Below are 104,811 nucleotides of genomic sequence, written 5' to 3' on the forward strand. Positions count from 1 at the left end.
ATTGCTCCTTGCATCCTCCAGAGTAAACCAAAACAGTGAGGAATGTCTCTAGGGAAGTGGCTGGTGGCAGCATTATTGCCATATATCTTCCCAATAGTGTTCTGAAGGGTGTAGTAATGTTTTAAATGAAGGATTTAGAGATGTGCTCATGGGAAGCAAAGGGACCAACTCTATAAAAGCTTGTATTAAGATTTATCATGCATTCACAAAAACATTTCCATATAAGATGGATAGATAATCTCCATTGAAATACACTGTATTGCATTCATGCAAAATCAAGGAGTAATTTCATTAAATATGACTCAGGTTTTTGTTATGACTATCCATCACCTCAAAGAGAATGCTTACAGCATGCTTGCATTAAGAATCTGTCAATAAATTTTTATGTAACTTTACTAACAACTATGTAGCATTTGTCTTCCAAAGCATGGCTGTTTCCAGATGTGCTAGGACTCTTAACTGATTGCATAATTAACAAAGCAAATATTGTCTTTGTCTACATTGGAAAAATGTATACATTATTACACATTTATGAAATGCATTTAGTAGGCTTTGCTATGGAACTAAACTCAAAAACTTCTATAAATATTACAAGGTGGGGAATCATACTCTGAAGTTACAAGAAAGTGGTACCAACCTACACACTCACACATATTAAAGCTCTGTTAAAAAAGGGTGTGCATTGTGACAGCCTACATTTCAGAACAATGCTTAATAACACCTTTTTCTGGGAGAAAGTGACAGTTTTGACAGATATTTGTATTTTAAAAAGTCTTTATTACAAATTTGCTCTTCTCACAATGTGACTGCTATACACTATGACACACTCTAATCACTGGTTGTGTGTGAGATCTGTTACAGATTCAGTTTTTTCTATGACATCCAGAGAAGTTTTATGATTATGTCAATCTGTTAGAAAGAATCTCTTTATAAGCAAACAATAAAATAGGAGGTATGCACAAGAAGCCAATGAAACTCATACAATAAAATATTTGATCTGGATATAAATATGATTTCATAAAAATATGTATACAAATGGAATCTGGTTTCTACACAGATCATGCTGACCAAATTAGAACCAGAGCCTGAACTTGCAATTGTTTATTGAGAAAGCTTGTAAGCTTCAACATTCCAATATCCATTGACATCATTTAAAAAAAATCTCCTATATATCATTTAGACAAAAGAACTGTACACATTAAGAGGGCAGATTGGCTACACAGGTTCTCTAGGCAACCAATGGGGCCATTAAGTGATTGAATGCATGGAATGGTAAACAGATCAGCCCAGTGCAAGGTAAGTTGTCATTTAAAGGAGCCCATGCCCTTTAGTAAGAGTGCATTATTTCCAGTGTTTTCAATAAAAATATCACAGACATATAAAACAGCAGCATCTGTACTGCACATTAGTGTTAAGTGCAGCAAAGAAGCCAGGATATTTTTAAAAGTCTCTAATTGGTAATAAGGTAACCAGTGCAAAGACGACACACTTGCCTCATGCTGCTTTTAACACCCAAAATAATATTTTAGAATCGTAAAAAGATGGCATTTAAAAAGAACAGGCAATTGTGCGTAAAGTGAATAAGATTTGAGATCAGTAGACAAGCACACAATGCAATTTCCCAAATAGTAAAAGAAAAAGGCCTGCAAAAGGCACAAGAGGACCAAATGATAAGCATCCCAGACTATGAGAATATGATCTTGGAATTGAAGAAGAGAAAGAAGACGAGATGGTTAAATCATTCAAACAGTCTTCTAGACATCAGAACTGTTAAGTTTTGAACCTCAAGTATACATGTTTCTACTGAGGTGCAAAGCATCCAGAAAATAATTAAGACAACAGTGTTTAGCAAATCTCCCAGCGTCATCCAATGTCACTCAATTTTCAGTAGTGAAACATATCTTATACAATTCTTGGCAAAGTGGAAGCGGTGAGTCACACACAGCCATATTCATACCAAACCGTTTGCTGATCAACAGGGGGATCGGTTGATGAAGGAGGGTTCTTGGAACCAAGTCCTTTGTTTGTTTCCTCAATGCCCTCTGCCAAAATTTTATTTTCTGGTGATGGATTTGGGCATTTGGCAATCTGAATGTCAATTGAACCACCTCCCTGAAGATTGTTCCCTTCTGAACTGTTAGGAACAATTCTGACAGGAGTCCCAGTGGAGACCTCCCCACTTTGCAACAATGACTTTGATTTGGTTTTAGATCCATACTGGGGAGAACAGTGTTGCTCTAAATCTACTTTTGCCCGTTCCTGTGGCTGAGAGGAAAGATCATCCTTAGAAATGGTGGAAGAATAAGAAAATGGAGGGAACAAGAGTGATCTCTCATCTTTCGGAGGGGCAAGAGAAAGGCGCCTGACATCAAGTTGTCGACAACGAGAATCCACACTTTGCAAAGAACCGGTTATCTTTGTAGGCTGTGATCGTTCCCTCAGAAAGCTCTGCGAAATAGAAGCTAAAGGCAACTGGGAAGTCTGGCTGTCTGAGTCCTTGCCTATCTGCCTATCTGCAGCCACAGGCTTTGGAAGACTGTCATATCGTCTGTATACATCGGCGCTAGTGGCTCTCAGAAGATCTGCTGAAGCCAAGCTATAGGTCCGGTTCAGTGAAGCACTCTGCCTGCCCATGTTGTTATTCTGTTGAGAGGATGTCAATGGTTTTGATGCTCGACTGGCTTGATTTCGAGGTCCATGGGTAAGCTTGTTGGAGTTTGCCACAAGTTCCGATTCTGATGGTCCAAGATTTGGTTTCAGGTAGTGGCCTGGTTTAGGTGGTCTTCCATCTTCAGCGGCCCCAGGCAACTTTATAGTTGGAGTAACATAACTGGTGGGTGTCTTGCTTGGCTCCTTCCTGTACGACTGTGGAAACTGACCTCCAGGGCATGGAAGCTCACTGGCTTTTCTGAAATAGTCACTCAGCAAGTCATCTTTACCAGATACATCCTAAAAAGGATTGAATTAAAATTTTATTTATTTATATATTAAACTTCTTAAATCCGATTTCCCTCACAGAAAAGCTATGGCCAGTAACTTAATCAGTAATTTAATGAATATTTATTATTTATTTATCACAAAAATACTTATTCTTAATAATAGCATATCTATAACATAAAATACAAATCCGTTTTAATGGGTTCCACCACAAATGCGTGAACAACAAAAGCGCACCTGACTAAACCGCGGTGACAAAACTGCGCCGACAAAACCGCGCGCCGAATGAGCCCTGAAGCGCGCCAACAGCGTGCCGACAGAAGCACGCTGTAACCTAACCCTAACCCTAACCCTAACCCTTACCTTAACTTAAATCGCGCTTCTGTCGGCGCGCTGTTGTCGGCACGCTGTTGTCAACGCGCTTTTGACATCGCGGTTTTAGCGCCGCGGTTTTGTTGGCGCACTTATGACGTTCACGCTTTTGTCGGGTCACGGTTTTAATGCAGGGTCAGACCAAATAAGTTATTTGCAACTAGCTGCACTTATGCATTAAGTATCCATGGCAGTTTACTTGCAAGCAGATACACAGACACAATCCAAAAAATTTGATGGTCTTGAGTAGTATAATTTTCAAGCAGAAAAGAGGACAATATAAAATGTTTTAAACAAAATGCTTGTATAATCACAATAGAACAATCTGATATGAAATCCAGGCCAAATGGATATTTTAGAGCTGAAGTTATTTTCAGCAGATTCCTGTAAAAACAGGTATGACTGGACAACCAACTTTTCAATATGTTAAACAATCTTAGAATGCATCTCTAGAATGTAAGGCAGCAGAAAGTTTAGTATATTCCTAAGGCTGCTTGTTTTAAAATATTATATTAATATTGAATGAATATAAGCTTATATATAAACTAGGCTTAAGAACTGAGTTGCCTACTAACCATATTGAGATTAATGTCTGATAGTACACCTGAGTATGCCTAGAGTGACAATGGGATTGCAATCTTAAATTAATATATATACAAGTTCATTTTAATTGTACATAGAAGTGGGTACCTTATAACAAGGGTGTCATACTGGATTTTTTCAAGGGCTGAATGAGCATTGTAGTTCTCTGCGGGTTGGCATGGGGGGGGGGACAGATGGACGCCTCCTGTAGCACTCCATTGACCAAACCCAAAAATGGGGTGTGGAGGTCCCCCGCAAAGGCCCCCTGTGCCCTGTTTTGGCCATCAGAGTGCTGCAGGAGGCCGTCCAGGCCAAAAATGGGGTGCAGGGACACTGTATGGGGGGCCCTATGCCCCATTTTGACTGCCAGAGGCACCCCTGGCCAGTTCTTTGCTATTTCCAGGCCAGTCCCATGGGCCGGATTTAAGCACTGTGTGGGCCAGATCCAGCCCACATCCCTTGAGATTAACACCCCTGCCTTATATATCATTCAATATTAATAATTTCCATGAATTTTTATCAACAGAACCTAATAACCACACTCAAGGAGGGAGGGAGAGAGAAGGGAGGGAGGGAGGGAGAGATGAAGAGAGGGGGAGGGGGGAGAGAGAAGGAGGGAGAGGGAGGGAGAGAGAGAGAGAGGGAGTCTGACTAACTTGTTAGTGGAACACAAAAGTTTATTCAGACTGTGGGATAACCAGGTCTGACTGCTGGATAAACCTATGTGTTCCAATAACAATCAGGGTCCCATATCCTGCAATGTACCTTTGATGATCTTCTATCCCCATAGAGACAACAATGTGTTTTCTGTATAATTTACTTACTTTCATTGGAGATAATCTGTTGCTTTCTTCCAGGAATTCTTCTAAGGTTACCATCTCATTACCCGGAGAGGCAGATCGGTGCTTAACAGATTGCTTCTGTACATGATTGCCTTTCTGAGATGTATCATATAACAATGCACCATTCTTATTAAATGAGGAACTCTGCTTAGTGTTTGAACCCACAACTGGAGAAGAAGTGGAACAAAACAGACCATCTCTAGATGTGCCAGGCATATTTTTCATTAGCACCATATCTTCACTGCTAAAGCTTTCTGATCTGTCACGAATATAATCATAAGATCCTGTATCAAGAAATTCAAAGATATAAAATAACCTTTTAAAAATTATTTTTAAAAATATTTGACCCATTCTTATAAAAGGATTTGGGGTATCCTAAGTCATATATACAAATACTGATTTAATATTTGCATTCTACAGAATCTGCATTCTACAGAACAGGAACAAAAATGCAAGCCTTACCCAAAAGATTAAGAATTAATTTATGAACATTCCTGTCTAATAATTAAGGGATTGTGGTACATGAATATTGTTGTGAAAATATCATACCTTTCAGGTTTAGAGGGGAGCTGTTAGTGGATGCATTTTCACTGTTCTCTAAGCTATCTGACCCAGACACTGCAGGAAATTTAAAAAAAAAGAAAAGAAACCAGAAGAAAGAACAAAAAAATCAGAGCTGCTTCTAGGCTGCATCAGGTTAGAAAGAAAGAAAAGGCAGAATTTCCGCATTGAAATAATCATCCTCTAAAACCAACTTACTGGAGGGCATGGGTCAATAGTAGAGCAAATGCTTTGCTCAAATTGGGGCAATAAAAGTTCAATCTGAAAACTGCTACCTCTCTGTACTGACAGCAAAGGATAGAGGGGATAAGATGCCTCAGGATGAAACAACTGCTTATCTTCCAAGAAACATCTTCAGTAGCACCAAAGAAGTCAGTATTTCTTCTCACATTATGTTATTTTGAGGCTCAAGGACTGGAGATAAAACCTCTCTTTAAAATAGAACTTTTTGATTTCATAGCCATCTTCTTCTGTCAAAATAACTCTGAATATTTGAGGATCATTCCCATCCCAAGCTCAGGATCAGAATCAAAGGAAAAGAGCTTAACTTACTGTGCTGCTTGTTGGAAAGTTGTGCTGCAGAGCAATTAGCATACAGGTCATCATCTGAATTATGGCCTGAAAAATGTAACATTTTTTTAAAGGTTTGTTTGCTCTTTGGCATTTGATATGTTCAGTTGGCTAGTATAATGTCAATCATTATCTACAGGATTGCCTCTCTTCAAGGACACCTGTCTGTCTCACCATAGATAAAGTAGGTAGATCCTTTCCCTTAAACATGACCATCTGTGGATCTTTGGAAGCATGCCTCTTCCATTGCAGCCCCTGCCCTATGGGACACTGTCCCCTGGGGTGGGATTCAGCCTGTTCTGACTGGTTCAGGCAAACCGTAGCTCTGACGATCAGCTGGGGGAGCAAACCAGTTTGCTCTGACGATCAGGAGGGACCGCCCACCCCTGTGCTTTACTTTCTTATATTCTCTCAGCTGATTCGCATGGCAGAGCGGATTGCCGCGCCTCAGCCTTGTTACTCCCAAGAAATAACATGGAAGGTAAATTGTGTTAAAACTGTGCATGTGCACAGAGCATGCAATAACTGAACCGGTTGTTAAACTGTCAGGATCCCACCACTGATTCTCCCTCTTGATGTCCAACAGATCTAACCTTTTAATCCTTCCAGACAGCACTTAAAATCTGGCTCTTCTGCCAAGTGTTGGGATAGGGCAAGGTGGTATGAGAATGTGAATACATGGTGGCGTCAAGTTTTTCTGCTTAGTTTTATATTGTTTTATGCTGTTTTATTGGCTGCAAACTACACTGTTATTTTTTTTTAGTTGGGTGGCTATGTAAATGTTTTAAATACATAAAATTTTATTTCTTCTGAAACTAATAATGTCTTACTGAAAAAAATACCCATAGAATAGAATAGAATAACAGAGTTGGAAGGGACCTTAAAGGTCTTCTAGTCCAACCCCTGCTTAGGCAGGAAACCCTATACCACTTCAGACAAATGGATATCCAACATCTTCTTAAAGACTTCCAGTGTTGGAGCATTCACAACTTCTGGAGGCAAGCTGTTCCACTGATTAATTTTTCTGTCAGTAAATTTCTCCTTAGTTCTAAGTTGCTTCTCTCCTTGATTAGTTTCCACCCATTGCTTCTTGTTCTACCCTCAGATGCTTTGTAGAATAGCTTGACTCCTTCTTTTTTGTGGCAGCTACTGAGATATTGGAACACTGCTATCCTGTCACCCCTAGTCCTTCTTTTCATTAAACTAGACATATCCAATTCCAGCAATTGTTCTTCGTATGTTTTAGCCTCTAGTCCCATAATCATTTTTGTTGCTCTTCTCTGCACTCTTTCTAGAGTCTCAACATCTTTACATCGTGGCGACCAAAACTGAATGCAGTATTCCAAGTGTGGCCTTCCCAAGGCATTATAAAGTGGTATTAACACTTCACGTCATCTTGATTCTATCCCTCTGTTTATGCAGCATAGAACTGTGTTGGCTTTTTTGGCAGCTGCTGCACACTGCTGGCTCATATCTAAATGGTTGTCCACTAGGACTCCAAGATCCCTCTCACAGTTACTACTATTGAACAAGGTACCACATATACTGTATCTGTGTGTTGTTTTTCTTGCCTAAATGTAGAACCTTACTATTCCTGCCAGCTTGGCGTCATCTGCAAATTTGATGAGTTCCCCATTTATCCCCTCATCCAAATCATTGAAGATAAGCATGCTATATGCCTACCTTTTGGTTTGTTCAGTTGTCTAGAGACTGGAGCAGAGAAAGTCCTGGAACTTGAGTCCACATAGCACTGTTTAATAGCAGGAGCTCTTGTATTTTCAATGTGGTCATTGCTGCCTCCACAGTGTGAAATTCTCTTCAGATTTGAATCCCCTAACATCAAATGGGAAAACATTGAAACATTCAAAGAAGTGAGAGACAAGAGACATAGGTATTCATCGCCTTAGAAATTCATAGGGAAAAATGGTTCCATCAATTTCTTCTGATTTTTAAATCTTTTCATTTATGATCAGATAGTATCTATTTCTATTCAGTTTTCTAACCTAATTTCAGATCAGCAAGAATGAGTGACAGAAGACTGAATAGCACTTTACATACATTATAGAACCGAAGGAGCTATATATATAGCCCCAATATATATATATAGCTCCTTCGGTTCCATAATGTATGTAAAGTGCTATTCAGTATATATATAATACAATTTGGGGAGGGGAGGAATAACTGAAGCTATTCCAAGGCTGAAAACCTAAGCACAAGTGTTTGGGAGCTTTATATCAAATTAAGTGATTTTTTAAAAAAAAAAGTTGAATAGGATTTGGGTTCTGAGTGTTTGTTCAATATTCATACACCCTTTAGGGATTTCTGTTGCTAATGTGTTTTAATACTTCAATCCATTCCACTCTACTAAATATATTTGATAATGAAGCAAGACTGAATCAATAATATGGGAGAGAACAGAATACTTTCTTTTCTGAAACAAATGGTCCTACTTGAATTTTTAAAGAACGAATTGGAAGGCATTCTCATTTCAATTGTTTCAACCGCAATGTTTCTCAATTTCAGCCACTTGAAGAAGTATGGACTTCAACTCCCAGAATTCTCCGGTTATCATGGAATCTTCATACATCTTCAAGCGGCCAAAGTTGAGAAACCTTCTTCAAGAGTGATCTACATGAAATTTGAAGTGGCACAGATAATCCAAGAAGTAAAAGAGTAAAACCTCTCACTCATAACAAAACTGGTCTAAGAGCATAACGTTTTTAAGTCAACTAAAACAGCAAAGAAAAGGCACAAACCATTCCATGCTATTGAAGTAGCATGCTAAACTTAACAAAGCAAACCATGGCTGAAGCAGCACAAGACAAATCGTTTACATGTAGTTTCAAGCATCTGTTGAATATACTGTTCATTCTGATGCACTGCTATGGCATTTAAGGTTAACTGGCTAAGCACAGCTGCAACTGTGGCTGTTTACTATCCAATTGCAATGGTGTTTGCCAATCAGAACAAAAATCAGCTTTAATGCCTTTTTTGAAGTTATTGGCTTAGCATTTAAAAAAAAACAAGACATAGATTATTATCAAGCTATTTTCATCAAAGGCAGAGGTCTCTATATTTTCATGTTTACACCACAATAATATTAGACAACAGACAAGCAGCAAAATGAATATAGGAGAAATTGCAAAAATTGTTAGGAGTTATTTTTTTTAACACAGAACAGAATATTATTAAAAGGATGCATTGCCAGTGACAGAGCAACAAAAATCTATTTTAACATCTGGACAGGACACGAGGCACATGGGCAAATCTGCAAAGCATTAGTGTAGTACACAACAGGTTCACTTACTCAGCATGTGCACCATCACCAAAAGTACTTGCAAAACTATAGGCATAGTATGTCATGCCCCATTAAAGTGTACAGCTCTGAAGAAATATTCCACATTGTGCAACAAGGTCCTTCATTTTACTGATGGGGAAATGTTCTTCGTGTTGACTTGATTTGATCTTGGATTTAGTCTGTCTCAGTTATACGCTGAGCATCTATGACTGTGTATAGAAGGGCTATAGATTTCATTTGTTCAAAAATAAAACACTGGAAATGCATTCGGAATAAATGATAAGAGGTTAGAAATCTTTTGTTTCTGAGCAAGAAAATGATTCATTAGGAGAGGATGAGATGTCGGAAGACGACCAGAACCGGAGACGATTAGAGAGAGATGAATTATTTGATGGTGACTTTGGAGACTTTTCCTTGGGTTTGCTTGTGGTTCTCAAAAAGGCAATCTTTTTACGTTGAGCTGCTAAGTTTTATCACCCAGAGACCCCAGAAAAGAGAGAAAAAAGTAACAGAAATAACTAAAATGTAATTTCAAACATCCATGAAAACTGTTAACATGAACAAGGACTAAGCGTTTCTACAGCCATTGTTAACCAGATAATGTTCACATTAAGATAGATAACTATCTACGGCAGCAGAACAGCCTTTCTCAAGTGTAATTCCACAATAGATTGTGGCTGGGGAAAAAAATCCAGATCATTTTCTGAAGGTTGCACATTAGGCAGTGTTACTTGTACATTAGGCAGTGTTAATTTTTCTGCAGAGGATCTCTGAGGCCTGAAAAGTATTTCAAGAGTTCCTCCAGGGTACAATACTGTTAAGAAAGGCTGCTCTAGTATTTATGGTTAAACATACATTACAATTTCTTTTATGAGGTAAACATATGTATTTATTTGAGTTTGTAAAAATCAAGGCAGCTTACAATAAAATAAAAACACAAAATACATAATATAAAACAAAAATAAAACCACACAGCAACAGGCATCATCTATATAACCAGGAGGCCGGCTCAAACCCATGGTCAGGACCCCAGGCTCAAACATAAAGTTACCATATCTTCTGGAGTATAGCGTGCTCTTTTTTCCTCTCCCAAAAAGGGTGAAAAACAGGGTCCGTCTTATATACTGAATACAGCATTTTTGGCCTCCCGCCCCTTCACAAAAATGGACCTGCCGGGGGTTGGGAGACCTGCAAATTGCTCCTGGGGGCTGGGGAGGGCAAAAACGAGTAAAAGATTGGACATTTTTTGCTAGTTTTTGCCCCCCCCCCCGCCCCCAAGTCTACAAGCCTCCTAAAGGCAATGCATACCCATTTTTTTGGCAAAAAATGGGCCCATTTTCAGGAATAATGGGCTGTTTTTGCCCCCCCCCCAGCCTCCAGGAGCACTTTGCAGGCCTCTTAAACGCTCCGCATGCCCCATTTTTGCTAGTTAATGCCCCCCCAGCCCCCAGGAGCAGTCTACAAGCCTCCTAAATGCAATGCATACCCATTTTTTGGCAAAAACAGGCCCATTTTTGCCCCCCAGCCCCCAGGAGCACTTTGCAGGCCACTCAAACTCTTTGCATGCCACATTTTTCACAAAAAAATGAGGCATGCAGAGCGCAAAAACTTTTTTTTTATTTACCTCTTCAAAATCTTGGTGTGTCTTATACTCCCCAAAAATAGGGTAAGTTTTCAGGCCAATTGGGCTTTTGAACGCATGCACTAAAATAAGCCCTCCCCTGAAAATATTGCAATACAGCAGCAACCATGAGGTGACCACACTCGTCACCTCCTGCACCTCAAAATTAATAAGACCTCCCCAAAAATAAGGTCAAGTGCTTATTTCGGGGGTCAAAAGAAAATAAGATTTTGGGGAAAATACAGTACCCGTACAATATCATTACAGTTCAAGGGCATGTATTAGGATAATCAACATAATTTCCTTGTTTTGTGGTGCTTAAGTCAATGTAAGAATTAGAGGAAGATCTATTCCAGAATTTTTTTGAATTGAAGCAATTATTACCCCTGAATTATTAGCAACAAAATCTACTCAATTCTTTACCAAAACATATTATGCAATAAAAAAACATAAGAAAATATCATATATTATTAAGGATTCTTCACATTTTTCATATTTAGATCTGTGTTGCGGATTCTTTTCTCTTTGCTCCCTCTGCTGTCACCAAGTCAGATGACACTTTTCAATGCAGAAAAATTAGGCGGGTTACAAACTCTGGGGAAAGTTTCTGCTTTGTGGGAAAGTTCCATAATGCAAAAAATACTCATTAATGCAATTAGAAACCAAGCTTATTAACAGAATGCACCTATACTATGAAGGTGGCATAAAGCAACTAACGTTTGATAAACACATAGAATTAGCATGTACATTATGGCATATAACAAAAGTGCAATGTTTCAGTTACAGTCTAGTTATAAGAGCTCTACATGACTGATAGAATAAACAGAAAATTAAAATACAATTCTAAGAACAGCACTACAATCTTAAAAGAACACAAAAATAATATACAAAACAACAAAAACAACTTGGTAAATCTATGATATCATAATAAAAATAAATCTTCAGGATACTGAGGGCTCTAAAGGCAAGAGACTCATCATTAAAAAAAAGTCCTGTTTGTTGCTGAGAATTATGATGCACTTTGTACTTAAAAAAATAAGCATGCATTGCAAAAACAACCAAACAAACATATTTGTCTTTGTGAAAGAAACACTTGCTTAATTTTCAGAATTAATTCCAGAGTGGCAAGCTTGGACCTGAAGCTGACAAGGAACCTTATGCCAATATTTCTTTTTATTTGCACAAGATTGGTATCAACAACTTTGCCCTAGTCTAACTGTCTAAATCAGTGTTTCTCAACCTTGGTCACCTGAAGATGCATGGACTTCAACTCCCAGAATTCCCTAGCCAGCTCTGCTCTGGGAGTTGAAGTCCACGCATCTTCAGGTGACCAAGGTTGAGAACTCTGGTCTAAATAAATGAAGGGAAAGGGAAAACACCTTAATAGAATAACAGAGTTGGAAGGCACCGTGGAGGTCTTCTAATCCAACCACCTGATCAGGCAGGAAACCATATACCATTTCAGACAAATGGTTGTCCAATCTTCTCTTAAAACTTCTAGTGTTGGAGCATTCACAACTGCTGGAGGCATGTTGTTCCACTGATTTAATTGTTCTGTCAGAAAATTTCTCCTTAGTTCTAGCTGCTTCTCTCCTTGATTAGTTTCCATCCATAACTCTATACTTATGGCTAGCTCTTTCACTTATATACCTAATCACATTTTGTTAAAAGGCCTAAAAGATAGCAGTGCCAAACAGAAGTGATTATTAATTGGATTACAAACGCAACATGTTCTTGATTAACAAAATATTGTCAGCAAAAACTAATCAGAACGGTGCTACAAAGCTAATTCACTCTCCAACGAAATGAAATGCCTACCTTTGACCATGGGTCCTGCTTTATGCTCTTTGTCTTCCACGAAGCTGAAATCTTTGGAAGTAGTTTCCAGACTCTTCTGTTGCTTGGGTAGCTGTGATGGAGTTTGTGACTCCGCTGTCTCCATGCTTTCTAACTGAGATGGAGAACTATCTGCTGAAGATTTCATTCGTTCTCTCGTTGGCTCTTTCTTTGCCTTCATGAATTTAACCAAGGCTTTAGCTCCTATCCAGTGGTTTTTCCTATTATTGGAAATTTTTAATAGGACAGCAATATTTTTCCTCTTATATTTTAAACAATAATTATTTCATTTAATTTTCTCATTCTCTACGACAGGGATCCCCAACCCCCGGGCCATGCAAGCGGCAGGCAAGCATACAAAGCTCCATTTGCACCAGCAGCAGGTACATGCAAAACCATCCCCCCACACACTACTGCGGCCGGTCCACAGAGCCACAAAAAGGTTGGGGACTGCTACTCTACAGCAAGAAAGTCAGTAAGATTAATTAATTATGACTTAAAACAAGTGATATAAATGGAACATTTCTGAATTCTGTTGCTTATAAAGGAGCTTTTTTTATTATGGCCATAAAATGGGGTGGTCATATAAAAGATCTATTTAAAAACTTTTTGGTAGAAAATATACCTAACTTGGGTAATGAAACATGTGCAAGAAAACAACCAAGCTCAGAGAGCACCAGAGACCCTAATTTCAACACTGAGCTAGAAATATTCTGCTTTAAATTGCACTAAAACCAAATATATCTTCAAAATATACTGAGTTAGTATTGTGTATGTTAATGGCTGCAAGGATTTTATGTCTTTTATTGGAAAATATCTTTAATTCCCTCTTAGTATGGTTAACTAAACTGTGTGAGCAAGCTTCGATGCCTAGATTAATTTTGTATTTAAAAAGAAAATCCAATGCAGAATTTAACTCTAATTGGAAACCATTTTTATACATGCAATTGTGCCACATCCAAAATTGGGGTTTTAAAAATCATATCTTCATTTGATGTATAATTTGCAGTACTGATTCAATGTACTGTCTACTATCTATCATTTTTTTCTGAAACAGAAGCCTCCAGCTAAGGGAAGGCTTCCTCATGTTTTCACTTACAGAAAGGGCACCATGGTTTATTCATATGTCAATTTATTAAGTCAAAGTGTGATGAGTGAAGTACAGCTTGTACCAGGGGTGGTTTCTGCCAGCATTACTGCTGGTTCGGTGTGCATGTAATTTTGCCTATAAATAGGTCTGCACATGCGCAGAACATTTAAAAAGGTCAAAAAAAGATGTTGCGGTGATCGGGCGTGACGAGCATGCCGTCTCTACCGGTTCGGAGACCCAGTTGCCATTTCCAATACCGCTTCCACCAAACCGGTGTGAACTGTTAGGAACCCATCTCTGGCTTGTATCTTATGAATTCATTTGGATGTGATAATTAATAATGCTTTCCTATATAAAACTTACTTTTTGGGGGTTGGATCATAAAACCTGTATTGATCCATTATTTTCTCTTCCAATTTTTCTTTGTGTCTCCTTAAGTCATTTAATTTATCACTGTTAAAAAAAATATATAATGAAGAGAAAATTAAAAATGTATAGTTATTTGCTGAGGAAACATTACAATGCTAAAATTGAACTATAATATTTTTCCAGGAAAAGAAGTCAATATCCCTGATAGCAACATAAAAAAATCCTTCTCAGGCCGTATCTAATTTAAACACAAATATTGTCTGAGAAATATACCTATAAATAGGATTGTTTCTGTCTGTCTGTCTCTCTCTTTCTTTCTCTCCCTCCCTCTCCCCCCTCACCTACCTACCTAGTAACCAATCACAAAGAATCTGGTATCATTGCTTGCTGAGATAAAGAATGGTAAGTATTACAATACACTGTGGTATGACTTCAACCTAGCAGAAATTATACATCAAAGCTCATATATGACAACATCATCATGCATTATTGGTGCTAACAACAATGGTGACTGGGAGTAAACCTTCTTTACTCCCAGTCACCATTTCATTTAACAAGTCCAATGACTTGCGCCTATTTTCATACTCAAACATCAGATTAAAACGTACACAATGAACTGTATGCTTACATTTTAGTTGTAGAGAATTGCTTTTTGGCAGCCCTCAATGATCTCTTTTAAAAAGTTGTCCTACTCCCGCATCCCTGTGACATAATATTAATCTCATAGGCCAGTGATGGCGAACCTTTTCGGCACCGAGTGCCCAAACTGAAACGTGTGCATTTCTGCATGCTGAAGCGCCAGAAACCCGAATACCAGCTGGCTGGAGCGCGCATGCTTGTTTTTTGGCTGTTTTCAGGCTGTTTTTCAGGCATTTTTGGCTTATTTTCAGGCCATTTTCCAGCTGTTTTGCAGGCCCCCCAAAAAACAACCCCCAAAGGCCCAAAACCAGCCTGGAAAATTGCCATTTTGGGGGCTGTTTTTAGGCCATGAAAACCAGCTGGCCAGCGTGCATGAAGCGCAATTGGCGATGACGCACGTGCCCACAGAGTGGGCTCTGCATGCCACCTCTGACGCGCGTGCCATAGGTTCGCCATCACGGTCATAGGCCAAGACCAGTAGGCAAAAGGATTGCTTCTCTTACATATATTGCTTTTGTTCCTCGTGGTATTGTTCTTTATTCTCCATGTTCTGTTCCAGCAACATTTGATTCTGATGACTTAATAGTTGGATTTGACTGAGAAGATGATGATTCTCTTCTTCCAAGTTTCCTTTTAGTCGACCAAGCAGCTATTTAACAGACATACCATGGATGAGGTTTTCTGCACACATTTGTCCACATGTTGCAAAGCAACCAAAGAGAAGACTTTTATTTATGAAAAATCTCTGCTCAGTAAGCAGTTCTTTGAACTTCAGTACTAGCAGTCATAATGCAACCACCAGCACTTAAGATACACAAATATATACTTCATAATGCAATCACCAGCACTTAAAATACACAATTAGCACTTAGCAAAATTAGACATAATCAATACTAAAAGCACTCAGGGAGAATTTTAAAGGATATTACATATAGTCCTTGACTTACAAGAATTCGGAATTGCAACAGCTCAGAAAGGGTTGCAAAATGTTGTACCACCACAAATGTGGTCACATGATGGCGATCTGGGTACTTGACAATCTGTTCACACTTATAACCAGTTGTCAATACCCTGCAACAATGTAATTGTCACTTGCAATCTTCTCCGCCAGCTTCCCCTAAAAGTCAATGTGGAAGGCATCAGGGAAGTTTGCAAGCTGCTGAGAAGTTTGCAAGCTCCTCCTCCTCTCTGGGAGGGCTGGTTAAAAGAGCTGCTTGTCAAGGAGAGCTGAATTCCTTTGGAAGGATACAGAATCAAGATCTGTTCCTGTGCCCCACTGAAAGAGTTCCTTTCCATCCATGAACAGGAGCTTGACCCCACCTTTAGTGAGGGGCAGAAGCAGAACTCAAATCTTGAACATGTGAACTGCTGAAGGAGTTCTTTTCCATTCATAGAGCAAGTTGCCCTGTTTTGGCAAACAGTTCTTTCAGCTAGTCTCAGAGATGAGAGGAAGCGGAAATCCAAGCAAGGAGCATGATAAGGAAAAGAGTGTAGGATGCTTCAGGGGAGACCAGGATCAGTCCATGCATAGATACCTCTCTACTTGGGGGATGAAAATCCTGCTTGGAGTTGAGCAGGGAAGATTTTCAGCTCCAGAGCCTCTCAGGGTCTCCTTCCTGCCTCCTGAGGTACCCCACACGCCTTCTCTGGAACTCTGTCTGCTTAATAACCGGTAAGATCATTTAATGCCCACAACCAGGAGTGCTAGATTTAGGGTGGGGCAGCAGTGAAGCACCACTTTGCTCAGTGACCAAGATTACAGTCCCACTTGTAAGTCAAGAACTATCTGTATGGGGTTGAATTTTTATTCTCCTCTTTTGCTAGCCTAGAAAAAGTAAAAACCAATTCTAGGACGGGGTAAAAGGAGGGTTAGAAAAAAATTTCTCCCTACTGTTACTGAGCTTTAAAGGTCTCTTTTTCTCCCAATTCAATTTTTTAGGATTGAACATGAATTCTAATCCTAACCCATGGTTTTAAGAATAAATCAGTTCTAACAGATTATGCATACTACATCTGTTGAATTGCAGTGATATTTCCCAGAGGTGTACAATTTTTGTACTTTCATAACACATAGCACTCACCTCACAGTGGTTGTCCAGTTTAGTTAAGGTGATGTCCATATTCTGGTGCTGTTCCTTCAGTTCATCATAACGAGCTTGCCAACGGTTCAGCTCTAGTTGAGAATTATTCAAGGATGTTTTCAGCTCCTTAGTGTGACTATGAAGCCCTTCATACTCAGCTTTAAGTTTGATGTGTGACATATTCATCCTCAAATAGAAAAGCAAAACACTCTCATTCAAATGCCCGGCAGCAATTACTTTTGACTTTTGTAGAATTTAAATCTTAACAAGGTCAAGAACTAAAACTTTGGTTTAATCCATTGTTTTTACTACACAGATATATTTATAGTCCCAAAACTTGAATATCCTATTCAATTTCTTAATATCTTATTACTTAATATTAAAGTAACAATATGAAAGGGTGACAAAATTCTGTAGTAAGACTTGCTTGTTATGGCTTTACATCCTTTATTTTACTAGACTAAGCTCCCTGGTTATATCTTTTCCTATTGAGAAATATTATTGCTGTTATTTGAGGACTTAAAACTAAATACTATACTAGACCTTAAGAGAAGTTATATGGGTGGGAGTTTCTGTTACTTCCAAATATGTTAGAACCAAATTACTCTTTTGTATCACAATACAAACTGATGTAAAATTTGCAACAACATAAAGTTGTGCAATGGGATCATTGCCCAAATACATTAATATTCCAATGACATAAATTGTCAGAAATAATTAAATTATAAACCAAACACCTGACTACTTTCAATACAATCAACTTAGTCCACTGTTTGAGGGACAATGTCTTGATGCAAATATGCACATCCAGTAAAATGTGTTTCACAATACTGGGATTCTATTATGCAAATTTCATTAAGTTTGTAATTCTTTAGTCGTACAATATTTAATATTGCTTAGAACTTTCCTAATTTCTAAGACACTTGCAGGAATTAAAAATGCAAATGATAAAACATAACAGAACTAATGCAATTAAAATCCTTGCAAAATTAAAATCAGTATGATTAAAATCAAGATCAATTCAACTAACAAAAGATTTGTAAAAGAGATGGGCTTTTGCCATTTTCTAAGGAGTTGGCACGTTTAGGTGAAAATTCCACAGCCTAAAGATTGCCATTTTCCACAACTGGGAAAGCAGGTTTATACTACAGTTCAAGACTTTTTAGAACTAGGCAGTTAAGGAATTATCGTATTTTTCAGAATATAAGATGCACCTTTTCCCTCAAAAAAGAGGCTGAAAATGTGGGTGCAGCTGAATACAGATTTTTTTGCCTCCCAAAACCCCGCCCCTTCACCAAAATGGCCGTGCATAGCCTCTAGGAAGCTTTCAGTATGCTCCTGGGGGCTGGGGAAGGCAAAAATGAGCAAAAAATGGGCCAATTTTTGCTCAATTTTGTCCCCCCAGGCCCCAGGAGAACTCTATAAGCCTCCTAAAGGCTATTCATGCCCTTTTTTAAACAAAAAAATGGCCCGTTTTCCATGAAAATGGGCCATTTTTGGGAGGTCTGCAGAGTGCAAAAACTTTTTTTTATTTGCCTCTTCAAAATCTTGGTGAGTTTTATAGTCTGGTGCGTCTTATACTCTGAAAAATACGGTAATATAAAGTAACATTCTCCTCATACCTAGATAAGTTATTGTGAGCAAGTGCAGCCACTTTAGCATAAATGTTAAGGATACGCAATTAATAGGCAATCATTTGTATACATTTCTAATTGATATGGATCAACCAAATTATCCCATTAACATATATTAACAGTCTGCATCATTTCTGAAAACACATACCTTTCTATTTCTTCTCTAAGCTTTTGATTCTCTGCAGTCATTATTGTACTTGTTCTCTTCTCCTGTTGTAAAACATCCTTTTCTGTCTTTAAAATCATCTCCATCTCTTCCAGTTCTGTTTTGTGTTCTATTAAACTGCTGTATCTGTATGAAACAAATATGTATGTGCAATTTTGCCTTAAAACACATTATAAAACATCTATAAAATTTTCAAACTAATCCAATTCAACCCAAGAGGGGACAATACCAATTATTTTGAATGAATATGATCAGCATAGAAAGCTTAAACAAGATTTCTCTTTAACAATAATCTTTATTCTGTTGTTTTTCCATACTATTTCACCCAAAGTTAAATATTTTTAAGCATGTTTCATTTGTTCCCATTCAAATCAACAGAACATGAACTATTGAATGTTGTCTATTATATGTATATAATAAATCAAATTTGAGTATATACATGATAAATATAGTGAGGCCTATATGAAATTTTTAAACAAACCCAATTTAACAAATAAGGGCTCAATACTGATACTTTATTAAAATATGTACTTAATAACTTATACTTTAGGGACATCATCTAAACATCATTGGCCATAAGGATACTAAAGATCATATGATTATCACTATATGATAATCTTCTCTCCATCTGCCGCTTTAGGTAGAGAAAAACTTCTACTATGAAGTAAAACCCTGTACCTTTCCCCTAGATCTTTGTGCTCCAAGTCAAGATTTTTGTGCAAGGTTTTTAGGTTGCTGTGCTGTTTGATTAGTGCTTCATATTCTGTAGACTGCCTTTCGTGCAGCAACACGAAGTGTTCATGATCCTGAAGAAGCGACTCATATTCTGCTTTGAGTTGCTCTTTCTGCTTCAGCAGTTTGTCATTTTCATGCTCCTTGGCCAGCTGCTGATTCTGGAGTAAGGCATTCTGGGTCATCAAGGATGTACTCTGGGAATTCAGGGTTGAATTCTCCACCTATAGTTTCCCAAAGAAAATGACAAATCTACTATTACAAAGAGCGATCCAGTCTGAAGTTGTCTATTAAAACATATGCTTCTTGCTCCCTCTTTCCTACCATACCTCTCTCTGTTCTATCTCTTTAAGAATTTTCTTATCACAACTGGCTTACTTCCCACTATTAGAACCACATTGTATGGAATTTAATCAGAACATCCACAAACTCCATTTAGTGAAAGGTCATTTTAAATGCAATTTCCCTTCCTTTTTATCTGTTTTTTTTGTTTTTTACTTCTTTTTGCCTTGTCTTTGTTTTTTTTTCATCTTAGAAAAAGCATAATAAAGTGTTTTAATACATCAAATCCAAACATTTTCCAATTTTCTCAAAAAGTAGAATACTCAATGTATTATTTTGCAGGTTGGGAAAGGAAGATACATCACACTGACATTAAAAGTAATTTGCATTAACAATATAAAATAGTTATTTTCTGCTTCCTCTAAAACAAACTATCTAGAAATTTTTAGACACATTTCTTCTGACCTGGAGTTTAGCTGTTTGTGTTTGCATTGCAGTATTATGCTCTTGAAGGAAAGCATTTTGCTTTTGTAGAGTCAGGATCTGGCTATTGAGGGAGCTATTCTGCACTTCCAAACGTGCTAGTTGTTCCTTATGAAGCTGTATCCCTGTTTGCAGGGCTGCATTCTGAAGAGAGAGAAAATAACTGATAAAGCAGGAGAAATAAAATCCTCACAGTCTGAGATCAACTGTTATATATAACTGCCCTTTTTATTTAGGCAACTTATTTCACCAACTTGAAAGAAAGGTTAAATGTTTAGAATGGTGAAACACATTAAAGAAAATAATGTTAAGTATTATTCATAGGGATGCTTCATATGTTATAATACGCTTCTGAAACGTTACATAAAAATGTGTATTTATTGTAGTTTAGCACAAACTAAGTTCAGAACCGCAGATGCATGGAGGAGTAGGCAGACACTACTCAATTGGTACATAGACATGTTCAAATATAACCCAAGAATGAATTAAAATACGTGAATTGTTTGTAACCTAAAATAGAAATAAACACACATAGCTGACATCTTACATTCCTTTCTAGATCTATAGCTCTGTCCTTCACTTTGAGAAGCTCCATCGTTGCTTCCTTCTGACAATTTTCCAACGGTTGATTCAGCTTCTGCACAAAAATTCCCTCTTCTTGCTTCTGCTTAAGACATTCAAAATCCTTCCTCATCTGTAAATGTAGGCAAAGATCGTAACATGTGCAGTTATTTACTTGAAAAGATGACACAAAATGTAAGAAAATCCTCCAACAAAAGCAGCGTTAGATAGGAAAAAACTTTACAAATACAGACCAAAACCCTACATGGTCAACTATGTTTACTGAAATCAATTCTGGAGATTTTGTCTCCAAAAAAAAGTACATACATGTTATCTATTTATATAAGGCTTTATGTATGTGCACACAGGCACATATGTATATATATGTATGTGTGTTGCCCGTATATATACACTGACCAGAGCCAGTCAAAACTAGGCAAGGCCAGAAAAAAGAAATCAGGACTATTGATTAAAATTCTCTGCAAATAAAATAAGGCACTTGCATCAGTGAAATTAAGTAAGCTTCTATATAGAAATTGTATTTTCATAAACAAACTAATGACTCACTCACAAAGAATTAATAAAACTCTGGGTTTAGTAAGCATAAGACTTTTAATAGTTAATGCTGCCAAGCAAATATGCCTAGAACTACAGCAGTACTGAGGATGGATTTAGTTAGAGCAGCTTACACTGGGTAAGCCAAATAATCTTTGGTTCATTGAACTGCAATCTTCTATGTATGCTTACTCTGTAGCTAAATCTCAATCAATTTGAAGTTTTTAGTTTGGATGTAAGAATCCGTAACATGTCAGTCCTGTCCCATTCATATGTTAATCAATTCTCTTTTCTTTTCCCTCCATGGGTAAAAAAGAATAAATGTCTAATAATGGATTACAAGAATATTCAGTTAAGGATTCTGTTTTCATTCATGAGAAGTTTCATAAGTAAATAAAAATATCCATTGCTAACATTCACTTTCTACATGGGGATCTTCTATTCTCAATAAATGTAAGATGAATTACAGGTAATTATTTAGGAGAAACCCCTTTTAATTGTAAAATAAAACTGCATAGAGATCTAAGCCGAGAGTGCCAAACTCAAGGCCCAGGGGCCGGATCCCGCCTACGGGTTGCTTAGATCTGGCCCACAGGGCTGCTCTGGAAACAGTGAAAAACTGGTGTGTGGTGCCTCTACCAGTGAAAATGGAGCACAGGAGGGCTGTGTGTGGCCCTTCTGAACTCCATTTCGCAGGCAGAGAATTGCAGATGGTCATTGCAGCTGAAAATGGAGCTTTCAAAAATGGGAACCCATTTTTGCTGGTAGAACAGTCGGACCATCACAGGTGCCCCCAACATGAGTGACATTGAGCTGGCCACGCCCCAAGCCACACCCCACCGCGGTCAAACATAATGCTGATGCAGCCCTCAATGAAATCAAATTTGACACCCCTGATCTAAGCCATAAACAAAAACCAGAGACCTTCATCAATAGATTAGAAAGAACAGGATCAAAAGCACTTTTTACAATCAGGAGGAAGAATTTCTGTATATATCAAGGTTTGCATTATTTCATAGGTGACCTGTCATGGGTCACTTGCTACTATCGAGCATTATTTCTGGGTTTCTGTCTTACCATGTTTAGTTCGTTCTGTAACTGTTGGTTTAAGTTAACAAACTCTTGTAGTTTGGCCTCCAATGCAACAATTTTCTCTTCTTTACTAGCTAGTGTTGTCTTTAGAATACATTCACTTTGGCTTTCCAAGATTTTATATTTCCTGAGGGGTGTTAAGGACAGCATGTCAGTAACTGAAAATATATGAAAGAACAAAGTCCATGTTTTGCAAGTATTAACCGAATGCCTAAAATTTACTTTATATCAGTATTTTATTTTCTCATCTGGGAAAAATCAACGAATAGGATCAATGTATAGAATTGCAACATTAGATTAGAAGTAAAGCTTGTCCCATGCAAAGGGGCTTACCCCAGAGACAAACCAGGGTGGGGAAAAGTACTATTATCTCTGATAGTGATTATGTCATGTCATTTCAGAAATCCCTGAATGAAACTTCCAGTGTACCCATAAACGTTGCAATAGGATTAGAATTTTTAATTGATACAAGGGGAAAGTATTAAGTATACATGTGTTTGGCTAATTTGATTGTAAATTGATTTCCACATTTTTCAAATTCATTTTTGTCCTGGTCCCTCTTGTTTTATTCTGGGCCCCTCCACTTGTTGTAATGTGGTATCTGGACCACTATCCACAAAGTAACTGCAATCCTTTATCTAAAGAAGCTTTCATACTCTTTCAAGCAGTGATTGGAAGAAAGAATGCTTCTACAGAAACTTACTAATTAACAAATTTTTACAACTAGTAGTTTTGTTGCCAATTGTAGGCCATTTGTTTAAATAAGAAAACCACCTGTTTAAAAGATTTAGATTAGATTGGGGACTTTCTTCCAGCTACCTGACAACTACAACTTCCAATGGCAAAGAAGCACATATGCCTAAAACGTGAAGGAGACTAAAGGAACAGAAGTTAAAATACAGAAAAATACAGATTCAGAAACAAACTATCTTCTCACTTATCACTGTTGCCATTATCATCCTGCAGAAGCAGCTCCTTATTTAGTCCCATCTTCTCTAGTTCTAGGTCCAATTTATCCATCTCACTAGATAACTTTTGGCTTTTCAACTTCTCAAGAACTAAATCCTGTAAATAAGAACAACAATGACAAAACAAATAATTTCCAAGGCTGCTAGGGGAAAAAATGTGGTGAACGTGTACACAATTTTACTGTGAAGAAACATAAATCAAAATGTTTTAAACAAGATTTTACATGTAGCTGAAATCTTAGTTGCACAATGGTTTTAATCAGACATTGTCTATAGACATCTGGTACTTTTCAAATCTACTGGACTTCACTTCTCACAAACAGTGAGCAACTAAAACAGTTATAGCTCAACATACCTGAAGAGCAATAATAGCTTTTTTTGGAACATGCTCTTCCATAATTTGAATGATTGTCTCTCAGCTTCTATACAATACTTACGATTTTTTCCTAAAATAAAGTAGTTACTCTATGCCAAGCAATGATTAAATGAGGAAATCTATTGCAATTTCTCATATAAAGGGAAGTGTCATCAGTTATGGAATATCTGAATATGTTAAAATTAACTTGATTGTATAAGGTAATAATCTCCCCTATTTGAAATACCATAGTTCATAAAAATACTAATATTGTCCCACCATACAAAGAGGCTCCATGAATTTGCAAAAGGCTTGCACATACTACAGCATGATAAAGTAAACTGAACTTTAGTTAAGATAAATCTAAATTGTGTTGTATGTGAATCAACAATTGGCTTCCATGAATTATAAAATCAATGACTGTGATGAGTGCCTACAATTCATTATTCCCTATTTCTAAGGAAGTTGTAAAGCTTTTAATCACTACATCCTGATTTCCTATTTCCTCGTTAGATGGTAGGCAGTGAAATTATGCTTACCTCTCTTAACGTATCTAGAGTTCTCTTGTCAATAGTAACTTGCTTCTGTAGATCTTTATTGTTCTTTTCAAATTCCTTCATCTTATTTGATGAAGCACTGACTCTAGCAAGTTCTCTTTCTAAAATCTTGTATTCCTTTTCAATTGCTGTTAATTTTATAGTATTCTCATCCAAGTTAGCATCTTTTAGCTCTACTTGCTGCCACAGTCTCTTTGTCTCTTTTTCCAACATCTTTTTGTCTTTATCCAATTGAAATACTTCCTGCTCCAACAATTTCTTCTCTTTTTCCAACCATTCCACCTGCTTACTTGAGATCTTCAGTTCTTCCAATTTTCTCTGAAGACTTTGATTGTCATCTTCAACACGCTGGAGTTCTTTTTCCAACTGTTGAACATTTTTATTGTTACTTTCTAGAATTTGCTGCAGTTTTTGATTCTCAGCACTCATACTCTGGTAACTCAGCTCCAACCTTTCTGATTTCTTGAGCAAAACGTTCAGCATGACTATGTTTTTTTGAAGTTCTTCCTTTTCCTTTTCTAGCTCTTTGTTTTCTGCCTCTATCTGGGCTAATTTTGTACTGGTGAATCTCATAGTTTCTACAATTTGCCTGAGCTCCAGGTTTTTGTCATCTAGTTGTTTATTATTCTTTTCTAAATTTTCCAGCTGGATAGAAACATTGTGCAAAGTATCTAGAGACTTTTTCAGCTTTCTGTTTTCTACTTCCAGATCCTTGTTTTCTTGTTCAAGTACTTCTACTTTATCAGTGGTAATTTTCATGACTGCAACTTTTTTGGCAAGCTGGTCATTCACTTTTTCTAGCCGATGAAGCTCTTTATCCATTTCTTCTACTCTTTCTACTTTTTCTTTAACTTGCTCAAAATCTTTTTGCAACTGCTTTTTTTCAAATTCAAGTTTACTGAGCTTGCTGTTGCTCTCACTAACTGCCTCGTGAAGCATTTTGTTTTCCATTTCAATGTTTTTCACTTTGGCCTCTGTACTGACTTGAGATCTCTGTCTTAGAGAGAAAACCACTTGATTCAGGTGATCAGTTTCTTTTTCTAGGTCTTGTATCTAGAGTCAGAACAAAAAAAATTCATCCTTTATATACCAAATATGCACTCTTGTAGATAAAAGAAAATCTGGATTAATAAAATGAAATTGACTGTTTTATATCAAACTGTATGAGAAAAAAAGGTATTGTTGGATTCATGCTTTTACTCTATTTTTTAAATAACATTTAACACAATGAGTCATATGAAATTTATCTTTATCCAAGACAATAGCACAAATGTTAGAGGAATGGCTGAAGGCCATATGAGGTTGCTAACACCAAAAATTAGACTCAATCCAAAATTCAAGAGAAAAAGAATAAGATGATTCAGTTGAACAACCAAGCATTATTTCAAACAGATACAATTCATCAAATGATACTCTGGAAGGCGTATTTATGCAGCAATGTCACTTCATGCAACTCAATTGCACCTTTACAATGTCAGCTGATGTGACATCTCTTAACCATCATTCTAAATCATTATACTGAGGTGACTCAACCAGAAAAACAGTTCCTGGAGAAGTCAACATTTCAACCAATTTAAATATAAGTATGAAAATAAAGGGATAAACTGCTTTCTATTTTGAGTATGCTCGGTTCTTGAATTCAGCAAAAACATGTTTCTCCTCTTGTTATATATATGTATGCCAACAATTTTCTAACACCCAACTGAAGTTATTTTAGAAATAACTTCAGCAAAACCCACATCTCTACCTGTCTTTCTTGATCAGCTTTTAAAGCCTCCATTGTGTTCTTAAGATCTTGCTTTTCTTTCAAGAGTTCTTCACTTAAAGCCTCCAAGTCTTGGTTACTTTGTTTCTCCTTTTCTATCTGATTTTGCAGCTTCTCAATCTGGATAAGAAAGGTTTTATGTAAGAAGAAACACTGTGCACATAGAAGGACATTTTGAGAAATTAAGTATTTTAATCTTTATCAATATGTTTGCCAAAGCAGTATAAGACAGCAGAAATAAAATATGTTGGCTTCCACCTTCTTTAGATGTGGCAATGAATCAAAGACAACATAGCAGCTACTTAATGAGATGGTATTTCTAAAATTTATTAGCTATATGTTTGGATGAATACCTACAACAACACTGCTCTTGGATGGTACAAAAATGACTATTTCTACCTCCTTCCCTTTGCCCAAAGTACCAAATGTAGGTAGTCCGCAGGTTATGTAAACATGACTACCATGAATTCAATAATACACAAGGAATGTAACACAAAATGTCTGCATATGTGTGAGGTAACACTTTATAAGTTCTAATTGCATAAAAGAATATCCAGTCTTGGCTGAGCATCCAACATTCATCAAGCCTATTGAAGCTATTATTGGCATATAAAAAATTAATTGGCCATGAGAGTGCTGGGGCAGTTGAGCTCTGATTTCTGAATGAATTGGCAATATATCCAAAACCTAAAAGTTACTGGAACTAAGAAGTATATGGATGATTTAGAAAAGGATGAAGGCTGGAGGATCAAGAACTCACTTTACATGACAGAAAAGTTTAGATAAGGGGCTCATCCAATATGTTTAGATAAGGGGCTCATCCAATATGATAAGAACATTTAACTGTAAGAAGCCTATAATTGCCACATGCTTTACAAGAGGATATTTACTGAAGATTGGAATAGCAATCATTTGTGGCAGTAAATTCAACTTGTAGGATTGTCTTGTCAGAGGACAAGAAATGAAAGGGGAAGATCTAATTAAATCTGCTTCTTTCCACTCAGAGACTGTCAGGATGAAATGTTACAATTTCATTTAATACATGAAATTTAAAAAATATAACTCACGTGTTTAAGGCTTGCTCAGATGATTGAAAATTGAAGATTATTTAATCTATTTTAGGACATCTCAAAAGCAAGTCTACTAAATTTCAAAATTTACTAAATTTCAAAAAAATACTTTCAAAATTTCTGAATGGATATGAAGCTTAACCAACCTAAAATTTGATCCATTCTCACTCCTTAATTCTTTTAAAAAATAGAACTACATTGTCTCCCCCCCCCCCAATTCCTTGACTACAGCCGAGCTCCATATTTTTATTAGAAAATGAATACTTTCATATTTTAAGAAGATACAGGTAGACAACTAAACTTGGTTATACATATATATTTCTTTTTCAGGCTTATAACTTTATTTCTGGTCATCTATTTGCCCAATTCTTCTTCCAAATAAGCTTGGTCAGATGATGTGGCCTATTTTGTCAACCACAAAGACAGATGCAAAATGAAGCAGATCATTAACCAATGACTTTTATTTTTAACAGCTGTTCTTCAGATGGCCTTACCCTTTTCAAGCAGCTGCCATTATTACTTATCTTTCTGCATTCTTTTATTTATTTTTTCATCCAACCTCTTAACACCTTTCAGCATTTGGTCAATCATAATCCCAGGGCTCTGAAAATACTATTTTGTTTCAAGCCAGAGGACAAACAAGGGAACTGAATCATGCTGAGCTCACAAGATCTGGGCATCATCTTAAGAAGGGTGAAATGAGATAAGCTCAGAGGCATGGGCAACTATCATTTACTACTTTTGTCTATGTAATAGATTATAAACAACTGCCAAATATACAGCAAATCCTTCTGTGATATGTCATGAATCTGTCCTCTTTCTACCATTCTGCACTAGGCTGAAAAATATAGTCAACATTATGAAAAAAACTAACAATGACAATGAACACTAGTAAAACATGTACTATAAATAGCAGTACTATTTTCTTTACATCTAAAACCTAAAACTGTAGACACTCCAAGGACAGCCCAACTACAGTCATCCAAAGGTTGCCAATCCTAACACTAACAGTAGGTCAATCTATCCTGTTCTTTTTTAAAAAAATAGAGAATTGCCCTACATAAACCATACAGAAATGTGCAAGTTGGTTATACTCTCAGTGCAGAGCAGATGCAGAACTAATACAAGTGTAGGAAATGTTAAGATTTGTTCCTACCCTCTAAGGATGCTGTCAATCAGTTAACAGGAACTATAAAAGGACCAAATAAAATCTAAATAGTTTCTGTAATACAGTGTTACTCAATTTTGCTACTTGAAGATGTGTGGATGTCATTCCCAGATTTCCCCAGCCACAGTGGGGAATTCTGGCTGGGGAATTCTGAGAGTTGAAGTCCACACATCTTCAGGCCGAGGTCGCAAAAACACTACTGTAAAAAGTACAAGTGACAGAATGAAGGACCTCTGGCCTAACTAGTCAACAATCTTTTCTCACAATTGCCAACCAAGAGCACAATTTGTCTCCTAGCAGACTGCTTTCAGAGGCAGCTACACTACCTTCAAGGCCAACAGCTACAGTTTGTTCAATCCTTTTTTTGGAAGCCAACCAAACTGATAGCCAACACTATCTCTTGTGGTAGATAACTTCCAAACACACTTGATTGGGTGACTGTAAATATAAATTATGTTATTTACCTTTTGGCCAAGCTGTTGATTCTCATTTTGCAGTTCTAAAAATTTGAGGCTATTCTCTTCAGTGACTACAGATGCATCTCTGAGCTCCTGGATGATATTTTGCAGGCTCTGGTTATCTTTCTCAAGTTTCAAGATACGACTTGATGCACATTCATTCAACTCAAAGACAAAAGATTTCCTTGCTGTTGAAATACAATATCCAGAATGCCCAACAATAAACACATTTGAAAACATGGATCCATTTCCAACTATTTCTTAATCTGTTGATCAGAATGGACTAATTTGTTTAAATAAAATCTTTTAATTTATATTAAATAATTTTAATTTATTTAACATCCATTTAAAAATAGGGGGTCAAGGTACACCCTAGCCAGTGTTATTTTATTAAAATGTAATTCTATACAATTAATTAAAAACAATCACTTTTAAATCCATAAACATGGACTTTAATGAGAGCCCGGCTTAATAGAGAGCATAGTGGATTATTCTGCGTAATAAAGTAAAATGAGTCATTTTAAAAAATGAGAAAGGAAAAGAAGAATATCTCATAAGACTGGAACACAAAATTACTTTTGGTTATTTTGCAATGTATGAACCCAAATACATTATAGGAATTCTTCCTTTTTCCTACTAATTCTGAATTAATGAACAAAAATCAAATGCATGACATGACATGAGGAATAGCAAACTGATTTGTCATACTTACTATCTGAGAGATCTGTATTCTTTGACAGTTGTTCCAGTTCCTTGCCGAGGTGGACTGACTCATTCATACTTTGTTTCTGTGCAATTTCTAGCACCATATTTTCTTCCAAGAGCTCTTCAATTCTCTTTTTGTCGGTATCCCTGTCCTAATGGAGGACAAGGCACATAGATTTATAATCTAGCTTGAATGATAAGATATTTGGGTCTACAAAAAAAGCTATGCAGCAAATGACCATTGGCTTACCTGAAGGGTCGTTTTCAGGGTGCTGCGAAGGAGAGTCCAAGCAAGGGTTAAATACAGCCAATAAGCCCAGAACTGAATTGAAACTTTAAGCCACGCCTCTGGTGTTGACTATCTTCAGATTTTTTCAATGAAGGCGTGGAACTGTTACGCGCTGAGACAGCCAACAATAAATAAAAAACCCATATCCAACAGAGAAACAAATCCAACTGGAACTGTAGACGTCTGTACTGAAACCAGGATGGGGTTGGACTTTCCTTTGCAGCGCCCTGAAAACGACCCTTCAGGTAAGCCAATGGTCATTTTCCAGGGCGCTGCTCTGGAGAGTCCAAGCAAGGGACATACCAAAGCTAAATGTCACTAGGGCGGGAAGCAGTCGCGTTCAGAGTCTCTCCGCTGTTATGAATGCCCTGAAGAACTCGCCTCCCAAAGGCCCCTTCTCCCGAGGCAAACTTGTCCAACTTGTAATTCCGAACAAACGGAGATAACGAAGTCCAAGTGGCTGCCCTGCAAATCTCCTCGATCGGTGCCTGCATCGCCCAGGCTGCCGTGGTGTCGGCACTCCTAGTAGAATGTGCCGTGATATGGCTAGGCACAGGTTTGCACTGCAGAACATGAGCAAGGACAATGCAGGCTCTCAATCACAGTCCGATAGTAGAAGAGGAAACTTTCTGCCCCGGGAGGCCAGTTGGAAAGAAACAAAGAGCAATTCTGAACAACAAAACACAGCCGTGCACTTGACATATCTGCGGAGCATCCTACGGACATCTAGCATGTGCCAACGGTTCTCCCTCGGGTGCCTGGGATGCGGGCAAAAATCCAGGAGATTGATCTCCTGGGCCCGGTGGAACCAGGAGTTGTTCTTGGGGATGAATGTTGGGTCCAGTCGAAGGACCACCCTGTCCTGTTGTATCAAACACAAGTCCTCCCAAACTGATAGGGCTGCCAGCTCTGAGATATGCTGCACAGAAGTCATGGCGATCAAAAAGGCGGTCTTAAAGGTCAAATGCTTAATGCTGGCCCAACGAAGTGGTTCAAATGGAGGACCGATCAGAGCACGGAGAACAATGTTGAGGTCCCATGAAGGATATCTGTGGACCACTGGGGGCCTCAGATTGGTTGTGCCTCTCAGAAAACTACGGATAGTAGGATGACGTCCAAGTGAGGAGTAGTCGTCAGGCGCCAGTATCGTGGAGATTGCGACCACCTGATGTTGTAGTGTTGGGCGCTAGTCCCTTGTCAAGGCCATCTTGCAAGAAGTCCAGGATAATGGGAATCATGGCCGAAGTCGCAGATTCCTTGTGAGAGGTCCACCAGTCAGCAAACGACCTCAAGGTGGTATCATAGATCCGGGTCATGGAGGGATGCCTGGATGGTGTAGATGACCTTGGTCGAGAGGCTGCCCCTGCTCAGGAGATCCCTCTCAAGTGCCAGACGGCCAGTTGCAACCACTGGGGCTCTGGATGTTGAAGGGCCCCCTGGCTGAGGGAAATCTCGTGCGGTGGTATCCGCCAAAGAGGGTCAATGGAGATACTCACAGGATCAGCAAACCAGGTTCCCGTGGGCCAGAACAGTGCCACAAGCAAGACCTCCGCTGCCTCTGACACAATCTTCCAGATGACTCTGGGAAGGAGAGGTAATGGCATACAACAGTCCCCGTGGCCATGGGCAGTGCAAGGTGTTGACTCCCTTGGCCTGCAGATCGTGAAACCTGGTGAAGAACCTGGGAAGGTGTGTGTTGGCTGGGGTGGCAAACAGATTGACCAGCGGACAGCTGAACCTCTGGGACAGGCGTTGGAATAGAAGCGGAGGCAGGCACCACTCCGAGTGGTCGACCATGGCTCTGCTCAGCCAGTCTGCCTGGATGTTGCTTGCTTTGAAAATGTGCTCTGCCTGTATTGACAGGATATGTTTCTCTACCCACCGAACTAGGGCATCAGCTTGTCATCAGGAATCTGGAGCGAGTGCCCCATGGCGGTTGATGTGAGCCTTTGTCGCTACATTATCTGTTAGCACTCTCACGTGATGCCCCTGTATGCTGAGGCAGAAATGGAGGAGGGCCAATCTGACTGCCCTCAGCTCCAGCCAATTGATGGTGTCAGCCGAAGACCACCTGCCCTGCGCGAGCTGATTGTGGAGGTGAGCTCCCCAGCCATAAAGACTGGCGTCCGTCATGATGGTGAGACGTGCTGGTTCCCTGAACGGAGAGCCCCTCGCCAGGGCTGGAGACAGCCATCACCTGAGGGAGTGACGTACCTTCAGGGGGACAGGTATCATCCTTGTTGAGCTGCTTTCACTGGCCCTCTGTTAGGGCAGCAGGAGCCACTGCAAGGGACGAGAATGGAGTCTTGGCCACGGGATGATGGACAGGCATGATATCATCTTGCCTAGGAGTTGTGACAACTGCACGACCTTGGTGTCAGGGGATTGTTGCACCTGCAGGACCCATTCTTTGAGGCTCATTACCTGCTCCAGGGACAGGAAGACCTGGCAGGTGATGGTGTCAATGACAGCGCCTAAATGTTGCAACCTGGTCATTGGTTGAAGATGACTTTTCTCCAAATTTATGGAGAAGCTCCATGGTGTACCTCAGGTCTTGGTTCGCCTGCTGAGGTGATGAAGACTGGATGAGGACATCGTCTAGGTAGCAATGGAGCAGCACCGGATGAGACCTGAGAAAGGCTGCCTTTCTCAGATCGGGGGCCGATGACAGGCCAAACGGCAAGGCTCGATACTGGTAGTGGCGGCCGGCATAAGCGAATCTCAGGTACTGAGAGCTTTGCAAATGGGTACGTGGAGGTAGGCCTCTTTGAGATCTATGGATGTCAAGATGTCTCCTGGCCTGATGCAGCCCAGGATGGACTATATGGACTACATCTTGAATCTCTGGTAAGTTATGTGATAATTTAATCTTTTTAGATCTAGGATTCCCCTCCAACCCCTGGAGCTTTCTGGGACCAGGAACAGAATGGAGTAAAATCCTGTTCCTTCCAGACCTGGTGGAACCGGTTCTATGGCCCTGATGTCCCTGAGATGCCTGATCTCCTGTTCCATGAGAGCCTTTTTGACAGGATGCGGAGGGGTGGGACAGCAGATGAAGTGTCGTGGGGAGGGGAGGGGAGAGAAATTCCAAGGTGAGATCCAAGTGGATTGTCTGTAGGACCCACTAGTCTGACGTGATCCACTTCCATTGGGCGTGGAATAACTGAAAACGCCCTCCTACGGGAGCTGACCATTGGTGGTCACTTTTGAAAGGGCGGGAACCAGACTCCCCTCGAAAGGGGCACCTGGAGAAATTCTGCTGGCGACCTCTGTCGCAAAATGACTGACAGTCCTGGGACTGGTCAGTCTGCTGTAAGTATGGCTGATGGAAAGAGATGGAGCTGGAGGAAGGCTCCACGTTCCAAAAGGGCTGCCTCCTATAGGAGTTGGAGCCCTTCCAGTCAGATTTCTTGGTGACCGATGGCATTACCTTCTTTTTGTCCTTGTTTTCTACTAGGACTGAGTCCAGGACCTCCCCGAAAAGCTTGTCCCCTTTAAACAGCTTCCACTTGGAGTGCATGTCAACATTCCAGTGCTTGAGCCACAAGAGACACCTAGTAGTGACATTGGACGCCAAGGCCCGGGAAGCAAATTTGGTTGCGCTCAGGGTGGTGTCGGCAGTGTACTCAGTAGCCGCCATAATCTTATTGACATCCTCCCTTAATTTGGTATATCAGGCCGGAAGTTTGGTAAGCAACTGTCTCAACCAGAGAAGGGCAGCCCTAGACAGGAAGGACACCGAGGCAGACGTTTTAATTGCCCAAACCGCTGCCTGGTGCGTTTTGTGGCAGGCGTTCTCTGCTTTCTTGTCCTCCGCTTTGAGTCCCTGCAGCAAATCGTGAGGGAGTATAGAGGATGAGGTAAGGGCTGCCACAGGAGGATCAATGGGAGGTAATTTAAGCAAGTCCTCCATACTGGCGTCTACCGTGTACAACCTCTTATCATTGCTACTAGGAGTAGCAAGGGTGGCTGGTTGTGCCCGTTGCTTTTGAACCACATTCAGAAAGAGCTTGGGGACCGGCACTATCTCCTGGGCCGACACAGGCTCCTCAAAGAGGTCCTTAGACAGGTCATCTGGATCATTAGTCGCCTGATCTGAGGGGGTAGACCCCAAGTGGATCGAGACCTTTAAGATGGTTTTGAAGTTGGCAAGCTTAAATAAAGACAGGCTTTTTGGATGCAACCCCTTCGTCCCCAGAAAACTCAGGTTGCTGCCTAGGTAGGATGTCCTCTTCCTCCCAGTCAGAATCCTCACTGGCCAGAGAGGAATGTGGAGACTGAGAAGACTGGGTGAAGGGTGCTTCTCTGGGAGCATCTTGGGGCTGGAGATTTCGGGTCTTGCGCGGGTGCTTGCCTCGCTGCAGCATGCCCGCCTCTATGCCCTGGGATATAGCCCCGTTAATGACCTCCTGCATTTCTGCTGAAAGGTTGGGACCTTGGTCCTCAATGGGTCGAACTTCTGGAATGGGTCGGGGGGTCGGCTGCTGGGGTGCCAAGGGGCCCACGGGAGTGGGCTCTTCCTCCAGGTCTGAAGGACAGGCAAAGAGATCGGCCTGGTCAACCATTGAAGGACCTGGAGAAGCCACCATGGCAAGGGAAGCAGTGGGAGAAAACTCTTGGCCCTCCTCATCACTATCAGAGACGGGCTGCCTCTAATCTGGTTGAACTTCCATGGAGGGCTCCACTGGAGACACTGATTGGGAGGTTTGGGCCTGCTGCTGAGCCTTGGAAAGTGCTTCCCTAAGGCCTTCTGGCGACGTATGGCATCCTTATCCGGGCCTGATCCATGTTTGGGTCCAGGCCTAGAATAGTGTTTGCTGCCCCTCATGGCTTCCCGGGCAGACTTGCCAGCTTGCCTGGAGAAAACTCTGCAAGAGAGCCCAATCTACTCTGAGTTCTCAGTGCTCTGATCTGCCATGGCTGAAAAGTTGGAGTCTAACTGAAACAGGCGGGGACTACCTCCATTCACCACCTTCACAGTTGCCGACCACGGACCCAAGCACTCAGGAGACATAGAAGGTCACTGAGATCAGATCCAGCCAAGCAGGAATGCGGCGCAAGAGTTAGCAGCTCCCAGCACCTTGCAGGTCAGGTAAGAAGGCGACCTGATAAGCCATGATCCTTTGCTGCACTAATCTGGTGGTTTTGCTAGATTAAAAGTCAAATTGCCGGTCAGACCGGAGAAGGAGCCTCCACGCAATAGCAATAGCAATAGCAATAGCAATACGCAGCACCTGTAACAAGTCACACGACCAGGCAGCTGCAGCAATGTGCTCAGAAATGAAACCGGCAAAAACAAAATGGCGGAAGGAACTCCCTGTGTCCCGAATCGGCCGCCACGCCAGTAATGCAACTCAAATTTGCCGCCGGAACTAGATAGGAACCCTGAAGAGCTGCGTTGAATGCCGGATTATGCAAAGTGGGAACGGTGGCAACGGAGCCTTCAGTGGGGGTTTCCACCACAGCAGGGGTGCTGCGACAGCGCTGGTGTCGGCACTCTGACCCATGCACCTCCCATGATAGTTGCCTGTGGCCCTACGACGTCCGAGCGAACCCAGGACACCAGGAGGACCAAAGGGGTGAGCAAATGGCCAAATTGAAAAGGAATTTTCCCTCACCAAACCTGCTCGAGATGAAGACATTAAGGGAATTTTCCATAATTTTAACTCTAGGAGAGTTCAAGCAATCTGTAGAATTGGAGAGAAACTCGAAAGTGCATCCAATGGGCTAGCTGAATTGAAAAAAACTGAAGATTGTCAACACCAGAGGCGTGGCTTAAAGTTTCAATTCAGTTCTGGGCAGATTGGCTGTATTTAACCCTTGCTTGGACTCTCTTTCGTAGCACCCTGGAAAAGGCAACATTTACAATTTCTTAAGCCTAAATAAGGAGCTGAAGTTTATCCTGACCAAGTTATCATCTCCCATCAATTTGGTGGAAGAACATCTAGTGCACAGTTTTAAAATATCTGAAATTATAGCTCTAAAATCACCTCTTGTCAGGCTTTTCCTAATGGAAGGTGAATTTTCTATGTCAATATCAGCAGAACTAATCTAATATACCATATTTTCACGACCATAAGCCGCACTGAAAATCCTAAAATTTTATCAAAAACCAGCAGTGCGGCTTATAACCCGGTGCGCTTTATGTGTGAAAAAAGATAGAAAATCTCTCCCTCCCGACGCTCAAACTTGAAGCTCGCAAGCATGCACACGTCCCTCGGGTCTCTCCCTTCAACCTCGCTACTTTCTCAGTCGGAGACCGGGGGGCGAGCAGAGAGCCACCCAGTTCCCAGCCCCTATAGACTGAGCTGTTCCGTCACCCCCGCCGCCGCAAGAAGGGACGCAGCCCTTCAGGATTTGCCGGCGCCGAGCACCCCATCCGCCCCGGCAGTCGCCCTGCCTAACTCCGCTCCGCGCCCCAGCTGGCTCTGCGCTGCCGGTCAAGGGCGCGCGGGTGGCCGGTGCGGTGCCGGTCTTCCCAGCACACCACGCCAGCCGGGCAAGAGCCGGGAGAGCAGCGGAGCCCGAAGCCTCCCGCGCCAGAAACGTCCCGCTAGCCGACGCCTGCCACGTGCGCCCACCCGCCCGCCTCGGGGACCGCAACCCGGGCGCCCTGCCCGCCGCCGCCCGGTTTGGCTTCCCTGGCCGCGGCGCCCCAGGCCCCCGCGCTGGCGATCTCCCGGGGTGGCGAGGCTGCGCGGGGCCGCTCAGCGGAGGAAGGCGGCCGCCTGGCGGGAGAGGCTCGGCCGAAAGGTGCTGGGGCTGGAGCCGCAGAGCCAGGCATGCCTTCCGCCCGGGAAGTCCTGCCCCTTCATCCCCGAAGGCCGGCGCGCGGTGAGGGGGGCCGGCGTGGGGGCGAAAGTACTTTACACATGCTCCACGTTCGCCGCGCTCTCCGTCCCAGCCTTCGCCGAAGCCGGCGGGCTGCCTCCCGAAGAAGCCGCCGGAGCGTCCCAAGCCAGAAAATGCCCCAACTCGGGCAGACGGAGTTCCAAGTTGCAACCTGCGCACGTGATTCGATGAGGAACCAAGGGGAGCCGGGTCTCTGAGCGCGGCTTATAACCCGGTGCGCTTTATATGTGGAAAAAGTTTAAAAAATTAACGTTAATTGATACTGCGGCTTTTAATCCGGTGCGGCTTTTGGTCGTGAAAATACGGTACATAAGAATAAAAAGGAAAGAGAAAGATAAAATTCAAATGTACATTAAAGGACACCTATGCCTATATTAGTGATGAATCACCATTTGAGTAGATTAGGCAATTATTCCTATTATTAATTGCTCAGTGGTCCAAAGTCCTCTTTTCTGATGAGAGCAACTTTTGCATTTGGAAACCAAGGACCCAGAGTATGGAGGAAGAATGGAAAGGCCAATCAAGCACAGTAACCCCACGGTCATTGACCAATTTTTGGTGCTTTTGGCAAAAGTTGCTCTCATCAGAAAAGAGGGCTTTGGACCAAGGAGCAACAGGACTTTGGACCACTGTGCTTCATTAAGACCAGGGTCAACGCAGCCGTCTACCAGGAGATTTTGGAGCACTTTATGCTTTCTTCCGCAGATAAGATTTATGGGGATGCTGACTTCATTTTCCAGTTGCCCACACTGCCAAAAGCACCAAAACCTGGTTGAATGACTGTGGGATTACTGTGCTCGATTGGCCAGCAAACTCGTCTGACCTGAACCCCATAGAGAATCTATGGGGCATTGCCAAGAGAAAGATGAGAGACATGAGACCGAACAATGCAGAAGAGCTGAAGACCGCTATTGAAGCATCCTGGTCTTCCATAAGACCTCAGCAGTGCCACAGGCTGATAGCTTCCATGTCACGCCGCATTGAGGCAGTAATTGCTGCAAAAGGGGCCCAAACCAAGTATTAAGCACATATGCATGCTTATACTTTTCAGAGGTCTGATATTGTTCTATGTACAATCCTTGTTTTATTGATTGCATGTAATATTCTAATTTTTTGAGATGGTGGATTTGGGGTTTTCATGAGCTGTACGCCATAATCATCACAATTATGACAAATCACGGCTTGAACTATCTTGCTTTGCATGTAATGAGTCTTATCTCATATATTAGTTTCACCTTTTAAGTTGCATTACTGAAATAAATGAACTTTTGCATGATATTCTAATTTTTTGAGTTTCACCTGTATATTACCATTAAAATATGCAAACTTGACACATGAATATAACTTCATACTTTCAAGCTAGTGTCATTCTGATTCTCAGCATTTTGAAAAAATGCTGCACTGTTTCAAAGAGTTAATCTTTTTGGTATGAGACCATTCTTCAGTTGCCTGAAAACTAATTAGCTTGAAAAGAAATTCTGCCAATGTTTAAAAATATCACACTGTACCAGTTCTATGTCATGAAGTTTGGATTTCAATTGCAAATTTTCTTTTTCAATCTCATGTAATTTATCACCACGAGCTCTTGATATCATCAATTGCTCTTCCAACATTGTCTTTGTTTCAATTAATACAATATTGTCTTCTCTAAGCTCCTGCAAGTAAAAAAAAACACAAATTGCTGAGTGATTTAAACACCATCCAATTTTAATAATATCAATTTAATATCAGCATCAATAGCATACCATGAAATATTTTTCTGTGGGCAATGGATGACATAGAAAAATAATGTTGTATCTACAAAATTCTTCAATTATTGCAAAGTTAGAATTTAGCTAGATTGGCAAAAGTATTATGCTAGAATGTAAAAGTAATTTTCATGTGCCTTCTTCTACAAGAATAGAACCCTACATCCCTATGAAAATTATTATGATAAAAGGATGAAATACAATTATGCCTGATGAAATACCAGCAAGTGCTTCTAGGTGAGATGGGCAGCAAACAAATAAAATAAGTAAATAAACAAATTGCCAATTAACAGTTGCAATTAGCCATTGTAGATAAGATGACAGGGTGCAATGCTGGACTACTTATTACTTCTTCCTCTATGTAGATGAAAAGTTTTAATGTCTTAAACAATTTGAGAGCAAAGAAACAGTCAACACTTTACTAAACAACATGAGTTGATGAATTCTAAGAGTGTAAGGGAGGAAAGAGGTACTAAAGCTAGATTCTGTTTCTACAGCCCCTTTTCTTAGATGTCCAAGACAGCTGCACAATAAGCTGGGATTACACAGCAGGCAGTTTGGCCATTCCACAGAAAAGAACATCATTAAATGAAAGCAAACTTCTATTCCTATCTGCAACCCTGAACAAAGCTTTATTAAATGGTATTGCTTTTGGAATAATCCGTTCCCCTTAAGAAATTATTTTTATACTAGTATTCAGCATCATTACTTTTTGATGACAGATCGGCTAATATAATTGTTGTTTCCACCCAAATGTTTTCTCAAAACACAAAGCCATACTTGTTGATCAATCTAATTTATTAGTAAAGAGCAGTATTTTGGAGAAATATCCCTGATAATTTGAAGTTGGTTCCTCCCTTGCTGGGCATGGGTAAATTTAAAAACAGAAATGTAGAGCAGGGGTGTCAAACTCGAGTTCATTGAGGACCACATCAGGGTTGTGTTTGATCTCGGGGGGCAGGATGGGCATGGCCAGCTAAATGTTACTCATGTTGGGGGACATCTGTGGTGGCCCGAGTGCTGTGCCAGCAAAAGTAGTCTCCCTAACTCCATTTTTAGCTGCAACAGCCTCCTGCAACCTTCTGCCAGCGAAAACAAAGCTGGGGGGGAGGCAGCCGTCACAAGCTCTGTTTCCAGCTCCAACGGCCTCCTGAAACCTTCTGCCAGCAAAAACTGAGCTCAGGGGAACCACATGCAGCCCTCCCAAGCTTCATTTTCACTGCTAGAAGCACCGCAGGCTGGCCCTTCACTGTTTCCAGGGCAGCCCTGTGGGCCAGATCCAGCCCCTGGGCCTTGAGTTTGACACCCCTAATGTAGAGCATTACACTCAGATCTGAACTTCTGATCTGACACTTCTTCAAAAATGAGAATCTGAGAGCAGATTTTGGAGTTAGCGTATGGAGGTTGATTTCCTAGAAAAGTGACATACCAGAATATGAATATGAGTATTTCCAGGAGAAACTAGGCACTCTACAGCCCAGGGGAATGATCAGGTGGGATGCATGAGCATGCTGTTGATTACCAGAATCCTTAACCATCTGGACTTAAACCAAGCACAGATTCCAAATCTAACAGTGAGCTGTCACCTATGGCCAGGTCTTTTGCTAGAGGGGAAGAGTGTCATTACACTGCAGTTTTAAATAACCAGGGCTGGAGTGTTAATTGTAATCATACTTCTCTACCAGTGTCTTCTGCTACAGAGAGGAGAAAGCTACAGGTGGAGTTATATTTGTAGGTTGGCAGACAGGGATGGATTGATATGTTCCCTTTCAGGTTTCCAAAAACTTTATCCAGGACAGGATATAATTAAGAATATAAGGTGACCAGCTCACAGGTAGTGTTAGAAATTGTCTTCAGTCAGAGAAAAGATAGTTCATAACCACCTTTTATATGGGACCGTGGCCATCAAAATGTCCAAAGGCTGCTAGTTCTTATAAGAATTATGTTGTTATCATTGTATGAGACCATTAGGTAGCAAGTGTCAATCTAAACAATTGCAGTATATAATATAATATACATCAGATTAAATTAGCAAATACCAAAATATCCATTCTTGCTATAACCCAACTTGCCTCCATCCGTGCTTTGTAGAAATCAACATCGTGAAGCTTTTCTTTACACCGGACCAGCTCCATCTCAAGTCTCTCCACTCTGTTTGCTTTCTCTCTTAAGGAATCTAACTCATCCCTGTAGGCCCGAGCAGAGCGAGCATCTGCCATGAGGGTAATATTCTGAATAAAGTAAAATCAGTACAGCAAACTTTTGAAATGACTTATTAACAAAAAAGGAAGCACCGTAAGGAGAGCAAGACTAAGAATTAATGCTATTTTCAGTATGCACAATTCATTCTCTATTCATTCCCACAAAACAAAGATAAGTGTATGCCAGAAATTATGAAACATGTGAGTTATTACCATGCTCAGTAACTCTTAGCAACTAACATAGCAATAAATGACCTGAAATTGCCAATTGATCTGCAGATTCAGATCTCTCCATTCATTAAGTTTGAATTCCTTAAATACACTAAGAAGGGTTTCTTGTCCTGATCAAGAGTACCAGCCCCGAAATTGGATGTGTATGTATATATGTATCACTTTAAGACCAATGCATGTTAATAGCTGTTCTTTATAATTTAATAGATATCATTACCTCCTGCTTTATTTTCTGTAGTTCCAGGACTAGCTGATCTACTTCATGTCTGGTGTCAACAAGCTGCTCTGATTTTTCTTCCCTGAGGATTTCATACAAGTTAGTTAGTAACTCTTCTGCCAAATGTGGAAATCACTGAAGTTCAGCAAGAGGAACATAAAAAGGTTCAGGTTTCCTAGTTATTAAATCCGCAAAACCAACAATGACCATAGACCAATGAAAAAGAGGCCACAATTATTAGAAAAATGAGAAATTCACCCAAAGGCATCATAACACAGGGGAAATGATACTGAACAGTGGGTTTCAGCAAGTTGTTCTAAAATAGATTTTTGCCACAAGTTACACACATTCAAAACAATGATTTATAAGTCTTTTTTGTCTTACAGGTAGTCCTTGATCTACAATGGCAACTGGGACCAGAATTTTTCTTGATAAGCCATGTAGTCTTAAATTGTTTCAGAACAGCAATGCCATAGTTAAGCATCACAGGTCACTAAGTGGATGTCACATGGCTGCCATTTGCAACCTCCTGCAAGCTTCCCCGATGATTTTGCTATTCTGAAGCAGGCACAGAAAACTGCAGATGGTGATCATGTGGCCACGGGGACACTACAATGGCAGGAATTCTCAGGACAGGTCTTAAGTGGCACTCATTCAGTGCTGTCACAAATTTGAATGGTTGTGGAACACTTAACAGTCATTAAGCGAGGACCTCCTGTATTTATATCTGCTCATAACATTTCTAAGTGTGTACAGGTAGTCCTCAAGTTATGATGACAATGGAGCCCCAAATTTATGTTGTTAAGTGAGAAATGTAAGTGGGTTTGCTCCATTTTACAACTTTTCTTGCCTCATTTGTTAAGGGAATCACTGTAGTTCTTAAATTAGTCACACGGTTGTTAAGTGAGCCTGGCTTCCCCATTGTCTCTGCTTGTCAGAAGGTAGCAAAAGGAGATCACATGACTCTGGGACACTGCAACCATCATAAATGTGAGTCAGTTGTCAAGCCTCTAAATGTAAATCACATGACAATGGGAGCTGCTGCAATATAAGTGTGAAAAATGGTCATGTCACTTTTTTTCAGTGCCACTGTAATTTTGAACTGTCACTAAATGAAAATTGTTGTACTTTCTGCTAATTCTTTACACAAACTGCTAAGAAGGGCTATTGTATGGAAGTTTGTCTATATGCACGAGTAGGAGGGAGAGAGAAATGAACCAACCGCACAATGTTTTGTTTTTTATGGTGTGTCCTATCCTGAAATTATATTCCAAATGAACAACTACCAGTACAGACCAAAGTGCTCTCACTCTTAGTACTCACAGCTCCTGCCTGATCCTTCTTAGTTTGGCTTTTGCATCTGCAAGCTCCACAGACAAATGCTGCTTGTCCTCATTGGAGAGACGGCTGGCAAGATTTGGGGAAGAAGCTGGACTTGATGTTTTTAGAGGACTCAGTGGCGTTTGGGACTGCAGGTAATCTCTGTCTTGAGTGAGATCTACAATTACCTTGAAGGAAAATAAAAGGTATGAGAAAAAAGTGCATCATATATGTAAGATATTCATAGAAGGAAATGATTTACAAAAAGAAAATGGCAAACAAATGGACATAAAAATTGTTGTGGCACAAATTGAAGAGGTTACCAACAAGTTTAGTTGAATCTTAACAAAACAGGCCCCAAGATGCTGGATTTATTTAACATGTGTTCCTTCACGGAGTTATAACAAAGAGACATATTTTCATCTTGAGGAATTTGTAATCCATATCTGACATGAACACTTAGGGGAGGAGGAAAAGGCAGTAAGATTACAGGAAAGTAAGATGCTTTCAATTCAGTTACATATGCTTAAGTTTTTCTTCTTAAATATATGAAGAAATACATATTGGTATTCATATAGGTTTCACTCTCTTAAAAGAAAAATATTGACTCAAATTGAACATTTCAGGGTAGGGGGCCAGGACCAGCTGTCGTTCCCTAGTATCATGAACCAGTGCATATTGTGCCTCAATACCTCTATGGGCAATAATGTATACAGGCACATAATTATCCATAAAAGTCCATGCATGCTTATATCTAGATTGAAGATTTTCCATGCAGAAAATCAATTAGAAATGTTGAAATGGTCATTGGAGATGGTTGCTACCCAATTTGAGAATTATGATGTCATCATTCCCTTCTGGTTTCTTCTATTATTTACAGATTAAAAAGTCCTAATCTCTGTTTGGGATCTTAGGAATTGCCTATTTCTATTATTTTCCTTTCCGCTATTCTAACATGCATTACTGAAATGTACAGTGCTTCCTTATAAGGGCATATATGTTAGTGAAAACTTAAGTATATCTGAGCCATGTTTTTAACAAAAACAGTGTGGAAATAATCCAAGGATATACTGACAATAGCATGGGGCACTGTCTTTAAAAACATTTAAAAAGTTATTTTCTGATATACCAATGTAAACTCATCATTTCCTTATTAAGTATCTTTCAATCAGAAGAGAGCTGGAAGGGACCTTGGAGGTCTTCTAGTCCAACCTCCTGTTCAAGGAGGAGTCTCTGTACCAGGATTCTTGGTATAGAATCTCCTGCTCCTATAGGATCCCCTGTATAGGATTCTCCTGCTCAAGCAGATCAAGAGGCTCTAGTGAACCTTTTGCAAGAAAGAGTATAGTAGGGAGCAAAAATCCCAAAAATTGCCTGCATTTTATATCTTAACTTGCATAGCTTATTCCCAATCAGTTTTCTGTCCATGAAATTCAGATTCTACCAAGTGACTCCAACTAGGAGAAAACTGCAAGGGGATGAAGACAGATGGAGGGGAAGTAAAATAAGAAAGAATAATTGTTGTGTGTTTCTCACAATATTTTGCTATTACACTTAATCTTCCCACTCATCTCCATTTCTTGTATCATCACGACTGGCCCATATGTGGAAGACAGGCCTCCTTTAGTCACATTAGTCTCACAGTCACATTTAGTTTCATTCCTAATGTGAGACCATCTTGCAGAAAATAGGAAGGTTTTTAAAAGACCTGATATCAAAGGAAAAGGTTCTTGTGTCTCAATGCACAGATAAAAAATGACAAGTGAAAATAAGCTAGGGAAGCCTTTTATTATACAGAATAGGTGATAAATTTAAGGAACATACAGAATGGCTCAAATGCAGGAGAGTGAACAATGAGAAATCCTCCTAAACCAGGTGCCAACCAAGAGTCAAAGTTAACTTAAAGGAATCTTTAATTTTACCAGATTTTAACTTCTTAATGTTAATACTGTAAGCAGGCCAAAAGAATACTACTATCTATTTTATATTAGTTTTGGGAAAAAAAAGAGATTAAGGGTGTCTTAATTTTTATAAAGGGACACGATGGCTCAGTGGCTAAGATGCTAAGCTTGTTGATCAGAAGGATCAGCAGTTTGGCGGTTCGAATGTCTCAGCTTCTGCCAACCTAGCAGTTCAATAGCATGTAAAAAATATAAGTAGAAAAATAGGGACCACCTTTGGGGGAAAGTAACAACGTTCCGTGTGCCTTTGGCATTTAGTCATGCAGGCCACATGACCCCAGAGACGTCTTCGGACAGCATTGGCTCTTCGGCTTTGAAACAGAGATGAACACCGCTCCCTAGAGTCGGGAATGGCTAGCACATATGTGTGAGTGGAACCTTTACCCAATTTTTATATATTTATTTTATAAATTTTTATGTATTTATTTAATAAAAAGCTCGTATTTTAGAAACAATGAAATAATCCAATATGAGAGTACAGGGTTAAGAGAAAAGAAAAGTCCAAAGTATGCCCGTATATTAATACATACCTCAGTGCACTCATCTCTCTCATCAATCAGCCTCCTAAGGTGAAAAACCATATTTCTGGAAAGAGACTCTAGTTCTTCTGGAGCCATAGCTGGTAGCTCTAACCACTGCAAGTCAAATACATTCTCTTGATTATGGGTTACCTGAAAGTAAGAAAGGTAAAAAGCCATGAATGTGACGTTTGTTTATTGCTAGGTATGAATAATAGATGATTCAGGCAACAAGTCTGATCCTGGCCTTGGTATAATAAATAAACAATAGACCAAACTGCACAGATTTGTTAGCCACACCCACTAGTATAAGAAGCTTGCCTAAGAAATTGTACCATATCACTGCCTGCTGTTTGGCAACCAACTTTTAATGACAGAAATCCTTATTAAGATTTTTTCGCAATGATCTTTTCTCTTGGCTTACTCTATTTTTGCAAATTATATGCAGGTGTTATCCCTGCCCAGACTGTTCTGCTTAACTTCCAATGTACATACTGTTGTTCTACATAGTAAGCTATATTTAAGAATGCCAGTTAATTAAATTAAATTCTAATAACTTTTCAGTATAATTTATGATAAACAGTTATAATACTTGTTTATGCCAATAGGAATACTTTTGATTTATCAAATTATTGTTCCTAAACCTGAACACTTTGACTTTCAACAGCAGGAAACAATAACTGGGGAGACTTCAGATGAGGCAATGAGGAGGCTGGACACTGATACCCAAAATGTTGGGGAATCCAAGTTAGCAGGCAAACTGGAAACCTATTAATCTGCTCCTGTGTTTGGTAGTTGTAGGCAATAAATGGAATCCTTTGCTACCACATGTGCATTATTTTAGTGAAAATACATTGCATTTATTCTACACCATTGATTAGATTTTCTTCAACAAAAATGTAATGCTATGAAAATTAGAAATCCAGGATTTTAATAAAACAGTCAAAATGGATGTGTTTCTAAGCCAGGTTTGTTTTTCTATGAATAGCCAGTGGTCAAAATAAATAAAATTTGCATTATGAAATTAAATATAGCTGTAGTTTTGGAATAGCTATTTAAAAATCAAAGAGCAATTAAAAAAAATAAAAATAATGAACTTTTGCAGTAAGGCCTTATATCTTCATCCACGCAATGCAAGTTTTTCCTGATGTGGTAAATATTTTAAAAATTAACATACTGAATGCAAACAACATAAATCATTGATTTAATATACTGGCTAATGTGTTGAAGTTAATGTTGAGACTGAGGTTTAAATCTCCACTTCAGTAATGGGCTGATTGGATGACTCTGAGCCACTCACTTTCTTTCTCAAACCAGCTTGAGTTGCTGTGGGGTTGATAAAATGAGTGGAAATACCCCCACCCCATGTACCCTGCCTGGAGTTCTCAAGAGAAAAACTGAATATAAATACAATAATGAGAATTACAGGCAAGAATACAGTGACTGAAAAAAAATTGTTTGTATTATACAGTCCTGAAGAATAGCTAAATGTTGGTGAAGCAACATTCAGGTGTGAAGATCATATATAATGTTACCCTTGGTGTTGTTATTCAGTCTCCTGACATTTTTAAAAGAATGGTGTTGTATATGAACTGAATTGTAGCAACAGAACAATTAATTACTAGGCTATCTTAGAAAATAGGATAGGGAAAATGCATAATCTGGACAACAGAAAGGAAGTTTTATTGTAAAACATTAGAACTTTTAAGGTAATTAGAATGTCACCTCTTGGATATGTGAAACAATTGCAGCTTGAGTTTCAATATCTAGCTGCTTTATTCTTTCAATGAATTCTTCTTTTCTTTCACACTGTAAGCAAAATAATAATAATAATAATAATGAATGCATCCTACACAAGTTTATCAGGATCACAAATACAAAACACTTTTACTATTCTGAATTTTTTAAAGTTCAATGATATATTAATGTAACAACTAGGGAGGAGTAAGAAATTTCATCACTATTTAGAAAGTTTATGTCAAGTATGATTTAAGTAGTTAATAAATTATTTCCAACCGCTGAAGTCCTAACCATGTAACAAAAAGGTTGACCTTAAATCCTGGTTCCCATAGTTATTTTAGCAGAATTGTGTGTTCGCATTATACAAACTTTCCAATAACAGATAATCTATTCTTCTTGTGCATAATCGTTACGGCTTTTGGCATTTTAACACGGGACTGAATAATTGGAAACAAAATACAACGCAACTGAATGAATGTTTAAATCTGTTAAAATAAATGTTGCTAAGAGCATCTGAATACTTATAACAACAAATTAACCCTGCAGATGTCTGAAGAATAATTTTCAGCTTTCATAACATAAACCCAGAAATTGGAACATAAGGTATTTCTTCTGAAATTTTACATATATATGAGAATTGTTAAAATAGTTTATATTTGAATAGTAATATATGTAAAATTTGGTATACTAGCTGAAATGTATGCAAACTGTGCGAAAGAAGCCAGTGAATAAGATCTGTACCAGCATTTTATTAACACATGCTACTGTAATATAATGGACATAGAAATATAATTTCAAAATTCTATTCAGCCATGAGCTTCAATGTGATTTTAACATTAATGAACAAGATAAAATGAACTTTTAGTTTTAATTCTCTATTACAACTGTGGTACTTTGATTTGACGTCCAAAAGGTTTTTGATATGAATGTTGCATTGGTCTGAACATCATAAAACTGTTGCTGTGATGAGTATCTTTTGGAAATAAACACTAAGATGTTGACCTATTTCCTTCTATTATTTGTTGAGTAAGCACAAGATGTATTTTACATTTTAATATCAGTAACCTTCTATTTAATTATAGGATGGGGAAAACCAACTTTAGTATTTTTAACTCTAAAATGCTTATGTCATTTAGTTCAAATTATTTAAACTTGAAAAAAAAGTTTTTCTATACTACGTACTTTGTACCACTATGCATTTTCTTTTACTTAAACAAGTTACTAGGATGGAAGAGGTTATAGAAAGTGGTTTGCTTTGGTTTGATATTTTATTTCAACTGACAAATTATTTTTTACAAATTATATTTTAAAAATGAGCAATTTTTATTTATTTTAGTGAATCAACAACATTAAGGAGTCAGACAGTGAGTATTTTGTTACCAATGTTACCATGCAGCTGTTATATACACTAATTTGGAGGCGTAAATGTACCTCATGACACAATTACTCAATTATACTTATACTCCATTTATTTAAATGAATTAATAGCAATCAAAACCAAACTTACCTGTACAGCACAACCCAATACCAAAAGTAGCAGCTTCTTAATTTCATCCATACTTTTACCTAAGAAGCAAAAAATTGACCATTAATATAAAAATTATGAAGGTTTTTATTTTTAAAAAGTATATCATGTACAATTTAAAATCAGTGGCAAACTGCTGTTTAGGAGACTGCAAATCCTTAAATTTGGATCACATACAAAGTGGTTTTATGTCGTATTTTTATTTTTCTGCTAGAGAATATAAACTGCTTATAATTTGAAATTATAACAGTAGATCTCATAACTGCTTTAAGTTATATAACTTGAGTTTTAGAACAATGTATGTTATAAATGGAATTTGATTTAGTATGATTAAAAGGCTGAAAATAATTCATTATAATACAATACAATACAATAGCAGAGTTGGAAGGGACCTTGGAGGTCTTCTAGTCCAACCCCCTGCCTAGACAGGAAATCCTATACCGTTTCAGACAAATGATTATCCAACGTCTTCTTAAAGACTTCCAGTGTTGGGGCATTCACAACTTCTGGAGGCAAGCTGTTCCACTGATTAATTGTTCTAACTGTCAGGAAATTTCTCCTCAGTTCTAAGTTGCTTCTCTCCTTGATTAGTTTCCACCCATTGCTTCTTGTTCTACCCTCAGATGTCTTGGGATAGTTTGACTCCCTCTTCTTTGTGGCGGCCCCTGAGATATTGGAACACTGCTATCATGTCTCCCCTAATCCTTCTTTTCATTAAACTAGACATCCCCAGTTCATGCAACTGTTCTTCATGTGTTTTAGTCTCCAGTCCCCTAATCATCTTTGTTGCTCTTCTTTGCACTCTTTCTAGTCTCCACATCTTTTCTACATTGTGGTGACCAAAACTGAATGCAGTATTCCAACTGTGGCCTTTCCAAGGCATTATAAAGTGGTATTAACACTTCACGTGATCTTGATTCTATCCCTCTATTTATGTAGCCTAGAACTGTGTTGGCTTTTTGGGCAGCTGCTGCACACTGCTGGCTCATATTTAAATGGTTGTCCATTTAAATGGTTATGATCCATACTAATTGAATTACACCATACAGAACATCTTTTAATCATAACAAACATCAATTTAAGTGTTATTTGTTAAATATTTGTTAAATTTAGTTTATGTAGAATTAAAAATAAATGTGTCTTTGCCAAGCCATGGACTCTGTAAATTGACCTACTCTAGGGGAACAACATGTTATTCTTTCATGTCTAGTTTTGCATGATTGAAATTCATCCTCCTTGTTCCAGTCGAGCTAATACAATCACATGCTCCCTGAAATCATTGTGCCTATTAAATGCTTCTGGGGGATAGTGGGAGGAGGCTGAAGTCATTGCATAAAAGACCTTTAAAGAGACCTATAAAGGTCTTTTATAAGCTGGGACTGGGTGTACCTGTAATGACAATTCTTCTATTCCCCTCTAGGTCGCCTTAAAAAAAACACCTTGAAACTAGCCACTATTTCAACATTTATCCTTTCACTTGTTTTAGAAAAGGTAGCTGTTTTTATTTTTAGCTTTCTCTACTAAACACTGAATAAGATGGGTATGATGGAGAAAAGATGAAATACCCTCACCTGACATAGAAATAATGGGTACCAATTATTCATTGTGGCTTGATATTTCACTCTGGAAAAATCTATTGCCTCTAAAAATAGTTACTCACTGTATCTGTGTGTCTGTCTCTCCCCCCCCTCTCTCTCACGTGTTTTTTTTCTGTATTAACTTCAAATATATATTTAGGAAAAACTAGTTAATTCCTTCCAGACATTATTCTGGCATTACAACTGTAATAGTTAGCAGGTTTGTAAGACTGTGAAAGAGAAACTATGCATCTGGGTTAACAGATTGTAATAGTTAGCAGGTTTGTAAGACTGTGAAAGAGAAACTATGCATCTGGGTTAACAAATTCAACAAATTATGTCATTATTTAATTATGTAATTATTTAAATGAGGATTCTGGCTACAAGTTTCAAAAAAACAAGCAATTACTCATGTCCTTTGAATAGTGTTGAAGTAATTCTTCAACATTTACATTCTATATGAAAAACACACATTTTGATTATGCTTTCCATTAATAATGTATTCAGTAGCATTATATGCATCATCTCCTAGGTCCTTCCTTCTTTGCTTACATCTCTGGTTCACAAACTCCCAGGCTTTTAACTATATGTGAATCAGGGTCCACTTTACACATTGAAGTAAAAACTATCTTCCCTGCAAAAAATGGATTGTCACAATGGATTGTAAACTGAAGGGACCACAGAATGCTCCATCTTTTAAATTTGAAGAACGGGGTCTCCTACAAGACCATCACTGCTTTAAAAATTAACTCAGTGCCATTTTCCTTTCCCAAAAATTCCAAGGCAGCTGCTTTCACACTAGCTAACTAGATAATTAAAATGGAAGGATTTGTAGTACAACCATCTGCTCCCCACAATGGGCTAAGGTCTTTAGATCTTTAGGGAATAAAATCTAGTCTAGAAGCTTTTCTATAGTACAAGACCAGAGAAGCCCCCCACTCTCACAATGTGAGAAATAGGGTAGAAACAGATGGTAAGATTTTGTGGGAGGCAGCAAAGAGATTACAGCACAACTCAAAGATAAAATGACAAAGAAATAAGATTAGGAGAATAAACAAGAAAAGAATGGTTGGAAACACTGATTTAAAGTGAAGACATTTTATGAACTCAGATTGCTGGGCAAAATGTATTTTCATAGAAATTATGGATTGAATAGGCTTAAACCTGAATAAAAAAGGAATAAAAAATCCAATATTTACTTGATTAATTCCCTTATTCTTCAACATGCTAATCTACAACAAAGAGTGGTAAATTTGAATGATTTAAGGAAGATCTATCAATTGAGGGTGGTCTGATAGATGACATTATTAGAAACACCATTCAATTAGTGTTGCCAAAATGAATGTAAATACTTTATCAATAAATGTTCAAATGCTTTGCCTTCCGTATCAATCAGATCACTACTCCTTTTGCTGATATCATCAGTGCTATCAACTGAAGTATCCTGATCTATCCTGCTCTAGGACGAGCCAGTTTTGTTGCAGTCTTTTCTCTGTATCACTTCTCAGCAATAGTTCAAAATAATCCGTTATCTTAGCACAGAGACCATAATTTTTGAGCTGAAAACATTTTATGACACTTCTTTAGCCAAACAAATTACTACCAATGGGTCAAGAGAAATGTAGGTTACAAAGCAGTGGTGGGATTCAAAATTTATTAGTACTGGTTCTGTGGCCATGGCTTGGTGGGTGTGGCAGGGGAAGGATAAAGTAAAATCTCCATTCCCTCCCCATTTGAGGGGAATGTTACTACAAAATCCCCATTTCCTCCCGATCAGCTAGGACTCAGGAGGCAGCAAATAGATAGGGGGTGAGGCCAGTTGGGAGTGGTATTTACCAGTTCTCTGAATTACTCCAAATTTCCACTACCAATTTTCCAGAACTGGTCAGAACCTGCTGAATACCACCTCTGCTACAAAGCAATAAAGAAAAACTGGCTGACATACCACTTTAGGAAGGCTCTATGTACTCTATTACTACCGCACAAAGCATTTGAAAAGGTGCTTTACAATGTGTAGGAATATAGACAAAGTGTCTTGTTCAAATCATTAAAGCCGCTACATCTTCTGCAAGGCTGTTTCAAAAACTTTACCTAGCTGTCTCTATATGCCAAGTTTTATCAAAGATGAAGCTAATTCTATGAGTCAAAGAACCCCTTTCAAAACCTCCATGGAAGATGAGAAACACAAAACACAAAAGAAACAAGTCAGTTTAAAATAAATATAGGAGTGCATGTTTCATTTTGCATAGAGCTGACATGTTGAAACATTTACAATATTTCATTCTAATAAAACAAACTTTTTTTCGGGGTGAAATCTTTTGAGTATAAAAATACTAGATTTTGACCATTTTTTTTAAAAAAAGACTCTGCTCTTGTTTTTTTTTACAAACCACTTGAGCAATTGATATTATAGATTTGAGCATGCTCCAGTGATCTGGTCCACATAACCAAGTATATCTTTATGACAGAGGGAGTTGCCTTGATTGAGACAAGTGTTGAAATTAGTCTCAAGGTGAAAGACATTTGTGTACATATCAGCTCTATCAGTGGTGGTTTCCGGATCCTGTTGCAACCGGTACGGTGCAACGGGGCTTGCCGTCCACCACATGAACGCGTGCAGCACGCATGCACACACCCGCATGTGTTCTTACAGCCCACGATGATCCGTGAATGGAGTATCTCCGTGCGCAGAAGCCCCGAACAACTCAAATACTAGTAAGGAGGATGGGCGGGTGGGTGGGCCCTCCGGAGCACTGTACCGGAACGGTACCTGGTGCTACTAGCAGGCACCAGTACGACCGTACCGGGGCGTACCAGTCGTATCCCACCACTGAGCTCTATGCAAAATGAAACCTAAAAGGTTTTCAGGACAATTATAGGGAACTTATAAAAAGTCTTCCTAGTGGTGAAAATCCAGCTCTATGCAAAATGAATTAAGCCATGGGAGAGATTGCTGGTGTTCTGGGCTTTATGGACTGCAGTGTGTTATCAAGAATTAGAATTGCTAAAAGAGTTGGCTGCACTAAAGAAGAGCGATTATAATATATAAGGTAAAGGTTCCCCTCACATATACTGCTAGTCATTCCCGACTCTAGGGGACCATGCTCATATCCGTTTCAAAGCCGAAGAGCCAGCACTGTCTGATGACAATTCTGTGGTCATGTGGCTGGCATGACTAAATGGTGTTACCTTCCCACCAAGGTGGTCCCTATTTTTCTACTTACATTTTTACATGCTTTTGAATTGCTAGGTTGGCAGAAGCTGGGGCAAGTAACAGGAGCTCACTGCGCTAGGGATTCGAACCACTGAACTGCCAACCTTTCTGATCAACAAGCTCAGCATCTTAGCCACTAATGGCTATGCCACTAATACATATACATACATACATACATACATACATACATACATACACACACACACACACACACACACACACACACACGGTTAAAAAAAGCTTTGTATATTTATGTGTATGTACATGTATGCTTATATTTGTACTAGTTTGTTAAGCTAAGGGCACTGTATAATAAGAAATAAGAACAGATTACTGACTCAAATTTACCTTGTAGAAGTAACTCTGTGTGGGTTTCTTTGTGTGTATGTACATGTTCCTATGTATTTCCCACTATCTCACATCTATTAATAGAAGTTCTTGTACGACATGGGAATTACAAAACAGAATTGAGTCCACAAGTTATGTTCAGTATTTTATTGGGCTTTAAAAAGAAGTCTTAATTTCACCTTCATAATAGATTATTATTTTGGTTCACGAGTTAGAAAGGCCAATTATGTAATAAAATCTTCTGCGTAAAACTTGACTTCTGCTAAGTTCAGGGTTACCTCTCTATGTAGTTTTCTTGGCAATTGTACAGAAAAAGAAAGACCTTGCTTTTTGAAGTCAGCCTATAACCCTAGCAATTTGTTAGCATATCTAAGTAGTAACCAGGTTCAATTCTGCTTAGCTCTGAAGCTCAGAAAGTTAGCTAAGTATTGGCATTATAAGGGTTGTCATTATTTTTGTATGAGTATGTTGTCAGGTGAGCCATGCATCCAGATTAAAATTTATATCTTTCTCCCTGTGAGAAAGCAAGAGTAGAATGTCTAGTTGTAATTATTTATACCTTGATGGATAAAACCTTGTGAGCCTTATAGGTGAATCACCTTCCCATCATTAAATATTGGCCAAAAATACTGCTCAGTACCCCATAACCCATGATTAGAAACAGTAAAAATTTACCTGAGGATGCAGAAAAGTTCTTTATGCTAAACTGAATTAGAAAACATCCCATATAGGGCTCTCTCCCCCCCCCTCCCAGGTAAGAATTTCTGTTGCTAAGTGATGGGTCATTAAGTGAGGCAGTCATGTCTAATTTTACATTTTTTTTGCTGTGGTCATTAAGCCAATCACACAGTCATTAAACAATCTGGCTTCTCCCACTGACTCTGCTTGTCAGAAACCCTCCGGGAAGGTTGCAAATGGTGATCACATGATCTCAGGACACTGTAGTCATTGTAAGTAGATGCTTTCTGCCAAGCACTTGAATTTTGATCATGTGGCTGCAAGAACGTAGCCATGTTTGTAAATGCAAGAACTGATCATAAGTCACTTTTTTTCAGTGCCATCGTAACATCAAACAATGGTTAAATAAATGGTTCAGGACTACCTGTAGTGGTTTCTCTCTTTAGCCTAGAAAAATTACTTATCAGTGTAATATGCCTATTACTGACAACTTAGATTATACGCTGGTATCTAAAACATAATTTTGAGAAAAGAGTTTCCTGTTTTTCAAGCCCTGAAAAATATATCTGACACTGCAAAATCCTACAGAAAAAATACAGAAGGGCAAAAAATTGCCATGGTAACCTGTCTTTAGACATAGACATTCTCTCTGCTGCTTAAGCTAGCAGCAAACAGCAAGGAAGAAGAACTGCAGCTAAAATCACAACTCTACAGTCCCTTGGTCTTTTTTAGGAGGACTGTAATAAAACAATGCTGACATACAAGGAAAATGCATTCCCCCCAAATGACTTTTAGGGCATAGGTCTCTATTGTTTGACAGAAACATGCACATACACCATGTTGAATTTGTGCTGTTATTCTGCATACCCTGTTCATCATTGCCAAATTAATGTTAAGTAAGACATTTGTCAACCCTGAAGCTGACCTGACTGAGGCCACTTTGAGGCTTCAATGCTGCCACAGCTGCAGCTAAAGGATAGGGAGGAGGGAGTAGAGATAGCTGAGGTTTGTAGCCAAAACAAAATACTTTCTCTTGGGAACCAAGGACATTCCAGCAGGTGCTTGGAAGGAAGGGAAGTCACCTAGCAATTGGACTTTATCCTGATTGGACTGTGTAACTGATTATTTTGAGAAACTGAAAAATTTCTACTTTTAATTTAGATGAAAACCATGGATTTAGAGTCGGTTTTCACCAGCTCGTGCTAATATGACATATCCAATAAAACTATTCTTTGAGGAATCTACCTGCCTCCGAGTTTTCTTTGCTGTAGGTATGTTACTTGGAACCCTGACAACATTCATATAAAGTATTTATGTGCTCATACAGTATATAGTAAAACATTTAGCTTAAAGTAAAAGGGGTCATGATGTTATCAAGGTACTCACCAGAGAGAGGATCTTTGCCAATTGTTAAGACATTTGGCAAATTCATTATGATCAGTTGCTGGAGGACTTCCTAAAAAAATGGAAAGAAGTAGAAACTTGAAAGAAATTGTCATTTAATGTCACTTGTCTAAATGACCAAATGTGCTGAATTGAATCATGTATTAGACTGCATATGAAAATCACTTATAGTATGTCTGCATATTATTAATTTGTGGAATTGTATCTGGTATATAAGCATTTGTATGCTGAAATGAAATGCATTCAACTTCTATTCTTACCCTTTGGAAAACCCTCAAGAAAGATTATGCATTGCTTTCCATTTCATGAAGAAGCTTTATAATAATCATGTTGTTCATGGACCATGCACAGTTCTTTTTGAAACAGCCACTTCCTTTCTTTGGTTCATGTAACCAATTGCTTCATTCAGGGAAAAGATTCTTTCTTTATGACAGGGGTAGGCAATTTTCTGAAGGGGTGAGAATCACAGGAGACTATGATATAAACGGGAATGGTTAAAAGTAAAGATTCCCCTGCACATGGGTGCTAGCCATTTCCGGCTCTAGGGGCGGTGCTCTGTTTCAAAGCCGAAGAGCCAGCGCTGTCTGAAGACATCTCCGTGGTGATATGGCCAGCATGACTAAACACCAAAGGTGCACCGAGCACCATTACCTTCCCACCAAAGTGGTCCCTATTTTTCTACTTGCATTTTTTATGTGCTTTCGAACTGCTAGATTGGCAGAAGCTGGGACAAGTAATGGGAGCTCAGTCTGTTATGTGGCGGTAAGGATTCAAACCGCTGAACTGCCAATCTTCTGATCAACAAGCTCAGCATCTTAGCCACTGAGCCAGTACGGCAAACATACAGGCAGAGCTAGGATTTTTTTGTTTCTAGAGGGATTTACTATCTTGCAATTTCTGTGTGTTTGTCTTCTCATATTGGTAGAAAAACTCATTATTTTTGGTAAAAGTACCACTGAACTTTTTAAAGTTCTTGAAAGACACTTTTCAATTTGTATTAAGACTATTTGTAGTAGTTTATTTGGAGGGAAGGTTGGCACACAGGGCAAGGTGTCTATATTCCTCTTAGTTATATCCCCAATATATGTAATTTATCAGGATATCAAGGATGTAAGGAATGATCAAAACTATTATATGACACTGGAAGGATGAATTTACACCTGACCTGCAGCAAAGGGTATGTTGTTTGTCGAATTCTCATGCTTTTTGTATTGTTTTGAGAGTGAAAGAAAATAAATTGAAACCATTTTTTTCAAACTTTGAGTTATTTTATTCACAATATAAACTCATGTCTCCCCCCCTTTGTTATTCTGATTTACTCCTCTTCCTGTTATTTAGTTTGCTATGAATCTTTTTTTTTAAAAAATCCTAATTAAGAAGTCATTATAGTAGGCGTGAACAATTTAAATGGATGAGAAAGAGACAGTGACACAAGCAAAGTGCCCCATCTTCCTCCTTCCAATTTAGATATGACTTATCAGGGTCAATCGGGGTCAGAGAGTTAAAGAAATAACATTTGTTTAGCAGACTTTCTTCAAAGTCAGCCTCAGCTTTATGTAAATTGGGTTAGTGGTGGGGGCGATAGAATGTTTAAATGGCCACAGGGCAGAGTTAGCAAACGAACAGCTAGAACACGTAACTCAGAGGGCATTTAAGTGACTGTCCAATTTTCTTTTAAACTATTACGGGAATTGTGGAAAGCCCACAGAATAAATGAGCCTCTTTATTAAACTTGCAGAATAATGCTCTACTATTCTTCCTGCAAAGTCAATGTTTGGCTAATTTCAGCATTTGGCTCACTAATGACATTGGCACTACCAATGATTTTACTGTTACTTGAGCTAAATGGCAAACATTTTGATATTTATGGATAATTCTTGAAAAGAAGAACATTCTTCCTGCTCACAGATTCTAATGGTAATTTAACATCAATAATTAAAATTCACATCTTGTTCAGCAAGGATTCAAAGAGGTACAAGCTCTAACAAACATTTTAGAAATCAGATTTTATTTACCACAAAGTAATCTGCAGGCTAATTATGCTGACTGCCAGCTGCCAGCAGTTCGAGTCTCATCAGGCTCAAGGTTGACTCAGCCTTTCATCCTTCTGAGGTCAGTAAAATGAGGACCCAAATTGTGACTCTGTAAACCGCTTAGAGAGGACTGTAAAACCCTATGAAGCGGTATATAAATCTAAGTTCTATTGCTATTATTAGTGGCTTTAAGCTGACAAAGCTATTATGATTTCATATTTATAACACACGGTTGAACAATCTTACGATATTATGAGATGAGACGGTTAATGGCTGTGATGAACCTAATATGCTGGGACCTTCAAGCGTATGTGGGTGAGGTTTGGATATTCAATCCTAATTTAATTAGTTTAAGTTAATTTTAACTAGTTTGGTAATAGAATCTCTCTATAGTTGAGATCAGCTTTAACCCATCATCAACAACTTTGAAATGCAGTCATCAGAATTGAAAGCAAGTGCTCTTCACTTTCTCTCAGCTTTCTGGCAAGCACAGCTATAGACTTCGACTCTACACACCTCTGAAGGCCCCAAACCAAATTACAAGATTTTTTTTTAATAATTAAAGGTGTTCTGTGGTTAGGGATTTTTTTTTTCAAAAAAATCCTTTTTCTCCACACAGACTGTTTAAAGCCACCATGACATCTTCTACTAGCTGTAAGAAAAGAATGGAGGAAAGTGGAAAGGAAGTTATGAGAATTATTGACCTTTATGTTATGCTGAATCTCTTCAAGAGGTTATTTTAAACCATAAGCAGAAAACAATGGATTAAAAGTGTGAGAACTGCAATGCATTCTGGAATAATCTTTTCTGAACTATTCTGAAAAGTATTGTAAATCAACTGCAAAAAACAGTGATGGCTGATCAACACCAAGTGCCAAAAAAGTCATGCAGAAATGTCACGCTTGGTGGGGCCGTGCTCCGAAAAAGCCAAACTTCTGGGTTCTAGCGCATATGCATGTCTGACAAGCTGGCTAGCGTACATGCCGGTTTCCAGCACTGACGCGTGCATGAAGGGATCACACTCTGGAAAAGCTGAACTTCCAGGTTCTAGCATGCCTTACAATCAGATGGCCGGCGTGCATACGCATGTTGGTTTTCGGCACTGCCTTGCACAAGAAGGGATCATGCTCTAGAAAAGCCAAATTTCTGCGTTCTGGCATGTATGTACACCCAACAATCAGCTGGCTGATGTGCATGCACATACCAGTTTTCGGCACTGCCACACGAACGAAGAACAGCTGATTGTCACATGTGCATGCACGCCAGAAACCCGGAAGACAAATAGACAAGGCTGCAAGTGCTGGGCGACATGGGTTCACAGGCCACTTTAGGCATGCATGCCACAGGTTCACCATCACAATATTTAAAGAGGCAAGCTATGGGGCGGGGGGTGGGGGAGACAACAGATTTTTTTATTATGCAAAGTGTAACAGATTTTATGATTAAGGGTAATTAATGTGATTTATGGCTGCCATATTGATCTTGCTTTTCTTGCTTCTTCTCTCTGTATCTAATATATTTAATATTTTTATATTTATGATCTTAGCTGTAACTAATAGTGTTGTTTTTTAGAATGAGATGGGTGGCATGTTAATTTAATAAAGAAATAAGATGTATAACCCTTCAGATAGCTACACCCTTCACCAGAATACTTTATGCCTACCTCCTCCCAAATCTCACTAGTGAATATTTTGTCTTTTGCGTGTCTTAGTTCTTTTTGAGTAGTAACGTTCCTTGTTTCCTCCCTCTGGAAAATATTTCTTTAGTTATACTGTACATCTGGGAGCATTTTCTATAAGTGGGTTTTTATAAAACTTTATCCTTGGGCACCCAGCTGTATGTTGAGTTTTTCTGTATTTAATGCTTTTAAGATGTCCAATGTCACTACTGTGAGTTATAATATGGAATTAAACCAATAAATGTCCCAGACAATACATATTTCCACAAAAAGTTTTGAAAAAGCTGGTTTTAAACCTTGGCTTTTATTTCAAAATCATGCCTTAATCATAATCTTCGCATTAAGTGAAATGCTTAAAGCAACAAACTCTTTCTGGGTTAAGTCAGAACAGTGTCTCACCTTCACCACAGAAAGAATACAGTGTTTTAGCCTTGTGCCGTTATGAAAAAGTAGCCAAATAAATAATTCAAAGTGTGCTGTCCTTGGAAATTCAATATGTAAAGTTAATTCCATATGTTAATTGTCTGGATAACATTGCCCACAAGTTCAGTTCTTCGTGTGTAAATGCTTGCCTTCTTGTATAAATAAGATTCATAGTCCTACTAATACACAGCAGTTTAAAATTGTATATATTGTTATATGCAAATGTGTATTTAAGCAATTTCAGTACATTTTTATTTTATTATTATGTAAAAATGCTATCTGTTTATAATCAACCTACTTGTTGGCTCAGTAGCAAAAACAAGTCCTAAAATCAGACCATAAATCTACCTCAGTGCTGTTGAACTAGTGGCCCATGGGATGCGTTACGGGCTGGCCACTCCTGGTTTAGCGAGGGGGGGGGGAAAGGCACAATATGTCATGTGATGTCACCATGATGATGCAAGTTTGACACCTCTGATCTACCTAAACAGATTCCTGGTGACCACATCTCTATGCAGTCTTCATGGTGCTGATATGGAAATGGTTTTTCATTGCATTCTTCCAGGATTTTTATTCATATCTGTGAATCTCTGCTGTTTGCTTATAATATTCATGCTTCAACATTCACTTTATTTTATTGCTGAGAGTCACAGAAAGCTTTGTTGCCAGAGAAAACATAAAGCACAAAAGCTACCAATTTGTGTTGATTCCCACAAATCAAATATCTGTTATTACATAAATACAAAATTAAATGAAGCAAATACATTGCCAGCAGCATATTTTATTAATGTATTTCCCAACTGGAAATTTATAAAAACAATTCTGATCATTTTCACTGTAATATCAAACCATATGCAACCAATAATTCATGTTTAAAATGCTCTCCAGGCAAATTACCCTAGAGTTTATTAGGATTATACTATCAAATAGTCCCTTGATGGTTTCCCTTATGGTAATTTAGTAATAAGAAAATATAACATTAAATTTCTGTCACTTAAAGTTGTCACTTAAATGGTTAAAATGCAATCCATCTTTCTAGAAATGTAAAAGTCTCAACAGAGTATTTGAATGTTTTAATTCAGTTTGCACTCACTGAAAACTGGCAGCTGTCATAGTACTTTATTTAATCAAATCTTATACTGCAGCTTGCAATTTTGGAGTATTTACACAATATCCTGTAAATACCGTGAGCTTAATTCTAATGCTTAGTTGAAATTAAACTATAAATGCTACTTAAGCAGTCTAGCTTTTCCAAGATATCTGTATTTTCTATTTCTATTTTTTTCAAGTACCATATTTTTCAGAGTATAAGAGATACCTTTATTCCTAAAAAAAAGAGGCTGAAAATCTGGGTGCGTCTTATACATCGAATATAGCATTTTTGCCTCCTGAATCCCACCCCCTTCACCAAAATGGACATACATACCCTTATGGAGGCTTTCAGAGAGCTCCTGGAGGCTGGGGAGGGCAGAAATGAGCAAAAAATGGGCCATTTTGCCCCCTCAACCCTCAGTAGCATTCTATAAGCCTCCATAAGGCTATGTGTGCAATATTTTTGACAAAAAAACGGGCCTGTTTTTTGCTCATTTTTGGGCCCCCCACTCCCAGGAGCACTCTGCAAGCCCCCCAAAGGCTATTCATGCATTTAAAAAAACCAGCATGTTTTCGCAAAAAACAGGCTGCTTTTGGGAGGTTTGCAGAGTGCAAAAACCGTTTTTTCCTTTTGGAAAGCTCTTTATCTGGTTAACGAGAATTACATTGATCAAGTGCTGCGCCAGCAGAAACAAATTCTGAAGGTGCTGCAGATTGTCAGCAATTTCCTTCTCCAGCACAGGAATACACCTGGAAACATCTACCTACCTACTCTCTCTCTCTCCCTACTTACCTACTGTATTTCTCTTTCTCTCTATCCTTCTACCTACCTACCTACCTAGCTATCTACCTACTCTATCTCTCCCTACCTATCTACTGTATCTCTCTCTCTCTATTTCTCTCTCCATCCCTCTACCTACCTACACACTCTCTCTCTCCCTACCTACCTACTGTATTTCTCTCTCTCTCTATCCCTTTATCTACCTACCTACCTACTTCCTCTCTCCCTACCTACCTACCGTATTTTTCTCTCTCTCTTTCTCTTCCTCTATCTACCTACCTACTTTAAAAAAAAATCCTCTTCAAAACCTTGGTGCGTCTTATACTCTGAAAAATACGGTAACCTAAGAATTATGTACACACTGAATTAATCTCATAATTCAACTATGACTAATTGCAAAACTGATATGCCATTTATTTCAGTAAAAGTAGTCCACAATGATATATATGTTAGTATAATTTTATATAAATTTTATAATAACTCAATATTCAGTAATACATATATGAGAAAAAAAAGTAAACCTCCCAAAGCCAAATCAAACAAGAAGTATATGAAATTACTCAAGCTAGAGTAATAAGAGAAGTTGCTATGTTAATGGTTTATTTAAAAAAAACACGAGCTAAGTCAAAATGTTTATCTTGCTGAATTTTATCTTCCTCCTTACTAGAGCCAATGTGCTTAGTTAGCCAACCAAAGGAAATGTTAAGGAGAATAGAAACTGCTCCATCCCCTTCGACTTCCTGCAATGCCTACAACTCAGAAAAGGCCATTGAACAAGCAGGAATAGAAAGAGGAACAGCAACAGGTACAGAGAACCAGACCAGGGATGCAATTCAGCAGGTTCTGACAGGTTCTGGAGAACCGGTAGCAGAAATTTTGAGTAGTTTGGAAAACCGGCAAATACCACTGGTTGCTGTTCATCTTTCTATTCCTTCTGGCTGGCCCCCAAGTGGTGTGGGAATGGAGATTTTGCAGTATCCTTCCCCTGGAGTGGTGTGGGAATGGAGATTTTGCAGTATCCTTCCCCTGGAGTGGTGTGGGAATGGAGATTTTGTAGTATCCTTCCCCTGGAGTGGTGTGGGAATGGAGATTTTGCAGTATCCTTCCCCTGGAGTGGGGTGGGAACGGAGATTTTGTAGTATCCTTCCCCTGGAGTGGGGTGGGAATGGAGATTTTGTAGTATCCTTTCCCTGCCACGCCCATCAAGCCACACCCAGAGAACCAGTACTAAAAAAAATGTGAATTTCTCCATTAGACCAGACTGCTATGCACTGGGTAAATCAGAAGATTCAGGCAGTTCAAATCAGTATAAAAATGTATTGCAAGTTTAAGAGCTCTACAAGAATCTTATCAACTAATGGGCAAAGGAAATGAGTGGAAAATAAGAGAGGCATTCAAGGTGGCCTGGACTTAGGTCTCTTGTTGGCACAAAGGGACTAATCACTGATGATGTGTTTAATCCTCCCTCGGCTCAACCCAGTCATCTCCTACACAGACTCCATTGTTACAGGCCTTGACAATCACCTAACCATGCTACTTTAGGCACTGATTCTGAATGATGCCCTCAAGTTTCATCATCACCCAGGAGGCACTAACAATCTGAGTTGTGCATACAACCAATTCAGTTTAAAGTACAGGTAGTCCTTGACTTACAACCCCAACAGAGCCCAGAATTTATGTTGCTGAGTGAGCAGTTTGTTAAATGATTTTGCCCCATTTTACAACTTTTCTTGCCACGTTTGTTAAGTGAATCACTGCAGTTGTTAAATTAGTAACACGGTTGTGAAGTGAATCTGGCTTCCCCACTTGACTTTGCTTGTCAGAAGGTTGCAAAAGATGATCATATGACTTTGAGACACTGCAACCGTCATAAATAGGAACCGTTTGTCAAGCATCCTAATGTAAATCATGTGACTGTGGGGATGCTGCAAAGGTCTTAATTGTGAAAAATGGTTGTCATTTTTTTCAGTGGCATTGTAACTTTGAACGGTCACTAAAGGAATTGTTGTAAGTTGAGGAGTACCTGTAATCTACTGTTATTTTACTATTATTCTACTGTTATTTTACAATAGATTAACATTAAATAACCTGATGATATTTAACTGATCCACATATTGTTCTTTATGGCCACTGTAAGAACTAATAACCAATTCAGCATTATTTGCATTGATGAAAATCAACAGGCATTGAAAAATATAATTGTTAAGACCACCATAGTTGTGCTAAATCAGCAGCCGCCAACCTTTTGAGCACCAAGGACTGGTTCTGTGGAGAGAGGGTTTTTTTTTTGCAGACCGGAGGGGCATGGTTTTGCATGGTGCCTATGTCCTGCAGATTGAGCTTTGTTTTGCCAGTTTCTGGCATGCCGTGGACCGGAGGTTGAGGACCCCTAGATCACAGAATGCCTTATCCGCATCAACATTCTCTCCCTCCCTCCCTCTCTCCTGCAAATTCCTTAATTAATATACCTCTGAAGTCATGGGGTATTTAATTACATATTAATTACATCACCTGGAGTAACAATAAAAGACATGAGGGAAAAAAATTAACAGGTGCACCCACATCAAGAAGGTGTTTTTGTCCTGACATGTAACAAACCCACAGGTAAATGCTCTCTATCTCTAATTAACATTCACAAATGAGTAACCTCAAAATAGGTGCGTTTCAGAGGGATCCAAGTATTAAAGTTGCACATTACAGTATCTCTTGATTTTGTGAATTATAATCTGTTTAAGGAACTGAGGGGTGGGGGGCATTTTTCAAAAGTGTGTCAACAGCAAGATTTTATGTTGTCCCATTTTCAAACGCCAAGAAATTTCATGTTGACACTTCCTCAGGTGCAATTCTGATGTAGCTCTTCCAGACAGAAATTTAAACTGAGAGGGTATGAAAAAAATATAAATGCTGAATTCAAAAACATCAGCTGTTACACTTTTCATGAAGAATAACAAGCATTATATAAACACCTTTATAAAATCAACATGGAATGGGGCTTGTTCAGACACAGCAGTATTAAGACTCTTCATGTCATTAGTTAAGAATATCCATGGTCAAGGTGTCACTTTACCCTGTCAAACCTGTTATTTGAAAGAGAAGGAAATCAGGTAGTTGATCTTAATAAAAGGCTGGCAAGAAACCATAGAACTATGGGAATTAGCTCATTCCATCTCAAAAACAAACTTAAAGGAAGCCCTCACAAGCTTTTTCTTAATCAGCAATATCTAATAGGAATATATACGATAGTAATATTAAACCACAACATTATTACTAAATTGATTCCAGACTTTCTCTACATACAAAAGTGTTATTAAAGTGTCATTAAATTGTGTTATTATAGAATCAGCACAGTCTGATGAACAGAGCACAGGAAAAAGGCTCTTGTGCTGTTATGCATGAAGTACACAGCCAGCCCAATCAACTATAAAAATATCAAAAATATCAAAAGTTATTTCTAGGGCCAAAGACTTCTGAATTTCCTTCCATGAAGGGCAAGGGATGTGCATGACAGAGCAGTTGAGGAAGTGATTCTCTGCTCAAACAGAAGCAAGATGACACACACACACACACACATATATATCCTTCAGAACAGGATTTAGGATTTAAAACAAGGATTTAGATTGTTTATTCAGTGGAGATACACACTGAATATACACATATGTTTTCATACTTTAACTTTTGCCTTGGTTTTGCCTTGGTTTTGAAAGATACAATGCAGGTAAAAAGTAGTTACAGTTGTTACCATGTCTTTTCGAAAATTATTATAACGATGAAATAGGAAGAGAACTATGTTCTACTCAATTATATTTTATAAACATATAAACCAGATACCGTAGATCCTTTATCAATGGTGAGTGTTTTCTGTCACTCTATATTATGTACTGCAGTGGAGCTGAGGTGGCGCAGTGGTTAGAATGCAGTACTGCAGGCTACTTTAGCTGACTGCTAGTTCGGCAGTTCGGCGGTTCAAATCTCACTGGCTCAGGGTTGACTCAGCCTTCCATCCTTCCGAGGTGGGTAAAATGAGGACCCGGATTGTTGTTGGGGGCAATATGCTGACTCTGTAAACCGCTTAGAGCGGGCTGAAAGCCCTATGAAGCGGTATATAAGTCAAACTGCTATTGCTATTGCTATTCCCAAACTTGGCAACTTTAAGACTTGCCAGCAGAGCTGGCTGGAGAATTCTGGGAGTTGAAGTCCACAAGTCTTAAAGTTGCTAAGTTTGGGAACCACTGATGTACTGTATAACTTCAGGTCATTTGCTCTGCTCTTTTGAACTGGCACCTTTGAACTTAACATGCATGGTAGTAAGAAAGAATGTAATATAGAATATGTGTATTCATTCATTAAATCATGAAAAGGTATTGATCACCTTCAGCCTCAAAAGATTATTGGGTGACCACAAACCACTTTCCCTTTGCCCAAATTACATCATGTGGCTGTTCCTATAGGGAAAAACAGGAAAAAGGAGAGGAGTGTATGCTACCCTGCTATCTTTGTACAAAAGTGAAATATAAATGTAAATAAATCATCATGTTGTACTATTGTTTCTTTCACATTTTACTGTCCTTACAATCTACACTGATTAGCTTGACATACTAAATACAGGACAAAAAAGAAGCATGTTAAGATCTCTGATCAGTGAAAAATAAATACTAGAACCCCTGACACATGCCTGCTGATTGTCAACACCTCAGTTTTTCAGTCTTCACATATCTTCGGTAGAAAACAGACTACCTCTTTTGCAATTATAAATTGCAAGTAATTTTTATTAGGAATAAGGTGAACACTGATTATCAATGACAGTGATTCATATATAATTGTGAACACAGTGTCAAGGAAAAGAACCAAGGACAAATAGAAGAGGTAGTGCTTAACTTATTACTGCAACCAGGACCAGATTTCTTGTCATTATGGTGATATGTCAATGCACCACATGACTAGACTCTCTGAATACACAGTAACTCCATGTTTGCTTTTTGTCACTGTGTTCCAGTGATGTTTTTTCAGAATGGCAATGGTGATGGTGAATGATGGTTGGCTGGGGAATTCTGGGAGTTGAAGTACACAAGTCTTAAAGTTGCCAAGGTTGAACACCCCTGCTCTAAACTGATAAATCCCTATTAAAAGAGAACTTCAAAAACAGCATACATTCATACATTATTCAAAACAATAAAAAAAAAAATCTGTTTTTAAAAAAATCCCATCTAAGAGCTCCACAATCAGAGAACTGCCCAACTCAAAATATCCAGTCACCTCGAATAGAAAATCTTTTGTCTTTGTATCCTATCAGCTTTGCCTTCTGCTTCTAAAAGCCAGGAGAATACGCATGAACCTTTTAGATAAAACCTCAGCAGCAAATCATGATTCTTTTAGGTTAAAGCCCTGAAATCCACACTGTGTTTTTTTAGTTATTTAAAAGAAATAAATTATCTGCTATTAAACTCAATGTATATGTTAAAACTGTAATCCATCCTGTAATTCTTAAATAATCTATTTTAATCTTGAAATAGAAGTGGTGGACCTGTACTTCCCTTGTGCCAGGAGCTACATAACTCTCATATTTATACGATCTCTCCTGTATCATTCATTTTCCATCATTCCCTGCTTATACTTTAGTAGGGTTAATTTATCTATGATGAAAAAAATCACGGTAACCATATGATAGTATCAAAGAGATTTGGTATCTCTTTGCTCTTGTCTAATGGTTGTCTAGTCAGACATGGTCTCAAAATTTGGAGCCACATTATTAAGCATATATATCGTGGGGGCACAATAAAATACTACTGGATTACAATTTACCATATTCAAATACTACAAATCTATGGATGCCCTATTTCCATCTGCAAAATCTTCTTCAGGAATACAACCTTCAGGAAATGCGATAAATTACGCGTTATATTATGAGAAAAATATTAAATGCGTTGAATTACTTTTTTAAATTTATCACTGTCCAGAAGGATTGGATTACATAGCTCTAATCAATTGCAATTGTCATAGATGATTAGAAAAAGAGAAAATATGAAGGAATTTTTTTTTGAATGAAGTAAAATACCCCATTTCTTAATTGAATGAATAGGGCTACTCAAGGGTGTGAAGCAGTGTGAGTAGAAATAAAAATAAAAGTGATAAACAATTTTGGACATCACCAATTCATGCTAATCCTGACATGAAACTGAAGAATGGGACTGTTGGAAATAACATTTCAAGATTAGCATGATCTAGTGATGTCAAATAATAGAACAAATAATAGAGTATTATAAATACTAGGTCCCAACATTCACATAGGAAATAGTACATGCTGTGAGAATGCTGCAAATGATAAGGCTGCAAGTATAGATGGTGTAACCATATTTAATCTGTTTATGAGGACTGTGATCTATGAAATCAAATTTGGGTCTATCACTGGGACCAGATATTTACGCTTCTGAGCTTTCCGACTTAGGCTGGTGCTCTTCAGGAAAATTCTCTACAGGAATATGTTCTTTGGGCTGTTCTGTGCGTCACGTTTATGTAGTGCCTTCATTACTGTGATCTCTGTTTGCGCATGCACAGAAGCGTTGTGCGGGAGCATGCACATGAACACAAGCGAACCGGTAGTAAACCAGTTAGCAATCCACCACTGAATCAGACCTTTAAAAACCTCTTAAAAACAGGAAAAGATGCTGCTGAAAGCTGTTCAGGTACAAATAATGAAGCTGTTTGTGCTTGCCCCACCATCTGCTATTCTCTGGGTGTCGAACTGAGACTCCTTAGTGATGGACTTTTATGCACTAAGGTCCCCCCTTCTTGCCCTTGACCTCTGGCTGGTGATAAGAATAGAAATAACAGGGACTTGCTGTCATTTGCATCAAATAGACTTGCCAGGCCAAACCTAACATCTAATTATGGCCCAACAGCCAGTGTAGTGTAATAACACAGAGAGGAGTACTTTCGCTTAACCCAAAACAATGTTAATCTTAACTGTTAGAATGATTGTTATGAGGTGCTTAAAATGTTAATATTTCATGAACTTGGAATGTGCAAAATATGCTCTCTTCCCCTAAGTGAACAGATTCCTAGAAAGAGGCTCACCTGGTTTCACTTTCTAATCATGGCTATTTGTAGTTCCCAGAGGAACAGACCCTTTGATATTTTACCACAATGCAGCTGTTCCAAATAAACTAAGAATTAACCCCAAAGTGACCTTTCCCTCTTCTAATCAAATGAGTGTCAAAGTAACCGCAATACTGTAGGCCTCTTGTTAAATGCAGATTATAAACTGCATCTCATCTCAAGCGCAATCTTCCACGTAATCCTGTACAGTATTTGTTTTATGTAAACTGTAGATGTGTCTAAATGGTTTATTTTTATCTTGTTCTTGTAGTTCAATGCAACTAATTTGTGTTAACTCATGTTTATCAAATTTGACAGACAGGAATAACACCACAGAAAGGGAGTTTTAGTTGGCAGAATACATTCCTTATTAAACTGGATTAAAGGACAATTGACTTTAACCTATCTCAATCATGTCTTGGGTTCAATAAACTGTAGTCATCATACAAAATTGCAGGGCAACCTATCTAACATTCAAGACGACCTTTGCTTCAAAATACGGTTCTTAATCTGTTTTTCAATTATTGCAAATCAGGCAACAGATGGGGTAAATAGTGCCAGCCAGAGGTGGCCCAGGTCATTTTATTGGTTGAGACAAAAAAAACAAAACAACTATACACCATATATCTAGCACAGTTAAGAATTGATGGTTAACTTAGGGGATACTGTCTACAGCAGTCCTTGACTTCTTAGTTTAGTTTAGTTTAATTTAGTTTAATGAAATTTGTATGCCGCCCACTCCCATTGGGACTCTGGGCGGCTCACAGGCAAGATAAAAGCATATTTTTTTAAAAAAAAATTAAAATAAGAAATACAATATTAAAATTAACACAACATCCATTCCGTCCAAGAGGGGCTGGATATTAATCAACAGCCCCAGGCCTGCCAGAACAGCAGGTCTTGGTGGCTTTACGGAAGGCCGGGAGAGTGGTGCGGGTCCGGATCTCTATGGGTAGTTCGTTCCACAGGGCCGGTGCAGCTACAGAGAAGGCCCCTGCCCTGAGGGGCCGCCAGCCGGCATTGTCCGGTCGACGGTACCCAAAGGAGGACCAACCTGTGCGATTTTATTGGTCGTTGGGAGGTAAATGGCAGGAGGCGGTCTCTCAGGTAGCCAGGTCCTAAACCATGTAGGGCTTTAAAAGTAATGACTAGCACCTTGAAGTGCGTCCGGAGACCAATGAGGAGCCAGTGCAGCTCACGGAGGATAGGTGTAACATGGGTGTATCTAGGTACACCCAATATCGCTTGCGCAACTGCATTCTGAACCAACTGTAGTCTTCGAAAACTCTTCAGGGGCAGCCCCATGTAGAGCGCATTACAGTAATCCAGTCTTGAGGTGACGAGGGCGTGAGTGACCATTCAAAGTGCTTCCCGGTCCAGGTAGGGCCGCAACTGGTGCACCAGGCGAACCTGGGCAAAAGCCCCCCTGGTCACAGCTGACAAATGATGTTCTAACGTCAGCTGCAGGTCCAGGAGGACACCCAAATTGCGGGCCCTCTCTGAGGGATGTATAATTTCACCTCCCAGGCTAAGAGGTGGAATGTCTGGACTATCCTTGGGAGGCAGCATCAATAGCCACTCGGTCTTGTCTGGATTGAGTGCAAGCTTGCTCGCTCCCATCCAGACCCTGACAGCCTCCAGGCACTGGCACATCACTTCCACTGCTTCGCTGAGTTGGCACGGGGCGGACAGATACAACTGAGTATCATCCGCATATTGATGATATTTGATCCCGTGCCGGCGTATGATCTCACCCAGCGGCTTCATGTAAATATTAAATAGGAGGGAGGACAGGACCGAACCCTGTGGCACCCCATATTTGAGGGGCCTAGGGGTCGACCTCTGTCCTCCAACCAACACCGACTGCGACCTGTCCGAGAGGTAGGAGAACCACCTTAAGACGGTGCCTCTCACTCCCACCTCCCGTAACCGTCACAGAAGGATACCATGGTCGATGGTATTGAAGGCCGCTGAGAGGTCAAGAAGCACAAGGATAGAGGAATGTCCTCTATCTCTGGCCTGCCAGAGATCATCGATCAGCGCGACCACAACTGATCCCATAACGTCTTGCTAAGATATTGATTGTGAGTTTTGCCCCATTTTGGAACCTTTCTTGCCACAATTGTTAAGTGAACCACTGCAGTTGTTAAGTTAGTAACACAGTTGTTAAGTGACTCTCTCTTCCTCACAGACTTTGCTTGTCAGAAGGGTGCAAAAGGTGATCACATGACCCCGGACATGGCAACGGTCATAAATACATGGCAGTTGCCAAGCATCTGAACTTTGATCACGGGGAGTTGTGTGTATGTGAGTATGAAAAGGTGTTATAAATCTTTTTTCACTGCTGTTGTAACTTCAGGCAATCACTAAACAAATGGTTTTAAATTGAGAAGTACCTGTATAACCATGTTCTCTATAAATCCCTGCCATGTTATTAATATATTATTCTAGTAATAGCATATAAAAACCAGAGGCAGAATTTCCTCATTAGTGATGAATATGGCTTCAAATTTCTATGCATTGTAGGTCTATAAATTAAGGCTTCCAAATTCTTGACAACCACTAAATGTTAGCAAAGGGGGTTCTCTGAATTTTTAGCTACCATTTAGGGGATACCTGTATTAAGTCAGCACAGATCTGGTAACCTTAAGGTGTACTATTTCTGATCCAACCTTTTGCTATTAAGGAGCTACTTGATTTTGTAGCCATGCTGGGTTTTTTTAATGCATATATACTGAAAAACATTAAATATGGGTATTCTGTCCCATTGGACTTGTTAACAAATTAGGAAAGCTAAAACTGTTCTCTTATGAAAGGTTAAAACTGTTCTCTTATGAAGGGTTAAAATATAAAGAGGCTGTTATAAATTACTACTTTTTAATTTCATCTACTACAGAATTCCTCAAATTAGAAAGGTCTCATTTTCTTTGCCCAGCAAAGAAGAGCAATAAATCAGACAAAGGAAAAACACCACCACTCAAATACATTGAGGGTGAAAACTTCCCTTGAGGAAGTAACACAGCCTACTTCTATTGTTGCTTAGGAACCTCCAAAACTATTTCTATTGTTCAATTTAAATCAAGCACATTTTCACATAGTAACCTGTTCACCTCCAGCAAGTAAAAAAAAATATAACACATATTTTTCTTTTAAAAACAAGACAAAAGATCCCAGAAAAATTAAAGAAAGTTAAGAAAGCAGCAAATGGCACAACTATTTTACACGTAGAGCAAAAAATTATTTAATTTTCCAAGAAACAAAACTGGATGAAGAATTTGAAGAATGTTCCATATTTTCACTTCACTTAAAAAAAAGGGAGGGTTTAAAATATTTGCTTCGGATAATGCCTGATTTGCACTCTGAGAAAACAAAAAGCCATTTCGGAGAGAAAGGCACCAGCTTGACAAAGCTGTAATATAATTAAACATTTGGAGCAGATAGGGGAATGTAAAGAAAGAAAAACATGCCCAATCTTGCTATTAGATCTCCAGCTCTTACACTTTCTATTCAGTTTACAACAACTAGATTTATGAGACTGTAAAAATTCGAGCAGCAGCCTGGAACTGGGAAGATGCTGGAACTCAGCTGACCTTGAGATAAAAGTCAACATTTCTGTTATTGGTCAGAAATAGTGCGGGGGAATCTCCATGATACATTATTTTGATAGCAGTCACGAGTGCAAAATAATCATCTTGACTGCAGGATTGCTTTTCCTTAACAAATTTGGTCCACATTACCAGTTCCCATTGTTCAATTTTGCTTTTCTGCATAACTCAGGGAATACAAAGCATTCATGATCCAGAGATAAATTAAATCACTCCATTCTTATTTCTGTTTTCTTAATTACTCTATAGAAGAAACTAGAAAACACATGTAAACTTTTCAGAAGGGCAGAATTCTGTGGCCAGAATTAATTTACACCTATTTTAGAATCTAGTCAACTAGGAGTCTCCAAAACGTGTATCAGCTGACCAACATCTGCTGCATTATGGAAACACTTATAATAAATGCAAACTACAGATGAAGAATAGGCTGGTTCCCAGATACTGTACAATAGGAGTTCTCCATATGATTAAAATTCATCTACTATTGCCATGGATACTTAGAAATTTACCCTTCAACCTGTCACCTACCATATATATTGCTATTATTTATTACCAGCTCTGATCAACTGCTTTAAAATTTTGTTTTAAAAGCATTCCTATAATTATATTTTCAAGCACCATATTTAACTTATATTCTTTTAATTATGATTTTTTTTTACTAATGAAGAAATCAGTAGAAATTTTACAAGGCAAGAAAATATGAATTTTAATACAAATGAGTTTAGCATATATTGCTTTCCTTGAATACCATTTTGCTACCGAATATAAATTGACTCTGAGGAAGGCACAGAGTCTTAACAAAGGGCAGTCACCAAAAGAAAGAATAATAAGATGAAACATCAGCAGACAATTCCAAAAAACGCTACCCAGACATACTAATATTTTCTACATCGACAAAGAAACTACAATTGCATTGAACATTGTTTGCACAGAGTATGATATTCAAAAGTGTAAAAAAAGTTACTTTGTTAAAATGTACTGGAAATTCAGAATATGGAAGCTTCCAAGTTAGTTGTCTACAGAACTATATCCCCAAATATAAAATGAAAAAAGCAGAGATACCTTTGAATCATGTTTAACTCTGGATGAATGTCTGAATACATCCATGGAGATTTCTAGACAATATGAAAATGGCTTGCTATTGCCTTCTTTGGATTTTTTTCCAATTTCTACTCCTATCTTAGTTTTTCCCATCCAAACACAAGCCAGTCAGACCTTACTTAGTATCCAAAATTAGAGAATGACAGATTTAAGAATTAATCATATGCATATTAATTACCAGTAAGTAGCATAAAACTAATGTGGAATGTTTTTGGATAGTAGAATCCATTTTAATTTTTTTATTAATTCATCTTAAATTAAAATCAGAAAAATAAAATCATCTGGATTTGAGCAATATTATGCTTCAAATTGTGATTCCAATCTTCTCTTATATACAATGACAGCTTCAGGGCCATCATCCATCTCTATCAATGTACCAAAAAGTTGTAATGGAACATGTGGATGACTGTGAGGGCAGTGGTAGGATTCAATTTTTTTTACTACCATTCTGTGGGCATGGCTTTGTGATTGTGGCAGGGGAAGGATACTCTAAAATCTCCATTCCCTACTCCAGGGGAAGGTTACTGCAAAATCCCCATTCCCTCACGATCAGCTGGGACTCGAGAGGCAGAGAATAGATGGGGGTGGGGCCAGTCAGAGGTGGTATTTACCGGTACCCCAAACTATTCAAAAGCTAACGGTTCTCCAGAACTGGTCAGAACCTGCTGAATACCACCTCTAGATGAGGGGAAGAGATGCTTCCTAGGAAACAATTAAGGGAGGGTGGGAGGGGTCCCCATTAGCTTAATGATCATAGAAAGAAACTTAGACCTGCTCTAATGGATTAAGTAATTAAAAGAGATGATGGGGTGTTTGTGCCTTCAGTCTTGCAAGATTCTGTTAAGGTAGCTTTGCAATAAAGTAGAATTAACTCATCTAGTCATGTTTCCTGTCTGGTTTATCTGCAAGGGCTGACAAGATTACAGGAAGTCTTTTTAAAAGATATAATTTTGAATAGAGTTAATATTCTTAAAAGTTAAAACCTCCTTTTAGTACTCATATCCTGATCATTCTGGTAACTAGAGACTTATCAAGACTTTATACAGGAATATATTTTATAAATTGAAACAAATAAAAATCACAAATTAGCTGATTAAGTTTACTAGATTATATTTCAGATAATAAAGAAATCAGGATTTCCCCACCAATTTAAGTCGGAGTGTTAGTGCTGATGAAATAATGGTAGACTGTGTTATAGCAATTAATCAACTGGTCAATCTGAAACTAAATATACACTGCTGGATAATTTGAGTGGTATGAGCTTAAGACTGATCAACCATAAAATAATGTTCAAGTTCTAGATGTGCTCATCCAGGTGAATAGTAAATGTTAGATAAGGACCAGTGATTTTTCTTGCTAATAATAACATATCATTATGATACTTTATTTAACTTTAAACTGCCAATGCCACCTCCATACAGAGGAATTTAGTTATGTATGTTCTATTTTAGACTTGACCTGGGAGTTTTTCATTAAAAAAATATTAATAGTTACCAATTTTATATAACTTCACATGCTTTTACCAAAAAGATTGACATTACTCATACCATAAAAGTTTGAACTAGTTGAGCTACACACACCTTATATAATCTAAAAACCTACAGGAAACCTTCAATTCACATTTTAATTTGCTACTGATATGTGCTTTCCATGTAAACATTTCAGCCTAAATCAAGTTACATAATGACGTAACTAAGAAATCAAAAGAAATAATTACTCTCTGGCTCAACAATGGATGCTCTGATAGACGATTCTTGGACTTTAGTAAGCCAAAGTATCAATTTTCTAGATAGACTTTACATGAAAAATATAATTTGAAAAGATTTTACTGCAGCAAATTCATGTCCCAAAGTTGCTTTTCAAAATGCAACTGAACTTTCTTGGGGTTTTTTCCCCTCCCTTGAAAAGGTTTAGCTTTTTATCCAAGAAGCTTCTTTAGTTCTTTTTTTTCAAGGAAAAAAACAACAAGAAGAATGTCCAGTAATACAGATTACGGTGAATATGCTGCATGTCTAGAGATTCTCAATCATCCAGGGCAGCAGATTCACTATAATCTGTATTATTATCTAAAACTAGCCAAAGGACATTATCTACCTGAAATCACTCCTGTGATAAAAACAAATGTCTGCACTTTTATAGGGCTCAGTATTTTTCTTAACATGTTTCAAGGATCAGAACATTAATTGAAAATTTCAGTTTCATATTCACAATCATAAACACAACTTCCTCTGGTCTGCTCTTTTAACAAAATGTTTTATAGTATTTTTCTGGCAGATGGTATTGCAGATAAATGCATGTATACACATATACCTGATAATAGGTTTTGATGTTCCTGACCAAAATAGTGAGGTTTTGTATCCGTAGGTTTACATCATTGTTGACATGCTCGTTGAAGCGTTGGTTTGTTGGCCGTGGATCTCTATAAGAAAAAGATTAGTATTTAGAACAATTACACCAATTTGAAAATTAAACCATTTAAAATATTATTAAAAACATTTCCTGACTTAAACTTCCTCATAATAACCTGATGCTCAAAACTCTAGGAAGCTTAACAGAATGGAGTGATAGAATTCTTGTTAAGGAAATAAGGCTCATGGGTCTTAGCCGCTTCCTCCAACTAGTACACATACGCAACTGGAGAATTTGGTCATCCAACCTTAAATATGCTACACTACAACTCCTGTGCTCTCCAAGAGTTCTCAGAGTTGTAGTCTGATATTTCTGAAAGGTTGTAGCAGGCACTGAATGATGATAGTTCAGAAATGTTAGTGTAATGCAAAGGTAAAGGTTCCCCTCGCACATATGTGCTAGTTGTTCCCAACTCTAGGGGGCGGTGCTCATCTTCGTTTCAAAGCCGAAGAGCCAGCGCTGTCTAAAAACATCTCCATGGTCATGTGGCTGGCATGATTAAACACTGAAGGCTCAGGGAACACTATTACCTTTCCATCAAAGTGGTTCCTATTTTTCTACTTGCATTTTTTACTTGCTTTCAAACTGCTAGGTTGGCAGAAGCTGGAACAAGTAAGTGCTAGGGCTTACTCCATTACGGGGCACTATGGATTTGAATTGCCGACCTTTCTGATCAACAAGCTCAGCATCTTAGCCACTGAGCTACCATGTCCCCTTAGTGTAATGTAGTCTGGTCTTTTTCTCTGTGTGGTAGTTTCAATGTGTACATAGTATCTGTACAACTTCCTAAACTAACTCACAGTCCTGACCTTCCCTGGTGATCTTCCATCCAAATACTAAAACAGGCCCAATTTTTCATGGTTTCTAAACTCACAAGGATGACACAATCTTCTTCCCCACGTACTTCTTTCACTACAGTTTTCATGATGGGGTATCATTTTAAAACACAATATTCCATCTACGCACTATAAATCATAAAAGTTGTATAATTAATTATATACCTTGTATGTATATTGCCTTATATATTATTCACATCAGGCTGCAACTTTAATCTAGACATGTTATTTCTTAACCTTTGGAGGGTTTGAGATGTATGGACTTCAAGGTCACAACACAGCTGGATTTTGTCAGGGTTGGATAACATTGTCTAGATCGAAATTAATGATAGTGAATAGTATCAAAATAGTTTGCAGACAAAAGAATGTGATTTTTAAAAATAAACTAGTAATCACTTAGCAAGCAATAGTGGTGCTTATTGCCCAGTTTACATCAGTCTGAACATAACTTCTTAGATCAATGTCTCTCAACCTTGGCTACTTTAAGATGGGTGGACTTCAATTCCCAGAATTCTAGGAGTTAAAGTCCATCCATCTTAATATGGCCAAGGTTGCAAAACACTGTCCCAGATCATCCCACTATATTAGCATGTAGATCAGGCAGTGACATCTTCATTATATATAGCTAATTATATTTACAATGCACAAAACCTAATCACAATAGTAGTTAAGTAATAACGCTTAAGAGCAATTTGTATAATAATGGCAGGCATTCATTTTGAATAGGACTTGTTTTAAGTTAAGCCACCTTTTCTAACATATTTGGAAGTTTCATTCAATAGTTAGAATGCTAGACTTTGATTGTGAAGACCCCAGTTCAAATCCTCAAACAGCTACAAAATTCATTGAATTACTTTGCGTCAATAATCTCTTTCATCCCAACCTGTTCCATTATTGTAATACAAGAGAAGATGGAGGTATAAATGCAACCCCCCCACCCAACAACCCTTAATCACAGACTTTCTTGTTATAAGCCACTCACTAAATCTACTGACTAAAGTATATCAAACTCAAGTTAGCATTTAATTGCTAATATATTAAAAATATATTATTTTATATTATGCTAGTAATATACAAATTATTCACAAAGCCTACAAAAGTTCCTTGGACAAATATGAGCAAACTAAGCGTACATAATCCAGAGACAATTTCTGTGATGATGGAGAAAGAAATGCTGTTGCAACTAAAGAGGCTACATCAATGGTGAAGCTGGAGACTCGCCCAGAGCTGGCAGCAGTAGGACTTTTTCCTGCCCTGCCTCAGGCCACTGTCTTGACAGGAGGCATTAAGTATGCAGACAAGTGAGGAAGGCAGCCATTCACTAACAAAAGAAAAGCTGTAATTAAGAGACGTTTAATGCAATTCATCTGCATGACAGAAATCAAATGCAAAATAATAATTTAAAGAATTGTAGGAAGTGATGGCAAAAGCAGGTGTCTCAGACTTTAAAAAGATGCCTGGAAAAGATTACTACTTAAAATTCTGGAATCTAGATTGTTAAAGCAGCTTCACTGCGAAAGATACAACTTGGCCACGAAGCAGCAAATTTAACTGTCAACCCAAAATCTATAACTCTTTTTCTCTCAGAGACATCAGTTTTATTAAATTCTTGCCAAAAGGATTGCCATATCTAACAGTGAAATGGAAGAACAGAATTGTTATGGGCAATGTAAGATCTGGAACAAGGAGTAGTTTATATAAATGTCATTTCTCTTATCATCCACCAAGCCAAAACAAGCAACCTTTGAAAAAAGGGAGAAAGACTTCCTTCATACTGTTATATTGCTAGGAAAGCATTAGATATAGAAGGAAAAGTAGCATTTTGGGCAACCTGGCAGCTAAGGCTATATTATCTCTTTTCTATTGATAAGGCAATGGAAAAAGTGGCTTGATTTCATCTCAAATGCTGGAGTTTGCTTCTCTTTTCTGAAAAACCAGGGTCTGCCACTCATTAATATCAGCATTCTCAAACATTTGACTCATGGAGTATTTTGCACCACTTGGCATTATCTCAGCTCGAGCTGGGGCCTGCTTACACCACCACTCCTCCACCCTCTAGCTTTAGGGTGAGAAGTATGGCTCCATACACAGGTGGAATAGGCTAAAGCTGTTGGAAGGAGCTGCACCATGCAACCAGAGAAAGGTTAAAACTTTTATTAACACTTTTGCTTTGATGGCCCCTTCTCTCCATAAAACTAATAATATATTAAAATGTGTATTTCATATGATTTTATTTAAAACATTTGCATAGCCACCCAACTTAAATCAAACTCTGGGTGGCTTACAATCAAGACTATAACACAAAATAAAAGCCAAAAGACAATAGCAAAAAAAAAAAAGCAAAAAAAAAAAAAAGTCTGGTAATACCTCCAAGAGGCAATAAACATTCTCTCCTACTCTAACCCTATTCCTATCCTATTCCAGTTGCCAACTTTTAAGATGATTGAACTTCAATTCCCAGAATTCTCCAACCAGAATGAGTTGAAGTCCATAAAGTTTTTAAAGTAAAAGGAATATTGCCCCATCCCAAAGCCTATAAAAGATTACCATTTTAAGTGTTCTCCTGAAAATTAAAGGTTTGGGGGCCTCTTAGTCTTCCAGGATGAGGCCCTCCCCATAGAGGAGAGACTGTAATGGAAAAGGCCCACAAAATGCCAATGTTTAAGGGAAAGGACCTGCACCACGTCCACTTTATTCATTCTGGTAGGATGGGAAGATATTATCAGGGACAGGAAGTCACACAGATATCCTGCTCCTGGGTTTTGTAGGACTTTAAAGGTGATAACCAGTGCTTTGAATTGCACCCCTGAAGGAAACTGGGAGGCAGTGAGCCTGTACAACAGGGATGTAATATGGACAAACTTGGGGCATCCAACACTTCAATATTGTCTTCATACAGATAGATAGTAAATGATATATTTATAAGTAGTATTTAATAATAATCAATTGTTGCCAATTAATTATATTAATTATATCTATGATGTGTCTTCAGAGTTACTACGTTGTAGTATTCATACTATGTTTACAGGTATTCAAATGATGTGCTTTTCTTGACCGTTTTTTATTAAATGTGTTTAACTGTTATTGTGTTATCATTACTAGTCAGAAGTGTAGTATCAAAAGGTGGGAATTACTGAATTATCTTGGTGGCATTTAGTATATGATTGAACTTTTAATTTGAATAGTATTTGTATTTTATTTGTAGGTTATGAATTTTATTTACTGGATACATTTTCAAGGAAATGAAAGACGTGAAAGTAAGTAATTTCTACTTCATTTCATGTTTATGAGGCCTGATGAGTGCACTGCATCCAGTGACAGAAGAAGCTAGCTATAATGGGGTTTCCTTGCAAGGTTATGGCTCCAGTTGCCCCTTGACCTGCCCCAACAGGGCCTAGAAGCAATGGTTGTGGCAGACGGAACTGGCAAAAAAGCAAGCACAATGCAGGCATTATACAAGCGGAGGGGAAGAGGATGACCAGGGCCTGTTCTGGAAGGGAGGATGCACCCCACCTGGAGCTTGAGTGCTTGAGGCTTCACCTTTTCCAGCTACTCGTCACATAAAAGTTCACATCTGTCATGCCCTTCCCAGCACAAACTGGAGCAAAATGTTTTCTTCATATGCCCCTAAAATAAATACATACCAGAGGTAGGTTTCTAGCAGTTTGCACCGGTTTGGGCGAACCGGTAGTGCTAATTTGGCCTGGATTGCGGAACTGGCAGCGACCCAGGCTGGCCATGCCCCCAAACCAATTACATAAGTCTCTGCTGCCGTTGCCAGCATGGTTTTTATTACTTTTTCATGGTCTTTGTGCATGCGCAGAACAATTTACAGTGAACTGCATGCGTGAAACAAACCAGTACCAACACCAGTAGGAACCCACCCGATACATACCACTTGGTTAAGTTAAGATGCCCTTCCTGATCAGATCTATTTTAAGGCTGCATGCATTCACCCATTTTGCAACCAGATAAGAGTTATTTGTGGTTCATTTCTTCCCCCTGCCTTTTCTGCTGCTGTCAAAAATGCAGCTGCTGGCAGGGCCCTTCTAGCAGATGTTTGAAGAAACCTCTATGGATTATTGCAAAGCTGTCTCAGAACAGCTGCTATATCTGTCTGTTAAGTATTAGCAGGTGCTGGGCTGCTCATACACTGAGGGCGTTAAGTACATTTTTATAACAGTAGCAGGGGCAGGGGCAGGGAGGAAAAATAAACAGAAGTCAAGTGTTAACATTAAATCTCTTCACTGCACACCAGCGGTCCCCTTGTAAATATCATAAGCTTTCTTCCATCTGTATTCCATCTGGTGGTCCCCAATGCTGGAAACGTTGCTTTAGACCCAGTAAGGCAAACTGATACCGAATGCTCTACAGTACTCTTTTTAGGAAAAATAGCTAGGAAAGCCATAAGACACCCTTGAATTCCTATAAATCCCCCCCTTTTAAGTTAGTTTTAAGACTGAGCCACAATTCAGGCAGCAGCAGCAGCAACAACAACAGCAGCTGAACCCAATACTCCTTCCTCTTCTCATTTTCTACACAACCACCCTATGAGGCGAGTTGGGCTAAGAATGAACGACTGGCCCAAAGTTACCAAATGGCCTAGAACTCAACCTCCTGGGTTCTTGGCCAGTATCTGGACTACCACACAAAATAATACTACACATAAATACACACTAAAGGAATACAATGGATGGGAGAAGTATGAAGATTTCAAATTGACTACAACATGCAAGGTTCACATGGGTTGACCTAACAGCCTTTGGTCATGGGAGGGAGGGGGGGAGAACTTCTGATCTTTCCTGAAAACAGCAAATTAGTCAAATCCTAATCTTAAAATGACGCTATTTATTTGGTTAATAAGTAATGGGGCAATATTTAACATTCTGCTTTATTGCAATATGGTAGAAACAGACAGCATCTCTAATTTTTTCTGCAGCTCACAAAGGAGGGTAGAGCAAAAATGCCCTTGATAGGATGCAATACTTATGCTAGGTAAAGGTGAAGGTTCCCCTCACACATATGTCCTAGTCATTCCTGGCTCTAGGGGTGGTGCTAATCTCTGTTTCAAAGCCAAAGAACCAGTGCTGTCCGAAGACCTCTCAGTGGTCATGTGGCCGGCATGACTAAACGGGCCCGCATGACTAAATGGGCCGAAGGCGCATGAAATACTGTTACTGGCGTTCCTATAGGTGGTTCCTATTTTTCTACTTGGATTTCTACATGCTTTCGAACTGCTAGGTTGGCAGAAGCTGGGACAAGTAACAGGAGCTCATTCTATTATGCGGTGCTAGGGTTTTGAACTGCCGACCTTTCTGATCGACAAGCTCAGCATCTTAGTCACTGAGCCACCACATCCCTATACTTATGCTAGGGATTCACAAATAGAACCTATTTACAAGTGCAGCCAAGTAAACTTTGGAATACAATCAGAGTCTTTTAACAGAGATACGTGGAGGAGGAAAGAACTGGAAGTGGTTTCATATAAAGTAGGCGTGTCCAACAAGCAGCCTGTGGGCTGCATGAAGCCCTAAACAGCTAGTCATGCAGTCCCATAAGATTGTAAACTTTTAACATTATACATTAACTATATATTTTATATGCAGCCCAAGACAATTCCTTTTCACTCAATACAGCCCAAGTAAGCCAAATGGTTGGGCATCCATGGTCTAAAGAAGGGGCGTCAAATTTGATTTCATTGCACTGCAACTATTAAAGCACCTGAAGTTTATTTCAGGATTTTGTGCTATCTCAAAAATTCAAAGCAGTTTCAAAGAGCTACAGGCTCGTGATAAACCATAGCTAATGTTATGGTTGGTTGGGAGAACCTCCAAATCCCACCCCTAGCTGCCCCCCTCCCCTCAGGAGTCTCCACGTGGCCCGTTTTGGGTGCGAGGTAAGTGCAGGGCCATCGTGGAGGCTTGGGGAGGGGGAAAAACGGAACTGGAGCCTGGGGGAAGCAGTTTTCACCCTCCCAGAGGCTCAAAGAAAGCCTCCAGGGCCTGGGGAGGGCAAAAATTCCACTCCGCCAGCAACTGACAGAGAACCCATTGCTGAAATTTTTGAAGTCCACCCCCTGATTAAGGAGTCAACTTTTAAAAAGTAGATCATTTCCAGAATCTGTAGAAGGTGGAGGGAAAAGTGCTTGCTAAAATCAGTATAGCACACTTACGAATTCAGAAGCATTTCTTCCAAATCATTTTCAAAATATGCACAACCCTAATTCAAGCCGGTGAACTCTTAGTAAATAAATTTGACTCAACCTAAACCTTCAGGATTAGGAATGTCTCTTTTTCATCACATCAGGAAAAGTTGTCTGAAGAATAAGAATAAAAAAACTAAAAAAATTTTTAACAAGCAGATAGCATCCTTCAAAGAATCATCCATACTTTCCAATGTGTGCATTTGTGGGATCTCCTGGCTATTAAACAGATTCCGATGGCTGACTGTACTGAGATGGGGAAGCAAGAATGCAACACAACAGCACAATGCAGGAATGAATGAGGAGCCAATATAAACGGTTCAGGTTCTGTTGATATAATCCTGTCATAATAAATTATTTCCGATAGCCAACTTTTATTGCTTTAAATAATATCATAGTGCAAAATATTCTTTAAAAAAAAGAAATATGTCTAATGTTTGTATTAAAACATCAACATCAACTGACATTTCAATAGTTAAGTTACCATATTTTTCAGAGTATAAGAAGTACCTTTTTTCCTCAAAAAAGAGGCTGAAAATCTGGGTGCGTCTTATACATCGAATACAGCATTTTTGCCTCCTGAACCCCACCCCCTTCACCAAAATGGACATGCATATCCTTATGGAGGCTTTCAGAGAGCTCCTGAGGGCTCGGGAGGGCAGAAATGAGCAAAAAATGGGCCATTTTTCTCCCCCCAACCCCCAGTAGCATTCTATAAGCCTCCATAAGACTATGTATGCATTTTTTTGACAAAAAACGGGCTGTTTTTTGCTCATTTTTGGCACCCACACCTCCCAGGAGCTCTTTAACTGATTGATGAGAATTACATTGATCAAGTGCTATGCCAGCAGAAACACCTTTCTACTGTATTTCTCTCTATCTCTATTTCTCTCTCCCTCTACCTACCTACCTACACATACTTTCTTTCCCTATTTACTGTATTTCTCTCTCTCTCTTTATCTGCCCCCTACCTACTTAACTACTCTCTCTACCTATCTACTGTATTTCTATTTCTCTCTTTATCCCTCTACCTGCCTACCTACCCTCTCTCCCTACCTACCTACTTTATTTCTCTCCCTGTTTCTCTCTCTCTCTGCCTCCCTTTATCTACCTACCTACCTACTGTATTTCTCTCTCTTTCTCTCCCTGTCTATCCCTCTATCTACCTACCTACTTTTTAAAAATTTGCCTCTTCAAAGCCTTCATGTGTCTTATACTTTGGTGCGTCTTATACTCCGAAAAATATGGTAATAAGATATCTCAGTGTTTCTCAACCATAGCAATTTGAAGATGGGTGGACTTCAACTTCCTGACTCCCACATCTATCTAATGTAAAATGACCTAAAAAGTTTTTTTTTATATTGTCAAGATCACCAAGTGTGTTGGCAATAGGTTGAATCTCTCAGTTTCCATTCATTATTCCTATTCCTTCAGGTACTTTGGAAAATAGCTTGACCCCTTCCTCTCTGTGGCAGCCGCTCAAATATTGGAACACTGCTATCATGTCTCCCCGGTCCTTCTCTTCACTAGATTAGCCATGCCCAGTTCCTGTAACCGTTCTTCATATGTTTTAATCTGCAGTCTCCTAATCATCCTGGTTGTTCTCCTCTGCACTTTTTCTAGAGCAGTGGCTCTCAACCCTCCTAATGCTGTGACCCTTTAATACAGTTTCTCATGTTGTGGTGACCCCCAACCATAAGATTATTTTGTTTTCTGTATTTTTTTCAAAAATGTGTTTTCCAATGGTCTTAGGCGACCCCTGTGAAAGGGTTGTTTGACTCCCACAGTGGTCCCGACCCACAGGTTGAGAACCACCGTTCTAGAGTCTCAACATCTTGTTTATAGTGTGGTGACCAAACAATAACACTGGGGGAGAGGAATTGCAAACCCCAATTGCCTTCAATTTGCAACATGAATTTCTAAGAACTCAATGCCTAATTACGTAAGCTTATAACCAAGTGCACATATATTTCAAGGAATTCTTTGTATGGTGAATCATTTGCAAATATATTCTAACCCTTGTTCCAGCTGTGCTTGAAAAGGAGAAAGTAAACATTTTCTGCAAATAAAATTTCTGTTTCTAAAATTTACTATTATATTTACAACAAGCCTTTCTGCTGAAATCAAGATGATTTATAAGAATAAAATGCCAGCCTTTATTTCAAACAGGCCCATGCAGGGTCTACTAGCTTCTATTAAAGTTCCATGTGAACTTAAGAGCAGAACATAGAGTTAATCAGCATTCACCTGTGGCGTCATAGTGATGAAAGAAAAATAAAGCAGATTACTGAAAATAAGTAATAACTTCTCCAGAAAGATCTGGGTCTACAAGAAACTGATGCATTATGTTCTATTCCTTACTGAACTCTGGAATAGAGAGATACAGTATGTCCCCAAACTTTCCAAGGATAATTTTGTTAGGATTTCATGTTTTTTTTAAATATATATTCCATAGATACTAAACATTTCATTGAGTGGCAATACCTAACCCATACTGTATCACTCACATTAATTGCTCTGAGATACACTCCATAGTACTATACTGACAACAGTTGGGCTTTGTGAAGTTCAAAGCATGTATTGTTCATCTGATGATAAGACAACTGGTAACCTCAGAACATTTTGGATCCAACATTACTTAGAAGTTATACATCTTAGTCATTTAGTTCCAGTTGTCACTCTTTGATGGAACCCACAAAACTATCTATAGCAGCACATTTGTCCATAGCACACAACTGCTATTATTAAACCTTGAAAAAAATGATGGCCATGTTGTTCAATGAGTAACCTATGAAGGGAATACAAGAACCTATGATCCTGTCTCAATTACTTTATCGTACACACTGAGAACTAATCATCTTCCATGATGTAGCATAAGTCCATGGGTATTTTCCAGTAAGTCAATAATAAGACTCTTTTTTAAAAAGTTCCGAAAGGTTGGGATTCCTAATGATAAACAAAATAACTTATTATTGAAAGAGTTCAACAATCCTCTTCTTCTGAAACAATAAGAGTTTTAAGTTTTTCAGCTTACCACCTGGGAACTATTTATAAAAGATTAAGGACTGATACTATCACAATACAGGTTACTATGAAACACTGAAGGGCTAGAAGATTGTCTTACAGATATCAATTTCCCTACTGCTTTTTATTCTGGGTTGAGCAATTTTGTACCACTATCGAATCCTTTCTATGAGACAGTAAGGATTGCCTGCTCAGTTTAAAGATCCTGCAAGGTTTTTTCCAACTCATTCTTGTAGACAACACAAAGATATCAGTAGAAAGACAGCCATACTTTACAGGATCGCAAAGCTATTCTATACAGATTATTTTGAAAGTGGAACACTTGAAAAAAGACCAACTCTTCTAATACTCCAGTTCCAAATGTGGTATGTATATCAATATACTAGAGTACTGCAGTGGCTCAGGTGTTGACTTAGAATGAGAACACTCACATTCAAATTCCCCATTTCACTGGTAGTGAAATGGTGGTCATTTTAGGGTCTTTGACTACTAACACTCAGCCAGATCTACATAAGGTAATTAAGGGTAATTAAGAGAAATCTCTATGTAAACTTTGAACCTTTCACAAAAAATAAATGCAATGACCAATACACTTCATGTCACTTTATATAATATCTGTTATCGGCCATAGGCCAAAAAAAAAATCCATTTGACAAGCACAGTTATAACACTATAGGTGGCCCTATATACTAAGAACCAATCAAAATACTTGACTGGACAGTAAGACGCTGTTGGGCTCAAAATCCCAGCAGCCCCAGCCTGGAGTTCATAGGAGTCTCCGCAATGTCTAAACAACATTAAGCAATAAATCAAGAAGCACAAATATGACACCAGTGACATGAAAGCTTTTTTATTGGATTATATTATTATTAAATTTGTTATGGCCACCCATTCCAGGCTCCTCAAATTAAAAACACCCCCCCTTTTTTTTACAATGCTGTAATCCCATTATTCGGGGTAGAGTGACAGTGATTGGATGGAGCTGAGCATTTACTAGCTGGATGCCCTTCCTGACACCATGCAGAGTTCACAGCAGATTTTTTTTCTTTGCGCCCTAGGAGAGAAAAATCTGTTACTACCTAGGATTGAACTTTCAACCCCTCTGAGTGAGAGGCAAGTTTCTTCACACTAGGCCACCATGTATCAAACTATGCAAATAAAACATATATCAACCATATATATGGTTTTATATAAACCATATATCAAACTATGCAATTAAAACATCTTAAAGGAGTGGTTCTCAATTTTTTCTTCACTGCGGACCCCCTAAAAAGCAACCCTAAAAATAACAACAGCCACAAAGACAGGATTTCACAAGCACTCTTATCCCAGATAAGTGGCAGAGCCAGATCTTAAGGGCCTTCTGAAACTAAGACAATGGAGGGGGGCAGAGATGCTGTTCTAAAAGGTGAGAATAACAATAGAGAAATTGTGCTTCCTTAGTCCCACAACATAACAGCAATTGAGGGGAATTGACAGGTCTACCTGAATGTACTGAGTAGGCAGAAACAGTGTTTTTTTTGGGGGGGGGGTTACAATCTGGGTATAAATTTTCTTTTTTTTAAATAAATTTTTTATTTTCAAACAAACAAACACACACACATACAAAACATATAACATAAAAACCTTTTCAACTGCATACAGTGTGTTTATTGATTACAAGGTCTTTCTGCGTCCTTTCCATAGTCATCACTTGAGATTTATAAAAAAAAATCACATATTGTCAATCAAATATTTTTATATACATTATTATTATATTTCATTTGTCTGATTATCACTATTGTTTCTCCATTTTAAACAAGGTATTCTAAATATGTATCCATTTATATGATAGATTCATTATATCATCTTCAATATATCCAATAATAAAGATTTTTTTATATCCTATTCCAAATTCATTCTATTATTTTAGCATTGATAACATTCTCTAATAATTTTCAATTCCATGTTTTTTCCATTATTGGTAGCATCAATCTAATATACATATATACAAATTGTTATAATTGTTAAACATTCATTAAGCACAGCTATTATTACATCCTTTTTATATGAGGCATATTAAATGTGAAGTAAATTTATATTATGGCATTTCATTACATCATCCTGAAATCACCCAATATTACATCTTTATATTTTATTCTATATAGAATTATTTATCTTTTATAAAAAGGCTTTTCAACATCATCTCCATCATTCTCATTTACAGTTTGTATAAAATTTTATATTATCAATCTAGTATATATATATATACATGTTTTATTATCATTATTGATCATTTATTTGACTACAGCTATTATTACTTTCTCTTATACATAGTGCTCAAAGTTTAACTACATTTAACTAAATTTTATTGTGACATTTCATCATCCTGTATCCTTCCAGAAATAGTGCAGTCCAATATCTCTTGCCATTTGTAGAATCTGTATTCTAAGTGTTTTCTTGATTATGTGGACTTCTCTTGACAACTTGTTGTTCATTACATATCCTATAAGGATTCGAAACCCTCCATCTGTTCCTTTCATCAGCTTGACTTTTGTTATCACTGGTGCTTTTGCCAAAATTACTCTCATTGCTTCTTCCAGATTTTCTCTCCTTTCTTCATCTATGTTTTGACATCTGAGATAGAGTTCCAGTTCATCGATCTCTCCTTTCCGTATTTCGCACTTATCATTTCCCTCCGCACTCGATTTGCTGTCAGTGTCAACAATTTTCTTATCACTTTCATATGTCTCTGTGATTTTTTGAACTCTGTCCTCAAATTTCATCATTGTTTTCTAAGTATTCTGAACTCTTTCCTCCGTACTTTCTGTATTTTGATCTGTAATTTAAAGTCTCTTTCAAATCTCTCTCTAATTATTAAGACTTTTTGAATTTCTAACGTAATTTTTTGCAATGTTAGTACCTTTTCTTCTTCATATTGCGCCATTTTTCCAGTTTATAAACACTACCACTAAAACATCCAAGGCTTTTGCTAGGTTTCAAACATTCAGTGAAGTTTTTCAGGTCAAAGCTTTCTCTTTCCTTCAAAGGAACATCTGTATAAACAAAATGTTTTCCACTGACTCTTTCAGTAAACAAAACCCATAGCTTTGTGATATCAGATGTTGACAAGCCTCTAGCCTCCAGATGGCAGTGTTACATCTTTTCCCTCCAAACTCCGAAAGAGAAAAAAATTGTTTAAAGATTACGATCCGGCTGAGCCTTGCGTGAAAATAGACTTTTAATCCACGAATACAAAAAATGGGAAAAGTATAGAGGAAGAAGGGGGAAAAAAGACCAATCCAGTTAAAAGTAAGAGGCATTTGTAAAAAGTCCATCCATAGAAAACAAACAAAATTAAAGTGGAAAAGATAAATGATAGTTTTAAACCAGGGTTAATTCACCGCTTGCTTCTGTCTTCAATTTTATTTTAACTATAAGTCTTCTGGTTTTCTCTTCTCTAATAATAAAGATTTTTCTCACCATTTCGACACACTGTCTCTCCTATTCTGTTTCCATTTCAGGGCCTTTTCCCAACCTTCTGCAGCCATTTTGGCTGCTTCTCTTGTAGCCGGCAAAAAGTGTTTTTCCTGGATCAATCAGAGGCTTTGCGATGACCCTGAGATCAGCAGGACATGCCCTTCTCTATCACCGTTCCTTCAGAATGGTTTAGATCCAAAAAGGATCATCCAGCAACAGAGATATCAACAGCAAACCTGGAGCCCCAAGATTGCATGTCATGTGGGAGTGATGTCAAGCCCCGCCTCCAATCTGGTTATACGTATTCAACCAAGATCAAAGAAAACACAGATAGTACAGGAAACACTACCTTAAATGAAGAGTGCAAACAAGAATCAACCCACAGCGATCAGAAAGGGAAGGTTAGTTCATGCTATTACAAACCTCAAGAGGTAGAACAATGCCATTTTGGTAAAGTGATATTGCTTGCACTGTAATGCATATCTCCTGAAGACACATCCTTGCACAGAAACATGGAACAGGATTACTGAATTCCTAATAAAGGTTCATATGGTTTTCAAACTGTTATTATTGAAATTCAAACTATCAGGTTAAATTGAATCAGAATTTTGGCTACTGGCTGAAACATGTTTAACACAGCACATGCTACACCTTAGGAAATCATTTGGTAAAATAATATGGCTGTTAGTTCAGGACTGCTAATCTACAGATGCCCTAGAACTCAATTTACCATAGTCATGTATGTATATATGTAGGTATATATGCCGGTTTTAGTCCTCCAGAGTCTTCAGAAGCCCTCAGGAGGCTTTCCTGAAGGTTCCGGAGGGTAAAAAACGACACCACGAGCAAACCAGAAGTGACTTCCAGGTTGCTTGTAGGGCCGGTTTAGTCCTATGGAGCCTTCAGGGGCCCTCAGGAGGCTTCCCTGAAGGCTCTGGAGGGTTAAAACCAGCTTTATGAGCAGCCCGGAAGTCAAGTTTGCTCATGGTGTCATTTTTTGCCCCCTGGAACCTTCAGGGAAGCCTCTTGAGGGCTCCTGAAGACTCTGGAGGACTAAAACCAGCCCTATGAGCAACCCGGAAATCACTTGCGGTTTGGTCGTGGTGTCCTTTTTTGCCCTCCGGAGCCTTCAGCCTCCTGAGGGTGAAAAATGGCCTCAAAAGAAGGCCAAAGTCAGCTGGCCTGCGCGCGCATGCACGCTGGCCAGCTTACAGGGCAAGCCTTGCGTGCCTTGACAAATGGCTCCACATGCCACCAGTGGCAGGCGTGCCATAGGTTCGCCATCAGGGATTTATACCATTTATTTATTATTTCTCAAACAGTTAATAGTCATAATATCCTAAGTACTCAAAATCAACACAATTCTTTGCAGTAAACTAAAAATGCGGTATAGATTGAAAATTAATTTACTGGAAGTTAAAGTAGGGCTATAAATAAACTCAAAAAAGTTGTCGGTGTGGAATAACCATGAAAGGTCCAATTCACAGCTGGTGTTGTTATAGTAAAATCTTTATAGAGTGTTAAACAGATCTTTCAGAAGGCAGCAATATCCATTAAATCCAAATTTACAAATTTTGCCTTGATTTATGTCTTTGTTTAATTATGTCATAGTCATAAGTACATCATTTGCAACAAAACCATTTATGGAAAAAAGGCTATAATTAATAGACAACCCCTCCTCCCAAATTTAACAGGTTCCCAGCCTGTTAAATGGAAGTAAGTCTCTGAAAGAAAAATATCTCCACTGTATCTGACCCCTGCTAAACAGAAGACTATTGAGCCTAGAGCTTACTCTATTTCTTACAATTAATGATCATGCATAATTTGCTATTTTATGTAGCCAATCAACAAATACATAAAAGGATTTGAAAGTGGTTTAAGTTTAACAGGAAGTGCAATTTTTGCCAGGTTAGATCAGCTTCTTGAAAAACAGTTTTCTTGATTAACTGCAACAGAAAAACAAACTCTGTGTGTGTGTGTGTGTAACTGCCATTATCAATTATCATTTAAATTTTGCTATTACCTATATTATTTAAATGCGTTACTGTATTTGAAAAACAAGTCTCCTTAAGAGACCTAAAGTCATCACAACCTAATCCCTGTGGAAGTCTTCTTGAAAGTATGCCTCTAAATTTTGTGGGAATGCACCACAGCTGGTCCTTGCTTAGTGACCCTAAGTGGGACCAAAAGTTCTGCCACTAAGCAATATGGTTGTTAAGTACTGACTGTCATCTAGTAATGATGAAGTAATAGGAAGCTTTCTCCAAGTTGACATAGAGCAGGAGTTGGAAACCTTAAATACTCAGAGCCACAAAGATCCTAATTAGAAGCCCCCCCTCCCGTTCAATTCTGGAGCTGACCAGAAGTCCCTCACCATAGAGTCTCCTCCTAGCGCAGCATCCCTTTTTCTCTACCTGTCCTACTGAAAGCCTTATCAATTGTTGAGCCGACCGGCGACAGGGGGTCGCAGCAGAGGGATGAAATAGCCACATGAGGCTCTAGAGCTTCGAGTTGTTGACCGCTGACATAGAAAGTAGCTGTCAGCCAGCTATCCTTTGACAAAGCTCCGGGGGTAGATATCATACCATAGAGATAGGCAAAGTTGTGGTCCTGTATTTATAGTGAAACTCAATAAGTTATTCCAGTATTTCTGGAAGCAAGGACTCATTCTTGCAAAACAGTTCACCCATTTCCATATGACTTTTGTTCGAAGTGTATTAGGCATCAGATAAAGTTCCAGACGCTGAAGTTTTCTCTAAAGAAAGTCTACCATCAGTTCACACACTGCTAATGGGAGCACAGACCCAGTGGACAGATCATGTCATCGATATACTGGATGAGAGCATATTCAAGCAGCTCCTTTTGGGGAACTACCTGCTGAAAAACACTCACAAGAGGGCAGGAAAAAAATAAGAAACATATATTAAAGGTCTCTCTGAAGCTGTAGAACATCTTAGATGAAGGATTTTTTTTTACTGCTTTCCACTATAGCATGTGGATGAATAATCTGCACTAAAGGAAAATACAGTTATTCAACCACAACTTGACTAACTATATTCTATTCAAAGAAGCAAAGTAATGGATGTCAGAAGTTGTTACTCTACTATTTTTGTTATTTTGCTGTGCTAACAGCAAAAAACTGAAATAATTATCAGAATACTTTTTGAGACTCAAAGGAAAAACCACAAGCTGTAGCTACATGCCAAGAGAATATACCGATATTTTCTCAAAAAAAAAAAACCCTGCAAAATGTGCTGTCAAATTTTGCAAAAGACCACACAACAACACATTGATTTTTTAAAATCAGAGAATAGACGTGTCCTGGAGGGGCAGGGAAAGGTTTATTCTTATTTTAAAAGGTCAGACACAGAAAAGAAACAAGGAAGAGGAAGAAAAACCCGTGCTTTACAGTGGAGAAATAAGTACTTTGAAAAGTCTGAACAGCTAGCCATAAAGGTCACAGACTGTCACCAAGATCACCTTACAGTGAAGCTAGATTGGACTGTATATAAATGCTACCATTCTGGTTTTGTGTTAAACAGACCCAACCCTATTGGATAAAGGTTTTAGTTTCATTGATCTTGAGGCACAACCGGGCATGCTGCCAATACTGGTTTTGTTTTGTTTTGTTTTAAAAATCCCTTCTGTAACGGAAGAAGAAAACCAGCTTTGTTGAGCTCCTCCAACAGTCCCAGTTTTAAACACACGTCACATCTGGGCAAAATGTTCATTTCTGGAAATCAATGAACTTTTCAGATGGGTGGGCATGTCGTGCAATAAGAACAGAATAAGGACATCTTTAAAGAAAACCTCAGGCTTGAGAAAACTATATGACTTAAGAAAGTCTTTGAAAAGTGCCTGTTTCAACTCAAGCATGAAACTGAAATGGAAGAGGTTTTTTTTTCATCCCGCCATAAACTCTGCAACAGGAAGAGATGTGGTCAAAGTAGGGCTTAACGGAGCTAAAAAAAAAAAAGACTTATGCACAAATTAAAAGTTCCCCTGGGCATTACAGTTTCTTACCCATTACCATTTTATGTCAATTTTTGATCTGTGATAATTCCATGCTTGGAAGAGCTGATAAATAACATGACTCTTTAAAAGACACGTTTAAGACACTTCTTACATAGCTATGAAATATACTTGTCAAATAGCGGGCATGGCATATGAAAATCCTTATGATCCCTTAAGGACAGCCCCCGTCTAGGTTATGTGATCAGGAAGGAGTAAGTAGAGGGGCTATTCTCAGCAGGCACTCTACTGCTTCAATGGTAGCAATGCGCTGCAGCTGCCATCTGGATCCAACACATTTTTGAACCTGATTTTTTTTTTTTTTTTTTTGCTGTTTTCTCTCCTACTCCAAATTTTGTCCTTTTCTGCTCAATTTTCAGAGTTATCCTGGGAGACAGACAGAAGTCCTAATCTGCTTTATGTACTCAATTTCTAACATACATGGGTTGGGAAAAGTAAATATCATTGGGGGGTCCTCCATTTAAAATATTAAAGAGTTATTTTCAAAAGCCGTATGACTCCACTCCCAACTTCTAAATTATGTTTTATGACCGTCAGGCATACTATTTATGATGTGCACCAGTTTTTATTACAACTAACTACCTTCAAAAGTTTCAGTTTCTATTTTCTATAAGCCCAATTAGTAAATCAAATATAACAGGAGCGGCTCTTCTGGAAGGCAGTTTGGAATAAAACTGTTCAAGGTTAAGTGTCAACTGTTCTTCAAGCTCTCAGTTGGAAACTTTTCTCTGCCCGTTTTCTAAAAATCTTTAACTGGAGGTATCAAGATTTTCATAAGAGACCACGTGTATGTCAGGATGTGCTCTAGTGTTATGGAACAAGAACTGCCTTTTGCTTAATAATTGGCACAATACGACAGATTATCATTTCTGTGCTGTTCTTTTTTAAATTTACTAAATATATAACATAAAACAAAAAAGTGTTCCAGAATCAAACATAAGCTCGGACTGATTCTTTATTAAATTTTCCAAAGGGGGGAAAACACTACACTATCTATCTAGCATGGAAACAGGATATTTGTTCAGTCTCAGTGATTTCCAATACAGATATATTTTATTTAGGATTTAGGATTTTAGGATTTTATTAATATTTGTAGGCCGCCCTTTTCCCTGAGGGGACTCAGGGCGGCTCACATAAAATCGGGGAGGGGGAATACAGACGTTAAACATAGAGACATATAATAAAATAGTAAACAACATACATTCATCATTCGGGAGGGGCAACTATCCTTGTCCCCAGGCCTGACGGGCTAGCCAGTTCTTCAAGGCTGTGCGGAAGGCTTGGACGGTGGAGAGGGTACGAATCTCCATGGGGAGCTCGTTCCAAAGGGTCGGGGCTACTACTGAGAAGGCCCTCCTCCTTGTAGTTGCCAGCCGACATTGGCTGGCCGATGGAATACGGAGGAGGCCTAATCTATGTGATCTTATTGGTCGCAGGGAGGTAATTGGCAGAAGGCGGTCTCTCAAGTATCCAGATCCACTACCATGCAGGGCTTTATGGGTGACCAATAACACCTTGAAGCGCATCCGGAGCTCGACAGGTAGCCAGCGCAGCTCGCGGAGGATAGGTGTTATGTGGGTGAACCGAGGTGCACCCACAATCACTCGCGCGGCCGCGTTCTGTACTAGCTGAAGTCGTCGGATGCTCTTCAAGGGCAGCCCCATGTAGAGCACATTGCAGTATTCCAGCCTAGAGGTCACAAGGGCCCGGGTGACTGTTGTGAGAGCCTCCCGATTCAGGTAGGGTCGCAACTGGCGCACCAGGCGAACCTGGGCGAATGCCCCCCTGGTCACAGCCGTTAAGTGGTGGTCAAATGATAGCTGTGAATCCAGGAGGACTCCCAAGTTGCGAACCCTCTCTGAGGGGTATAAAATTTGACCCCCCAGCCTGAGTGATGGAATATTGATCGAATCTTTGGGAGGGAAACACAACAGCCACTCGGTCTTTTCTGGGTTGAGCACAAGCTTGTTAACCCTCATCCAGTCCATATATTTTATAAAAATTAAAAGCCATTTGCTCTTTTGGGTTAACTTACATTTGCAACATTATTTTATTCAGGAAGACTCCATCTGCTAGATTCATATACAGTGCAAGTTTGTCTTCATTATCATTCCCTAGTAGTCCAAACGTTTTTACCTGCCAGAAAACATAAAATAAAACATTTTAGAAAATGCTTTCAGAAGATGAAACATGCTAATTTTGTTTTGGAAACTGCGTGTTTATATTCATTTGAATTGTTATAAACTAATCATGAAAATGGTTATCGTACTCTTTTTTGTGGCAAAAAACTTGGTTCTGTTGGGCTGGAAGGGATCCATTCTCCAACTATTAAGAGTGATTGGAAGAATCCACATCTCCTTCTATATTAGAACAGGAATCCCATTTAGCGGAAATGTGTACTCTCCTTGCTATTTTGCCCATGATATCTGCAGCCATAGTAGTAGTGATAAGGTGAAGGTACATAAAAAACTCCTATTTCTTTTACAGAAAAAGAAATATCCATGATTATCTCTGCTATTTTTTTTTACCTTCAGTTCAATTATGTCTGATTCTCAGAGACTGTCTGAACATATCCCCACAGTTTTCTTGGCAAGGGTTTTCAGAAGTAGTTTGCCATTCCTATGGCTGAGAGAATAATAATAATAATAAAGTGATTGCTCTAGGTCAGCGATGGCGAACCTTTTTTGGCTTGCGTGCCATAAGGGGGGGAGCGCAGGGGAGTCATGTGCGGGAGTGCCACACCCATAATGCAATGTACGACACCCCCCAGTGCACATGTGCGCACTACAGGTGTGACCAACCATTTTTTGCATGCTTTTTTCATCCTCCCCAGCCTCCAGAGGCTTTATAGGAGCCTGGGGAGGGCGAAAACAGCCCCCCCGCCCCCCCCGGAGGCCCTCCAGAGGCTTCAGGGACCTTCAGGAGGCTTCCCTGAAGCCTCCGGAGCAGTCAAAACAACCTCCGAATAAACCAGAAGTCACTTCCAGGTTGCTCGGAGGGTCATTTTTGACTGCTCCGGAGGCTTCAGGGAAGCCTCCGGAAGGTCCCTGAAGCCTTCGGAGCGCTTAAAACAACCCTCTGAGCAAACCAGAAGTCCGTTCCCGAACCAGAAGTCCGTTCCTGAAGCTCATGAAGCCTCCGGAGGGCCTCCTGGGGAGGCAGGGAGGCTCTTTTTGCCCTCCCCAGGCTCCTATAAAGCCTCTGGAGCCTGGGGAGGGCGAAAAATGGCTTTAAAAAGGGTGAACTCAGCTGGCCAGCACGTGCATGCGCGCTGGCCAGCTGACAGTGCAGCGCCTCGCGTGCCCTGACAAATGGATCCGTGTGCCACCTGTGGCACGCGTGCCATAGGTTCACCATCCCGGCTCTAGGTTATTGCTCTGGTGGCTTTGTGCCTAAGGTGGAACTAGACTTCACAGTCTCCCACAGCCTGATGCTTTAACCACTATACCAAACTGGCTCCCTATCTCTGCTATAAATCTATTCAAAATTCATCTCATCCAGATTTAGTTTTCTTCCAAGATCTTTGTTAAATTTATTCCACTGCTCCTTAAAAAGAATCTGTTTATCATGAAATTTTTGTTAGCCACTTATAAGCAGAACAATTCTGCTAAAATATAAACATGTTTGGTTTTTTCCAATGTAACCTTGTAACACAGCACTTATCTTGCTCCTGCTACATTATTAAGAGTTTCCATATCGGATTCTTTCGAGTCCTGATCTATACATGTCACAACATGGAACAAGAAGTCAAACTGCAGGTATATTACTGAATTTTGGAGTAAGAATTTCCTGCAAACAAGAACTACAACCAGAAGAAATGCACTAGCTAGTTCATTGAGTATTGTGTACATTTTTATTAGGACTATTTAAGGGAATTTCACTACTCTCTTATTATTTCTGCACCATGTAATAAAATCAGGGTCAAGTTAGTGTTTGACTACAAAAAGCAGAGGAAAAATATTTGGTCATGTCAGATTGGTTTGCTTTTCCTTTTTTCCCAAATGCTGGTTTGGTAAAGACACTTTTAAATTTTGCTGAAATCAAAGGAAGAGATAATACATGGCTAAGCCTGGCATCAGAGGTGGTTCCACCACAAAAGCGCGTAGGACAAAAGCGCGCTCGACAAAAGCGCGCTGTGACGTCATCACAGCGCGACGAAAAAGATCGAAAAAATGTAAAAATAAAGCTAAAACCTTCCCCTAACCCCCCCAAACCTAACCCTAAACCTAACCCTAAACCTAACTCTTAACCTAACCCTAAACCTAACCCTAAACCTAACCGTTAAAGTAACGAAAAACCTAACGCTAACCCTTATCCTAACCCTAACGCTAACGCTCTAAAGCTAACCCTAACCCTTAACCTAACCCTAACCCTTACCTTTATGTGAATCGGCTTGCTTTAATTTAATTTTTATTAATTTTTATTTGAATTTTTCGATCTTTTTCGTCGCGCTGTGATGACGTCAAAGGTGCGATTTTGTCAATCGCGCTTTTGCCGTCCGCGCTTTTGACGGGTCACGTCAGAGGTAGCATATTTGCAGGGGTTTTATGTTTCCCTGCAAATGTGCACGTTTTGTATAAACACCTGTAAATTAAAAGCCTATCCACAAATCACCATCCTTCCATCTGCTCCGATGATTTCAATAATTTATTTTATAAAATCTATGGTATCCTTAAAAGGCATTGGTTCCTAGTACCAATCTCAGAAACATTTCCTCCTAAGTGGACCCACTTCCTTCTAACATAAAGGAGACTGATTAATCAAGTAAAATTCTATCCCTAGACCAGAAAACCAATTGGATATATGTCTAAATGGAATGCAGCAATATACCTGTACAAGTAAAACTTCTACAAAGTGGCCAGCACACACCATATAAAAATCATATGTACAACAATGAGGCATGCATGCACACCCACGATTCTAATGTAAAGGAGTACAGCACAGAAGGCAGCATAAAGGAAGTTACAGTCAAATACAGTCTTACAAAAAGTGTTCAAGTGCAATGTACATAATGACTAATCCAAAGTCGTTAATGATTTACACAAGATTTGTACATTAATTAAAATATTTTTCTTTACAACGTGTGATAGAACCATGTATTTTACAACGGAGAAACCTATCTAATTAAAAAGGGGGGGGAGCTCCCCCTTTTAATCCATGACACCTTGCTGCCATATCGACAAGAAAACATAAACTACTTTCTTTCAGAACCAAAAGGCGGAACTTCCAACAATACGGGTTTTTTGCTCTCTGCCCTCGGTCTGGCTTTTGATCCGGTTAGTCAACATTGCCAATAAGTTATTGCATTGGCAATAACTTACGGTCCGGAGAAACCACCCTTTCTCATTTATTTCCGCTGAAATAACCGTTTCGCCAGCGCGTCCAATTAATTTGCTGCCCCTCGGAAGGCCAGAGAAAAGTCTCACCGACCAAGGCACAGCCCGACTTTTGATGCTTACCGCTCCCAATTCACTGCCTCCCCCCCTTGCTGGCCAGACAGCGCGCTTTCTCAGGTGGCCGGCCGGTGCGCCACGAGGAAAGACGCTTTCCTCTCATCCCAAACTTTTTCCCTCTCCCTCACCCTAGCCGAGCGCTCAGTCCGCCCTTCGTTGCCCAGAAAACGGTTCTGCAACGCCAGGCCACTTTGCAAACTCACCCAGGTCACCAAAGGGCTCTGGAGGAAGAGTTCCAGGAGCTCGGAAACGGTCACATCCATCTTGCCTCAGAAGGAAAAGCTCCGCGTTTGCTTTGGATCCGAGAGCAGGCGGCGGCGGCTGGGAAAGGGCTCAGCCTGGGAACAAAGGCGCGGAGCCCATGGCCCAGAAAGCAGTCGCTTGCTTAGGGGAACAATGCGAGGTTCATCTCCTTTCCCCTCCCCCTAGGCGAGAGTGGGGAGGGACGCGCGATCAGCTCCCTCCCCTCCTTCCCCACTTTCGCTGGGGGGAGGGGAAGCAGCCGCCCGTTCACAACCTGCCGAGGGGGAAGGCAAGGGGCGGCCGAGTAGCCGGTCAGCGGATAGTAGCAACGGGACAGAACTGCTTGCAACAGATTTTGTGGCTTCTGATCGTCGCGAGTATGTTTTTCCCCCCTGCTGTTGCTGCCGCCGTCGCCACCCAAGAGTTTGTACTTCTTTGAGGAGAATAAAAGCGAGCTTTATAACCGGCAGCTTTGGCAAGTTTTGTTCGGTTTCTCGCGGAAGGTCGAAAGCGAGAAGTGAAGGGGCGCCACGGTTCGCGTTCGCGCGCTCGAGCCCCCCAATCCTTATACAGGGCGACAGGACGTGCCGAGCGCCGGAGTTACTACCTGTAGGAAGGACGCGCGCTTTTCTCTTAGGTTGGAAACGGGGAGGGGAGGGAGAGAGAGAAAGAGGCAAGCGGGAGGAGTCGGAGGGAGGAGGGGGGGTAAGAAAAACATGTTGATCGACGTAGCGGGTTGCAAATGACAATCTGGGGGAAAGGTTTGAAGTGACCAATAGAAGTGGCTTGCAGTCGAATTGGGCTGGAAAGGTGTTCTCAATGAAGCCCTTGGAGGCGGGGATGGATGGGAGCGTGTTTGGGGGGGGGGGGGAAATAAAGTAGGTACAGGAAATGGGGGATCACGCATCGAGAAGACCCCGCACTCTTCTTCGCGAGCGATCCTGGTAGCCAGCTGACTTGCGAAGTTAGAGCAAGTCCAGCCATTTTCGAGCAGATAAATCCAGCTACCGCAACGCCCAGCTTTTGCATCGGGAGCAGAAGAGAGCGTGGGTGCCACGGAGATTGTGTGGAGGGGAGTGCGGCGTCCGTGGCTGGCACCTCTGACGGCTGGCCTCCCTGGGGGAAGCCGAGGAGGAGTTCGCTCTGTCGGGAGAGGAAAGGGACGAGCCCCATTGCGCGTGAAGCAACGGATGGCCCTGAGCGACCAGGGGAAAGGAGAACGATTCTGGCTGCTTAAATTTGGCAGTAACTGGAGGGATCGGCCAATCTTGTTTTCAACACAAAACCCACCGTAGCAGCCGAACATCCCCCCCCCCTCCACATACAGACAACCGTGTCGTCCTTTGGCGCCCCAGGATGTTTTTCTTCCGTGCTAACTAACGGCCTTTGCTAACAGCGCTGCAACTTTTTAGGTTTCCCTATTGGGTTTAAATATGAACTTATGCCTCCTTCCCCCCAAAAAAACACCCGTCCAAAGCGCAAAGGGTAAAAAGTGGACAAGTGATCCTTTAGAATTAGATAGTTTTGAGAATAAATCTAGAGAGGGTGATGGCGAATGCAGATTACAGCTGTTGCTGAAACTGCAGCTCTTTATGGTGGGAACCATAAAGACAACATCCGGTTGTCCTTGGCTTTTGCTGTGTGCAACGAAGCTCTTTCCTAGTAGTTATCTTCAGAAATAGTTTTAAATAATAAAACATTTAAAAGGGCCTTAATAACTTGCTTTCTTCTTATTAATATAGAATGTATTATTACCTTCTATAGGAGTGGTAGATTCGTATTTAGTTAGACCAGCAGCGATTGGAAGGAATGGAGACAAATACACAATATACAAAAAAAAGGATAATTGTGGTTTTGTTCACACAACACACTCCCTTGTGATTTATGGTAGTAATACAAATTTATGTTTGATGTATGCTGCCCAGAGTCACTTGTTGAGATGGGTGATTGTAGAAATCTGGATTTCTGGATTTGTGTAATATGCAGGATTTCTGGATTTGTGTAATATGCAGAATGTATAATACTGTAGAAACACAGTCCAGCAAATAACATTAGGTTTTAATAGATTTAGCAGAAGCAAAATAACTACGGTAGATTATCTCTTTTAGAACTCAAAGGGAAAGTACTTTTAACTGAAAGGTCAATTATAATGCAAATTCCATATCATACCATTTCCTCAAACACAGGATAGTCAACATTGGTTTGCTAAATTAAATAACTGAGCTATAAACAGCTCACTTACTTTTAACTTAGTATGTTGTATGAACTCATTCTTTAACTAGTCTAGTGCTACTGAGGAGGACATTGGTGCTAAAAATAAATGCTTGTCTAGAGCAGAGGTGTCAAACTCGATTTCATTGAGGGACGCATTAGGGTTGTGTTTGACATTGGGGGACTGTGGTGAGTGTGGCCAGGGTAGGCATGGCCAGCTCGACATCACTCTGTCGGGTGCCTGTGGTGGCCCATGTGCTCTGCCAGTGAAAACGGACTCCCAAGCTCTGTTTTCGCTGTCGGAGGGCTGCAGGAGGCTGTGGCAGCCAAAAACAGGTCAGGATCCTGTTTTTGCTGGCAGAAGCACCATGGGCTGCTCCTTTGCTGTTCCCAGGGCAGCTGTAAGTATCTAAGTATCCCGTGGGCTGGATCCGGGCCCTGGGCCTTGAGTTTGACACCCCTGGTCTAGAGCATCCTTCAGCCCCAACTCATTATTCCAGTCCGTAGAATTAATGGACATATTGTTTGAGTTAAATAAAAAGTGTAATCTTCACATCTGGAGGGCATGAGAGTGGGTTAACCACGTATGGTCACCCGGGTATTTCAGTAGGAAGAATGTCCTTCCCAATTTTCTCTTGTCTGAGGTGTTTAACCTCTGGAAGCATAACAAGTTGTCTTTTACAGGGAAGTTCAATTAGTGTTTGACTTATTGTGTATTGGAATATGGTTTAAAACTTCCCTATTTTATCCTTCCTTCTGACCTTGTCCTTAAAATTAACTGATAAGGACAGAGATGTACTAGCTGCACTTTTGAAAATTTAAAAGTTTCGCAGCCTTGCCAAGGTAGGCTTCAGCTCCTAGTATTCCGGTAAAGAAATGCTTTTACAGCTACTGTATAAATCACAATCCACCCAGTGGATTTGTTAAAAATGATTTCAAAAGATATTTTAATACTAATATAGCATTAATTTAAAATATATTCATCTCAAACATTTTAACTACTGTGATATCTAGCCAGATGTTTTTAGAGGAGAACTTAAAAAACAAACAAGATAGGTGTCATGGTAAAGATTCCCCCTCTCACATGTGCTAGTTGTTCCCAACTCTAGGGGGCGTTGCTCATCTCCATTTCAAAGCTGAAGAGCCAGCGCTGTCCAAAGACGTCTCTGTGGTCATGTGGCCAGCATGACTAGACGCCGAAGCTGCATGGAACGCTGTTACTTTCCCACCAAAGGTGATTGCTAGTTTTCTACTTGCATTTTTATGTACTTTCGAACTGCTTGGTTAGCAGAAGCTGGGACAAGTAGTGGGAGCGCACTCCGCTACGCGGCGCTAGGGATTCAAAACGCTGACCTTTCTGATTGACAAGCTCAGTGTCTTAGCCACGGAGCCACCACGTCCCTTTTAGGTGTCATGTGTAGCACAATCAAAGCTTTGTCCCTCCTTCCCAACACCTTATATCCTGCATGCTGGGGAATCCTGGGATTTGAAGTCCACAAGTTGCCAAGGTTGAGAAATATAATTTGACTGGAAAAAAAAGGTTTTAAAAGATGGACCTAAGGCATTTGGGGGAAGCTATGTATTGAACAGGTAGGTAATTTGTTATTGGAAGCCGAGAACAATGTCTTGTCTTAATAAATACATGCCAATCAGATAGGAAATCACTTCCTGTTTTATCATAGTCCTGACCCTGAACTGATTTTCCCAAATCAGTAATGTTGGAAATTTGAATCTGCATTATTTTCTATTGCTAATAAGTACAATGAGACAGCCAGACTTCTAACATTTCAGAGGCACTATTGTGTATGGATATCAGGAAATAGTTGCAGCTTTGGAAATTGTAGTCTAATTGACAATCAGGAAATGCCTGTATATACAGTTGGACGGTGATCAAATATGATCAGCTAATTTGCCTTATTTTCAAGGTTATGCTTAGTTTTGATTGGTGGAACTGACTTTTTTTTTTAAAGGAACTCCCTCCATGGCATAGTTTCATAAATTATTGTTTTAGAGCATGGAATAGCAGGAAGGGGATCTGTTGCTTTTACCACATTACTGTTCAGCATTGCAAGACGCACAAATGAAGCAGGAACTTTAATGACAAATTTGGCAGGCACTGCATTACAGTTCAGTGAGTTGCCCCTCAAGCATACTGTATCAATTTTTCTTTCTTCCATTTCTCTTCTTAAATAACTGATACTGTTTCTTTGATGACATTATTTGACACCTGTCCATGTCTCAGGAAAATGTTTTTTAAATAAAAATGTGGATACTTTTTAGATTTTTTTCTGCAAATTAATAATAGTCTCTATGAATTTCATCCAGTCTTTGTGTTTCTGGTTTATAGAACATCAGGAGAGAAGCTACTGGAAATTTGAAGAAGAGTGAAAATTATATAAAAGAAACATTTGGGCTTTGTGGGGATATACCAAGTGGTTTGATTTCATACATAGTATCTACCAACTTTGATACAAATATAATTCTGGTGTCTTAAAAACTAATACATCATGGAACTGAAGCTTTAAACATGGTGATTTATCTTACAAAAGATAAACTAGGTGCATTTTACAGTAACAAAGACCTTACAGTAGTATATTTGCACCATCTAGTGGTTATTATGACAAAAAAAATATCCTAGTGACCATAGCAAATGGGGAATTTCAAACAAAAGACACATAAAGACAAAAGTGATGCAAACCATCCTCCCAGATTGAAAATAGGCATCGCTTGCAGCTGGATAAACTGTTTCAGCAAGTATTTGCTTATTCTGTTCTGAATGGTTGCTTTGTTACATTAAATGTTTGCTTTTAACAAACACTTTTAACTGTTGCGCTTTCATCAGTACCTTTCCTGGCTTGTATTTTTGTTATTTGTTATGTTATTAGCCCTCATGTACCGTGGCACAACATAACCGCGGTAGACTAAAGCGCGCCCACAACAGCGCGCCCACAACAGCGCGCCGACAGAAGCGCGATTTAACTTAAGGTAAGGTTTAGGATTAGGTTTAGGGTAGGTTTAGGGTAGGTTTAGCGTTAGGGTTAGGGTTAGGTTTAGGGTTATTTTTACGGTTATGTTACAGCGCGCTTCTATCGGGGCGCTGTTGTTGTCACGCTGTTGTCGCATGGTTTTGACGGTGCGGTTTTGTCCCCGCGCTTTAGTCACACGCGCTTTAGTCTACCGCGGTTTTGTGGTGGAACCCTCATGTACGTATGTATGTACATATACATACACATACATACATACATACATACATACATACATACTCATATATATGTTGTATTTGAGTTGATAAATAAATAACACAATAAATAACAACACAAATGTAACAAAGGCAACAGTAAAAATATTGGCTTTCTGTCTGGATGGTCTTTTGTGATGAGCCGATAGACAGAGAAAGGAAGCAGTATGCCTCCTCCAATATTTGGGCATACCAGGGGTTGTGACACTACATACATCCATATGTATGTATGTATGTATGTATGTATGTATGTATGTATGTATGTATGTATATATACATATACATACATACATACATACATACATACACATTCTCACACACAGAGAGAATATAAATCATTATTTAAAAGATCTGTGAATGTATCTTTTTAGATTGATGTACCATTAAGCCATCATTCAGAACAATGGTGGGTTACAGGCGGTACAGCCCGGTACGAGCATACTAGTGGCAGCTGGGAGTAGCGGCCACCATACCGGAATGTTGTTTTGGTGGGCCCACCTGCCCGCCCGCCCGCGTTCCTTACCTCTTTTTTAGGGAAAAGGGCCAATTGTGCTTGCATGCAGTGTACGGCACCTGCGCGACCTTGCATAGCAGCTGTGATGTCGCAGGGCTGTTGTCTCTGCATGCACGCATAGCGCATGTGCCCAAAGGTGGTCGTCCAGCCCCGTCACAGCATAACTAGTTGTGACGGGATCCCAAACCCACCACTGGTTCAGAACCAACTGAA

General features: G+C 39.2%; 1 protein-coding gene across 2 annotated transcripts; it reads right to left on the reverse strand.

Annotated features, from left to right (window-relative positions):
* Positions 1-756: 756 nt before the first annotated feature.
* Positions 757-99,253, reverse strand: CCDC88C (coiled-coil and HOOK domain protein 88C). Of its 2 annotated transcripts, XM_087725541.1 has the most exons (30): positions 98,596-99,253; positions 94,975-95,075; positions 75,288-75,396; positions 55,155-55,224; positions 47,934-47,992; positions 46,412-46,495; positions 44,699-44,839; positions 42,211-42,395; positions 40,888-40,969; positions 40,311-40,469; positions 37,999-38,145; positions 29,357-29,501; positions 28,651-28,832; positions 25,931-26,068; positions 24,166-25,236; positions 23,241-23,368; positions 22,289-22,430; positions 20,643-20,789; positions 20,078-20,239; positions 19,277-19,554; positions 18,581-18,724; positions 16,799-16,985; positions 15,221-15,366; positions 14,073-14,162; positions 12,602-12,840; positions 7,548-7,697; positions 5,847-5,912; positions 5,283-5,351; positions 4,716-5,017; positions 757-2,949 (listed from the first exon to the last, which is right to left on the reverse strand). In XM_087725541.1, exons 1-30 carry the CDS (start codon positions 98,653-98,655, stop codon positions 1,936-1,938), a joined length of 5,997 nt encoding a protein of 1,998 aa, XP_087581667.1. In that variant the 5' UTR covers positions 98,656-99,253; the 3' UTR covers positions 757-1,935. The 2 variants fall into 2 exon arrangements, with proteins under 2 accessions (XP_087581667.1, XP_087581672.1); XM_087725546.1 differs by lacking the exon at positions 5,283-5,351.
* Between the last annotated feature and the right edge of the window lie 5,558 nt (positions 99,254-104,811).

This window comes from Thamnophis sirtalis, unplaced genomic scaffold, assembly GCF_051295495.1.
Source record: "Thamnophis sirtalis isolate CommonGarterSnake01/CBP01778 unplaced genomic scaffold, rThaSir2_p1.2 scaffold_1, whole genome shotgun sequence".
In the NCBI taxonomy this organism is placed as follows: Eukaryota; Metazoa; Chordata; class Lepidosauria; order Squamata; family Natricidae; genus Thamnophis; species Thamnophis sirtalis.

Coding starts and splice junctions, on each gene's coding strand:
- CCDC88C (XM_087725541.1), bottom strand. CDS start 98,655: ATGGATGTGACCGTTTCCGAGCTCCTGGAACTCTTCCTCCAGAGCCCT. Junction 75,397..94,974: donor AATAAAATAATGTTGCAAAT/GTAAGTTAACCC, acceptor TTTTTCTTATAG/AGATCCACGGCCAACAAACC. Junction 20,240..20,642: donor CTATAGATCTAGAAAGGAAT/GTAAGATGTCAG, acceptor CTCTCTCTTCAG/AATGCAGCCCTGCAAACAGG.